Source organism: Daldinia loculata (genome assembly GCF_022478755.1).
Source record: "Daldinia loculata strain CBS 113971 unplaced genomic scaffold F4817scaffold_74, whole genome shotgun sequence".
In the NCBI taxonomy this organism is placed as follows: Eukaryota; Fungi; Ascomycota; class Sordariomycetes; order Xylariales; family Hypoxylaceae; genus Daldinia; species Daldinia loculata.
The window spans coordinates 15881-149093 of record NW_026054928.1 but is presented as its reverse complement, the minus strand read 5'-3'; the positions used below and the strand labels follow the sequence as shown (position 1 = coordinate 149093).

Here is a 133213-nt window from a genome sequence, read left to right as displayed (position 1 = left end):
GCGCCTTTAGGTTTCTCTTGGTTTCAACAACTCTCTATATCGTAGTATATACTCCTTTATACTCCTTTGACTGGGTTGTATATTCCGTTTGTTCCATCCGTTAATTAATTAGACTCGATAGTTGAATACATATACGTCTTAATATTTCTCTCTGAGGTGGCACCAGCCAGCATCCCTGAGCAGGTGAGGTAGGGCTGGCAGGGTATTCTCAATCTTGGTTAGTTCGGAAACTTCGGAAGTCCTACCCCAGTTTTATAAGGATTTATTCGCTGGTTTATCTCCGCTACTTCGATCGACATCGCCAAGAATGTTGCCTTATCGTAGCCTACCTGCCTGCCTGCTAGCCTGCCTACGTCCCCTCACAGGTGCATACTATACTATGTACGGCACAGACAAAAGCTAGTTCGGAATACTCCGCCATACTGTCGGCTGCCTCATGCTTATATGTAGGACTACCTGTTATCGTCTAAGAGATGCATTTTCTTACTTTCGACGGATCCTAATGGAGTTTCTTGATTGGATCGAACCTCGCATTGATCGTCTCCGCCAGGTTGTTTTTCGAAGTGACTCAGCCCTCCGGCGGCTGAGCCAGGGACCCATTAGGCTATCTCTGCCTTAATGTCCACTATTTATCGTCTACCTGAAGCGATTGGGTAGTTAATGCATATGCATCATCCAATGGTGACGGGAAGTTGTAAGAAGGATGAGCTACTGTTGGCGATGGCCTAGAATGAGGAAACGATACACAAGATATGCAGCTGCTCAAGCTTAATCGACCAGGCAGCTACTGCTTCTAGGAGTGTATCCCGGTTCCCCTTTTCTGTCTACCTAGGTAGGTAGGTATAACTATATATATTGCCATTTACCTTTGTCTTCTCAATCTTGTCTCCTGTAGCTATACTTTCTCTTTTAACTATTACAGGACAATTTCCACATAAGCACTTAGATATTACCGTCGAAACTTGACTAGAGACACTCACAATGGCTCCTAGAAAGAATCTCGATTCCAAGTCTAAGCGCTCCACGCAGCGTTCGCGGCACTACCGTGAAAATGATCCATCATTTCTAGCTGCGCAGAGGGAGGCAGAGCGGCGTGAACAGATTCTGGCCGATAGTCGCCGCGTTGAAGCCAAATGGCGACCTAAGATTCCCGAAGTACGCAGGCTCAACTTTGAAAACTTCAAGAATCGATTCCACGATATTGATGAGCCCGACTATGCCATCGAAGTCCTTATGGCTGGGTCTTATTTGCAGGCCCAGGTCCGCCGTGAGCAGGCTCTCCGACGAAAGGAGGACCATGCTCGTACTCGTCAGCACATGTTACTTGCTTACGGTCTTCCTCGCGAGCAAGTGTATACTTCACGACCGAAGACTGGCGCCTCAGAGAAGGTGAAGAGAGACAGGAAAGCAGAGAGTGCTCAGATGAACGAGGGCGAGATGCAACGCATTCGCATTCAATCACAGCCTGTCCTAGGACATCTCACATCTCTTCTAAAGGATACCGAGCTGAGATCTACACCCCGCACTTTCGTCAGGCCTTTCAAGGCTTTAGTGTATTTTCAGCCCAAAATGAAAGAGATCCTCGCCACTCTGGAAGAGAAGTGGGCTGATTATGAGGAGATTGACGACATCGAATCCGATGAACTCCCAGATATTCCTGACGTGGAGAGCATTAAGTCCAAGACGAAGGACTCGGGCTCCGAGGCTGGCGATGATGATGATGACGACAAAGAGTCTCTCCTTTCAGTTGACTCGAACGCTGAGGACTTAGACACCATTATGGACAGCCCCGAGGCTCTCAGGGATATGCGATGCTACGTCAACTTTATCGACAAGGAGGTAATGCCTCAGCACAGCCGCTTTTCCGAAAGTGCAACCGACAAGGTCAAGTTTGAGGATCTGTGGTCTCTCTTCCGTCCCGGGGACCTTATTTACATGCCAGCAGCCGGGGAGACAGCAGGCCGCTATCATGAGGTCTGGCGCATTTACCGGACAGAGACGCCTGAAGTGGAAGCGTCCTATCCCTCAAAATTAGAATGGGAATTCTTCCCGGACGAGTTGCAGCAGGACAAGAAGGATAAGTTCAACATCTACGCCTACTACATCGACCACGACGGTGATTCCTTCGGCGCTGTGCGTCACACATTCGAAATCGAGTCTTTCGTTGGCGAGAGGCTTGTCGAGTCTCTCGAGGTCTTTCCCATTCGCTACCGGCAGGATCACCAACAACTCTTAGATTCTCTCAAGAAGCAGGGAAAAGATTTCCAGAGATACCTTGGTGACAGGCATCAATCATACCATGCTTGGACTTTGACAAGGAACCCGCCCTTTGACACTACTGAGGCGAATGACGAGGTCTTGGAGAACGAAACCTATGATAAGATGCGTCATCCCGAATTTGTCGAGAGCGACGTTATCGTTGATCTCCAAGAGGCGTACCAGAAGCATGGTGGATGGCGACCTTCCTTCCATCGATTGACTGTAAACAAGTCTATCGCATGTGAAGTTGAGGACGACGGAATGGGCATTCAACAGTGGTTTGACGCCTCACGAACGAACCTTGCATATTCACAGAGCGAAATTGTCCAGAAGCGGGAGGGTGTTGAACTATGGCAGCGTCGCGAGAATCTCAATATCGATACATTCTTACGCCAACGGACGAAGGGCAGCCGCACGCACGAGATGAACCCGGAGGCTCTAGAGCTACGCGAGGAAGACCTTGTTCTCCTCCCCAAGCGTATGTTCGCATACGCCTTACGCGAGCGCAGATTCGTGCCCGTCAACATTCAGTTCCTGAAACCTATCCGTAGGGAGCAGGGCGTATTCGAGAACCTCAAGATCTTAAAGGATTACAAGGATATTGTGCGAGGTCTTGTCGCTTCCCACTTCCAGAAAAAGAGCCTCGAGCGACGGTACGTCGATATGTCCACCGAAGGACCGGGCCAGGATCTGATCCAGAATAAGGGTCGTGGTCTGGTTGTTTTACTTCACGGTGTTCCCGGTGTAGGTAAAACCGCGACGGCTGAGGCAGTGGCTATGGAGTACCGCAAGCCTCTGTTCGTCATTACCTGTGGTGATCTTGGTCTTACTCCATCCGAAGTCGAGTATTCACTGAATAACGTCTTCCGTCTGGCGAACCTGTGGGATTGCGTCCTCTTGCTTGACGAAGCCGACGTGTTCCTTTCGCAGCGTTCAAAGGTCGACATGAAGCGCAACGCATTAGTTTCGGTCTTCCTACGTGTCCTTGAGTACTACAATGGATTACTCTTCCTCACAACCAACCGAGTGAACACCATCGACGAAGCATTCAAGTCACGTATCCACATGTCGCTGTACTACCCGCCACTTGACAAGACCCAGACTCAGGACATCTTCCGACTCAACCTCGCCAAGCTACGCGAGATCGAAGCGCAGCGACACGCCATGACAGGCGAGCCCGCACTCGTCATCAAGGACCGCGAGATTATCGACTTTGCCGGAAAGCACTACGAAGACAACGCCCGGTCTACTGGCTGCTGGAACGGTCGCCAGATCCGCAATGCTTTCCAGATTGCTTCGAGTCTGGCGCATCACAACTATACTATCGCGACCGAGGCGGCACGAGCAAATGGCCAACAACCCCCTATGGCGCCGATGTTAGACCGTAGCTTGTTCGACAAGGTGCAAATGTCAACTCTGAGCTTCGATCACCACATGAAGGAGTCCAAGGGATTCGATTCTGAGCTACCCCTGAGGAATACCTTTTACGAGGAGGGACGATTCGAGTAATGTTAGATGTTCTTGTTGTAGGTTACGGCCGGGGTCGTTAGGGGAGGGTGCAGATTAGACCAAGTTCATGCATTAGGTAGCCAATACACCACTTTTATAGAAGTTATTTTATTCAATTCCACGTCTCTATTATAAGAGGAGAGATGTAACTGATGTAGCTTGTCGCTATTGCTAAAATAATCGAAGTAGTATATCGTAGATCATCATATTCCTAGTACAAGGGCAACGAGTTGTAAGTACCTTAGCACCTAACCCTCTCGCCTACCCAGTTTCGTTATTGGTTACATTCAACTGTGATATCAGTCTTGATCGTAGTCTGAACAGTCAACCTACGGCTCGTGTAAGAACTGGTTGAACCAGTTAACAGCGTCATTCTTTGCCCTAACCATTGCTAGTAGCTCGCCTGGTTCCTTATCGCTACCCCGAACAAGAGCACCGTGCGCCACGCCCGGATAGTGGCGATAGTCGAACTCGACTCCTAACTTAGAAACTTTGTCGAATGTGTAACTCTTCAGCTCCTCGGAGTACATAAAGTCGTGCTCAGGGGCCAGAAGTTGCACGGGCACCGCGACCTCGTCGATATCCTTCTTAGTTAACAGGGACGGATGTCCAGTTGAGATGCAGTCGACTAGAGGGGGGCTGTGCTCTTTGGCTCCCAGCCGGAATACAGCCCACCCTCCGAAACAATAGCCGATGGCGCCAATTTTCTTGTACTTCTGACGCAGCGCCTTCGCGACGGCAAAGATCTCGGGCTCTCGGGCCTCGCGGGAGTTTCGCACCATAAAGCCTGCGAAGTCGTAACCACTAAAGTCTCCGGATAAGATGGCGGGAGTCGGCTCGATGACCTCACCGCCGAAGAAGTCGGGAAGATAGACAGTCGCGTTGATCTCGCGAGCGAAGTGGTCCGCTAGCAGGCGTAAGTTGGGAAAGGTCCAGCCGAAGACATCGTGGATGAGCAGTATGGCAGCGTCGGCGTTGTCACCCGCGATGTAGGTGTTGATATCAGCGATCTTCCCGGTCTTCCCGCTCGGAGTTCCGCTCCATTCGAAGCCTTTGAGACAGCACTTAGAATACGACATTTCGAAGATCTTGTATGTTGAAGTGTGTGATATTGTAAAAAGGGAGTGGCAGTACGAAGCAACGATTTAGATGTGAAGCTGTTAGACTTAATTATACATCTCTATATACTTCACTCGGACGTAACGGGCTTAAGACCCGGGGAATCTTTTGGTTTGAGTTACATAGTAGAACGTTCCGTACACCACCATCAATTACGACAACCCATCATATATGCTGCATCAGTAACTTTAATCGGTCTTTCGGGTCGCGATGTCCCATACGGTACGTGTGTTTACCTAGGATACTGTGTAGAAGCTCTAGTTTTAGGCCTTGACGGCATAATTTGAAGGATCTGTAAATTCAGCTAGACTGTGGACATGCATCTTCGGTAGGGCGACTAAACGCGAAAATGGTATAGGGGATATATCTCTCTCTAACACGGCGTAGTTGCAAGGCGCGATGACAAATTTTTGAATATATTTTAACTAAATCGGGCGAACAGTCCATCCGTGCGGAGTCACATTTACAGGGGATCGATATGCGGCGACCTCGATAATGATGGGATGCCCCAGTCGATTTTTTTTCTTTTCTTTTCAAGGGATTTGCTTAGACTCAGTTTCCTGCTTTTTATGTTTTCCTTTAATTATGAACGAAACTCATGTATGTGTCCCACTTAGTTATATTAACAAATCAAGGCTTTGAAAAGACTTAAAACAAACCATCTTAGGAAAAGTGCGAGGAGCTCGGCCAATCAGATTTCCAATCAACAATGTCCCTCTTTATGCTATTAAAGGCACATTGGATGCTGGAGATTCTATTAACTAGCTGTTTATGGACTTCGCGTAACTCCGGGGCTAGTGTTAAGACCTTATTTACAACTAATTGATACATCATACAATAGATTCTAAACCAACTAGATTCTTACAGATATTTAATATTTTTCTTGAACCTTTAAATGTCTCTTTGACAACGTAAGATAAGTGTATGTAGTTGAGCTTTTGCACAAGATACTAGTTCGGATAACGTGGTTGCTTGAAAACGTCTTGCAATGAGTTTCGAAGATTGGAGTATTGTAGAACAAGCAAACCTACCTCTTTTTAACACCAACGATAAAACTACTATACAGTGGCCATTAAGAAAAATATATAAAGACCTTGAAAACTTCCATGAGATATAGAGGTTATGTGTCCTCTTCTTAAGAGAAGTATTGATATGTATAATGCATTAGTGCTGGCTTTTGCATCTTCGCGCCGAGGGATATCAGGCAAGTTCAAAATCATACATAAGTACAGGCCTATAAGCATATTCCCCTGCTCTAACCTCACTTTCGGGAGGAACCTCTCTAATTCTAAACCATCGTAGGCAGTTTTTCCTTCTGGTAGGTTCTAACTGAAATTATTCGAATAGCCTTAGTTTCCTTCTGCAATGTTAAGGCTGACGACAGCGATAAGCAAAATACATATCTGAACGACACATTCCGACGCAATTTTATATAAAAGTACCCCAGAGTGTAGAGCCTAACTTCTTTGCTATATTCTTGAAGGCTAAAAAGGGGGCTTTGAAGTTTCCGTGGAACCGCTTGTATTAGGTTGTACTTGGAAGCAAAACTATTCGCATCTAAAGTATTGTGGCAGTTTAACGTAGTTGCATTACAGCCTCATAGTTAAACCCGACATCAGAGCTAGATTTTTGTCGTTATAGTAGGTTACTTGGGGAGTAAATTATGACAGTCGCCCATACATCTAGATGTCTTCGTACCTTATCTTTCATAACAGCCCATGAATAAATCATGCACTCCATAATTCATGCATATATCACGATGCATCTTATGTTGCCTGCAAGCGGCAAGATAATATCTAGAAAGTGCCAAGCTAGTATGGGTCTAGTCTGCCTAGGCTCACCGCCTTGGCAGGTGCACAGGCCACGTTTGGGGCAGTGCAACATCTTATTATTTCAATCCATTAATATTCATTACTACATCATTATTCGTGATGTCGCCCGCATCTTTTTCCCCGATGCTGCGTTATGCATTCACCTGGATCATGAATTCCCAAGCAACGCCTGAAGAATGGCGTTGACGAAATCTGATAATGTCGCTACGATCTATATTGAAGAAGCAGAATGTCAGAATAAGCTCTCTTTGAAAATGCGACGATGGTAAGTGTAAACGGGAATAAAGGAAAACTTACGGGTGTGGCGTCGCCTATTAACTCCGTCGTCTGTGAGACGAATGCAGCTGACAGTAAACTCTCCGCATTTCCGAGTAGGGTTATTATTCCCTTGACGGAAGTTGGTGTAATCAAAGGCGTGACCTGTTCAACAATTCCTTGGATATCAATCTGGCTCAGAGTTCCGAGGAGAGGCTTGACAGCCTTAATGAGACCAGCCAGATCGATTTGACCTAATGAGCTGAGAAGTGGCTTGACTTGGTCCAAGAGACCTCCGATATCGATTTTTCCTAGAGCTCCAACCAACGGCGCTGCGCCGTCGATGATGGTATGAGTTTCGTTGACGAATTCCTTCGTCAAGAGTGACTCGGCGTTATCGACAAGTCCTACAAGACCGTCGACAGAGGACGGCGTGAGTAGAGGGGAGACAGCGTCGAAGATGCCCTTTATATCAACTTCGCCCAATGTGGTTAGAATAGGGGCTATTTGTTTGATTAACCCTGCGAAATCAATTTGACCTAAAGAATCCAAGATGGGTTGTATCTTTTCGATAAGACCAGCTAGATCAATCTGGCCTAAGGAGTTCAGGATCGGGGTGATCTGTTTAATCAGACCCGCGAAGTCGATTTGACCCACAGCATCAAGTATCGGCTGTATCTTGTCTATGAGACCGGATAGATCAATCTGCCCAAGGGAGTTCAGAATTGGCGTGATTTGTTTGACTAATCCCGCGATATCAATCTGGCCTATAGCGTCAAGAATAGGTTGAATCTTCTCGACCAGACCACCCAAGTCAATCTGACTTAGAGAATCTAGTAGTGGTTTCACTTGCTCGATAAGACCCTCTAAGTCAAGCTTGCCGACGGCAGATATCAATGGCACGGCACCAGATATCAACGTCTTCGTCTGATCAACGAATTGTGTCGTCAACAGGTCCTCAGCATTGCCTAAAAGCCCAACGATACCTTTCACTGAGTCGGGCGTCAATAAGGGCTCGACGGCCGAAAGTAGACCTTGGAGATCAATCTTGCTCAGGCTATCGAGTAAGGGCGAAATTTGGCTGAGCAGACCTTTCAGGTCGATATCGCCCAAACTCGAAAGTAAAGGTCCTGCTCCTGCGATGAGAGATTTGGTCTGGTCGACGAATTCGCCAGTCAGCAAGTTCTCGGCGTTGCCCAGTAACCCTATGATACCCTTGACGGAATCTGATGTCAAAAGTGGGCTGATAGCTTCAAACAAGCCCTTCAAGTCAAGTTGACCGAGTTCATTAAGGATTGGCGAGATCTGATCTATCAAGCTTTGCAGGTCGATTTGCTTCAGGCTGTCAAGGAGTGGCCCAGCTCCAGAAATCAGAGACTTGGTCTGGTCGACGAATTCTCCAGTCAGCAAATTCTCAGCATTGCCAAGCAACCCTATGATACCCTTGATAGAGTCTGATGTCAAAAGTGGGCTGATAGCTTCAAACAAGCCCTTCAAGTCAAGTTGACCGAGTTCATTAAGGATTGGCGAGATCTGATCTATCAAGCTTTGTAGATCGATTTGCTTTAGGCTTTCAAGGAGTGGCCCAGCTCCAGAAATCAGAGACTTAGTCTGGTCAACAAAATCTTTGGTAAGAAGAGATTCAGCATTGCCAAGTAGACCGACGATACCCTTGACTGAGTCTGCTGTTAGGAGTGGGGCTATCGCATCGAGTAATCCTTGAAGATCAATATCCTTGAGGCTATCAAGGAGGGGTTGGGCACTGGAAAGCAGCGACTTGAGCGCATCAACAGTATCCGACGTCAAAAGATCTCCAGCATTGTGTAACAAGCTCACTATACCCTTGACTGAATCTGACGTGAGAAGGGGAGATAAGGCATCGAGTATACCCTCAAGGTCAATCTTCGAGAGATGGTCAATCAGTGGCTGTACACTTGATAATATTGACTGTAGAGCCTCGACAGTCTCCGAAGTCAGAAGCTTTTCTGTATTACTCAACAGACTAACGAGGCCCTTGATCGATTCAGGGGCTAGAAGGGGTTGTAGGGCATTGAGTATACCCTTCAAGTCGATGCCCTTAATCTCGTCTACGATACCCTCTAAATCTAAGGAACCGAGCAGGTCGATTAGCGGTTCAGCCTTGGTGAGGACATTCCTAGCGATATTTGGAATGGGCGGACGGAGTGTCTGTGCAAGGTACACCATAGCATCGTGTAGGGCTTGCAAGAACTCATCGCTCAATAGTTGCTGGATAGCCGAAAGATAACCCCCGAGATCGCCCAACTGTGTAATGAGCTTCGTCAGACTTTCAAGAATCTGGCCCAAATCACCGAGCCCTCCAAGGTCTCCGAGGTCAAGACCGCCGCTAGATCCGGAACCAGACCCAGAGTTCGAACCAGAACCAGAACCGGTGCTGTTGCTGTTGCTCTTCTGTCGCGGATATAGTGCGACTTTCTGTTGCTGAACCTGGTTTCTTCTGAGAAGGCCATTAAGCTCTGTCAGGGCGTCTGTCAGATCCGACCGGGGTACTAAAGCTAGGTTGTGCTTTGCGAGAAGTGCATCAAGGTCCAAGTCTGGTGTTGATGCTGCTGGCGGTGCGCTTTCGGCGACAAGGCTGATAGGCGCCAGAGCCGCCAGGAAGAGCTTGAAGAACAACATGACGATAATTGGCTAGTTGTTGGGAGGTTTCTAAGGTGTCGTCCTCTTCTCTTTGACTCGAAGCTGAGGCTCCGATTCAGCTCAACCACGGAATAGGAATCATAACAGACGAGATGGGAAGTTCGAGAATATGAGCAGTATTACATGCTGCCCCCGTTGCCCATCCACTTCATATCACATGGAATCATGTCTTAGCGAGCGATGGAGACTACCCTTCGGACTTTATGCCGTCTTGGGATGTTTACCAAGCTAGTCGTCGCCAGTTTACCCCAGCTACCCCAACTTCTCCACGATCCTAATCCCTACCCGGCGTGGGTTGCATAGGACTAGGGACCCCTTGATTTGTGGACCCAACTCGTCAAGCTTTTCTGGATCACGATTCGACAACTTGGCATTAAGGTAGGGTTATGGTTACAACTTTACGCAATTATGTATGCTCATAGTAACCTCACTTACATGCAAGACACCATGAATCTGACAGTTGCCTAGGCACTTGTTAGATCGCATGTGTAAACACGTCGACTTCACCGTCACTTCTTGTTCTTCCACATCTTCTCTTCAAGACCACCTTGGCTTAAATCAAGGTTTATACATTCAATATATTGAAGAGGAGGGTATAAAGAAATTACCGCCCGTCTTTCTTCTCTGCGCGCGGACACTGGAGCGTATCTGTTTAGAATGGTCTAGTTGAAAAGACAATAAATAATGCAAGTCTTGAGATCGAACAGAATGATGCCAAACCTATTCGCGATTTGGATGCCCAATTGGCAACACGGCAAAGCCGTATATTATTGGATACACTCGGACAGCACGGTCAAGGTGGGAATAGTGGCCATCGAGTCTATTTCCTTATTAGGCAGGCGGAATATAGGATGACATCATTTTAGTGCGGCGGTTTGTGCTGTTTGCGGAGTAAATGAAGATCTACTTAAGAGTAATTAATTGCTGGGACGGCGGGATAGACTAAGCCGAATACCCCGCTGGTCTATCATGTTATAGTCTTCAAATTATATGTGCGTGACCCGCGCAAAACCTGTAATCATCCTGGGAATAGACGAAAGCTGACCATCCCCCTGTAACATTGGATTACAGAAACCAGGGTGTGAACATGAACGGTACAGATGGTATGCGGAGAGATCAACAAGTCGCGAGGGGTAACACGCTGCAAGGCGGTGTTCGATGAGTCTAGCTCTGGTCCGATAGGCATGGTAGAACGGAGCGGGAGCTCATCTGTTTGTAATGCCGCAATGTAACCCGGGGCGGGCTTGGCATACATGTGATGGTTGAATCGTCCTCAAGTTCAGTACATCGCCCTCGTTTCCGCCCGGAAGTTGTTGGGCGCCCGTCTTCTCTCTGCTTGCCATCCATCCAGCATCCTCTGCTGCCGACGACAAGAAGATCATGGCGTCGGCCTTTCGAGAAGACACCTCACATTATGAGCCCAGCAGCCCTACCACCTCTATACATGGCGGTAGGGGTGAGGGCGGTGAAGGGACTACGAATGCTCCGGAGAGGCAGAGTGACGAGACCTCTTCGGCCGATCATGTTACGGAAAAGACACCAGTCGCCGCGCCTCTTACGAAGAAGCAGAAATTCAAACGCCATTGTGGGCGATTCTGGTGGTGGTATCTTATAGGACTGACCATTTTACTCGCTATACTCCTACCAATACTGTACGTATTCTAGCTGGGGAATGAGTATGCATGCGTGCTAACAGTGACCTCAGGTTTCTAGTGATCATTCCAGCTATAGTACAGCGCATATTGGATAACCAGACGATGCCCGTAACTGGGGGTGCATTCGTAGCTATAACACCAGAGAAACTCAATATATCTATCACGACGTCGCTCGACACGCCTCTGCCAGCAGATATAGATCCAGTAACTCTATTCATGTATAATCATGAGACACCCGCGTTTTCACCTTTCGCCAACATCACTCTACCACCACTTCACATAGACGGGGAAACAGAAATAGTTCTTACCGACCAGACAGTCACAATAACCAACGAGACTGAGCTTATTACGTGGTTCGGGAACGTCTTTGACCAGCCGAAGGTCGCTTTATCCACTCGTGGTGATTCTAAGATCCACTTAGGGGCGCTTCATTCAAATGGGCATATAGATAAGACCGTTGAGGTAGACTCCTTGAACAAGCTTAGCGGATTCGCGATCGAACATATGCAGCTTCTCTATCCAGCTCTAGATAATGGGACTAATATCCAGGGTACTCTCAACCTACCAAACTGGGGCGCGCTCACTCTCGGCATCGGTAACCTGTCACTTAATTTAATGGCGGGTGACCTCCGAATTGGTCTAATCACCATTTACGAGGTACTGCTCCCTCCGGGGAATAACTCGAGGTACTTCAACGGCGAGCTATACCTAGACGTTCTCATACAGAACATCGGGACGATACTTTCCACCCAGTCAGACGCGCTGAACGATGGGAACATACAAATTGACGCGGTAGGGAACGCGACTGTTGTCAATGGTCAGCACATCAGGTTCATCGAGGCAGTCCTCAATCATAGGCGCGTGACGTCCACCATACCGGTTACGAAGTTAATGGGCGACCTCGTTAGCAGCTTCACCAATGGTAGTCAAGTCAACATACCCGGCCTACTAGACGATGTATTTGGTAACTCAACACTTATTCAAGAAGTCTTGAGCCACTGGAACACGACGGATAACGATAAAGGGGCGAAGCTGAAGAGATCCTTGCCTTCTGTCAAACGAGGGGTGTTTGGGTCAAGCGCATTAACGTTACTCAAGCTGGGTATGAAGATGAGGATGGGCAAGTACTGAGATGGAATTCTAATAGGTCTAGCTCTGCGTGCTAGGTACTCTTGAACAGTTAGCAATAACTCGGTATGATGATTTAGGTAGTAGTTAATGTCTCATGAATATAATGTCATTCTCAAGGTCCACTGAAGTTACATCATCTGAAGTTGCTGGATACGTCGTTACTCTATAGCGATATCTGATTAGGGAGTAATAATAGTGGTAGAACACTCCAAGCCTATACTACTATTTCTCATCTTACCTAGCATTTCTTTCAAATCTTTGGTTCTAGACAAGGACAGTATATAAGTCAATACACACCTACTCGAGGTACTTAATAATGGTCGCCCGGTGAGTGAAAAGGCCTTCGTTATCTACTGGGGCTTGCCGTTACACCTGGTATGAATTATCAACTTTACTAAGCTCATAGAAGTAGTTAACTTGCTCGAAGCCGACAAGTCCGGCACGGGTCCCTTTCTTAATGCTCTCCCTAGCTCAAACGATCTTCAATTCCGAGTCCATGCGTAAATGTTTAATTGATACAGGTGTTAAGCCACGATCCTCTACAGTCGCGAGACGAATGATACTGTTCGGAACGCTTCGTGTGCTAAATTTGAATATATGGCGACAGAAGAGAAGCGCGTCTAGGAATCCGGCAAGACCGCTGTAATAACCACTGTCGCTCCGAGATCGAAGAGGCCGAATAGTTCTTCTCGATAGAATCAACTCCTTTGGGGGTCTTTAGCTAAACCCATACCCAGGCGTCTCGTGGTACCCGTCGAGAAGTGTAGGACGTACGTATCCGAGCTAATAGATGTTAGCAACTCGACCTTGTGGTACATATTCGATCTTATACTCGCTCCGAGGTAGAGAGACTGCGTGTTACTATGATCTATTGAGTGAAATTGATACCGTCGATGAGTCTAAATAGTCAACTCTTATAGCAGGTCTTAACACCCACCCCTTGAGTTCGCTGTAGATTTGGGAGGGATTAAAGTGTCTTCCTCGAGTTAAAGATGGAAATTCGAAACTCCCCCTAGCTTCTATTCTGAGACATGCAGAGGCTAAAAGGTAGGTAGAATAGAGCCCATAACTACCTAGGTTATTCCTAGTCTCCTCGAATAGCTTCGGTGGCTACAATGGTGATAATGGAAAGCACATGTCTCCCTGTGACAAGACGCGAATATACCTAAAGACCAGATAAACCACACGAAGTAATACTTGATATATAGCACGACCGCGCTGTGTCTGCCCATTAACCATGTGGCAAAGCGCCTCAGCTCTCAGATTTAACCCGAGGTTTCGGCCGGACACCCGTTCTCAAGAAAATAGACCCGCTATAAAACACAAGACGCCGACGCTATACCGGCTCGGACGACGTCGTGCCTCGTCCCTTTTTATTCCTTTCTTATTCCTTTCTTGAGCGGTTAACGGATTGGTCTAATATACGTCCGATAACGAGTACTACTGTTGCATATAAAGAAACAAGAATTTATTAGCACACTAAGTTTCACACAAAATACTTACCATATTAGGGGAAATTGCTATATAGTAGACACTTCTATTGGTTTGCGGACCGAGCCCAGTTTTACGCGCTTCCCGAATAGAAGCGTAGTGCCTTGTGGCACATGGCGAAGCACATCCAGTCAGTGCTGTTAGTCTTGGAGGTTGAAGCAATTTTCCTATTCGTAGGTAGGTAGCCAATGCAAGCTCCAAGCGTAGCGTTGTGAGGTCTTACCTGTCTCCTTTCTACTGCACAATTCCAAGTTTTCCATGTGGTTGTGTGTCCACGAGTGACTTCAAGACAGCATTTATATACCACGTTACCTTCAATCTTCGAGTTTCGCCCTTGTCAGGCGAGAATCGCTTCACAAAGTGGCTGCTCGCCAGTCCGATGGCCCTTGCGCGCAACCACTCATCGACTCTTAACTCTTTTCTGATAATTCAATTCAATCAATCTACCTAACCTAGGAAGTATTGTTACCATTATTAAAACTAACCTGTATGAAGGCGTTATCGAATGTCATTTAGAAACGTCTTCAAGGAAGTTATAGAATTAAAAGGCGAGTTTGGTATAAAACCTCGGAACACTACGACGAGCATTGCTGTTACCTACTACCGGAATAATCTAGAAAGCAACATAGCAATCTTACGGAAGCAAGCAGTGACAACCTTAATGCTTATTTCGGCGTCCTGGACTCAAACAAGTTGACAGGATACCAAGATCAGGAGGGATAGATATATTATAAGATGGAGTTACGATGCGGGGATACTCGCCCGGATGAGGAAGGTTGATAATAATAGATGCGAGTGGTAGCCGTGCGTGCCACCAAGCAGCTGTGTCTTAGACATACGTTTGGTCAGTTTCTTGCTTTCAAACCACTTGAGAGCTACATTGCACGCTTGTGATAGATACTCCTGAAAAAGGTAGATAAAGCCGTGTTCTTGGCGTTTAGATGTTACCTGTCTAACAATAATTTTACTGTTTTTAATTTTTGAACATAATTCCTTTTCGTATACTGGTTCCAGTCGGTCTATTCATCATGTGCGGCACGGTTACCTTGTGGCCAAGCTTGGCAGTTTGACCTAAATCCCATTACAATGCTGCTTCTTTTTCCCGACAGTAGGTTGACAAGGGTAGTTGGTTGAATCAGTCATGTCGTGGGGTTTTCTTGAGTCCTTGACACGTCCCGTGAAGTCTTGAATGGCAGTGAGCTGCAACTCTATAAATATAAGGATGGCGTCTTCCTCGATTTGTATGGGACGATTAGATCATCAAGCCTCTTCTACATCGACATAACTAAACTCACTCCGCAACGATGGTATTTCGTTCTTCTATACCCTTGGCTGCGGCCCTTCTGCTTCTGTCCCATGGGACTACTGCAACGCCTGTTCCAGAGCTCAAGACAAAAGCATTTACCCAACCTATCGGTATCCCAGAATTCCAGGCTACGAGCGTCTTTGATGGTCCGATTCCGGAAATCATCACCCTTACACAAGCCGATCTTAACCATAACGTTACTGAGGTACCGGCACACGTGCCTGATCATGTACAAGTAGTAGATGATTCTGAGATTGACAAACGCTTCGTCTTTGGGGCCGACAACCGTGTTCTATGGACAGATAAGTCTTACCCATATTCGGCCATGGGAAAGATCCAGTGGTCGAATGGCGTTTACTGCTCGGGCGCCCTGATCGGACCGCGTCACGTAGCTACTGCTAAGCACTGCGCGCCTCTCGACAACCCAGGCGTAAGCGTGCGCTTCATGCCGGCATATTACGACGGCGAGTCATTCCCCGGCGCGTATGTCACAACGATCATCTATCTCCCCGGATACTCGGTGCACAACCCGGACGCGAATGCTTGCGACATCAAGGAGGACTGGGCTATCTTCATTCTCGACGCTCGTCTCGGAGACCAGCGCGGAGGCCTTGGAGCCAAGGTCATTGAGTCATCGCTCATTAACAACCCCCAACTCTTTCACCTCGGGTACCCGGGTGACTTGGCAAACGGCGAGAGACCGTATCGACAGGAGAAGATCACGGTCCGAAACAGGTTTGACTGTGATGCAACCGGTGGCCTCTCTACTGATGCTGATGTCGCTGGCGGTATGAGCGGCGGTCCTATCGTAAGTCCTCATTAGCCCCTATTTTACCCATTAACCCCTTTAAACCTCCTATTATCCGATTGTATCATGCCGCCCCTAAGCGCATCTAAGTATCACACCATATATGATATAATAAATGCTAACTCAAGGCGATATAGTGGCAAAACGACAACGGGTCTCGCTACCAACTCGGTGTTCTAAGCGCTACCAGCTCCACAGAGACTGTCTTCGCTGGCGGCAGCAACTGGATCAGCGCCGTTGCCCGTTCCCGCCAAGATTTCCCTTGATTCATTCGAGTTTTATCGAAGCTATTGTATTGTATCGCGCAGCTCTATATGGGGGATGATTTGAGGGGGGTTCTTGTATATATTCCAAGTCTGTCCATAAGTTAGTTCAGTATATATAACAGGTCACTAAGTTAGGTACCCAACCTTACCACTTATACTCAAGTACCCAAAAAGGGGTAAAACCGCGACGCTCTTATCTATTTGTAGTTATTCGATGAGATACGATCTTTCCTAATTCTACTTACCCAGTATAAACCTAAACGTTACTTTACCCTATGTTTCGTTCTAATATGTGAGTTGACAGGGTGATCAAGCAGTCGTTGTGAATATATATTATTATTAAGCCGGATTACCCGGCTTCTGCCCATATATATACGTCCTAGTACCGGTAAGCAACAACACTCGGACGACCTTTACTCATACACGAATAAAAAACTTACACAGTTATATACGCATGAACACTAGTGCCCATAAGATCCTTCTTAACTTCCTCGACGAATTCCCGAACTTGGTCAGGCGACAAGCCCAACACTCCTAGCACCTTAAAGCTTATGCCCTCGAGACCAGTGAGTAAGTCCTCCTGAAAGTATGTAGCGACGGTCTTATAGTACCGTCCCTTTGCCCAGGGGCTAGTAGGCCAGTAGAACCGTTTCTCGACGATGTTCTCGAAGCCGGCTTCCTCGAAGTAGCGATGATAGTTCCGAGCATTAGACCAGGAACGGCCAAGGCGTGATACACCCTCGAGCATCATCTGGTTCCACCGGTACAGTGCAGACTCCGTTGGCGGGTCGCCCACGTAGTTCATCGGGAATAAGGCGTCTTGGAATTCCATAATGCCGCCCGGTGCTAGGTGCTCGAACCCCTGCTTCACTACGGCCGCCGGGTCGTTGAAACAACTCATCAGCGCCCGTCCGTGGATATAGTTAAACGGTTCGCTAAATGTCCATTCGTCCTCTGCGTCATCAATCTCGAATTTGCAGTTCTGGGGTAGGCTAAGTAGAGGATACGATCAGCAAGCCTCCTAGCTCGTCTAACTTAATACTTGATAATAGGACGCCAGGTGCACGCACAATTGAGGTTGGATCGGACTCAAATCTGTCCCGATAACGTAGGATTCGGGATGCTGGAAGGCTGCGCGGTGAGTTAATATCTTAGAGTCATAGTAATTACCTAACGGTGAATCAAACCAAATTCTATCGCCCATATGCCCGTCCCTAATATCACATTAGAAAATGAATAAAAGGGGTAGGGGGGTAGATGAACCTGTCGCAATATCCAAGACCCGCGGGGGGTTGTCTGGTATCGGGGCTAGATTGAGCTTGTTTTCAATAGTTATTATAAACAATTGGTGTTGAAGGTCTATACCAATTGTAAGTCGTTGAACATGAAAAGGATATACTTAGGTATCCAGTAAGTGACTATGATATTTACTTAATCGCTCTTGTTCTGCCTATAAAAATCATTAATCAACTATAGCGCTGAATTCTTGAATGCGACTCAAGACATACGGCGTCATTCGGTAAGAAATATCCTATAGGATGGTGTCAACAGGTAATTCAAAGTCCATAGAGGTAGAGTAATCCATACTGCCTTCTTTATATCGATGGTAAGTCCGACCATTTTCATGGACGTAATGATAAAGACTTGAATCCAGCGACATGGTCGAAGACCTTTAAAACAGTTAGTAATTCTTTAGTCTATATCAATTATGAGTCCTCTGCTATGTTATACCGTATACTTTCCGTTGAAACTGACATTTCTTCCTATCCATAGGCTGTTAATGGGTTGGACTCTAAGTCTCCTGTCTCAATGGATACTGACTATCTGAGTGTCATCGTCAATTGATGGTAAAGATGGCCCGCTGCTGCTATCCCACGATAGCACCGATACATCTTGATCAACTGCGATGGTTCGACTAGATTCCCACGAGAACGATGCCGCTGAGCCATCATCACGGCCTACATCTGACGAAGGGCCTGCCATGACGTTTTCTTTGAGTCGAAAGGCTGTTGAGGTCGCGTTAGGACTACACGAGCGAACGTAGTTCTAGAAAATTGTTTAGGTAAGGGTAAAAGTGAAGTACAAGATTGGTTGGCTATTTGAATACCGAGCGACTTAGACATAATTGCCAGGAGGCAAGTTGGCCATAAATGTGCGAGACAGGCGCTAGGAAGCATGGTCAGCAATGGCTTGCGACGGAGAATTTCCATTGACCAGTCATCTTGTCAGGACACGCTTTTCGCGGCGGCATATCTTAGTACGAGCGGCTGGGCTTGTACTTCGTATGTACGTACCATCATATATTCGGTCGCGCAGCACAAGGTAACATTGCACTATCTGTTTACCACTACAAGGTCGCAATAAGTTGTTCCTACGGTTAAAAGCAAACCCATATACCGATGATCGATCTTACGACAGGTTCTTCGGAGATGATTCTCTCTGAATGGATAATGTACCACGTGTGACAGCTTATGAGTTTAATACTTCTTATGTTGGACTATTGCATGGCCGAACTGGACCGTAATCAGTACATGTATACTTCTGAAGCAAAAGTTCCCGAGAGAAATAGTTAAATATTAGCTCTAACCCATCTAAGGATGCTTTTTCTTCTCCTGTATAGGCAAGTCGGGGTCTTGTTGTGAGGGGAAACAAGGTCGTTTTAGCTCGATCTATAGTAATAATGAGATCGATCCTACCGGGATAGATCTTGGCCATCTCCAGTTCAGGGTTGGCATGAATAAAGCTTAAGATGGCTACGAATGTAAACGGAGATCCGAATCGAAGAGCGCCACAGTCGGGCATTACAATAGGCCCGCCTCGGTTGTCGTCATGGAACTGTCATATACTGAGCAATATCAATAAGTGCAACATTCAATCATGGAAAATTCGAGTATCACCGCATCAAAGGTTCTCTAGAAACGACATTGAATCACAAAAGTCAATACTCACATTGGCTCTCTCGGGAATGTCTCATATTAAAGTATATTGGCCGCGGCAGGGTGACCCAAACCGTCGAATCGACTACGTTTTCCGCAACCCATGTAGGACGGCAGAGTGCGTCGGGGGTTACCTACACCTATGGAGCGCAATGATGCAAGATGCGACAGTAACCCAAGGACGTAAGTGACGCAGTTGTACAGAGCACGAGACTTGCGGTTGAACTGCCGGAATAGGCAGCGTCAGTTACATCCCATCTACTTCATAAATCAGTATCCTTTCTACACCTACTGGAAGTAGGTAGGTATGCATCCCATCCGGCCGTATTTCCGTATCCGAAAATGCTATGGCAAAAACGCCCTTCGTGTCCTTATGATATCGTAATTTCATGAGCTCCTATTGCCGTCTAAGTATACTCTTAACTGAATGTGGGCTAACTATGTGTTGGTTTCGTCCCAGTCCGACCAGCGCTTGATAACCTCATCCACCATTGAGATTCCATGCTTGTTGGCATCGATCTCGAACCACTCCTTGTGGGCTTTCCCGCAAGCGTCACAGTTCGCCTTGTCGCTTACTCGAAGACCGGCACCTGCGAGTTCGAGATGGACTAAACGCTCGACTTTGTGACTATGGGGCATCTTCCGAGGCTCCGCTGGCTGGGACGAAGAGACGTAAGGATAGTAACGGATGAGCGATATGTTATAACCGCACTGGCGTGTCCATTCGTTGAGACGTCGTTGAACATTAGACGCCCGACCGATTTTCAGAAGTATTTTCTTGGACGATCCAGTAGTCTTGCTATCCTTAACAGCGAAAGACTCCATCACGTCGCTTGTTCGTCGTTGACGACCGCCGTCTGGGCGGGGCGGAGATAAGAGGGATTTAGCTGCCTCTGCCGGAGGGGTTGACGGTTGAGATTCCGGTGTTAGCCAGAAAATATAGATATAACCGGCTTCATCTTGCTGCGAGATGGGTTTGGCTAGTTCTGCCATGAGCTGCGAGGCCGTTTGCGGTGATGCCGTCGCCGGGATCAAGGATAAGTATTGTGCCGTTTGTGATGTATCGGACTGGTTCGAGTGCGGTCTTAAAGAATCGCCACTTGGTCGTGACTGCGCAGGAGGAGGTACGAGATGCTGGTTGGGCGGTGGCCTAGAATACATGGGTTTCGCAGGTGCACTTTGTAGCGGCCTGGGTTGTGGTCGTGCTGGAAGCTCCTCCTCTACTTCTTCGGTGATTGTGAAACAGCAGCAGAGGCTCGATTGCTTCGTCTTCGGTCTTCTTGGTGGATGTGTACCTATCTTCTCGCCGTAGTGGTTATTTGTTGGTCTTTTCCCTTGCTTATGTGCCTCGACTATTCCAAGACGATCAATAAGACTCTCCAAGCTTTGACGGGATTCGAGGATGGGTGTAATATTCGACCTCGGTCCCGGACTGGATTTTGAAGATGAGATTGCTTGATCTTTATGTTGCCAGCAGTAAAGGTCGGCATTTCGAGGGTCGTCAACACGCAGTCTATCGATTTTAGGCGGAGGAGGTAGCGGCGACGAGCCCGGAGAAGAGTTCAATGGCCGTCGACAAGGACGACCACCTGAAGTGATGCCTCGGCATGTCGTGTCTGGATTCTTGGAATCGGAGCGGCCCAACCGGGACTCGGGGGTATTTGGAATGAATGGCATTGTTCTTAAACTACTTAACTAGCGCACCTAGTATGAATTGTATCCCGTATTTAACTTAAAGGAGGGTAGGGTCTGCTGAGATAAAGAGCGTAGGGTTGAAAATGAAACAAGAGAACTAGACAAACATGTTCTTAGCAGACGCTGGATACTGGATCAATGCTTTATGAACCAGTTTTTCAACATAACCAAGCCTCCATATTCATAGACAACGAGCGAGTCTGGGCCAAAAATGGGTCGCGAGTTCAGTGACACGACATTATACATTAGGCCATGAGACACGTCGAAATAATTGGAGGAGGTTGGGATGATTGGTTAACAGTTGTTAGGGCTCGAACACTTGCTGACTTGTAAAGGTCAAGACCCAACGGGACTGCGGGAGGACTCAGTAGCGTGGCTGAATTAGGGCTGAGTCGTGGCTAAAGTCAGGGGGGGACCAGGGGGGACCAGGGGGGGACCAGGGGGGGACCAGGGGGGGCAGGGGGGTTCTAAGTGCTCAGACATCCACGACTGCAAACTGTACCGTGTAACATTATTATTCACTACGAGGTAGTTATTCACTATCGAAACTCTTACATATTATACGACGCAAGAACCAATCCATAGTTTTCATGACTAACATGTTGCTGTCATTATTTTTCAATAGTTTCATTGTGCATATTTCTACTAGATAGGACGAAACTGGGGTGTACTAAAGTAGAAGGCCCATATACCGAGGCATGCGAGGGCCGAGGTCTCTTTATTGACATTAGAGCTAGATATACACGAACTTATATATATTTACAACCAAAGCTTACCTGTACCGAATCAATTCCAAGTGCATATATCTCAATGTCGATTACTGATGAGTTGAGAACATGCTGATTAACTCTCCATACCTCCTCGGCTACCCGGTTCATCCGATCTACGAGTAACTATCAAACCCTCGGATACGACAGAGTCCGCTAACTATTTTGTTGCTTGGGCTATACTTTACGGAAATTGATTTACTTTCATATTCAACTCTTGTTCTGTCACATATGCACCTCGTACCTATATGTCTATGTAATGTCCTGACAAATCGTTATTCTCTTCGAACCTTCTCCCAGATGGTAAAGAGCGATATGTAAGTGATATGTAAGTCAGGAGGTTTTGACGGCTATTATTATATCTACAATTTTACCATGCCTGAGTTGAAAAGGGCTATCCTTCTATTTCATCCCCACATGAATCCCTTATATCTAAATGCTTCAGCGAATGTTATAAAACGGATTTAATGCCTATATATAAATTAATAAGGTATCAATACCACTAATCGACCAGTCCAGGGCATCTCTTACGCCTCTCCTTTCTCGGGTTGCTTCTTCTTCCTCACGTCAATCCAGCCCATACCCCACGATGCCACGAAGCTCAAAGACGCGCAAGCGATCAGCAAGTAAGCAGTCGTGTCGAAGGCCTTAGAAAAGGCCATGAGCACTCCGCGGAGCTCCGGACTGTCCGGTGGGGCTAAGGCTCGTACCGCTTCCGCACTACCACCCGCAGCCAAGGCCATGGCCGGGTCGATGGAGGGCGCAAGTATGGTGATCTGTTTCTGCAACGTCTGTTGGAAGATGGTGTTCGCAACTACGGAAAAGACCGCCGCAGAAAAGTTTTGGCAGAATATAAGGAATGCAACGCCCAACGCACTCTGCGCGGGTGGAAGGTTGTTCTGAAGGGCTACCAACCCGATCTGTATGCCGCAGCCACGAGCTCCGTACAAGATTTGAGTGCCAATCCAGAACGCCGTCGTAGTGTCAGGGCCCCACATTGATATCATGCCAGCAGCAACCGCAGTAGCTGCTCCAGCAAATGCTCCCCATGGGAGGTAATATCCGAGTCTCCCCACTGTCTGATGTTAGCAATAATCTCAAAGGGGGTTTATGGTTTATGGTTTATCCTCAAACGGGCAGCAAGATAAAAGAAAGAAGAACATACACAATGCCCCAGAAACAAGGATGAATACCACACTCGACAAGATACTCGGCAGCATATTGACACCGCTCATTGTCGGCCCTACGCCCTTAACGGACTGGAAATAGATCGGGAAGAACTGAGCCCCGACGAAGATACTCGTCATCAAAGCAGCGCCATATAAGGCGCTAACCCAAACGATTCGCCTGCCTACCATTGAAAAGGGAAGCATAGCCTCGTCGCCCTGGCGGCGTTCCCACCATAGGAAAATGGGGAAAGTTACGCCCGCACCAACAAAGAGGCCGATCACAGTTGACGAGTTCCAGGGGTACTGGGATGAACCGAATTGCAAAGCCAGTAATAACATGACGGCGGACGGGGCAAAGATGGCGAAGCCGATAAGGTCGAGTTGCGGGATGACTTCGCGGAGCAGCTTGAATGAGATTTGCGGCTTAACTGTTTGGTCGGGTACATGCATGAAAGCCAGGAAGATCCCAGCGAGGCCACCGAGCGGCAAGTTGATATAGAAGCACCATCGCCAGGTCACATACTGCGTAAAGACACCTCCGATTAACGGTCCAGCAATAAGACCGATCTGACCAACTATCAAGACGTTAGTTGGTTAACAATTTCAACACGTGAGGTGACACTTACAAGCCATCATATAAGCCACATACATCGGCTGCTTATCCAAAGGCGCGGCACCAGCAATAACAGTCAATGAGCCGTTCTGGAGTCCCGAACTACCCACACCGGCAACAGCTCGGCCAATGATGAACATGACCGACGATTGGGAGACGGCGCATATCAGGGAACCAACTTCGAAGATGAAAAAGAAGAATAGGAACACCCATTTTGCGCTGACACGGGTATACAGCTTTCCTGTCAGGGGCTGGAGCGTGGCACTAGATGAACACTAGGTAAGCTACCATACTCATCGTATGAATTTTATCCGCTACGTGAACAGACAGTCGCCATACCAAAGGAAAAAGAGGTCGGGACAGCATACCCAGCTAACTGGTAAGCACCGCTATACCATCCAATATCCGGTAAGCTATGGAAATCCGACGTGATCTGCGGTACAGCCTATCATCGAATGAAATATTAGTTTCGAAGTCTCAACAACACCCTCCTCATACCGGAACCAGCCACAACTCACCGTACTAATAATCGACATGTCCAACATGAGCAAGAAGAAAAAGGTCGTGACGCTAAACAACAGGAGTGCGAGCTTGTACCCCGTGACGTACTCCTCGTTCTCGGCTCCGTCTATCAGCGTGTGCTCCGACGTCAGGGAGTCCGTCGTTACCGCCGCATCTGGGTTCTTCTCATCTAGCGCTGCTAGTACTGACGCATCGGCATTCGGTGCATTGCCCTTTTCTCTCTCCTGGAACGACAGCGACGAAGATGTCGTGTATCCTTCCTCGCCAGGTGCCGGCGCTTTAGGGGCTGGCCAGTTATTGGTGTCCCCCATGATACTTCTCCGAGCGTTCTTTCGTCCAGGCGACTTCAGGGGTTCCAACAGCTAGGGTTATCGTCGATCCGTCCGGTATTCTTTATCTATCCCAATTCTCAAACGCTCTTCCTAGCAAACCGTCTATACGAAAGTAAGTATACGTCGTGACTGGATTCAAGTGCCAATGGAAGTCGTCTCGCTAGTATACGATGCAAAACGACACAACAGCCGCATTCGCTTGCGCTTCGCTCTACATATCGTAAAAGCTTAACCCTAGACCCAGTCGAAGGCCAAGATGCGTGCAACAAGAAGCCAACAGCAAAAGAGAAAGTCAGCCCAAGAGCTAGATAGAAGTAAGATTATCTAGGTCCAACTACTCTGATATATATAAATAGAAGTCCTATGCTATACTATACATGTGCGTGCGTGCGCCACCCCCCCTTTGTGCAATTGCTTAATTCCTACCCCTACCCTATCCAATCCAAGGCCTACGGGCCCTAACGAACCTACGAATACCGGCGCAATTAATCGACCCGGAAAGCCAACCGAAGGAAACGTACAAGCGTGCTGGACTTTTGCCGTGCGAGGCGTCGCTTACAGGCACAGCTCATCTAACCCGGGGTGGAATGGAAGCGGGTTCTGAACCCGCGCCGAATCCCGTTCCATTCTGACTCGTCACTCAACACGCGGGAAATGGGATGGGATTGGCCTGAACTACGGGCGATGACAGGGTTTCGTTTCACGCACTCCTGCGCAAGTCATCTATACCTATACAAAAACACAGCACATCGCCCGCGCGGGTCTCAGTTCAAAAGTTAGTTAAGTTTACGTGTGTGGGATTCGAGAAGCCGTGAAGAACGGACGGCTGCCAATAATTAAACCTGTTAACCCGGCAGGTTGTTATTTGCCTGCAAGTTACCTAAGGCAGGACGAATCTAGATAGGCTTTAGACCCTCATACAGGAATGCAAGCTAGACCACAGGCTTGGCTTACTACTATATAGGAGGTACATATAGCACATTTATAGCAAACGGGTTAGCGTCACGAGATGAATGGTACAATTGGTAGGCAGTGTTCTTTCTAAGCATAACATAACCATTAACCTCCCTAGGTTAGACCTATAAACGTTCCGTGAATAAGTAGGATCAACCTCGCCCTTTCAAATATCTCACAAGTGAAGTGTTAAAATTCTATGTTCCCCGCCTTTCCAAAAATCCAACCCGGGCGCCAAACTTGGTTATGCTATGCTATGCTATGCTATGCTATGCCAATGACATGACGGCTACGCGGTAGCAGTGCAGACTAATCCAGATATGAAGGCAGAAGATACGGCATAGTTAACTCCCTTCCCAAGACCGCAACATGTCCGATAACCACGGGTCGTCTAACCACTCTAACGACGTCAATTCTGGAAGGACTTGCGCCTGGACTTGATACGGCGTTGCAGCACCAGCTCCCGTCCCAGTCCCTTCTGAAACCGCCGTGCCAACGCTCACTCCGAGGCTGATCTGTTCAAGCGTGGAGCTCCAAGCCGGAATAGTACTTCGGAGCGCAATGCCGGCCCGACAATAGTAATCCATGTTATCTGGGTCGTCACTATTCTCCAGACCACATACGCTAGATACCTGCGTAAAGTTATTTGCGGCCTGTTCCAGAGCTGCCATCATGTCGATAGTATTCTTGACGATGCTGCGGTCCCATTCTGGGTCGTCTACTACCATAAGCCGGTAGAGGGTTTGCGCCGCCCTACCAAAATGGAGTGTGACCGAGAAAGATATGGCAGGGTATTCAATTAATTCAAAGCTTAGGAAATTTTCGAGGGAAGCCTTGCTCGCTTGGAGACTACCATAGTATGCGTCTATCTTGCCTAGATCAATACCTCCGCTCCCGCTTCCACTCACACCCGTTGGCCTATGTGGGTGCGTTGAAAGCCACGCGTTCACGTTCCAGAGAGACATATCCGCTATAGATAGCTCTGCCGCATACAAATGTGAATTGACCACTTCTATTGCGCTGTCAGTCTAGGAAATACTCAAGGTGGCAACGTAGTCGAGATTGCAAGCTCATTTAAGAGTACAAACGCTCAAAACAGCCAATGCGGTAGAGGGTGCCGTTAGAGGTATCTAGGGAATAGCTTACTATTGTCTAAGAGCGTAGGCGGAAGATCCTTCTTAATCGCATCCAGATTTGCGCGCAAGGCTTTGACGTAAATAGCAGGAGGAGCCCTTATTGCTGTCGAATTTCCAGCAGGTTCCGCAGTACGCCAGGTTATTTGCGCAACATCCTCTTGTATTTTATACGTTCTTACCATCGCTACAAGAGCTTCGTCGCCTACACATTCCGGATTTGCAGAGAGCTTCTGAAGAGAATCCTCCATGTGAGCGGTCCACCGCATTGTTTGGGTTCTCAAAAAATTTGAAATACTAAATTAGGTACGTTAATGGTTTAGTCCACACTATGACTTACACCACGACCGTTGCGTATTGGTTACATACGGTGTCAAGTGGGTGAACATACCTGGAGCAAAGAGTAAAGCATGCTAAGGTAGCCCTTCTCTCTTCATTTGTGCGGGTAGACGAGATAGGTATCTTTGGATAAGGATAAGAAGGCTTGAAGCAATGAAGATCTTTATAAAAGTTATCTTGGGCTGGCTTATCAAGACGAAGATCTGTAACAATAGTGACAGCAAGGTTGGTATATGCAACAATATATGGTTTTCCACTGAAATGATGCATGCCCCTAGAGGAGACGTTAGACAAGCACAGATAGCTAGAAACATCGTGGCAAGGTATGTAGAAGGATATCCTATGTTCAAAGTGGTATGGAGGAAGAGAAGCTGGATTACATACCAACCTAGATAAGCAAGAAGCCCGAGTAACAAATCCATATTTCGATCTAGGTCTATCAACATCTTCTGTGCTAGATATTCTCTAATCTTTTGGCCCAGCGCTGACTTTCTTGGCCGTGATTTACAGCAAATAGTCATTATGTTTAGCCATAGGAAAGGTTTCGCCTGCTGCAATTGCGCAGCCCTAAAACGTTGGGATTAGTTGTATTCAATGGGTACCGTGAATAAATAATCATGGACGTGTAATAGTCTGTGATTACCTAAAGGATCTAGACAATCACGGGGTCGGAAAATGGGGGTGGCGATACTAACGTCGTGTCTGGTGGTATATACACAAACGGGAAGAAGGGGAGAAACTGGTCTTTAAACATCCGTAAGGTGTCTTCAGCCTCAGCAGGCGAGAGACCTCCATCATGAGAAGAGGTGACAGAAGGCGGAGTGGGATACGCAGTTGCAGAAGGATATCTGTCGCAATACGAAGAAGCATCAACGGGTGACGGCAGTGGTAGCGCATGGCTAGTAGCAGCCAAATCGTTACCACCCTGCACAACCCCTATAGACGGGTCCAAGTCCATGGGACCGGCATTGGTATTGGCATCGACGCTAGGGCTTGCGCTAGGCAGTTCGCCGTTGGTGACAGGCCTATAAGAGGTACCCACCGCCACCGCCGGGGGGTTAACAGCAGCCTGGGCCCGGAGTATCGAAACTAAATCGTCGAGCTTCTCTTCAAGATGAGCAGCCCTTTCGGAGGCGGGACGCCTTGCCGCACGTTTCCGAACGCTGACAGACGGAACACATTCTTTACCTAGGCGCTGGCACCGCTCGCAAGTTGAACCGGGGCTGCCGCGGCTGATACACTTGCACTTGGCCTTAGAACAATTGGTACATGCTTGGCCATAGGGAACCGATTTGCGAGGGCTGGATAATAAAGCCACAGCTTCTCTCGAGCCAGTTGAGGCAAGATCCATCTGGGCATGTATGCCAAGTGTAACGTTAGCGGTTATCGAGTATTCCGTATACAAGAAGCCGATCGGAAGCGGTGGAGATGCAGGCGTTCCGGAATAGACGAAAAACGATTTCCGTCGACGGGTTTCAGGAATAGCGTATTAAAAGTAGTTTGTCTAGGCAATATACGGAGTATAAAGCAAGAGGTCGCAACAACCGCGAAGTTCAAAATGAAATGGGGGAGAAAGAAGAACGGCGTTAGGATTTCGAAAATTCCTAATTCCGTTTAATGATGAGGCTTAGCTAAGGCTGGAAGCTGTACGTAATTTCAACTTACTGGGTGCCACATATTAGGTAATCCATAAATGTAGCATGAAAGACCTACCGTTAACATGACTTATTAATCCCGTCCGTACCGAGATACCTTAGTAACTAACCCCTTTTCTTTCCATCTTCAACATCCTTTATTCCGTCGAGGTAGCTAAAGTAAGCATAAAGTAAAGATATTACGGTGTTAAGCACGCATTATCAAAGTCAAGATAGCTAAGCAAAGTAGAGTAGAACTCTCAAATCATTTGCGCTTTATGTACGCTCGTAAAACGTCAATAAGACTCCTTACCTGTAGATTCATAAAACAGATATATCATAGATTAGGTAGTCACGTCACATAGCCAAATATGCAGTCCAAAATAATATGCAAAGTGGAAGAAAAATGCCTATCATTGCCTAATCCAATCTACTCGGCCTGGGTGGATGCAGTAGAAAACCCATCGCTGCATAATCTCGACATCGCTTGATTGCAGTGGGAGCTGTACTAAAGCACTCATGACCATCCTGTCAAGGCCCAGGGCTCATCGGATCCCCGACACTACCAGTTCCGATACTACCGCTGCTGAGGCTACCCGTACCATCGCTCGTTGCCTCGCCATTAACATTGCTTCGAGGTCCAGTGGGCGTAGGGTATTCAAGGCCCGGAGACGCACCGGAATTCCCGATACTTCCTCGGACTGTGCTTTGTCCTTCGTTCTCGGCTGTACTGCTTTGTGTGAAACCAGATACATCGCTGAGCATTGACGAGGAACGACCTCGCGCCTTTGTCATGGGCAGTTGGGCATTCGGCGCAGCAGTCCCCTGCGGCATGAAGCCCGACGCAAGGGGCGATGGACCCCAAAGGGATGAATTATACAGGCTGTTGTTCCAGGCAGCCGTAGCATCGTACGGAGCCGTGCTGGTCACATTTCCTTGGACTTGAGGTGCCGAACCCGGAGACGAAAAGGGGGCAGAAGTATCGGGGAAATCATAGGCGTTCGCATAAGCATAAGCTGCTTGCTGCGTATGAAACGAGTCTAATTGCGTTTTCAGCGCCTCGTTATCTCGTTCCTTATTATAGATAGCAGCTTCAATTTCGTTAATCTTAGCATTGAGATCCTGTTCTACTTTAGCGATGTCGTTTTCGTACGTTTCCCGGGCCTGCCGCTGCCGCTCTGCTTCATCAAGGCCACGAGCATTAGCATCGGTGATACGTGCATGCTCGCCATCAACCTTGGCAATACGGTTGCTGATCTTGTTACGCTTGGCTTGTAGACCCGTCTTCTCCTCTTGAAGGGTCTTAATACCACGGTCAACGGACGCTTTGAAGCTCTTGAATTTTGCTACCGCGCCATCGTATTTGGCCTTCTCATTAGTCCATGCGGACTGCTTGGCCTTCCAAGCTAATTTCAAAGATTCGGGAATGGACGCAAACTCTTTTAATTCCGCCTCAAGGTTAATAATTGCCTGTTCGGCCTGCTTGTGCTGGGTAGTATTCTGCTGGATCTTTTGGCGCAGCTTGTCGTCACCCGTGCCGGCCGACTGGACTGCTGCAGAGAGTTTTTCATTGTCTTTCTTCATAGCATTCGCTTTCCGATGGAACTCCTTTCGCAGAGCCTTTTGTCGGGCCTTTTCCTCCGCTAACTTGCTTTCAGCTGCAGCGATTGAGGTCTTGAGGGTTGTAATGGGCGAGTCGGGCCGAAGAGACCGCTGACCGGTAGGCTTCGAAGCGCTAGAGTCCACGTCCGCTGACTGAGCTTGGGTAGTCCTAACACTTGTCGAGAATAAAATCTCGTGCGTCGTTGTACTGACGAATTCGCACTCGTAATTCGACATAGGAGTGAGCCCGTAGATATCCCCGCTCCAATGAGTTCCCTGGCTAGCATCCGCCTCAGAATCGTGCACTGGTATCATCCGCGTGGGCTGCCAAACAGCATTATTAACTCTCACATAGAAGGGTTTAGATATATCCATCCTTGACCCGTCTTGCGTAACCTCAGGGACGGGCGTTCTAAAAAAGTGACTAGTGCTAAAACACACTTCATCGCAACCAACGTATGTAATCCAGATCTGCTCAGGCTCTGTGTTGAACGGGGCGTTCCCCAGGTTATGAATGTCAGTAGCATTAGAACCTGCGGACTCCGCCGCAGCATGAGTAAGTTCGTATTCTTTCACAACAACTATCTTAGTGCTCGCTAGAGCTGCCCAGAGCGGTTGTCGATTCCGGATCTGGGCACTTTGTTTTCTTTTCTTTTTTGTAGTTAACGCTGTTGAATTTTGTAAAGAAGCAGTATCGCTATCCGGGGTTGAAAATCCGCCGTCGTTTTCCGCGGTGTAAGATTTCCCAGCCTCGGGATCGGCGGCGTTCTGAGCCAGGATATCGCGCCTCTCTCGCCTCAGATACCAATCGCGTATGTACTTAACTAAGCCCTGCGTCAAAATATGAATTGCCAATATGCTCTTAACCCAACCGAACCATCCCGTCTGGACCTTATCATAACCGCGTATAGAATCTAGAGATTCAAGCGGATCATCTAGATCAGGCGTCATGAAGCGGCTCGAACCCAAGAGATACCCTACAGGAGAGTATTTCATCTTGGTATGGCGCAGCACGTGAGACAGCAGGATCATACTTAGGCAGATAAGAGTATTCTTCATTGAGCCGCCATCTCTTGAACTGGAACCGCCGCCTAACCCCAGGGCAATAACCATCTGCGCCAAGTCGAGGATGACGTGCTGAATCGGACCCCATAAAAATAACCAAATCAAGAGCACAATGCCGTCGACGCATATGACAGTTGCCAGGGAAGGAGCGCCCAAGTTCCATTCGAACACATCGCTAAATGTCAGGCCGTTACTCGTGACGAAAGTAAGCAGGGTGAAAAGCACGTAAATGCAAGACAAAGCCAGTGGAGGAATCTGCATTAAGATGATGAGAATAGCGATAGTGTCTTGTAAAGGGCATGATCGAAGAACGGTTAAAGCGAAGTCGACACCAAACGGGCCGGGATCACGGTGAACGTTGGAATTCTTAGTGGCATTAACATCGATTCGGCGATGGTTCTCCTCGATATGGGCATTTCCGACGTGGGAATTATACGACTCAGAAGACGAGGACTCGGAATAGCCGCCAAGCGAGCCCCTTCTAAGAGACTCGGTGGTCCTATTTTCTACAGGCATTTCGAGTAGCTGCTTGGAGTAGCCGTTCGCACAGGGGGGTGGTGTTGGCGGAACAGGGGGTATAGCCGCATCGTCGTCAGGCTGCTTCGCGATCCCATCCAAATGACCCAGGCTCTTTTGCTTGGAAACGCGCTTCCCTGGGCCTACCAGCCCATTCTCGTGCTGTCTAGTATCGCGATGGATCGAAGCACCGTGCTGTCGCTTTGCCGATGCTGAAGCGCGAGGCATACACTCGCGTAATGCTGACCCGACCCAGAAGCTTGTTCCGAGCCAGCCAGTCAACCGAAGGCGACGATGACAACACCCGTTTCTCTTTCCTCTGCGGTTTGAAGCGAACGAACTCGACCGGGGGATAGGAAGGAGGTGAGGGTAAACGTTACAGATCGTCCCGGCGTAGTAGTCATAGGAAGTTATTCCGGGGGCGAAAAAAAGAAAGAAAAAAAAGAGATGTTAAAAGACTAGCGCTGTCATGCGCTACTATTATTTCAACGGCCAAAGCTAAAATAATTCTAAATAGGTTGAATCGAGCTGAAATCTTAAAATATATCGATTTACAGCTTGACACGGGAAGACTACCGAAAATGTAGACTTGGATGTGAGATGTGGGAAATCGTGGGATTGGATTTAGTCAAGACAGGAAATGCTTGGTGGGAGAAAAGGAACAAAAACGCAATACGACGGTGCAGTGTGAACGAAAGCATCTATGGATCTAATGTACCTATTGTACTACGAGAACCTGCGATCGACTAAGTGGGTTCCTTGTACTATGTAAAGTACCCTTAGTACAAGCACAGGGGTTCCATATACTCTGTCTGCGAATAGAAATTACACTATAATCCAAGTACAGTACAATAGCCGAAAAGGCGCAGTACAGTATACATAAATTGAAGGTACAGTTTTAGGTACCAACCATTGCCGGTACGTTAATACTTAGGTAATTGTACCTGCCTTGCCCGCTTGCTTGCCCAGGTGCCTGGCCTGCTAAAGAGCAGGCGGGCAGGGCAGGCCGGGTAGGTACAGTACGCTAAAATGTTGGAACATTGAAGTCTTCTCTATGGGAAGGTACAACACAATTGTAACCCCGATATTCTATTTCGGGCCATCCGGCGCTTCAGGGTCACCTCCTTTACCAACTTACCTTATAAGATCCATAAAATCTTCTTTCCAGTGGCTATAAGCCTATTCGAATTGCTAACAAAACATCAAATTATGTAAGTTAACTCAGGACAGATCAGGATTATACCGAACGCTTTGACGAATTTTATATACCGTACTACCTGGTATATATCGTACCCGCTAACTAGCTTCATACCTTACACAGCAGTTCAAAGCTACGCCGGTGGAATCTTGCTAATTCGGTTCATGTCGTCCTTCGGGTTTCCCTCGTCAAACCTCAAACGAACTTATGTAAAAGTCAACCAGTTATCAGCTACAACTAGTGTCTAGTGTAACTAGGTGTCGTGCATACACCTACATAATACGCTATGGATCAATCAGTTGCTGCAATGCTGACATCCGCTGCTAGCCCTCCTCCCTCCTGGCGCAGGCGGCTTTACGCGTCAATGTTGCTTGCTTGCTTTAGCTGCTTAGGGTTGTCGATAAAGATAGTATCATAAGACTTAAGTCAACCACTGATCCTTAGGAATTGGGAATCCCTCAGTTTGAAGATCTCTTAAGGGCTTGGCGAACTGCCCCCAAATTGCTTGGCATAGACATCAGGCGCGCGGCCTGGCAACGAAAGAGACCCAGACTTCTATGGATTATATACCTCATCACATCTCTTATAAACGAAATGTTTCGCGTTATTTCCAGGCATCAACTTGGTATGTCCTTGACTTTCAAGAGCCGTGGGGGAGGAGGCGTAGAGACGCGTCATTGTCATTATATAATACCTCATGACAACCAGTCTGCCGTTAGGAATTTTTCACAGTTTGGTTATCAATCACAACCAATACAAAAGCTCGGTACGGCCAGCTATCCGTCGTCAATAAGGATGGGGGTTGTAAGAATCGGCATTAAACATTAGTCTTCGCTGACTCGATAATCGATCCTAGGAAGAAGCTTTGATATGCTTAGCCGTCCTAGTCACTGGCAAGTCTAATCAACCGGTCGATATGTCAGTGTGTAGATTCACTTTTTTTTTTTTTTTTTTTCATTTGCCCCTCTCTCACGAGATCCCAAAATCTTGAACCAACCCCACAATATGAAAACATTTGCGCGAAAATATTTACGGGTGCCGCCATTATCGACGTCTAGAACTCCAACAGCCTAGTGGACAAACCTATCCGTACAGTATAGCACACTTTTAATGCGATCCACCAACACACAGAAGTGTGACCCGTACGGCACGCTTCATCGCATGCACGTTTGATGAGCAGGGTTCCATCATTGCAACGCTCATGACCGCACACCATGAAGTCTTTAGCGATTTTAAAGACTAGATATAAGCTTGTCCGGACATGCAACTTGCCTTTCAAACTACACGTCCCTTTGGTCTGTCTACGGTTACCACAAGATTGGGCAGGCCACGCTATTCACGGTTGTCTATTGGCCGTACTGCTCACTACGGCATGTAATCTTCATCGCTAAGAGAGCTATCCGCCGTCGCTCGTTCTAGCAGGACATGGCATCCGATATGTCAGTATGTACGATACTTGATATGATAGCATCGCAACAAGACTTCAACGCGGGGCTGTCCCTTAATGCCTTGACGATCATCGATGCGACTTGACAAGGTTGATCTTGACTAGGTACAGTACACTCATCCTTCCTACTCCAGGTAACTGCAGGTAACGTGAAATACCGACCTGTTACTGGCTAAGGCTAGAATCTAGGAACCAATTCCAGGGCGAGCAACGGCACTGTGTGTGGAGTAGGGCGGAGTCAGCAAAAAGTCATGCAGCGTTTCTACTTCGTACAGCCAGTGAATGGGTAGCAAATTCGAGCTTGCGCTGTCGATCATTCACTATGAAGAGCACCACTAACCTACTTTTGTTCTCACTTGAGCCGTAATATTCATTTTATATTCCACTAGTATGAAAACTGTGGTACATCGGCTCATTCACATAAACGCCGAAATATAAAGTATATAGCACTAATTTTGCTAACTTGAACGGTTTTACTTTAGACCTTTGAATTCTTGCTTAGAAGGCGAAATTTTCTACCAACTTTACACTAGTTAATAACAAACACACCTATGGAATACTAGCCGCGAGGATATTCTTCAGACCTAAATCTACTCCGCGTTGCTTCTGTCAGTTATCGTCGCTGTGTTATTGCAAACAGCACGCGATTTCTTTTTCTTACCTGAAAAGCTTCGTAACTAGTCGATCAAATACGGAAAGGTGATAACGGGAATGCAGCCAACCAATCTAGTCACAGCTTTTCTACCAAATGTTTCATTTCACCAGCAAACAGTCCATCAGTAAAACATCGCGCCCCCCACACCACCAATTCACAAGAAGCTAGCCGGGAGATGCCAATATTGCCCTGTCGGCATTTGAGCGGTGCGCTGCCGAGAATGATGTCTTCCCGCTTCTCCTACATACATAGTAGAATGCATGGTGCCTCAGTCACAAAGTGCGATGTACCGTAGTCATTTTCCCGGGAGTTAAACTCAACTGAGGCATATACCCTCCTGGGTTTATCGTGCTACCTAGTCTACTTACTTACCGATTCAGGGTATTTAAACTATACGGTAGAGAAGCTATGCCAAAGTCCATTTTCCCGGTCATCGCATTTGCCTATGCTAGGTAGTGTTGTATATAGATGTGCTCCTCACCGCCTATCTAATAAACCCCTCTTTCGTCCAAGTATATTGAGTCTCGTAAGACACCAACTATCGATGCTTGCAAGCCAAGAGTTGTTGACAACTCTGTCTCTTCTTACATATAACATGGTATGATCTGAGGTTCCATGACACATAATTTCATGGAATTAATATATATTGCCGGAGGAGTCATTACCATCACGTAGCAGCGAGCAGCGTTTCCAACCCACGTGGATGTAAATGGTCGTTTCATCACGTAGAGTTTCTGAGAACTGATAGTTTTTCAAGAGGCAAACGATACCTACTCCCACCCAGTTCCTTCAAGTTTTCACATGCTTCTTCGAGACATGGTTACTATACATCTGCAATATAGATGCTCTTCTTAGAATCGCGAGAGCCTCAAACGAGCGGCCCAGCAACCATATCCTTACTCGGATAGGCAGGTGATTCTCCATAGCGTTCCTACGGATCCATCCAGTAAATAGCCTAGGTACGACGAACACGGAGTTGCGAGCGGGTGGCTTGCATCTGAATACTCCCCAACTCCGCGGTGTTGCTCCGCTCAAGTAGGCAGGTAACGCAAGGCCGGTGCAGCGAGCTTCATTCAACGTCCTTGTCGATGCGGGGATTAAGCCGCAACTTAAGATGACGTATATACGTCGACTATTGAACCAACTTGTTATAGCGCGAAAAAATCTAAATCTAAATCTATAGAGTTGACTCTTAAGATAGCCAACATATAATGCTTCTTTATTCAAATACCTTGATACAGTCTCAGAGTGACTCCCCAAACGATGATGCTGCAAACAGCCGTGTAGCATACCAGGTACTAGATGAAAGGAGTCTACCATTGATGCCACGTTGAATGGATATAGAGTTCTCAACTTGCACGCTGTAAGACTTGTCTATAGATCGTATCATGCAGATAAGACAATCAATAATATAACTCAAGATGTTCAAATCCACATTGCGCTTATATGTATCCTCTATCATATGCATTTCCCCTAGTAAGGAGCTAGTAAATTTTCCAAGTTGACCTCGGTATCCAACTGTATTACGGCAAATCAGAAAAGAATGGGTCTTCAAATACCTAATGTTTACTCTTATGCCCCTTAACAAGCCGACAGGTAGGGTAGGTATCCACAGCATTCCCTAAGTCATGACTAGGGAAAACAACAATAAATGGAAAAGACTATTAGATAAGGCATGTCGATGCCTCGAACAACTTTAACCTTACCTTTGGGTGTGAGGATGGGATAGCCAACACTAGTGAAGGGGTTGAGTTACCAATTCTAATAAGTATGAGTAGTATGATAGGTCATTATAGTAGCTGTCAACTTAAACGATTATTGTCCAAGTCAACGTAAGTGTCTGATATAGTCAGATAATAATTAAGACTTTAACGTCTACATCTCCAGATAACTTACAGAAGCCTAGATAAAATATGAAGAGTTAATGACAATTAATCCTCGAATTTATCATGCCTCTTTGTACGTTCTAAACTTCGGGTGCTTTCTCTCTCGTATTACCTTTGAGTTGCTATAAGTATTTTTCATTTGCCATCGTACAGCTGGAATAAAGCCAAGTATCGATCAAGAGATCGTCAAGTGCCAAAAGTTATAGATACCTAAGCATTAACTTATTATAGTAACCATACGAGTTTAGGTAAAAGGCCTTACGCGATGGCATTCTCCGAGACCCTTCTCAAAGGCCTAACCTACCTAGTGTAGGTACACTGGTAAGGTATTCGTGAAATATAAAGTCTAAAGTACGCTCTGACTTGGGAGGCCTATAAACTCAAAGAAAGATAACAAGACTTGACTGCTTGGATTTACCTCTGTTCTACTTTTAGAACTGGGTTTGATAAGCAACTCGATACTTGACATATTCTACTTTAATCCTAACGTATAGCGGAAGTTCACATTGAAATAATCAAAATAGATTATAGATGCTTACTATATAGCACATAACCCGCAACTATGAAAACAGATTAAAGATATTAGGATAGCTTCTATACGTCGAGCTTAATTACCCAGACATATCCGCATACCCAAACCTCCCAACGCCAGACTAGACAATGCCGTGCACTTATTCAAACAATTGATGGTGTAGTATGGTTTACACGTTACTTGTGGCGCTTAGGTAGATACCTCACCTGGGATGCGCAGTTGCCCTCGCTGCCCTTGAAGCTGTCCTTCGCCGGTACGAAGTCGCCGCTCTGCAAGCTGCCCTTCACGAAGTACACATACCACGCCTCGTGGAGGACGTTGTGGTGTCTACCTGTGCACTTGAGGATGACTCGACCGCCGCTGAAGGTCTCGAGCGTGGACTGTATCTTGGCTAGGGAGTAAGTCTTCTTGTAATTGGGCTCTATGCCAATGTCCGCCAAGGCCCGGTAAGTGTCTAGCATCTTGAATAAGCTAAAGGCGCGCACGAAGTAATCGACGACCTCGAGGCCCGGCGTGTAGCCTTCGCCGTAGCAGTTCGGAGCGAGGGTATTGATGCATGTAGCGTGCTTGTTGTATTCGTGAGCCCATAAGTGGTCATTCGTGCCGCTACATCGTCTGGTTAGCACATCAAGCCGTGTCATGGAGACCCTTAATTTTCTCCTCAGCAGAGCTCTGGAAGACATACTAGTTTGCAATCCAGTAGCGATTCATATCTGCAAGCAAGTCCGCTTGGTCATAGTGTTTTAGCACCGTGCTGATATTGTTAAACTGGGGTGCCATTCCACAGAACTGGTCGTATGATCCATCGCAGAGATCCGGCCTGAGGCAAGACAGCAGGCGTTAGCTAACTGCTACAAAAGCCGATTATTTAAAGGGGAATGTATATCAACCAACCATAGTCCATGTAAGGTCCAGTCTTCCTCGCTTCCACCGACGTGGGCCTTCTCGTCCCAGAACTGCGTGAGTAGCAGACGCCCGCCAGGATGGATGAAGCAGCAAGAATCGGTGGTAGACGTGTTATGACAGCTTACGGGTCCATTGATGGGACAAGTTGGCGTGCCGGTAAGAGGATCGTAGGGTGTGACGGAGTTGTCGATATCGATAAGAGCTTGCGAGCCAAGAATCCCGAGCGGATTTAGAAGGTTAGGGAGGTTAAGCGGAAATTGGGAGACGAAGTTATTTGCGTGAGCGAATATAGAGCGCAGAGATGTAGTAGATGGCGCCATGATTAGGGGAGCTCCTGATAGAGCTTTTGATGATGGGGATATAGGGTGAGAGAATAAAGAGATATCATTGGATTTATGTAGGTATGGATAAGATTGAAGCTTAAGGAAGCTCGAGAGGGTTTACGTAGGTAAAGTACCTAGGTACTTATCATCCTTATCACGATTAAGAGGTGTGGAGCTGTCTGACGTTGGTGGAGGGGTGAGACCACTTTAAAAGCGAACCAGAGCGTTTTTATTGGTCTATCTAAGCGTGTAAGCCACAGCCCTACAAGAAGACCCCTGATGCTAAGCGTCGTACCCTTGGATTTAATTCGAAGCTTCATGTCACGTTCTAAATGCTAAGTTCCTCATTCGGCAAGGTAAAACACTATTGGAACTTGTCATCGTCACGAGGGATAAGCAAGAGATCAAGAGATTTTGACTAACTCTATCTTTAGGTTCAGTGTTCAAGTAACAGTTGAACTTAAGGTAACGCAAACCAGATGCTATGAGGTAGTGTACAAACGAATTCTGCTGAGCCAAAGGATACCTTATCCTATAGGTCCGGGTATCATGCCGTAATCATATCGTCAACCTAAACGCCAATGACAGTCTACTAAAAACTGACGCAGTCAAACTACCTAAGACTATACTTAAAAGAAACAAGAGAGGAACCCAAATAATGGATTGTCACGTCAATGCATCAATATGCCTAGAATGCCTAGAAGTAAGGTAAATCAAACGGCTTCCCAATCCATTGCATCCACCATAAACTCCCAGTCTTTCTCCCCGATGGTATCGCTAGGAGTGTCCATGGGTTTGCCTTCGCGCTTAACAACATATTCGACGGTGAACTTGTGTGCACGATCGATCGCCGAAAGAATAGTCTGCACAATAAGCTCGAGGTTATAGGTTGAGAGCGGCGCGGGTGGAAGCGATGTTGAGTCTGCTTCGTCAATGTTCTTCCAGCGGTTGCGGAGATCTTTAGCATGCAAGAACTGCTTCCTGACTTCAGCAGCTCCAAATATGACACTGAGGGGGTTTTTCGAGTCCTCAAGCGCCCTAAGAACGTTTGCATGGTATTGATGCTGGCCGCCCCCTGAGCTGCCGTATAGCGTGAAAACACCGTTGATTATAGCGCCTTGATTCTTCACGACGATTCCAAATATGCCCATCAGGCGGACCAGGGCTCTCTCGATGAGCATGTAGAATTCATGGAAGTCTAACTTAAATTGAATCTCGTAACCTTCGACTTCAGACGGGGATTTGTCGGTATGATCTATAGCTATGCGATATCCCTCCTTAAGGAACGGCATTTTCCAATTGAGACGAGCGACAATCTTGAGGAATCGAGATAGCTCGTATTCAGGCGGGGGTGGGCCGTTGCATAAGTCATCTTGGGTAAGGAAGTTATCGGATTGCGAGGCCGATTTCGTCGAGAGGGTTGATAGTGATAGAGTCGAGGAAGTTCGCGCGGAGCGACGACGGCCACCGTGTGATTTGTTGATGCGATGATTGCTCGGGGTCGACGCCCAACGTGATGCTTCTAGTCCGCCAGGCATTGTGGATATCGTTTCGTTCGGTCGGCTATGAAGATGCGGCTATAGAATGGAAATGTTGAACTATCGAAACGGTGCATACTCAAAAAGCGTCACTTGGACTGGAAAAAAACGAATGTTGTATAAGGAGATCCGTTTCCTCCACTAAGAGGTAGATGAGGCTTTGGAGTCAACGTTCTACAAATGTTGGTGATTTAGAGGTCTGCGAAAAAGGGTCTATGGTAACTGAGGTTAAATTCTGTTAGTTAATCAATCCGACACTGGCCAGTTAACTTTCTTCGTGACGCGCCAGGGGATGAATTGGCAGGAGGAAAGCGCTAGGGTCGGGAAATTACTGGCGGTAGCACGCTGACATCATTAGTACCTGAATTACCTAGGTTACACTACCGGGTCTGCATGTGAATACACTTAGGTACCTACCTATGTACATTAGGTAATTAGGTATATTGATTGTTGCTACCTATCCTTTTTAATCATTGCAGCACTATCAAAAAGCTTAAAGGTACCTTTTGATCGGTATATATCGTCAGAGTAGAACAAAGTAAGGGATACCTATATATATGTTAGTTTTTCAACTTACCGAGCTTTCGGATAAGATACTCTTTGTGAGACTCCTTGCTTGCACCCACACATCCACAAGTCTACTGGGTCCGACTTACTGTTGACTATCTCTAGATCTTCTATCCGTCGAATTCTATATAGCACCCGAGTATCCATCCCAATCGGTCTAAATCAACTCTTCTATATTTTATTAATACTGCCACAATTTTTCCAGCCAATCAGATCCTTAAAATCGCCCCGCAATTGGCGACTTTTTCCTTTACCATCCTGTCGCATAAAGTCTAAAACACATGCAAATAGGATAGAAAGGTCATGCAAAACGCGCTCTATCCAACAATACCAATTATTAAAATTTTTATACAATATTATAGTAAGTCAATTAATTTTACAAAAAATTCATCGGACGTGCGCTAAGGTGTGGCTAGCCAATCAAAAAGGCCAGACTTATATGTGGCGTAAAAAGCACTCTTGAAGCTAGGTAGACACTCCCCGTAAGCGCCTGCGCGAACGGGTAACGCAGCTAGTATTTACTATGGATTCTCTCCAAGAAAACTGAGTCAAGCTCTGATAGATCTATCGGAGAGGCCCAATCTTTCTCTACATCATCACGTCATAGTGTACTCGCGAGTATGTAATCTCTCTTATTAACGGGACGGAAACTTCACTGTCGCTATGTTTAAATTATGGGGGTTTCACTCCCGGATATCGGCAACCCTCATGGATAGTATACTATGTACCCTGATAGAGGTACTCATGTATGACGGAATCGTGAGTCTTAAACTAGAGCAAGGTTAATATCATACTATCGTGTCTAGATTGGCCTCTTTTTAGGGTCTATATATTCACAGGCCGTCCTCATTCCCAGCTTTTCTCGATGGCGAAGTTCCTGAAGTATTTAACTTTGAGCCGTTGGCGGGGATTAAAGCACTCGACCATTCTGGAGGACTTAATGATATAGGTATTTATTCTATGAAAACACCAATTTCCACGTGTTAAGTTTTCGATTGTCTCCTGTGACAAGTACGATTCAATATTTCTTGCAATGTACTTCACTTCTGTCCTCGCTGGCCTTGGCGCCCTCGTTGCTACCACTACAGGAGGACCCCTTCCACGATCTGATCCTTATGTCGGTGATTTTAGGACATTTACTCAGACGGGTTGCTCGGCAGACAACCAAGGGGTAGGCACAGTAACTCAGTCGATGACTGGTACCTGTAATCGTTATGGCGACGCTTTTAGTTCTATGTACCTTTATATGGTTGCCGGATGGGTTTGTAAGTTGATCAGTTGATCAGTTGATCCTTCCTTTACTTAATCTGTATATCGCTGTTGCTAACAGATGTTACCTTATGTAGTCCGCGCACACAGCGATCCACTATGCAAAGATGAAGGAAATGTCATTTCAACGAGTCTTGCTGGAAGTCCCTTCGTTTGCAATAACCACACCAGCGCATGGGTCTCTTACCAAGTCGATCGTCTCTACCCTGCACCACCTGCCTAACAATTCTGCTAAAAAACCGAGGAACTTACGTGTACCAAGCAACTTATGAAACCTACCTATCTTAGGTAGGCACCTAAGGTACACATCAATCGATGAGGCTTAAGGTACCTACCGTTTATGGGAAATATAGTTTAACATGGAATATAGTTAAACATGGAATATAATATGAGGAATGTAATGGATTTCGTGGATTGAATGCAGGACATTCTTTATAACTAAGAGATTGGATATATTCCGCGCTTGCATTTACTATACAGGCCGCACAAGCCTATCTCTACCTTTAGGTAGGTAACTTTGCTACTGGAGTTTCCTCAAAGCATCATGTAGCTTTATTGGCTCTGCTGCGTCGTCGATGCGTTTAATCAAAACGCTCTATCCATTTCCTAATTTGTTCCTTATGGGACTTTCCTCAAAAGTGTTCAAGTGACCTTGCTGGTAAAGTGTAAATGGAATGTTAGACCTAGATAAGCTTTAGCCCTGGCCAATACTGGAACGATACCACAACATTTCTAGGAAAGCATAACACATAACACGGTTGACGAAGGAAGTAACTACACTATGGGAAAGCAAGAGAGGTGGGCCAAGTTTGGGAATTGACAGGTGCGCTAAGAGAAGACTCAACACATAAAATTCAAACGCTTCCTACACACTTCATCATCTTTACCCATATTATTCAGAGCCATGCGAACATCTCAGTTGCTATCATCTCTTAGGTTTTGCATCTATTCATAACAAACATGTCACATCTTCATATTCAAGTTCGCATTCGCTACCAGCATCATAACTACACAATATCTTAGACGTATCATCCTAATGCATCGTTAAGCGCCTATCTATCTACTTGCCCTTTCATCTATTCATTCACCACGACAAGCATCTTACACGACAATTTCTCGAGTACCCAAACATTTACACTATCAACATCGAATCCCAGTTTCGCTCAATGCGAATATAGCCTCGCAAAGCAGTAAGTACCTACTAGGTAGCCTAGGTAATTATACACGACCTTGCTCCCATCATACTGAGCTAATGAAGACCTCTTGATAGCCAACCAACTATAGCCACATGATCGAGGGTACCTAAGGTAGCACGCTCAGATACATGACAAATGGCCACGCATGTAATACAGCAGCGGTGCTCGGGTAGACGCCTTTGCCAGCGCTCTATGCGAAGCTACCTACCCGGACTGTGAGACCAGTTGAAACGGCGGCATCTTCTTTTCGCGGTTGTCGCCACTGCCAGTTGGTAGATTGAAGGGATTCAGACGAGCGCAGGGTGGCCATGTCCCGGGTGGACAGACCTTTTTTTTTTTTTTTTCCCGATGCGGTGGCTGTGGTCGCCTTCCCTTATTTGGTTTTGGTCCTGGTGGTTGTTGCTGCCTTGACCTTGTGTACGTGGTCAATCTGCCTTTAAGAATCGACTCATTTTTCTCATAGGATGGGTCGGGGACGTCTATGGGTTTTTAGACAGGGCTGGGGCCCCGTAGGCCTTGGCTTACAACCTCGTCAGATTCATAGGGGGGTTCAGGGAGGACTGTAAGGGAGCAAGGCTACGGGCCGCCACCACCATCACCACTGCCGCCGCCACCGCCACTACTTCCACCGTCACCACCACCATCACCGCTACAGCCACCACCGCTACAGCCGCTACAGCCACCACCGCCGTTATAGCCCCCGATACCACAACGACCGGCTTCCCTGGCTGCCTTAGTCTCTCTTCCCCGCCATTCCGGGGTATATCACGACGGCACTACTAGCCTTTGACAAAATTCCGGGAAGACCGGTTATAGTATTTTTAGGGAAGGTGATCCTAAGCGGTCTTGGCGGCTTGTTGTGCTGTATGTACGATTTTGGTCGCTGACTTTCCTTTACAGGTAATATTGGTGTACATTCTTATCGTTTTTATTTATATTGCTGGATACATCTTATCTTCGTGGTGGGTCTTGTTCGGCTACAGGCAATTGGTTGTGGCCTTGATCTGGGCCTGGGGTATTATTCAGCGCGAAGCGGCAACATTCGTGGCCTAAAAGGTGTTATATAATGTATGTTAGAATTTCATCCAAGTTTCTTGTTGTACACCAGCTAAGTTATCAAGGCTGAAGTGTCAAGCGATCTCTTTAAGAGAAGATACCTAGTGTAGCTTAGTAGATAGGTACATAAGAAGAAGCTTAGGTAGAGTGCAAGTGCTAAAAATGAACGCCACAACGAAGTTGAACGTTCTCACACTAAGAGCTGCTCAGTCGTAAAGTGCCAGAAATTATCCAAGTGCATGGCGGTGTATTTATTTGAGTTGAAGCTTAGGCTACAACAGTATATCCATTGAGGTCATTACCACTTAAACCAAGCATATCTTTTTGCCCTAGCCTTATTCTATTCTTTGATCCGTTTACTTTCTCCTGATAGATGTCCTAGTCGAACCAGACCGTCCAATCGCCTTATTATACAATTAGCGTCTTTATAACTTTGGTCGTTCTAGATTGCAGGGCTAGGTTACATACATCAGAGTGTACTCCCGAAGGGAGGATCCGGGGATATCAAGGGGTTCCTGCCGTGGGGAACTTGTCGTCAGGTGGATTTATGTGTATAGGAGTATTGCCGTATACAGGAACATAATAATATATGGGAATGTAATAGTGGATAGGAGGGCTACCGTTTGCAGGGTTATGATTTGTAGGAAGACCACCGTCCGCAGGAGTGCCGTCGTACGTAGGAGGGTTGTTGTTCACAGGAAGGTCATCATCGACAAGGAGGTCGTCTTCCACGGAAACATTGTCGTATGCGGGAGGATCAACAGGCACAGAAGAGTAACTGTCCCTCATAGCACGCTCAGCAAGCATAACGCGGACAGATGCCGGATAACGTCCGCATAGTATGTCCCGTCCGTCCTCGGTCAAAAGCATGAGGATAAAGCCGAGGACTACCAAAATAGACGTACCGATAAGGAAAATATATCCTATGGTTTTCCAAGGGATAAATGGTGGTGCTTGACTCATGATGCTGTTGGTGTCCTGCTATTGAAGGTAATGCTTGCGATGTGGCAATCTGGGTTAAGCTTTTAGTGGGAAAGATGGAGATATTTCGTCCTGTAATAATACCTAGGGAACAAGGCTTTATATAGGTATCTACACGTAAGGTATTAGGTGCGCTGAGACGAGAGACTTAACTTTATTCATTAGACTTTTGCCGCTATGATAACTCACTTATCTGGTTTCGACTTGCACTGGCCTGTCTTGGACTCGCGAAAAAAAGAATTTAGAGGAACTAAATAAGTCCTTCTACTTTTTTTTCTTTTTATTCTTCTTTTGTTGAAATATTAGTCATGTAGAAGGTATTTGTGCTAAAGTAATATGCATTGAATTTGTTAGAAATAGTGGTTGGGCGCAACGCTATACCAAGTCAGCAGACACGCTCGCTCCGCATACCCGATGCTGCATGTAAACAGTGGTAATGAATCGTGGCTGCCTATGCAGCATGGAAGTCTATAAAGTCTCCAAACAATATTCAGGAATGAATATCAAGGCTTGGAGGTACTTTAAGATATCTGTCAATCTGGACCGCGATACTTGAACTTACCTAATGCTCTCAATTTTCCAGGAACAAAATGTCCGTCTTAAATAAATACCACTATGAGCCCCTGTGTGCGGAAAATGCAATACGACTCATCATGCTGGACCCAGCTTCATACGAAGAAGCCCCCCTGAGTTGCTCAATTATCCAGCGTCGGCGTTTGGCACAGACAGAAGATTACTTCGCTGTTTTGTGCACCTTGGGAAAACCTGATTTCTCGCGGATTTTAGAGATAAAATGTGACGACGGTATCTCATATTTTGAAGATCACACCTAATGTTGACGCTTTACTACGACGTTTAAGGGCTATAAAGGTGCTACGTTGTTTATGGATCGATGCCATATGTCTCAATCAGGCCGACGATATCGAAAAAGCTCAACAGATCCAGGAGATGGGGCGTATTGCCGCTCTGCTCGGCCTCGTACAGGATGATCGCCGGTTCTACCTAGATTACACCGTTCATTGGACTGAACAATATAATCAAGTCTCTTCAACCATTCTTAGCCATGGTGACAACGACGCCAAACTCCAAGTAATGCTTCACTTATTTAAATTTGGATCCATCCCCCAACCAGAAGACACTACTTATCCATCATGGGTTCCTAACTGGTCGAAATCCAGAATACGGCGTCTTCCTTATCATTCACGAATAAGGAACCTTGGTACGTACGAGCCATATCCCATTTCCCCTGGACACTCTGGAAAAGCCGCTTTGACCTTCCACAACGATATCCTTCAAGTTCACTGGCATTCACTATTTGGCGGCCCACGGGGCAGACAAGTCATTTATACGGTAATGCCCAACAGGCCTCAATTAAATAAGACCCAAAAGACGGAACGAGTTAGGAGAGCTCTGCACAAGCTTTTCCCACCTTCTTCTAATCAGCTTCTGCGCGTCCTAGCAGTATCTTCGTTGCTTAAGATGGTAATAAACTTCCGCCATACAAATGAAGACCATGCTTGCAGTGAGACGGACCGAAGAGAAACCTTCACAGAATGCTGCCGGTGTTTCAACCGGGGAAATGTCGATTGATACGGGTAGAGTTGTCGGTTGGGCGGTGTGTATCTATTTGCAAGATAAATCGAGCTATGAATATGGCCTGTCCGTGAATGCAAAATGGGATGCAGGTTTGAATAGAGAGGAGCGGTGCACAATGCGACTAGTCTGAGGTTATTGATTGCTTTCTACTCTGAGCTGTCGCGTCGTTAGATATGAAACGAGAACATCTTCCGCCGTCCCGGACGGTTCCGTTTATGGAAATTACGGATATCCGATCCGATCCGACCCCGACCGAAAAGCGGAACCTCGGGACTTGGGGCACAAAGACATCCGGGCCAGTCGGGCTCGGAGACTACTGGAGACGAAAGAGTTTACGTTGCACGTAATATATTAAGAAACCCTTAGTATAGTAAGTTCGGCATGCCTCGCATGTTATTCATTGTACATCCGACAGATATATTCGACAATGAAACAAATATCTTTCATCTCGTCCAACCAGATCTTGGCTTTGTACATGGTAATAGACAAGGTCTAGCTCTAAGAACAATGCGAAATTGTTCTAAAAGGGGTATTTACTAAACCTCAACGTCCACACCCCTGTGATACGATAGCACCCTAATATCCGCTATTTGATCTATAATGAGACGAAATCGTTGATGAACTCCACGATATGTGCCGCCACAGCTTTAGGTTGACTATGAAACGGATAATGGCCGGTCTCATAATCTACCACCTTCCATTCCACGTTCGTCTTCTTAAGCCACTGGTTCTGGTCCGATAGATGTTTGCACCGGTCGTTCAGCGTCCGTAGGTACACTCTTCTTCCATCGAAGCCACTATCTGCCCACGCCGGTGCTGTGGGCTTCGTAGCAAGGGCTGGAGCCGCGTGGCCAGCTAGGTGCTTGTCTAGCTCGAATACCATGGCGGGATCACAGTCGTGGTATAGGTAGTGCATTGCTTCTTTTACAAACGCTGTATCCTGGATATAAGAGTCAGTACAGACCTATTATATCAGGCAGTTACTAGGACAGGTCATACCCCTTCCATTCGCACGTATGGTGGTAGGCCGCCCATCGCCTCAACCGAAGTTTCGCCATCCAGAGTGATTACACCCGCTATGAATATTAGTCCAACCACGCTGCCTTTTTTACCCTGCGCTTCTCGGGTCTGCTTGTCGAGGTCCTTGGCTGCAGCGCTAGAAGGGACACAGCCATATGAATGCGCAATGATGACGACGTCCTTTTGCTGTTCTTCTACTAGAGGTAGGATGACATTGTTGCGGAGAGAGGTAATATCATCTATGCAAGTCGCTTCAGCTGGGTTGGCATGGTTATAGCTAGGGTATGGCCCCGGATGGGTTGAGAATCCGGCTTCTTTCAGGAACGGCAGTAGCTTGTCGTAGCAGGCAGCTGTTCCAAATGCCCCCGGAACAAGGACTATCTCTGGTAGACTCTTAGCAGACATCTCGGTACTTGTTGTAGAAATTCTCAATGACAGAGCAATACGACCAAGGGTTGGAAGCTACGGAGACTCGACAGTATTTATTCTTATAACAGCGACCCCTCATCTCCTTAGAAGCACGGTAACGTTTATATTACCCGTGGTCAGAAACACAAGTGCGTAAAACGAGGTCAAAGAAGCCATTGATCTTTAACGAAGGCTTTGTGCGCATAGGTACCTAGGTAGTCACCGGGCTCCCATGATAGGCTATAGATCAGCGATAAAGCTACTCGGATGACACCCGCTCCTTTGTCTATCACCGAGGAATGGAATCGGGTTCGATATTAGGCGGGTATCAGCATTGGATAAGCGAGGTCTTTATGGGTAACATAGCTGTATCTCGCGTATCACACTCGCCATGCACAATGTCATAATTACCTAGGTAGGTATAAGCCGGGTGGCTTGACCGCTCAACGTGTTGACCGCTTTGCAGCAGCTTTTACTACCTAAATCACTTACTTAATCTGACAATACATATAATACATATTCCTAGATGCCTTAGGTACACACAGTTACCTAGGTACCCAGTACAGGCCATACAACCTCCTGAGCGTAGCTGTTTATAAATATAGAATGTTAATCTAAAAAGCCCTTGAGCTGACTTAGACGCAGTATTACAGGAGACTAAGCTATCAGAGGTGCTAAGAGCAGCAGTAGAAATCATACGTAAATCCAAATCCCATTAACTTGTATACATCCATCTATGAGAACTCGCTACCATCCTATGTGTGGTAAATGGTTTAGTTTGTATAGTACAGAACTGGTTTCCTCTAAGGGTGATAGATCAAGTACAAATGTACCATGGAAGACTCATGTAATCGTCAAATGAGCAGCGAGTAAGAGTCAATGTGATATATCACTTTATAGAATCCTTCAAGTGTATGCACGATACAGCTTCGATTCAGAAATGACTGGAGACAGGACGACGAGATACCAAAATATGAGAATTTATCCCGCTTATGCTAGACTTCAGTCGTATTTTAATGTTGTACGACCCTAATCTAAGCATTCATATCCAATGGAATTAAACGATACCGCCTTGTTTTTGCTCTAGTCAGATCAGACCTAATTCAAGGTCGGTGGCCCTCTTATACAACTGTATAGATTTTTATATATTTGTTCAATTTATTCCCGGGATTGGCCCTGAGGCATCTAGATAAGACACGCTGCATTGATGTATACCCCATAGTCCCAGCATTTAGGTTCGTGGGTCCCAATGTAACGGCATGGTGTTTTCTGACTACCAGCTCGCATCATGACAACTATAACGACACACCTACACACACACACACATATCCCACGGAATAGTTTCAGCTGTCTAGCCAAGACTTATTAATTCCTACCGAGGAATCCGTTACACCGCTCCGGTGAACACAGGAGTCGGATTCAATAACATGGTCTCCATGCTCTATGCTCTGCAATACCTAACACTGACCTGCGGTAACGTCAAAATAGGAGAGGAGGAATGCTGAAACCCCTTGATTGTAGATATCTATCTGCAGCCACATTACACGGAGCTTTTAACCCGGAGCTTTTAACCCGGAACACTAGTAAGCGCCCGCGGCACCGGCAATATGTAGCTAAACAATTAGGTGCGGCGGTGGCTTTTGACCGGGCGATGTCTCGTGCCTTGCCCTTATTAAGTCCCGCGTGAACCTTAGTCACCCCCAATACCAAAGAGGTAATTACTCAAGTATTTAGGGTAGTTTCGAGAATAGGGTTGAACTGTTGGGCATGTCGCGCAAGCATCTCAACATCAAGTTGGAGGAGAGAGATAGCTCGGATCTGCGGTAAGATCCGAAGAACAGGATTCTGATGTAATACTCGGTGGCGTCAACAATGCAACGGCTGGTTTGGGGGCGTACGGCATTTATATGTTTCATCGGAACGGAACCCCTATTGGGTCTCGAAAATTATGCCGAAATAGGGAATGTTCTAGAGATGCTCGTCGACGTGGGAGGACTCGGTTCTAATGTACCTTAGGTACCTACATCACATATCAAAGTCCCAAGGGTTTTTAGCGAGTGTAAGCGCTAGTAGTGATGATGAAATGTCCGCGAGGTCGTACAACTAACGCTATCCCCTCCGCCTCTAATACAGCAGCGGCATGTGGGATTCTGCGGCGTCAACAAGCTTTTCTGCTTCTCTGCGGCGTTGGCCAGACTCGGGTAAGCCCATGACACCGCAGTGCCGACTAGTAAGAGCGTTCGTCGAGGTCAGATAATCCTAATCCGGCTACGCTGAGGGCCTAAATAGGATCGCTCGAGTTGGCTTATACGTCGATGCTATTTCTCGAAGGAGAATAAAGATGAGGGTGTTGGTTGCACCCGCGCCGTCATGAATGACTCCGTGACTCCATCTGCCGAGCTCGGAGGGACTCCTAGGTATTATCGCGGACCAACGTGTCAGACAGGCTCATGTTTTTGTATAAGCGCGTACGAGAGCTGAGACCTACCCGAGGGTTACTGCCGACGATGACGAGATCATTTTCGATAACATTCCCGTAGGACGTACAGCTTTTAAGGTTGTGTTAGGCGCTTGGGCTACCGAGATACGTGGGACAGAAGATTTCTCGACATATCAATGGTCTTGCCTTGGCTCTGGTTAAGTTCATAGTTCTTTATGCTTTAATAAACCTGTACCCTCTCACGTATTACTTGAATCTTCATAGATTGCTTTCGTATAAGATTGTAGGAAGAAGATAGACTCTAATGGCATACAAACAGCTCGATACTGGTACTCACATTTTAACATCATTATAAATATATCGTACTCGTATATTCTTAGAAAGGCTTTGCATCAATATCCATAATTTATATACTTACCTTAGGTACCCAAGTACTCGAACACACCCTACGGAGTTAGAATCATGTTCAGCCCCTTTTACCAGAAGTCCGTGCACAACAATCCCCCTATTCAGCTCGAACCCTCAACTACACCTTCAAGTTCCCAAGACTACCCAATCTAAGGGCTTTAACCTACGTTAATCTACCTCTTAACTAGTACAAGCAGTTACTGTTCACGCGTTCCCGATTTCGAATCCTGCCATTAAAAATGGAATTGCTATAGCTAGTTCTGCAATACGTCGCAAAGTTCTATTGTGTGCTAACTGCTCGCGTAATCTGTCTTTGTTGCTTGTTTATCAGTGGTCTATACCTACGCGTCAATCATCATCATAAACGTATTCGTCCAATGTAAAAAAGGCAACGGAAATACAAGAAAAACCGCATAAACCAAATCGCGATGGTATCATCTTAAGGATAGGTAGTTAGTAGACCTAAACTCGACGAGCCCGTGATCGAACAGTCACGCGGGACTACATCACTTAATCTCTTATCATAGAAGACTCATGAACACGGTATGTAACGAGTTAAGAGGAACAGAGACTGCAAACGACGCAGCTCGTATCTTCATTTGTAAAGGTAACGTGTTGGACCGCCAAAATAATAAAATTGGGAACATAAAGGGCAGAGATCAAATCGCGAAAAAACAACCATCCTCACTCCACGTTGCAAACCGCACTCCGAGATTTCCAACCTAACTCTACCTTGCCAAAACCCGTCCTCAATGTATGAGAAAAGATTTCGCTGCATCACACCTCATCCCTTCATATACACGCAGCTATCGCGTTCTGTCTCCTCCAGGTCTTTTGAGCCGAAATCATCATAAGGCATTTCCATCGTTACGGGTGCGTATTTGTGAAATTTAGCATGCAACGATGCCTCCGGACCAAGGTTCGAGAGACGTGCGCTCTCCTGTATTCATTTACCTGGTGCCGCGACGTACCTAGGCCCGGACTCAATTCCTGGACGGACCGCCGGACCTATCTTGGTCGGCAATCACCTTCTTGTCTTTCCTTGACTTAAAGACGAAATCCGCCATGATTTGTATGTGGTCAGCCGGGAAATGGTAGTTCGGGAATCCGGGAACGCGTTTGAGATACTCATAATCCGGAGGCCCAAGTAACTCGACGACGTCTAGCGTATTGGTAGTATACCATATGTAATCGATCACGCCCGAGAACGTCGGTGTGTAGTTCGTGAAACTTAGCTCCGCTGGAGTTCCGAATAGGTGGGCGTAGGCATTACGCAGGCTAAAAGGATGCTCAATGCCGTCACGCGTAAAATTCCCGTACGAGTGGCCAATTAAGTCGGGATGATCAGGAGGTATCCGTCCCTTCTCTAAGAGTTCGTATACAGAGCTATCGGCCATCGAGTTGTAGTCACCACAAAGAAATAGGGGAATGTCTGTATTGTTGCGGTACTCCTGACTAGGCGCGGGCTCGGGATATTCTTCAGCAGCATCCGCATCTTCCTCCGCGACTACAGGCTTGCTTAACCTCTTCTCCTCGATCGATAGGGCCGGCCGACGTGTGTACCTCTCCGATTGCTTCGTAACAAGCTCCATCAAAATTCCTGTTTGTACGGCTTTGACGTCGGCTAAGAATGATTCCCAGCATAGATGTGCGTTGACGACGATGAATCGATTGCCAGTAAATCTTGACTCGAAGAAGCAGTAGACAGCAATAGTGTCTTTCGGCATCACTCGATTGAAGACGTCGTCAGCTGATTTCATATCAGGTCGATTGATGGCCGTCTGCCTAAAGTCTACTAGCTGCTTATCCAACAGGATATACTTGTCGCTCTTATAGAAGATAGAGCAGCCGTCCACGGACTGTTGATCCTTGCCTGTTAAGTGCTTGACACGAGTCTTCGGGTAGAATACGCCCTTGTAGCCAAGTTTCCCAAGCTCGGGGGTAAAAAACGTCTCGAACGCATCCATAGCGGTCTCCTGTAGGCAGAGAATATCGGCGCTTCGTTCACGAAATTCCCGCATGATACTATCCTTCCGATATTCCCACGATAGGGCACTAGCTGGGGTATAACCATATTGTGTACTGGTTGCATACTTGTCGCAAAGGGTATTCCACGACATGACGCGGACGTGTTCCTTGTCCGAGCCCACATCTTCCTGAATAGTGATGGGTAAACGCGGGTTCGGTGGTATAGGTACTAAGGACAAAGTCAGTTAATAGTGTTTACATGGATAATACGGGCTGTAAACCAAATATACGCGGAGAATTTGAGAAAGTTGGGGAATTTCCTCATACCTGGTGCTTGCTCCTTGAGATGGGCAATCAAGGCCTTGGTACCTTCCTCGACGAGCTTCTGCTTTTGGTCTTGTTCCAGTGGATTGCCATGGACACCGAGTAATTCCAGGAAATGCAGGGCGCCAAGTTCCGGGGGGATAGTTTGAATGTTGTTGTTGTAGAGCAGCAACTGGCGGAGAGGAGTACACATGCCCAACTCGGGGGGCAACATGCTGAGTTGGTTATGAGACACGTCGAGGTACCGCAATGATCTGAGTTGCCCTATCTCCCGCGGTAAACGGGTTAGATTGTTAGAGGCAAGATAAAGTTCGGTGAGGAAGGAATAGTGATTAAAGAGCATAGTAGATAGGTTCTTTAAGCCTTGTCCACTAAAGTCGAGATTCAGCCAATCCTGTCGATCGAGGGCCTTATCCACGTTAACGGGCCGGCCTCTATCCTCCAACTCTCCATCAACTGCTGATTCGGGCTGGTTGGCACTTGGGAGAGCTGGGCCGATACCTTTGTTCTCGTTCGCCCGTAGCCTAGCAAAGTAGTGAGGTTGGTGCTGCTCTGTCATGGTCTGATGGGCACGTTCAGATTCCTTATAAGATTTTAGTTGCTCGTTCCAGTGCTCGCTGTACTGCTGGGTTTGACCACCTCGAGAACCTGGAGTATTTCCGTTCTGGTGGCTGCTTGGTGTGAACGGAGTTACACTGGACATAAGACCGGAAGAAAAGGTAGAGTGGGTGAGGGTGCCCGAGGTACCTGCGTGACCTGCATGATCCTGGGGGAGGCTTTGGTGGTGTTGCTGCGGGTGAGTGTGGTGTGAATGCGAACCCTGCTGCTGCTGAACAAAATTGTACATCATCTGTGGCGCGATGCCACGACCTCCAGGGACACCATTGAGGCGCGAATTGTGTCCCTGCTGATGGTTTGGCCCATACATGCCGCGCGAGAGATCGATGGGCATCGGGGGAGCAGGGATATTAAAGAGGAATCGTGGCGGCAGTAGATACGCCTGCTACCGGAGGTGAATACTTTAGTATGCGATTCAGATTTTTTTTTTTTTTTTTAGTTGTACTTTTAGAAGATTTTGGAGAGGAAGGACTGTTGGTCGGTGGACAAAGAGTGATAATGGCTCGGTACGGAAGTCAGGTGTAAAAGATGTCGAGGGTGCGCTGTATGTATCGAATACTATCTGCCATGGAGATACTGAGGAACAGGTCGACCGCGCCAAGTGAGGGAGACCACGTCGAGCTGTCCGGAACTGTTTTTAACAGCTTGTGTCGAGAGATGAACGAGGGGACAATGGTTCAACGAATATCCATGCATAGAGACTGAGAATTTCGTCTTGAGGCATGGAACTTGCAAGGACCAGTGTCCGACCCTGTGTCCGACCCTGTGTATTAAGATATGGAGGGTGTGATTCACAGAAACTTGAATCTACACGGTCTAAATCGAAGCAGCAGTTGCGAACAAGAAGACAAGTTCATCAAGGGATGTCGGATCCTGGCCGTTGCCTCTCAAGTGGCGCTGCTACGGGTGGCAACAGTAGAAAGGGCGCCTAGTTGCGAACGGATACGAAAGTCTATTATGGAAGTGAGATAGATGTTTACAGAAGGATCGTTTCTATATCTCTTAGTAGCTCGAGAAGGCGGCGACGGTAGGGTTCTTGCTCTAATATTGCGCGTATCTGTAAAATACGTAGGCAAAGTTAGCCAGCCAGTCACGACTTAGTCGGGTGGGTAAAGTTGGGTTAGGTAGCTTTGATAATGATAGTATGCCATGGAAAGATTAGTAGGATAGTAGGATAGTTAACCAGCTATCCTATGGATGCAATGCAAATAAATGTGACTAGGTGGTGAATGACAATGGATGCGTAGTGTCGCAAAGAATATTGTGAATGGAAAACAAGTGTTCGCACCTGAAATGGTCCGAGATATTGTATGACACGGAGCTAAACGGAAGACGATGTCGAGGGAGCAAAGCTGTTGGCAATTGACTTTTTAGAGTCAATACCGATGGGGAGATTGATGTGGCTTGTATGAGGGAGCCGGGGGTACTGGCGTAGTTGAGGCCGATAGTAGGTATTGCATGTGCGTTGACGAAGATGCAACCGAGTTTGGGTGATGCTTAGTGGAATTATGGTGGTGGTCTGGTCGAATGTAGCTCTAAAGTTACTTCAAAGAAGTCCAAGCTTTTGATCCGCCCCAATGCATGTGGAGGAGTCAGCAAAAGTTAAAAAGACTTAGCCTTGTCACGTGATTTACCATCTGTAAAACTCAATTCTGTTACAACCCCAATTGTCCTACCAATAAGATATTCCCCTTTGATTTTATTGGTTTTATTAGTCAGCGGCACTAAATGTTAGGTAAGACTTTTATTCAGCCTTGCAGTCGCATCAGTGTATCGTGACGTGGCTTTGTACCTCAATATCTCATAAAGCCTTACCCAACTGACGCAATTCCCAAAGAGTTGTTTGCTCTTTAGAACAAACTTACCAAAAATGACATTCCCAAGTAGGTACCTAAGTATCCAAACGATGAATGACTTTTCTTATCTAATACAGTATCAAAATAGTACCTACACATAAGTTAACGCAGTCTGATTCAGACCAACCAACAAAGCATCTTTACGTGTTTCTCGTAAGGTTGTCTTTATCCTCTTCTTATACGGACTATTAAATATTTATTATATCTTCACAAGTTTTTCAAGTAAGCTTTAACTACTATTAAATGCCAAGTATAGAATGCATTTATATCAACCTCAACTCCTACAATCAAAATGGCCTAGTTCTGATGCTCTCTTCCAAATTAATATCAATTTCCCCGGAACACCAACTAGTTTTTTTTTATACATGGGAGAACTATGAATATCACCGAAGCAATGTCGTCTTGATGTATAGCGTGGTTGTGTCCTTTTGCCCAACATCGGACCGTCTTGCCGATAAACTATGTATTGAGGTTAATAGTATGAGGAAATATAGCAACAGCTCATAAGATGCTGACTAACAGAAGGACTTGTCTACCACCACTATATAATGTCAGAGTACTCATTATTGATGCACTTATTAAACCAACTGTTATTCTTGGCATTTTGCATCCTTACCAAACTTATCGTCTATAGCAGTTCAACGTTATAGCTTCAAGAACGTTACAAATCAAAAATGTATAACATATCTTTTTTATATGGACGCGTTGTCACTTAGTGGCGGATAAAGCCTAATCCATGGGTGTACACGTACTCATTGAAAAAGCTTGATGCTCGGCCACTTCAGCCTCAATACTCGTCCTATGCCAAGAGTCTGGAAGCTGGGGAAGCCGGGGAATCACCTTACTGGCTTCCCGCACTTCAGCCTGATCGATACAGGCCTGCACGGCAATAAGCGAGACGGAATCACAAAGCCTCCTATTGGTATAAAGAAAATAAGTCGTTCCACATTACGGAAGTGTATCTGGCTTAAACGGATTGACATCTTAGAATTGGAAGTAGAAGTGAGGCTTAACCCTTGCCTAATTACTTCTCACTATTGAAGCACGTTACTCCTAATACACTAGCTTTTTTACCTTCCTTTGACAGCTCAATGCATTTGCCAGTAGGGATTAGGCAGACCGCCGGATTCAATTCGCGTCTAAACGCAGGGTATGTTTGTAGGATGCCAACGCCTATCTCACCGCGTGTAGGGCCGCATCTTCGGAGCTAGAGTCTAGGTCTTTTCCACCGGCTTTCCACCGGACCAATTACCTGGAACTCGCTCTCCGACCCTCGAGCATTCCCTTCCCTTCCCTTACCCCGACCTGCTTATGTCCTACAAGTAGAACCGAAACCCCCTACTAGTATACTGTGTAGACCTAGCATAGACATGACTAGCGAGTCGAAGGTTCGCGACTCTACGAGTTTAGATCGCTCACAAGCTACAGCATAGTGCATTGCGCCGCTCTAGTTGCTATATCCGCCAACCTCGCCTAGAGAGTGGCAAGGACTAGCTGGGCGCCGTCATGCAGGCGTAAATGCGGGGAAGCCATACACAAACCATACCCGCAGGGATCGACGGTCCACCTGTTAGGTTTCGGTTGACAGATAGAAATAAGTATTCGCCTTAAAACAGCCATAAAAGGATGATTCAAAGCATCGTGATCACAATGCAGAAATAACGCTAGACAGAAAAGAGTCAGGCTGTTCTTAAAGGGAACAGGCCACATCCCAAGCTGTAAGTAGCTTGATGGGGTTATACACATCTCGTTTGACATAAATCGTAGTCTTGTCCTGCAACCAACGGCTTTTTACATGTCAACCGATTCTACTAACCAGACAGACGATTGCATTGAGAGTGCCGTATGTTACCTGCTCCATCACCCACAATGAGCGGATCGGTCGAGCTCTACTAGACAACATAAGCAAAGGGGCAGCTTTACAACCGAGGCCCTGGAGTCATTTCATCCCAGAGTTTCCAAAGAGCGCCATTAGCACAAACATATTCCTAATAAGAAAATGAGGAAATGATTTATGCAGCCACAAGTAGGAGATCACTTGGGAGGGTATCTTATGACCGAGGATAAGACTGAAGGGGGGTCACGTGCGAAAACAGATTACGCGTGGCGGCATGTGAGATCATAGAAGGAATAAGTCGACCTTAAATCTCGAAAGAAGAAAAAGAAAACCCATCGGAGTGTGGTTTAAGTGATCCGTCGAAGTGGCCGACAGTTGGATCAAATAGGACAAATCGAGCAACTCCCGATACTCCGAGGTCATTCATGCCAAGAGATTCCTTTTGGTTGACACACACACACACACACACCATCCTACTTCCTTACAAACTCACCGAGAAAGGGACCGGCCCGGAAATTTAAAATTACCAATTGGATGTCTCCCAAAACCGCGGGATACAGAGTGTTACGGATATTTCCAGTGTTTCGGGCCTAACTATCAATTCCCCACGAGGAATTGATTTGAGCTCGGCCCGCTCGTCGTATCCAGCTATATCGCCCACTCATTATTATAATAAGTGAAGGCGGGGGAGGGGGTCCTTGGGCCAAAAATTAACCAGGGACAACGTAAAGGAACTGGGCCAACTTTGTTGTTTACGGTCTTCTGCAACCGCGGGCCATTCCGCTGCAGCAGTAGTAAAGCTGTCATATGTTTGTCAATTGTTACAACAGGTTGGGCACCGTTTATTGCAGATCCCGCACAGGCTGCACATCTTCGGATCGGGAAGCAACACCGATTCATGAAACGAGAAAAGCATTCCTTCGGGTTAAAGTACTCAAACGGAGACGAGACGAAACCCATTCCACCGGAAAGCCTGCCGGAAGTCTAATAAGTCCAATCATCATCCAATCGTTGATCGTTGAATGGTTACTGCAGTCCAAGACCATGGCTTAGAAGAGAGCAGGGGGGGGTAAAAGGACCAGCAAAAGACGTAAGACCCAGCTCGCACTTCATTCCAATGGTGCTCGTCTAAGATCGAACCGAAAAAAATACGAATGTGGTAGAAGGCGTCCTAGGAAGCATTCTATCGTAGGGATTTACTGGTTATCAAAAGTTGAACGGGCCACGATAGTCTACGGTGATCCACGGGTTGTTTTTTGGAGAATCAACCAATTCTCGCAAAGTCTCTAGAAAGGGGCAGGGGAGAAAAGAAAGGAATAGTGAGAGACAGAGAGAGAAAAAAAAAGTTGAGGAACGCATAAGCACATGTCGCTGATCCCCTGGAGGGGAAAAGTTGAAGTCATTGAAGAATTTTGATTGATCAAAAAGGTATAACCCAAGTACCCAAAACTGGGTCTAAGTGGAGATCCGACTGAGCGGCCGGCCCCGGAAAGTACCTTCCAGCTACAATTATCCAGTTACAGGACAGGCTAGGCAAGCTAGGTCGGATTTTACGTGGGCCGCAGGGCAGCAACAACTAAACACGCATTCCCCTAAAACGAATTGCAAAAATGGAATTCGCTTACAGCTTGTCCATGTACTCGGCCCCTGTCAGGGTCAGACCGGCAAACGGAAGAAAATCATCTTCGAGCACCAACACTAACACTAACGCTAACACCAACAATTACACTTTTGTGCATGGGGCCAATAAACATAATACTACTAATAACTCTGACAATCACCCAAGTCATACTCACGACGAAGGAGACAACGAGAATTATCACGGCCAAGACCAAGACCAAGACCAAGACCAAGACCACGAGCATAACTCCGATCAGAACCATGGAGAACTAGAAGTCGGTACTGGAGATCAGACTAACAATAGTAACGGGGAGGAAGATCAGCATCAGCAAGACCACAAAAAGACAAAGAAACGGAAGAGCAATTCGCTTAGGTCAAGGATACCTGGTAGGCGTCGGCCACCACCTGCCGGAACTCTCCCGCAAGCTCTGGCACATAGGCCGGCGTCGCATTACTCCCATTCTAGGACCTCCTCCTCATTTAGTGCCAGCTCCCGTGCGTCGCACGAAACACAAACACTTACACAGCAAACAACACGAACTCAACCATTACCACCATTACCACCATTACCACCATTACCAACAATACCAACATTACCAACCCCATTATCATTGGCACAACAATATATTCACATACAGACACAAGCACAACATTCTAACTTGACAGGCTTGGCCCTTACCCATGCCCTATCCGGCGGCAACTCGACTAATGACACCGTCTCCTCGTCACCGCCTGCTGCTTCAAGCCTAGATAGCCTAGATACAGGGGCGAATACAGGCATACGAATAGGCTCAAAGCCGAATGATGGAAAAGGGGCAAGTGCCGTAACAACCAATACTACCACTACTACAGCCACCCACCATATTTCCTCTTCTTCTTCGTCGCCTACAGTACCTATAGTCAACAACAACGTCAGTAACACCAAGAATTCGACTGTTGCATCCACATCCGCACCCGCGCCGCCGTTAGCCGCCGCTTCAGCCTCAACCTTGACTTCGATCGCATCCGTCTCCCATCCGTCTACCTCTGCAATTTTACCGCCCGCCTCCGATTCCGAGCGACCGTCTACTTCGCCAAAATCCTTAAGATTCATTAGATCCATACATATACCTATCTTTAGCTCCGACAGCGGTTATCAACTGCCTTATTCTGCCGGTTTCCCTTCGACGACTAACAGGTTGCAAAAGCGCGATTCTATCCATTACCATACGTCAGCAGCTCATAGTTCACGACGTCCGTCGACGCCGGCTCCGCCTACCCAAACTCCTTTGGGCCTATTATCGCCTGCTCGCCGAAGATCGTCCAAGAGTAAACATCATGACTCAATGACAATGGAGCCTGGTTACGTCCCTGCTCAAAAGTACGCCTCGGCGTCGTCCCGTACTGGCGGCGTCTACGCTGGATCCGGCTCTTCTCACCCCGACCACCCTTCCATTATGGCATCAAATGAGAACTTATCCTCGAAGGAGGGGAGCATAGCTCCGTCTACGGCCTCGACTTCCACCAAGCATTCGCTCACCGTGGCAAAGACATTCATCATGCGAAATAACCGACTTTACATCAACCAACCTTCGCTATTGTATCCTTTACCAGTCGACTTAACAGAACTTCATCGTCAATCTTTGCGCACACTGATGCTATTACAGCTTTTCGGCGGTCCGACAACAGCACCCGAGTTTTCCAATAAGCCCCCACAGCGTGTCCTCGAAGTAGGGTGTGGCTCTGCATTCTGGAGTATGATGTGCCATCGGTACTTTGCGCAGCATGGCCACTCATCCATATCCTTTACCGGCCTCGATATTGCGCCTCTAGTGGGGATGGGCCTCGATGGAGGTTGGAGACCAGACAAGGACATGCGCTGGCGGTTCGTCCAACACGATGTACGGCGGCGACCATGGCCGTTTGTCGACAGCGAATTCGACTTAATTATGGTCAAAGACATGTCGCTCTCGCTTTCGACTTCCATGCGCGACTCACAACAGCTCTTCGAAGAGTACTTGCGCATACTGAAGCCAGGTGGCGTGATTGAATTTTGGGAGAGTGATCATGCCGTGCGTATGCTAAGACCACATGTTCTTAGGGCTCCGGTTGCGTCGAAGGCCGCCGACTCTGATTCAGACTCGGACGATAGTAGCGAGGAAGAAGATGACGTAGAGAAATTAGGAGCCTATATCATGACGAACAACACCCCGCTCAGCGCGCCGCTAAACCCATTCCTCGTCGAGTATAATGGCTGGGCAATCAAAGGCTTAGATGCGTTGGGTCTGTCAGCGGTTCCTTGTGCGCTGATCGGCGCCTATCTCTTACAGGAAGTGGATACCCTTATGGAATTGCGATCAAAGAGGATAGCGGTACCGCTGAGCGAGATTAGATGGGAGCGCGAAGGTGTCGGTGGTGTAGTGACAAAGGACGGCAAGAGCTATATCGACTCGATGAAAAGAAAGGGCAGGTTAATCGATTCTCGAGTTGATAAGCGGAAGGGGCTGACAACTAGCCAAGCTGCTCTCAGACGAACCGCGCTAGAGACGATGGTAGGGTTGATACTCTGCCTCGAGCCGATCATCCGAGAAGTTAGCGGGAAGAGCCAAGACGAATGGGACGGATGGTGCGGAAAGATGATGAACGATCTACTGCGCGAAGGCGGCACGAGTTGGGGAGAATGTCTGGAAGTCGGAGCATGGTGCGCCAGAAAGAAGCTAAATCCGACATCATAATTCGAATGTCTAGTCTACCTATTTGGCTGTTTACCCATGCTATATTTGGTCGACATCCTTGGCATCGATTCGCCTTGATCCACCGATCTAAATCTTCACGATGTCGACACCCGGAGGGCGATCTACTAACGGATCCAGCTCAATCCGGAAATATAGCTCTCTAACACACTTCCTTGCAGCCAATTATAGTCCATCATACCTCTTCCTAAGAGTACGATACCGTTTCAAGAAGTACCTATAACGCCATATGTCAATACCACGGCCAGCGCTTCAACGCCACATTACATTAAACCAGATGATAAATCCACGACGTTTACTTTGTGAGGAAAATCGAAGGGGAAACTGGGGACAGGTTTTGGTGATGCATATTCGGGACTGGGATCCTGGCTACATTCTTGTCTTATCTCTTTTATTTTTACATATATATCGGGTGCATTGAACGGGAGACATGATTGGAAAGATACAACGAGTATATATGTGTGGGCGGAGCTAACTAGGCACAGAACGATGTTCGTCCTAGGAAGTTATATAAAGGAATTGACCACTAAGCCCGAGGAGAGCTTGATGTTTATAGACGATACGAATGGAATAACTTTGGATGAAATCATTGCGAAATTGTAGTATGCGTGAAAGTAACCTGCTAGGTATCGACTCGTAACGAATGGATTCGACAATTAGACTTACAGCGCCTCGAGTTCTTATAGATGAATACCAAGTTAGCCCCTAATTCTTCGAAAATAACCCGAAATACTCGCATTATAGATTTCATAGGGCCAGAATAGCAGACAGCCAGATACCCAACCTACCTTTCTTTACATACTCGGCTTTTTTAATAGCTCCCTGGATTTCCTTCTTGTCGCGCAGTGACGCTTTCTCCTGGAAGGCCTTATGGAGCCGTTTTCGGAAGTAATCGTAGCCCTTGGGATAGTCGCGGCCGCGGTTCAGAAGCTCCTTGTAGATGGATATGACCTGCCGCCGCAACACGGGATTAGGCGGGGGCAGCATGGAGGTGGTTAAGGCATCGTTGGTGCGGGTGGGTTTTAGTTTGAAGCGTTTTTGGAGGTGTTGCGAGACGGAGGAGAAGAGTCGGATTGGGCGGGTGAAGGTGGACATGGTGTATGTCGGTTGGTAGGAGGTGGGCAGATATGTACCTACCTGTTAACCTAGGTCATTAATATACATGTACGAGGAAAAGAAAGACGGTTGGACATGACGCAACGCTATAGCGCTGGCACCGGTTTATCTTATCACGGCTAGCTGAAGCTAAGCTGTAAGGTACCTAGCAGTACATAGCACTTCCCCTACCGAGGTTGCCCCTCTAATGTGCCCCTCCGAGCTACATATGTACGACTTAAGCTTAACTTCTACCTTGCATGTACCCTTTATATGTACCTCCTAACCTAACTTCTCTTACTTCTTGTTTGCGACAGCTACTCGTATTATACAAATCAACTTCCTCTCTGTACATACATGCGCCTATATATCTCGGTACATAATCCAATTGGCCGCCTGTAAATACATACCTTAAGGTGCCTGCACAATGCCTCCTAGACCACGCTTAAAACCAACATATACCCTCCGCTTGCTATCTCCAGTTGTCTGCCGACAACCCGCGCCCCGAGTAGAATCCTTTGCCTCCTTCAGTAGCAAATACTCGAGTCGCAATTCCTCCACCACGACGAAGCCAGTCGTACTGCCGCTCCCGCCTAGTAAATGGTACTCGGACCTCAAAGCGCGAATCGGAAAATGTATCATGTTCGGCTGCACCAACGACCAGGCGCTGCAAGCCGCCGCCATCCTGCGCGTCCTCGGCACGGAGTGGCGCGAGCTAACCGCCGGTGCCGAGGGGTTTCTGACGGGCGGGCATAGGGGACTTGAGAACCAGCAGGTTGTGTGGGGGGAGATGGACAGTTTTGTAGGTAGTCCGTCCCAGCCCGGAGTAGACAGTACCTAGTAGCAGAAAGGGGAGTAGGAATAGTAGAAAGCGCTAACAGATAAGTAACAACGGACAGGGCCATGTGAATAATACCAATTACATCCGGTACGCCGAGTCTGCGCGCGTCAACTGGATCATACACTTTGCGAGCGTAGACCCGGGGAACGGGACGCGGTGGAGGGAGCTTATGACGCCGAAGGGGACGGGGCTGATTATGAAGTCAATTAAAGCCGAGTATAAATTCGTACGTCTACTATCCTCTTGTCCTCTCCTAATGTCGCCAGTCGATACGCAGATTTAATATGTCTGTCTGTGTAACAAATAGGACGATCGATACTAACGACCCGCAGCCCATGACCTACCCAGACACCATTGCCGCGTACCACAAGCTGCGCTCGCAGCCCTCGGCTACCGACACCTCGCTCGTGCTCGACTGCATCATTCTGTCGCACCTGCACCGGCGCGTCGCCGCGCGGACGGAGGAAGACATCGTTATATACGACTACGGGGCCGCGCAGAAAACATCGGTCCCGCCCTTCGCGCTCGGCGCGTTCCAGGACGTCTGGCGTCGGCAGGAAGAGGAGACGCGGGAAGCTAGGCAGCGCATATGGGAACTTGTGAAAAGGGTAGAGGGGCTCGAGAAGGGGACTTGGGATAGGCCGGGTGCGGTGGAAGATCTAGGGGGGAAGGGGGGTGTTAAGAAGGATGATTCTGGGATAGAGGAGGTTCTAGAAGATGATGTTGAAAAGGAGGAGGAGGTTAGAAAGGAGGTCAAGGAAGATGTTGTCAAGAAGAGCGGCGCACCTACTAACACGATTGTTAATAAGGTACGCTCGTTGTTTTAATTTTCTCCTGGGGAGAAGTGTTGAAGATAGAAGGGGTTAGGTATCAGAGGGAACATATGTGTTCCCTTGAGGTGTTACGAAACTAGTGAAGCGGGTGGCGGGTGGCGGCGTCGTTTCCAGTTTGTACGACTTCATGGCTATATGTAGGAGTCATCGTACTCCCAGCGGCATCAGATATCCTAGAGATTCCAGGCGTGTTTCTCGCTTAAGTTTTCTGATACGAAGATAGTAGACACTTAGAAGCTTGTGCCTTGTTATACTACCAGATAGGGATTATATAGTGCTATAGGTATTAAAAATTTCTTCAAAATTTTAGTGTTTTTTATTACAAGTTAGAAATAGAAATGGCTCTTAATACGTCGAAGCTAGATTTAGGTATGATATTGAGAATAACCATTATCCTTGTTTATCTATGTTAAGTTTATACACCAAACTATAGAAATATATGTTACGAGTTATTGCTAATTCACTTTAAGATCTTAAAGTCTTATACCTATGATACGAATCTATTTAGGAACTTGAAATGAGCAACATCATCCTCAGACATTTAACGCTCTATTGATTTCGTGATAGGTGCCTAGGTAGGTATTAGATTTATACTCGTGATGAATGTCAGGATATCTGTATTGAACTATTTACACCTGCCCTTCTACCCTCTTACGAGGGCGTTGCGCGCCTCGCATATACCCAATCCTAGTAGATCTAACTACCCTGAATCTACCCCTGGCCCACTTTTAGGTTCTTAGGACGTATGCTTTTTATATTAGTTAAAGTCAGGCATAATGTTACTGAATTATCTTCCAGCAAAGTATGTCAACTCGTATTTAAACCCGCATTGCGCGCCGTTCGCTTCTTAAACCTAAGTCTATCTTAGAAAGCAATATCTAACATACGGCACGAACATGGCTAATACCTATGGTTAACGGAGTCGGCGACCTCGGGCGAGTAAAAGCGCCCGACTTGTTACCATGGCATACGGAGGCCAGTTGAAATGTTTTACGTAACGCCTATAACTCAGAACATACTGGTATTCTCAAGCCATGTCGAGTCTACTCCACCAGCGGTTTCTTTTGGCCCAACGGGCTATATCACCAAACAGAGGTAAGGAAGACCTATGTTCTCGAAAGCTTCTCAGTTATAGAATCATCAAATAATAGCCAAACTAGGACGATGAAACAGAGACACCGCATTTATCTTCCGTACTATACGAGGAAGGAGACGAAATCCCATCTAGCATCAGTGGCGTTTTGAAACACGACATCATAAATGGAAAAGCGAATAAGCCTCTACATATATTACTTGTTCACTCGCTTCATAGAATTAACTGCAAGAAATTTCCGGGTACGGGGGTTGGCGGTTACCTATAAATCCGTCACACATTGCCTGTCGAGTCCAAGTCGAATTACCATCGCAGGATGCTATCCACTGGAATCGGCTTCACTGAGGTTCAGCAATGGCTAGCTGATTGTGACAACAAACACAAATGCTGTAGTCACCCCGGCGATATGGAGCCTTTGCTTCAGGGTCTTAAGTTCATCGACTGCAAAACAGAACGCGTTGTTGATGCTCAGAGCGGTTAGGAATATGTAGCATTGAGCTACGTCTGGGGACAGAAACATCAGGATAAGACATCGAAACATCAAACATTCCCATCAACTATCGAGGACAGTATACAGGACCTCCCGAAGTATGCTGAGGATGAATCACGTAAAACTGTGATTCTAGGCGATTTGGATCACGCGATCTACTGGCCGGGATGGACGACTGAAGTGAGATTCTCCGTTGAAGGGGATGGAACCCATATCCTCAAGAACGAACGATCTCTCGATGAGGAAATATCTAAAGAACATAGAAACCGCCCCTTTTTCACACCCCATGATAAAACCGACACGAACTAGGTACTGGCCTGTGTACGGTTATTGTGATGCGTTGGGGCGGACCTGTTCAGTATTGCGGTCCTACCGACTGTCTTGTCCTGGCAAACGAAGACCGAGATTGCTTCTCACGCATTGGGATAGAATCAACCCAGACGAGATAAGTCCCGATACGACACAAGTTATCAAAAACGGTAGGACATTCACTCAAAAAACTGTAAAAAATAATCTAAGATCAACATACTGATTCATGGCCCGTGATGGGAGGGGGCTCTGTCTTGACCTAGAGCCTGCAATGGTACGGTGAAGGAACGAGTAGGATATAAATCTGAGGATTCTTCTATATGTCTACCTACCTAGTAGTCATTCCTTCAGCTATCAATCTAAGACTACATTTACGCAATATGTGCCTAGTTTAATGCCGGAGACTTACACTACGAACATGAAATTCCAAACTAGAGTTGTACAAGACAAGTCTTATGGGCTATCTGAATGGATAGAGCTGGCAATCTAGTTTTTGTAGTGTCTACAATAAGGCATTGATGTTTAATATAGGTTTACTATCTAGGAAAAGTGAATGAAGAGATTCATAATGGGTTAAGGAGTTACGGTATCAATACAATAGCTTGATTTACTAAGTTATAATTTGTAAACTAAGTTCCTGTACGGATTCGTACAGCTAGTCGCAATAATATTATAGAGGTATTCTTCAATAAGACCGTATTTAGTTTGATAAATAAGGTAGAAACGCTGTAGACTAAATTTGGTACCGCTAGAGTTCTAATTGTGATATCTTTTTAGGTTGAAGCCGCATGAAATATTTTGCTAAATTCTATATTCATGCTTCAGACGACTTTCTACAGGATGATGAAACCTAACTTAGCCATTAGATCAACATAGCCCGCCATCTATCTTCACCTAATGATCCCCGGAGGTACGCTTTGAGCTTGGCTGATCTAGCGGTAGCGTTGCCCCTGATCGTATCCTAGACTTAAGCTCGATTTGATCGTTCCTTAATTTTTGATCGTTCCTTAATTCCCCATGGGGTACTGCTTCTTGTCATCTGTGTCCGGACACGTCGACCTATCCAGTAGCGCCTCCGACGGCCTCACTTCGGCCAGCAACTCCGACCATTACTCGGCCATCTTCATCACGATCGTGGAGCAGGTAGAGTCGAGGGTTTGCCTCACAAGGCAGTCGAGTAATGCTTTGGGGCTAGCCGAAGTTATGATGGACTGAGTGAAGTGTCATGAAGGCGAAACTAGTAAGAGTCATGCACCCTCGCCAATATTTAGCAGATCTCATGCGCTTTCTGGGCCAACTAGCTCGTTTCCTGCGTCCATCACAAACGACTCCAAATTTTCATACCTGACTTCTGGGAAGTGTGCTTGAGTCTAGGCCAGACTGGGCACATAATTCGTAGGGTGAAGTCAAGACTCGCATTCTTATGCCTCCGTGGCTACTGCACACCCCTTTCCGGGCCGAAAGGAGTCCCGTAGCCTCACGCAGACCAAGGAGGTATAATCACTTCCTAGATAGTAAAGAGGCACAATGTGAGGGTTGAATTGCTAGCAAGGACAATCGAAGCGAGTTTTGGTGGCTACCAATCGGCCGAGGCACCCGAGTCTAAGGTGCAGGAGATTGGACTACGATGTTGAAGTAGCAGACCGATCGAGATCCTGGCCCGAACTGAATATGTCATCCCAGTGCTAGCTTTCTATCAGCCGGTATCAGAGGTTTTTAGTATAGCTTAGTCTAATTAGACCCAGCGAGAACGCGGGGAATATCCCGTTTGAGAATAGGTATTTGGAGGCCAAATGTTTATGGGAAGTTGTTGAAGGAGTTATTACATGGTTACAGCACCGCAAGCACAGCCGTTGTCATAGGCATCGATCAATGTCTCAAAGGTATGTTTAAGATCTACGTGTTGTTGTTCACCATAACGGTCTAGTCAGGGACCATGCAGCTACGTCAAATCAACCATGCATTAACGCACATAGTATTGTCATCTCAGTAAGGGGGTTGGGTAAGGCTTTTTGATTTCAGAATCGTCGTGTGATTGGTGTGTTTTTATGTATGCTTATTTCTCTTCAATTTACTCGCAACAATACTTTAATAATTCGGACATACATACCTCATTAACATACGTAAGCTACCCTAACGTGAATGAACGAGCTTATCTGGCGAGTTTACTCTGATATGGTTCGATGCTGGACCGTAAGACTAGTGTGCGTATTTCGATCAGGAGATTTGCATGGCGTTAGATCGTTATAAGCTTTCAGAGGCGTCCTAAATGCTTTGATGCGGCGCAGTCGGTCACTAGAACCAGAATGGATTAGCAGCACTTTTCCAACTGTCGCCGCAATGGAGTCACATATACATATAGAATCATGTGTAATTTGTGTGTACCTAGGTTGGGTATGAGGTCTGTATGCCTCGGTCTTTCGTCTTGTCGATTTGGACGCCCCTTATTTCAAATACATGCATTGGATGATTAGACGAAGAAGCAGAAGCGAACCCCAGATTTCCAGCCATCGCAAGTCCCGGCATGGGGAACTGATCACGGTTATATGATGAGATTGGTGGATAAACCCCATGCCTAATCGAACGAATCCTAGGATGGCGGCCCCGTTTCGAGATGCGCAAACCCGGGGAAAAGGCACGGAAAAGGCATCGCATCCCATCTTCATTCGGCCCGACGCGTTTATGGGCTTATTGTTCATGGTGCGAAATGCTAGGACTATCATGGAGTTTGAATATGCTTACTATACAAGCCTCTGGCAGTTGTCCATTATTTTGCGGGGGAGTAGGATGGGTTACATAGCATGAGGAAGAATTCGGGGGAGAAAAGCTGGGGTTCGCTTGACGTCTTCTCCGCATGGGCTAGGGTTAGAAGATGGTAGAGTTGGTGGATTATTTTTACATATGTACATAGGTATACTATAGTAGATGTTTTGATATGAGATGAGGTTTCTCGTGAGGCGTGATACGAGTGAGCTGAAAATAGTAATAATAGAAAATAAATAACAGCTCAGCGGGATGACAACTCTTGCTTTAGGTACCTCGCCCTATGAAGATCTCGGGCGAGTCAAGCCACCTTTCGGAGTTAATGTTATATGGAGAAACAAAAGTGCTTCATGCTTTATTACGTATCTCTACCGACGACTGAAAACGGGTGCCTCAGCCGAGAAACTTTCCTCTTTTCGCTTGTGATTTGCGAGCTGGCAACGGCATTGGAAATTGGGGCAACACAAAGGCACAGGCTGTGTGGTCTAAGCGGCACTGTATTTATTCGCACTATGAGCATAATGCTGTTGGCAGGATCGTCATCCATGTTTTCCATGTCACGTATCATGCATATTACATAGCAAGACTTTCTTCAACTACTACTCGCTCTGTGGTTCTAGTAAGCTGCTGCTGTGCGACCTCCGTTCAGCGCAATCAAGTCACGATGACGACCCGTCGTCGAACAAGATGACCGAATGCGAACGGGATGCGACGCGCAATGAGCTGAAATATTGCTATTACATAGATGGTAGTGGCGGTATCAGCCCACGGTAAAGAGGGGTGGTCCCGAAGGTCTGGTAACGCATCTCGCGAGATACCACGACATACAACCTATTGCGACCAAGCAAACCATTCCCGGGGGCTGTCAACGGCATGTTATCGTGTTAGACGAGCACTCCAAGATGCAACAAAAAAAAACCTCCGCCCCTTTTCTCTTTTTGCAGATGTAGAGATGTAGATCCATTGACTAGGCGCGGAGAAGACTTGCTAGAAACAGCCGTTCTTTGTTTCGCGATAACTAGTAGTTATCTTTGGTGATCGTTCACCGAGGGTAAGGCTTAAAATATCAATGCTGGTCAGACGGGCAAAGCCGAATGCTGAAGGTTACGAGTCCATGTCGCGCATTAGGGCTCTTTGTCATTCGGCTGTCATCCTTCGAAGCACACTCCTCTCCATTTTGGGGCTCGAGTCTTGATATAGTTTCTTATTCTGGGATGGTCCGTACTCTTTTCGTCTTTCAACGTTTGACTTACCCCCCGTTTCAAAGCCAACCCTGGCTGCGGATGTCACGATCCTCGATGGATGGATAATCTTATGGTGAACTTTGATAATGTTAACGGGGAGAGGCGGCTTACATACCGACCTACCAGGTATGTTTATATTAGGGGATGGTGGGGGAGGACATGGATGACAAGTCCACTAACAGATCTATCCAAGCTCCAGCCCTACGCGAGAAGCTACACAGTCAGTACCTAGTCGAGACGGTTTAATTCATGAAGACTCACATAGATGTCTTGATAGTTATGACTGTAGTATGTATTACTAGGTGCCTATGTAATATTTGACTAACATAGTCGCTATGTATCTCTTTCTGAATAATATCCGGATACACGGGAAGACATCCAAAGAATATTCCATCTTGTTTTCCTTGGAAATTTAGATATCGAGTAATGCTAGGCGATCACTTGGCCACCCACCAATGACAGCGAGGCAACCAACTGCCTACAATACAACGTAGCATCTGGACACCCGCAGCACTCAAAGCCTGTTCTAAGGCTATTTTTGGTGCGTTTGGCTCGTTAGGAATCCCGGGAGATCACCACTATCAACGTCCGTAAAGACATATGGCGATATCTATTCGCTAACAACTCTCTCGCTTCGACTGCCTATCGGGATATCTAGGAAGTGATATTAATCTAAACTGCTTGATAATGCCTCTGTGTTTTTTTTTTTTCTTAATTCGAAAGAATGTTTAGCGATTCGTTCCATGCAAACGGACATTCCAACAGCTCGGCCGATGCGTTGCGTTGCGTTGCGTTGCGTTGCGTTGATTGCGGAGTGGCACAAAAGTTCGCGTTTTGCGACGCTGGCACTTGGACAATCCTCCCGTAAATTTGTAAATTTGCGGACATTTCTCAATTGATCGATTGATCGATGATGGTCCCCTCCCCCCATTTTTCCTCTGCCTCCCCATCTGCCGTCTGTGGGTTATGCGGTCAGCCTCATATATCTATTCCGTACCTCTAGGTAAAATACTTCCTATGTACAGAGGTACGAAGAATAAGAAACAAACCGGTTGTTTTATCTGGTTGACCATTGGCACAGCCCTGTAGACGAAGATGGCAGCGGAGTAGGCGAGTTTTGTTCAACGTCAATAGGAAGGAGAATGGTTACAGGAACAACATCGAATCCTCTTTACGGAATAGAAGCCTTCGAATGTCAAGTAACATTCCCGCTTTTTTTTCTTCATTTTCATTTTCATCCTGGCGATCAGACAGCCTCAACTTTCTTGTTAGTGGCTATTCACGTTTAATAATATGATAGACTAATGCTATCCCATTGGGGGTTATTCTTTACAGCGCTCGGTATGTACAGATTATGCGCAAGGCACTACTCAGCTCAATTATTTGATTCCGAGAGTAGACAATCATCATCACCATCATATATCGTATTACAGTATTATGTAAAAGTAGAACACGAGCCTTTTGCTGAGGTTATCGCTGGTGACCCGGATTCGTCGTCAGCATCCTGGACATTCCCTAGGTCTCACCCCTAGCAAAGTTCGAGCTTTCGTGCGTGCCCTTTGTTTTTCTTTCTCGTCTATCCGCTACGATACGTTGTTGACATGCCTGCGATTGATACTCCTGAGGCACTTGGCGAAGTCAACGAGTGGCCAATTAAATGATGCATATTCTAGCCACTGTTAAATTATATTTTATATATATTTCAATGCTAAGGTTCGCATGCATATTGCCATAAACTGCATGTTTCGTCACTATTCGGAAAGGTTTCCTCTCTGAGGTTAGGTACAGTTTTACTACTGCGTACTCACGGTACTGGTCAAACTGGGGGAGGCTTGGGGGTGGATTATGGGTGGATGATGGAAACGGACTGACGGATAGGAGGATGTCGGTGGCTGCGAGACATATTTAATAAGTCGACACAAGTCATTGTCATTGTCTCTCATACATACGGAATATACGGAATACACACATTTGGAAATATACACACACTAGCTGCGTTACCCGTTCGCGCAGGCGCTTACGGGGAGTGCCTAGCTTCAAGAGTGCCTTTTTACGCCACATATAAGTCTGGCCTTTCTGATTGGCTAGCCACACCTCAACGCACGTCCGATGAATTTTTTGTAGAATCAATTAACCTATTCTACTATTGTATAAAAAATTTAATAATTGGTATCGTTGGATAGAGCTCGTTTTGCATGACCTTTCTATCCTATTTGCATATGTTTCAGACCTTATGCGATAGAATGGCAAAGGAAAAAGTCGCCAACTGCGGGGCGATTCTAAGGATCTGATTGGCTGGAAAAATTGTGGCAGTACTAATAAAATATAGAAGAGTTGATACACACATACACACATCAAGTAACATTCATAGTACAGCCACACAGTGCCGTCCTTGTTATTTCGCCAAGGCTCGCCAGGAACAAAACGGTGTTAGCGTCACTCTTCGTTTGGAGTTCGGTATTCTACTTAATATTACTATTACTCATTTCTTATACCAGAGCACAACGCCATTCGCCGGAGACGTTTACCTCTTTCGGTGCTGCTAGCCCGAGTCAGGATAGTAACATCGGCCACTCACAGTGTTCTGTTTTCCTTTCCCAGTCCTTGCCAGGTTCCTGTCTCGTTTCTTGCCTCTGTGCCCTGCCAACCCTTGCCTTTAGGCCTTCTTAGCCTTCTTAGGGCCCTTAAGCCGCTCTCATTTCCCCTTTCCCCTTCCTACTCTATTCCTACTAGCCGGGGAAACCCTCCTCTGTCTTTTAGTCTTAGCTCGACCCGTTCGCTAATCCACCATCCCATCCATCCGCCCATCCTAATCCCCATCTTTTTTCTTTTACCTGGCTGTTTTTGCTCCCTCTTCTTCCGTTTTTCTTTTATCGTTCTAGTGTCGTGATCTATTTCGACGACCATCTTCTTTCTGTTTTCCAAACCCTCTCATTCTAAACTACTATCGTGACAAAAGTCATCTGTTGCATTCTTTAAGTATATCCGTGTTAGTGACCAACAAGTCGGCCTACCCACTTGGACGAACCCCGGACGCTCGAATCCCCGCGTTTTCCCAATGAACGTGATTCCTCCCGCCTTTCTTTGAGCGACGGGCCGATTAAGCACGCTTGTGCAGTTACTTCACTCCAGATTCTCTCCGCAAATACTGCCGTGTCCAGCATTCGCTCTCCACACGAGCCTTGGTAAACATTGGATAGGCTGGATTTGGAAGTAGTTGAAGAAGACGGCGTGTAACATATCAATTATCAGAGTGGCGCATTCGACAGTGTCGACTCTATCGGAATTCGAATTAATTAGTCTCGGTAAACTACTAAGAGATAGGAACGAAAAAGATGTCGCAGGCTGTAAAACGGGCTTGCGATGCTTGCCATCGACGAAAAGTAAAGTGCGACGGCATCAACCCATGCCGCAACTGTGCTTCGGCGCAGTTAACCTGCACATACAATGCGATACCCCAGAAGAAAGGTCCTAAGGGTTCGAGAGCGAAGGTTATTAGCGAACTCCGCGAGACGCAACGGCAAACCAGTCTATCAGCAAAAGTCCAGAGCCGACTAAATGGAATCAACAGCCCTCCATGCAGCCCTACGTTATCCCCGACTCCTGGCCTCCTGGCTAGCGAGATGGCGAAAGAATGCATCGAGTTTTTCTTCGCCAATATGTATCCGATTATGCCCATTCTTCACCGACAGCGACTCGAGCAGCAATCTATGTATCTCGACTCAGGCCTCGACACATATTGTTTGGTTACGTCTTTGTGCGCCTGGATGATGTTTCAACCTGGAATGAATGTGCCCGGCGCCGATCCTCTTCTAGAGCATTTACCTGGGGCTAACATCGCTTCTGGAATGGTTCTGATCGAAGAGACGATTCGAGTTCGAAAAGGATACGAATATCAAGAATCGCCAACTCTAAATAGCCTTTGCACCAGCTATTTCCTCTTCTGCTCTCACTATGCCCTCGACATGCACGACAAGGCCTGGTATTATCTCCGAGAGGCTACGACTTTGGCTCATATCATAGGAATGAACAAGGAGGAGACCTATTTGCAATATGACAATATCGAGGCCTCACGACGACGACGTCTCTACTGGCTTCTGTTTGTAACAGAAAGGTAATCCCCCCAAATTATTCATAAAGTTGCGCTTAGCATTGTTAAAACTAACATCTTAAAAGGGCATATGCTCTGCAGCGTGGTCGACCTCTGACGCTCCAGGCTTCTATTAATCTTCCTACCATGACTGATGACCCGACGGATCCCCTTGCGCCTCAGTTAAATGGATACATACTGCTGGTAAATCTCTTCAGGCCGTTCGATGATATGTTCATTACCTTCTGGAATAAGACTCGCAGCGAGTCTTCACCATCATACCTTAGTGCTTTACAGAAGCAATTCTCGGATATGATCCCGCCGTACATGAACGTTCAGGATTCCGACTTACGGGCGAACCAGCAATGGCTTAAAACGATTACGTGGCATTTGAGCATGCAGAATGGCTGCTCTCCTCAGGGCAGTCAAGATCAGATGCAATTGCAATACCCTATCGACATGACACGAGATTTAATGTCGATGACGTCTCAGTTCCAAACTCAGAGCACTGAATTACTAGGAATGCCCCTGGTTGCAAAGTTGCTGGAGATCTCATCCGCATTGATCGACGTCCTATCAATTTTACCCTCATCTGGCGATCCTTTCAGTATGGGTCCTCGAGAGCAACTTAACTCACTACTGCAGCTCCTATCAGTCCTTCGTAATGGAGATCATCATTTCCTCCCGCTTTTGTTGAACAAGGTCCACGACGTCTTACCTCGCCTAGCCAATCCTATTCTCCAGCGCGCTCCGGAGAATGCTTGCCTGCAAAACATCGATATTTTCGATGGATTCGGCAACGCTGGTATGGCTCAACCTCCGATGATGGACTTCAAGACCGAGCCGTATACTCCGGGTAGCATGCAGCACATCCAAGATATCGGGACGGACTCGGCTCACTCTAACAACGGCGATGATATGAAATCACCTTTCCCCATAGTTAGTTCGCCGCCAGTCATGTCTCCAGGCGTAGACTACCACAACGAGTTCAACTCAATTCCTGATATAATGAGTCCGATGGGACAACCATCACAACACTCATTTAATCAGCAAGCGTCTCTGAATCCGCAACAACCACACCTCCAACATCAACATCAACACCAACATCAACATCACGGCCTATCACATGTAATGAACCAGAACCACACCACGGGCAACACAATGCAGACAGACATGCACACAAACCTAAGCCACGGCCTAAGTCAACCAACCAATATGGCGGGAATGAGTCAACAACAGAACTTACCACAAAATCCACAGTTCAGTATGATAAATAATATGCTACATCGTCAACCTCAACAAAGAACGAATAGCTTCATCATGCATCCACAACATCAACACCAACCATCGCAAATACCGAGAACCGTTGGTGACTTCCACGCACTACAGCGAGCGAATTCAGAAAGTGTCTCGATGAATACCTTAGGCCTCGGCCACATAAATCCTGAGGTAGACTTTAGTGGGTTAAGGTAGCAACATTAGAACGCCTCCGCATGAATGTCTACCTCCCTCAGACTTATCTTGAGTCATAACATTATATCTTATATCATCATCACCTACTTTTGTCCACACGCGGACCCGGGTTTCTTCTGTATATTGTTGGAAGGATACCCAACACATTAGCCCGCGAGCTGCGAGCCATACCGTTACTTATATACGAGCGAGAAAACATCTCACTTAGCCCACTTGAACACCAAATAACTGGGATTTCAGATCGGGAGCATAAAAGCCATCTACGTTAGTGCCTTGGGATATCAACCGGGCTACTCGATTCTTTTTGATTTTTCTTCTTTTTTATGTTTCAGGGGAGTTTAACAAGGTGTACGGAACCAGCCGGTGTCTGCGGAGAAAGAAACACCGCGCGTGTATTATATACATGCCAAGAACACCCGCCAGCCTGTCTACGAATGGAGGAGGCGGGCGCTACGAGAGGAGGACGAACGCAAGTGATCACGACTAGATGGGGGGTGGTGCTATTAAGTATGGGATGGGCCGTGTCCCGATTACGACAGTGTTAGCTGGAAAAGCTCCGAGAGCGAACGACGGGTTGTTGAAGGGTATGCAATGAATGGTGTACAGGTATCACCGTGTTAGGTTAGGTAGACTTATAGTCAAAATACAGTAAAATAATTAATATGGGAGTGTTTGTTGTTGTGACTTTCTATGATGTGATAAGACATTGGGCCGTAGAGTATATTTCTTGATATGACTGTATGATGGACTTCTACCATGTAAACTCAAGCTCTTCTACTGCTTAACTTTGTCTCTATTAAGCTTAGATATGAAGAGATAGTGCACCTTTATTAATAGAAATAGTTTGATGGATACCCCGTTAACCTTAAAGCTTATACTTTAGAAGTTGTGAATATGATACTTAAAAGTCATGGCAAAAGTGGAAGTAACTAACGCATATGAAACAAGATTGAGCAATCGCGGGTAGAACCACACTGTCTCCTTCAATGGACTACCCGCAAGGTTAGGTACCACAGACCCCCACATTATTTAATTCGCGACGCGCTGCAGGGAGGCGCGTCAAGCTTCAATTACCTGACAATTTACCTATCAGGGCAACTACCCCAGAATATGTTCTGGCACCTGACCTACTTTACTTGATCCATCGCCTGCAGGTAGGAAAGAAGCCGTCGCCTACATGCATTGTAACCTTCCCGCCAATTCGACAAACACAAATTTTGCCTTAGGCACCTACCTAGGTAACCTACCTCATAAGGTAAAACATGTCTAACAACTTGGGTAAGACTGAACTACCTGATCTAATCTAGTAACTACATAAACGTGTAACGTGCATTGCTAACCATTGGTATTTCCATCATTCAGAGTCGAATCCAGGCGCTACAGCAGCCCAACCCAATGCTGACCAACTGCCTCAATTATTAACACCCCTATCACAATCACAACCTCAATCGTGGTCCCACCTTCAGCTACCACCTATAGCGCAACCAGAGCCATGTTCCAGTAATCAAGCCCCCTTATCGCAGCCTCAATTATGGCCCAATCCTCCGTTGTCCCTATCGCAACCTCAGTCGTTGTCTTTATCCCTACTGAATCCTTATGAAAGAGCATATGAGGTAGATAACCAAATTCCCCAGTCGGTCTGTTCAACTCCGCCACAATATCCCTATCCTTACCAGGCCTGCCTGCAAGCAGCCGTGCTCCCGTCTCAGCAATACACTTCGGTTTATCCTTCGCCACAACCGAGTTCAAGTCTTGCGGAATCTCAAGACGAAGGAGTCGCTCAACCTACCCCGAAGCGACGCAAAGTACAAACTCCTCACACAGATGTGATCAGTTTGCTTAGTGATGACGACGAAACACCTACCTCAACAGCTAAAACTCCACAGAAGACTGCGACATCTCCGGTCCTCCTTTCGTCTTCACCATCATCAAGTCTGAAACCTGGTCATATATCTATAGTCGATGATTCGAGTATGTCGAGTCAGATACCAACATTTGCGTCCCCTTCTCCAGTGCCGCCGAGTAACCAGAAGACAGCAAATCCCGACCACGTCGAGGAACCTACGCTATGTCCAGAACAGGCTCGCCTAGTTGAGTTGATAGCAAGTGGGCAGAATGTATTCTATACTGGCTCGGCTGGCTGCGGTAAATCGACAGTACTAAAAGCTTTCACGAGGCGCCTCCGAGAGATGGGTAAGAATGTTCGCATTGTTGCACCAACTGGCCGAGCAGCATTGCAAGTGGGTGGATCCACGACTTGGACCTATGCAGGCTGGACCCCAGATCATCACAAGCGCACGCTGGACGAGTTGAAAGCAGCCGCACATGGGAAGTTTGTGTCGAAACGGTTCAGGGAAACGGACGTCCTTGTCATTGACGAGATTAGCATGGTGGAAAACCTACATTTTGAGAGGCTAAACGAGGTTATGAAAACAGCACGACATAAATCATATTTACCTACTCAACCCGCATTCGGAGGAGTCCAGATAGTTGTGACAGGAGACTTTTGCCAACTACCCCCTGTGAAACCTTTTCAACACTGCATCCAATGTGGATTTGAGCTGGTCGAGAAAATGACCGTTAATGGCAGGGTCCACATCTGCAAGCGACGCCATGAATATCGCGATGAAGACAAGTGGGCCTTCCGGAGCAAGGCTTGGGCGGAGTGCAATTTCGTTCATGTCCACCTTAACACCATTCACCGGCAGAGTGATGAGACCTTTATCCGAATATTACAGAAGTGTAGGATTGGACGACAACTCAGCTCAGCCGATACGGATCTCTTAATGGACCATAAATGTATGGTGCACCATGCTACTAGACTATTCGCTACCCGGGAGGAGGTTTCTAACGTCAACAAGCGGGAATTCGAGAGATTGAAAACCATAAACCACATTTACTGGTGCTATGATAACTTCATATGGCGGCAAGCCACTCATCCGCATCTAGGTTGGAAAGGCATGAGGAAGCCTAACGGAGTTCAACCAGAAGGCCCCTTACGCGCTCTTGATGACCACCGTTTCGACGAATGCGTGCAGCTCAAGAAGGGTATGCTTGTGGTTTTGCTCGTTAACTTGGACCTAGAGTTGGGCTTGTGCAACGGTAGCCAGGGTATCATCTGCGGTTTTGAGAAGAATGATCCCAATAAACTACCAAAGGCCAAGGATGGAAATAAAGATCCGGTGAACAAGATATTCGGTGATCATGCGGTGATGAAGGAGGGGCAAATTAAAAATTTCATAGATAGCCCTGGCGCTAAGTACAAGACATGGCCGATAGTCCGGTTTCACAATGGTCAGGTTCGCACCATTTATGCGAATTGCTCTATTGCAGAGCTCGGAGACGAGAGGCCGTACAGCTTGCTTATCCGGACGCAGATTCCTCTGGCACCCGCCTGGGCGATGACGATCCACAAGAGTCAGTCATTAACGCTTGATCGCGTTATTGTCAATTTGTCAAAGGCGTTTGAAGAGGGCCAAGTGTACGTGGCTCTATCGCGTGCTACCGGACTCCATGGTCTTAAGATCGAGGGTAGTTCGAAGGGGTTGTTGACCGGGCTAGGTGGGAATCAGGAGGTGCAGGAATTTCTCCGCGAGAAATTCGGTGATTTACAGGGTGTGTTGAGCTCTTGAACTCTTGAATTGTGAAAGAAGGTTACACATTAGCTAGGATAGGACTGGAACCCGGCTGGAATAAGGGATAAAGGATTGCCTCACCGGCCATGTTGGAATCGATGTAGATAATAGGTTAGGTACCTAGGTAGGTATAATCAAGAGGCGTTTGTGTTTATCAATGTTGTGATATGGGACTGGTGCGATGTCTTGTGGCTTGTTCTACTCATTTAGGTATTTCGTTGAGTTTCTAGGGGCATTCAGGGGTAAAGGATGGAAATGTATATTTACTATGGGGCCTTTTAGTATTCCGTAGTGTATTTGCAGATTCAATTTTAGCATCTTCGGTACGACTGGCACTCTATACCTTTACTAAGGCTACTTATGAATGCTATATGTATAAGTGGTAGAGTTCATTTGATGAGTTGCCTCTCCCCGGTCCTACCACCACGTTACATCCTCCGGCTGTATATATGTATGGGTTCTTAGGTACACTAGTAGTTACTCCATATGTAATAACGGTAACCTTTTGCTATCTTTCAATTCCTTTATAGCTACGAAGACTTGTCCAAGTTGATGTCCACCACAATTGTGATACATACCATATTTGGAACAGCCTTGTTCGCTGATTGGTCTGCTGGACGATTGCTAAGGGACAGCCACCCCGCCCCCTTGAGGGCATACCAATGGTTCTAGGAGTATCGAATAAGCACGTGCTAAGAAACGTGTATATTTGTAAACGCATAGCAAATACGAAGATTGGGGGAAGATCCGAGTATGTCTTGCCGTCTGCTGATCCGTCCGGCTTTAAGCAATTCTCGAATCGAATGATATAGCTTTAGCGTAGTTATCGTATAGTTCCCGTCCGCCCCGACTTTTGCCTTTTTTACCATTAGTCGAGAGTCCCATGGATATCTAAGGGAGGTAAGAGGAAGTAGATCTCTAGCAGTCCATCCGGCAGTGCGCTGAGACTAGTCCGGCGCCGCAGAACCGGACCTTGGCCCATCCGGGGGACTGGATAGGTGTTGTATGACGGGTTATATAAATAATAACGTTACATCTATGCGCGTGTTGCGCACATGCGTGGGTAGAACGTGATGGGCAAGTAAATAATTTCTACGGATAAATTAATCTGACGGTCCTAGGTCATTTATGACATCGTAAATATAATCACCGGTATAAATACGCATATACACGAGGCCGAACGAAAGCTTAGAGTACCTATATAATGCTTTAGGGCTATCTTAACCATGATAATGTCGTTCATTTGAGTGTCACAAGGTGGTATTTCTACTGAATGCCAAGAGTTTAAGATATTATAACTTTAGTTGCTCATATCTACCTTAAGCCCTTGGGAGGGCTGGACGCTTTCGCGCCCTTTTGGTTACTCTGTGATATATCTGGTAAAGAGGGCATCAAAATGTGTAGTATTCTGCTCTAGGGGTTAACGGCATTGGGCCGGCAGACCTGGAAGATTTTAAAGGACCATGCACACACAGTGATGTCAGAGCGCATACTATTAAATTCAAACAGTAAAGTTGAGGCCGCAAACAAGATTTCGTAAAGTGTTCATATCGAATTGTCCGAGCTGATAGGCTTGCTCGAATTAAAACGCGGGAGGGGGAGTAAGCAGTCTCAGCTTATATAGATATTACATACCTGCATACCTGAGATCTGCAACGCACTCTTATGATCACGAGACTTATTGATAGTGAGAATGTACGCAGGAGAAGGGCCACTATCACGTGCCTGAGGGTTTTGCTGATGTTGGAGATATAGGTATATATATATCAACACCAGAATCTGCGATAATTAATATCCGAAGCGGCCCACCCGAAGATAAGTGTACATATGGTTACTCCCGGGACTGCGGAGGACTGCCGGAGCGTGGGTGTAACTGTTTTAAAACGCAGAAGCGTGCGTGGCAGAATATCAGATATGTCCGGGATGTTCGATCTGGGATCCAATGGCAGCTGGAGATGTTGGCTGGGTCGACCCGATTGCGGCCAAAGGGGATCCGTGTTAAGCTGCGGGCGGCTCTCCTCCGAGATTTAATCTATCTCGAATATCAGGAACGCAGATGCACCATGACCATCATCCATCCTGGCTCTTGCGCCATCACCTATTATCATCACGCCCTAGGTACCTTGCGAAGTTAAGCTTTGCTAATCGCCCTTAAGCCGCTGGCGATCCCTTTGGACCCTTTCTTGGATCCCTGGGCAAATCATCCGGAAGGGTCTCCCCCCTTTAGTCATTTCCCGCCCTGGGAACTACCCACGAGCGAGACATGTCTCGGACTGCTCGTCGCATATTATCCGATCACATCCCGTCCTATATTCATAAATCCCACCCGTAGGCCGCAGACAAATACCGATAAAACCACCAGGTCGGAATGTCCAGGTTGATATCTGGTCTTTGCTGAGACCTCGACGTGGCCAAGTCTGCCCAGAGACAGGACAAGACATTGTAGCTAGATTTTGGCCGAGGATATACATCGTGGCTATCGACAGTACTGCGCCCCCGTTGGCGCATCCGAGTATCGAGGATGATAACGTCAATCCTGCAGTTGGTCCTATCTATAGGCATCGCAGCAGTATCAGCGCTACCGGCATCATCTCTGCAATCTCGCCAATCATGGACTTTGGGCTACTGGGCGCACGATTTGACGGAGTTCGGATGTAAGCCCATCATATTCATCTGGGCGAAAGCTACTATAGAACCTGGGAATATGGTATGTTTACCCCAAGCGCCGCAATGCGCAGGCGCAATGGCGTACAAGCGCGCACTGCTAACAGACTTGAAGGGCAACACAGTTGGCCCGCGGCTGTCTGATGGACTGAAGGCGCTGTTCGGACCCGCCAATGTAGCTACTCAGGGGGTAGACTATTGGGGGTTCATAGAAACAAACTTCTATCCCGGCGGGGCGCCGCCTTGGGGGATCTTCGATATGCAACTGCTCTTGAACGCTGCGGCGACTTGTCCCGACTCCAAGATTGTAGCAGCAGGTTATAGGTAGGCAACGTTCCCTTATGCCACCATTTCACTTCTCGTGATAGTTACTTCTTTCAGATATCTACCTCCTTTAAGTCCGACGTCAAGTAAACAAGGCTAACAAACCCCCATAGCCAAGGAGCAGCCCTCACGCACCGGGCCATCGAAGGATTAACCCAGGAGGTAAAGGACAGGATCGTAGGCGTAGTAACTTTCGGGGACACGCAGGCGTGGCAGGACGGGGGCCGAATCAAGGATTTCGATACGAACCGGACACTCATCATCTGCAACGCTGGCGATCTTGTGTGTATCGGCACGCTATATGTCTTCCCGGTGCATTTCGACTACGTCAAGTGGGTGCCTACCGCAACGTACTATCTCGCCGGCAAGCTGCTCGAAGACGCCGCCATAAGGCCCTGGCCAAACGGGAGTTTTGTGTTCCCTAATGTGACGGTCCCGGCTCCGCTTCCACCTATTCCGCCGCCGCCTCAGCCGTCTACAGCGATTCCGCAGTCGCTGCCCCCGCTACCGGTTCCAAAGGGCGTTGGTAGTGCGGATACGGATGATTGATTTGTTTAGTATGACGAGGATGGATTATAAAGGCCGTGTAGTACTTAATCGAGGATGTTATGTATAGCGTTGAGCTTGGAGATGTCCCGGGAACTCTACTCGACGCATAGACTACTAGAGGTGCATAGTTATGGGTAGATGTCATTACATAGCATGAAGACTAGAATCAAGCCATAGTCAAGAGCATATTTCTTAGTACGCAGCGCTCGTGCCTCTTCCTATAAAACATGATCAACCAAGCCGCGCAAAAGTAATTCCGTAGAGCAATAAGGAAACCTACACCCTAAGCCTACCGTACTATGAGAATAATACTATCCTCTGAGAAAGGGTCAAATAGCCACCACCATTCAATACCTCTCCTATCACCACTTACCCTACCGACACCTTCTACTCAAGCCCCAAGCGCCTCCCAACAGCCGCACCAAGAATCCCGTCCCTAAACCAGAAGCCATATCCCCGGGTATCCCTCTCCCTCTTCCTCTCCGTCAAAAACCAGCCACTGGCAGCGCATTCGATATAGCACGACGCCCTCTTAATATGTAACAAGACACCGACGATCAACGGAGCAAGGGAAAACAAATACGCACAAGAATAGCCTTTTTTTTTTTCCTCGGCACTTCTCGAGCTCTTTATAGCACCGGATACGAGTAACTACCTACCTAAGGTACCTACCTACCTATATATGTAGGTAACGGGGGCCGGCTGCCGAAAACGTTGCAACTTGGCGTTGATGCCATATCTGCCCGCGGTGAGGTGATTCCCCTATCCCTATCTTATCCCCTGTTAAGCCGGATTGGGCACGCGCAAGGACGGTGAGTCTATGGAATTCCTGGGGTGGGATATTGGGAATATCGATATTGAAGAACGTGAACTGGTTGATGGTATAATACTATGAGGCGAGAGCGCTTCATCGAGTTACGCATGGTTCTCGCGATACCGGCATTGCGTGTCAACCAATGCGTGCTTTTCAAGGTGCTATAAAGTTCCGAATAGCGCATTGAAGTTTCCAAGGATATGATATACAAAAGTCATATTGAGACTAGACATTTCTCATCATGGAATCTCAAAATAACTTCACTTTGCTAGATTTAGGGGTGGCCTCAGGATGTCTTGCGCTATTTCGACGGCGAGATAGTAACTCTAGGCTATCGCGGACAACATTATTGCTAGGTACTTACTATCTACTATAGGGTGCGCCAAAGACATAGAAAGCAGACAAAAGACTTGGGCAGCTTTTCTTCAGACCCCTGACCTCGTCAAATACATATATGCCTCAACAGTTCCGAATCGCCTCAGGAGCTATACACGATACTTCACTATTACTCAGTATCAAGCCTGTCACAAACCTCCATCACCAAAAAAGCGTTGATAATTACAGCCATAATATTCAATATACCACTAATCGAACTCAGCCCGTCAATATCAACAGCGCGCTTTCAAAAACGCATCGACGTATCGACGCATCGATCCTCTATACGGAACAACTCAAGTCAGGTACTTTAAAAACCACAACATCATTCATCATTGAATATACCTTGCCCCTATAACGCCCTGATTAGCTGAACGCCGCATCGCTCCCCTCCTCCCTTCGCCCTGGAAACAACGAACCACCAACAACAGGTATGTGTGTATGCAAGCTCCTCACACGACCCCCGCCCGAATCTTCTTTAGAACTCGAGAGGAGAGAAAAATTATGCTACAAGAAACGGTCGTTTTATATCCTGGATTGTAAACCTTATTTCTTGCTCTTAGCGGCTCCTCCGTTGCCACCCATCTTGACTTTTTGAGCCTGCTCAAACCGTTAGCCAAGTTGTTCTTAAACTTTATGTATTTTTGTGGGGTATCACTTACATCTTTGGCGAACTCTAGACTCCTTATAGTCTCATTCTCATTCTCCTTGAGCGGGCTCACCATGACGAACATCAGTGTCCGGCAACCCTTCCCTAGCGACGGCCGTAGTAACTGGGTTAGAGTGTAAGACCGGAAGTCTACGCCCTCCGTCTTGCCCTGGCCTAGGCGTGATAACACTGTTCGCAGGTAGCTTAGCGACGAGTTGATCTCGACACCTTCCCGGTAGATCTGTTCACCACGCGCCTTGTCGGGGGACTCAGAACCCGCCAAGTCGATCAGGTTTAGGGTGCCCTTTCGAGTCCTAATGATTTCGCCATCTTCGTTCTTCTTGACCCCGCGGATCTTCAAGACTAAGATAGAATGTGAACGCGACGACCGGTCATTCATCGCGGTTGCGGCTGTGTGGCGGTTGTTGTCTGCCGTCCTAACCATTTCATCAAGGTCCCTTTCTTCCTTAAGGAGCGTGAACGAGTGGCCCTTGATGTTTAACTCTTCGCTGATTGGATCTACTGTGAGTGGCTCGGGCTTCGTGCTGCGAGACGCGAGCAGGTCATACAACTTGTCTTGGTAGACCTCTAAATAGCTACCCTCGACCGTGTATTCCCAGCCTAGTACCTTTAGTCTGTCGACCTCACTAAAGATCATATCTTGTGTTCTGGGGATGATACCGTCCCCCTTTCGGCTCATCGTGTACGTCTTGCCTGACCCGGTTTGGCCGTAGCAGAAGATGCAGACCTTCTTGCCATCCATGACGGATTGAACGAGTTGACTAATCTCGTCAAACACGTCTTTGTTCGTGCAGTTGTCATCGAAAACTCGCTCGAAGTTGAAGTCTTTTGGTTCACCAGCAATCATCTTGCCTGGCATTCTGAAGTCTTCTCGCTCTGTCGGTATGGTTAAACCGTCGATCTTGTCCTCGTCGAGCTCGCTCGCTCGTGGATTGAATTTGATCAGAACATCGCTCGATTTGTCTGCTGGCGGCTTGATTCGGCACATGACACGAATATTTCCCTTGAGTTCTTGTACTTGTTCGAAGAGCTTGTGCCGCCTCTCTTCTTCCTTGATGAGCCTGTCTCGCAATGCTTTGGTCTCCCCGTCGATCTTCTTCTGTGCTGCTTGCTCGATTTCTTGAAGCCTTCGTTCGCATTCCAACTGGATGACTTTATTCTGTTCTTCTAGGCTCTGGATACGCTCCGAGCTGATGTCTAGTTTTTGACTTAGAAGACTGATCTGTCCACCTAGATGGCCCTTATCTTTGGAAAGGCTTTCCTCGGCATCCTCGGCTCTTTTTCTGAGCCGATCAATTGTCTTGAGGTTTTCGTCAATGTGAGCCTGGAGTAATCGCTGCTCCTCTTCTGACTTTCTTAAGGTGTCTTCGAAATCTCGCATCCGGATAGACTGCCTGTCCAGATCTACGTTGAGTAAGCGAATTTCGTGTTCGTGGTCCCGCTTCTGTCTCTCGAGGACACTCCGTAATTCCTTATTCTCATGAGATAGGTTGTCTAATCTGGCTTCTGCCTCAACGCCGCATTTTTCTTCGAATTCTTGTTGAAGCTTAGCGACCTTGTCCATTTCGCGTTCATAGTCGTCAACCTTGGTTCTCAACTTTCTTTCATGATCTGCGATTATTTCTTCGCAGTACTTGTCATGGCGTCTCTGTTGATCCTGGATATCAATGTTGAGGTTGCGAACTTGGCGCTCTGCGTCTGATAACTTGTCCATGAGCCTTGCCCTCTCCATTTGCAATTCGTTTCGCTGGTCCTCTAGATTTGCCACTGTTACATCTTAGCGGATAATAGAACCGTGGTATATCGTAACACGGTGACCTACCTCTCTTCTTCGCAACTTCGAGCTCTTCCTTGACACTGAAACTGCTCTTCTCGGTGGCATTCATGAACTCTTTTAGTTGCTGAAATTCGCTGTCCATTTTGCCGAGCTTCTCTTCGATCTCGGATACTACAAACCCGGTGGTGTTAGAATATTTAGACAAATACGGTCCCTTTTTGGGTGATGGTGACATGGTGGTGATTGGGGTCTTTTTAATAATGTTCCAGTGTATTTCAAGTTGATCCATAAATTTTCTAGCTGGGGTTGTAGGGACCACTAGGTCCGTCTGGGCTTCTTCACCTTGTGCTTGATATGGTTCCATGGTACTTAGCCTTTTACGCCTGGGAGTTGTCTGCGGGATGAAGGTCGTAAGCGGAGGGGGCATGGCTGGGTTAGAAGTCGCTTGATTCCTTTGTATGGGGGTCTTCTGTTTGTTGAGTGATAGTGATTGGAATCTGTTAGATAGAGAGACTTCTCTATCTTGAGAGAGTGACTCTTCATAGGAGGTGTCTGCAATATCTTGAATAGATTGGGGCTTCCGAATCTTCTTGCCAGGTAATTTGTTGTAGCTGGGCTTTGCGCGGACATGCGCTACGGGGGGCACTGTACCATTGTTGTTTTTGGGTTGTCCTTCCTCGCGCGTACCCATCGAAGTTGCGGGCCGTCCAGGTTTTACGGCCGATCGTGTTCGCGAATGCGAGTACTGTGAACGAGAAGAGGGGCGACAGCCGGAGCTGATACTCGTAGCATAACTGCTTGTACTGGAGGAATAGCTGCTATTCGAAGTGTGGCGGGACGCTGAGGCGCCGTTGAAGCTCGTGTGGTTGGATCTAGGCTGTTCACCGGGCGAATTAGCATACCAGTCAGAGTATACCATGCTATGGAACGAGGTAGAGTGTTGACTCTAGTTGAAGTTTGGAGTGGCATCGAGCTCTCGAAATTCGTAGGCGAAAGGATATGTTGCTCACCGCGTCTTTCAGAGCCATACCTCTCAAGCTCTGCGAAGGCTGGTATGTAGTGCTAGAGGTGCCGGTATGTTCTCCCGCTCTTTTGGACAGAGGCACTCGCTTGGCATCGGACTGTACGGCTGTATTTTGTCACTGTGAGTATACGCGATCAGGATATTAGACAAATGGGTCGCTCAAACCTGGCGCCGGCACGCTACGCTTCAGCCCATGTGCCGCCGGAATCGACGATGACGGTTGCGACCGAACATTACTCTGAGAACTAGTCATCTCGTGCAGGCCGCTGCCGTTGGAAATAGACCCAGGTCTAGGTATTCCCGTCGTTACTTTCGATGGCTTTTGAATACCGCTGGCCCTAAGTTGCTGCGACGACAGTTAACTCCTATTTCTAGTCTTGCACGCGAGTAATACTGGAACTGATCGGCTCAAAGACCAGGGTTAAAATGACTTACCACACTCTCTGTCTCCATGTTGGCGTCCCGCGGAAGATTAAAGCAAAAATCAAAACGCAAGCCAAATTAAATAACAAAGCAATTAAGCTCCGGATGAGCGCGCGCCAGTTCGAGGTCAAGAAAAAGGAGTCGACGTTAAGATAGTATTGAAGTTAATGTGAATTAGGTTTGAAATGGTAGACTGTTTTTCCATTGAGCGAAGTGGGTAGCGTTTGATGGCGTGTGGCGTGTAGATTGTAGATTGTAGGCGGATAAAGCTTTGAGTTGTGCAAATGTTGGTTATGCAGACCCGTCTTGTTGATTACATGACGACGTTGTCCGGGCAATGGAAATATTAAAACTTTGTACTTTCGTAGCTACGATGATTTGGGGAAAGAGCTTCCAGTTTTATGGGGCTGAAACGGGTGAAGCGGGCTGAACGGGAAGAATCAGCTTACATGGAACTTGGTCTGAGCTTTCCGTCGTTGGCACATTGGCACATGAGATAAGCTGATAGACGTGGAATAGCGCATGGGGGAAAGTTTATTAGGTTAGGTTAACTAAGCATTAAGCATTAAGCGTTTAGGTTAGGTCTCTTCACATGCCAAACACCAAAAATACGAACCCTTGACGCCATCGAGCCGTCTTAATTCTATACCCTCTTTCATTTGACAGGTCTAAATTCCCGTTACACTATTTTCTTACATTCTACTGTACATATCTACCTTTTACATTGGCGCCCCTTACCGTTTTATACCCAACGTTCGGCACACATTATTCCTGGATGTCTCGGTAGCCTCGAAAGAAAGAAAAAAAAAAACCCCCCAAGGCCGGGCAGATTTATCTACTGTAGCTAGCTTCTTAGTTATTCATCATCACACGCGACATCTCCATAGTTCTAGCTTTAGAAGACAAGACAAGATGGAGAAATATAGCCAGTTCCGCGATCGCGGTAAGCTTTAACTTACTATATTGTCTCTGAAGTGATCATATCATGTATGTACCTGACTAATACCGCTCATTAAGGATCTGGCATCTCGCCCTTTATTCCCTCTTCGACGCCGAGTTCGACTCTCTCGTCGCTCTTACACGCGGCTCTCTTCCTCTTCCGACTGCCGCTTTTCCTGTCGTACAGTGCCTTATTCTTCATCTTCCTCGACAACCTACCTTCTTTCCTCGTTCCGCAGGTCATCCGTAAGCTGTTATTATGGACGTTTCTTGGTATACCAGGGATTTGGTGGGTAGATCTGCAGCTCGACGGCGTCAAGCGCGGCTCGCTTTCGCAGCAGCCGAGCTCCCGCTTTCCGGGAAATTCTAGCCGTTCTGTCATTGCAGCGCAGTTTACGAGCCCTATCGACGCTCTCTACCTCGCCGCCATCTTCGACCCTATATTCACCATCTCGTTCCCGGGTACACGCAAGGTCCAGCGTGTTTCCCTCTTGCGCGGTATCCTGCTTGCCCTCTCGCCACCAGCACTATCTCCGCCGTCTCCTAAAAACTTAACTACCCTGCGTGCACTCTTAGAGAAAAACCCACACCGCGTTATCGCCGTCTTCCCCGAGATGAGCACCACGAACGGCAAGGGTATCCTTCCGTTCTCCCCGTCTTTACTGTCCACGCCTGCCGATGCACGGATCTTCCCCGTCAGCATACGGTACACGCCGCCCGATATTACAACTCCCGTCCCGGGTGCTTATATTTCCTTCCTGTGGAAACTACTCAGCCGTCCTACGCATCTTATTCGGGTGCGCATCGCTGAAGGTGTGACCAACAACTTCGCCGCGGCGACGAACGGGGATGGTCCAGCGAACGGAATCCCGGATAAAACCGGTGATGAGCTGGACGGTGAATCTCTCACGTCTGAAGAACGGGCGTTGCTCGATAAGGTCGCCGATGATCTGGCGCGGCTCGCGCGCAACAAGAGAGTCGGCTTGACGCTACGGGATAAGGCGGCATTTGTCTCAGCCTGGAACAAGGGGAAAAAATGAAGTTATGCGTACTCATTTGACTTTTTATGTATTCTTAGCTGGACAAGCTGTTTGCTTACTGGTAGTCATCTAACGTCATCGTTACGTATTTTGGGTGGAGCATGCATCCATTGATTGATATTATTATCTTCCCCCCACGCGGTTCCATTGGAGCGGGAGAATAGGGGTAAAACGAATCGGATTGCTTGCGAGAGGCTATGGTCAATGACAAGAGAAGATATGGATGTAGGTCGATATACGACGTCTGTAAACTTATAGTCGGATTACGAGGGGTTAAACTGATTGAGGAGGTGTATCTATCACTCATCTCCAACCTTGCCGGCTTTAACCTTAACTTTATGACGGGGACTTCATGAGCATTTCAGCTATAGTTTAGATTTACGCCTCTGAATGCTTAAACAAGCTTCCGCAAGTTTGAACTTTGTTCGATTTTTTTCTTCTTAATTACCGCTCATAAGACGACGGCCGGAGTCCGATGCGCCCATTTTCCGGACCAGAAACTAGATCACCGCATAACATAGCCCAAGACCAATAGATACAAGACATCCATCCCACTTGCTTTTTAAGGTTCAACCCCGAATATTATTTTATATACGTTTAATAAGACCTTAGTGTCCCGTAGTGACACATCCGTGGCTGGCATCGCTGACAAGTGCAGCATACTTGGTTAATGTACCCTGGGAGTATCGTGGCGGCGGGGGGCTCCATGCCTTCTTCCTCTCTGCCATCTCCGCGTCGCTGACGTCGGTGTCGATGACGCGCTTCTCCGCATCTATCGTGATGGTATCACCGTCCTTCACCAGTCCAATCGGCCCACCTTCGCGCGCCTCGGGCGTAATGTGACCAATCAAGAAACCGTGACTACCGCCCGAGAATCGTCCGTCCGTCAATAGCGCGACGTCGTTGCCCAGGCCGTAGCCCATGATAGCGGATGACGGCTTCAACATCTCAGGCATACCAGGTCCACCCTTGGGTCCCTCGTACCGGATGATGACTACCGTCTTCTCGCCCTTCTTTAGCTCTCCACGCTCAAGGGCCTGAATGAAATCGTCCTCTTGGTCGTAGCACTTTGCTTTGCCGGTGAAAACAAGACCCTCCTTACCCGTGATCTTACCGACGGAACCGCCGGGTGCGAGCTGACCGCGCAGGATTTGGATGTGACCTGTGGGTTTGATGGGGTTGGAGAATGGTCGGATGACCTGCTGGTCCTTGGGAAACGAAGGCCAGGACTCGACGTTCTGCTTCAATGTCTTGCCCGTTACAGTGACATTATTGCCCTTAAGGACGCCCTCGCCGATGAGGAACTTGAGTAGGGCAGGGGTGCCGCCGATCTTGTGTAAGTCTTCCATTACGAACTTGCCAGACGGTTTTAGGTCGGCAAGGAAGGGTGTCCTGTCCGAGACAGCTTGGAAGTCGTCTACTGTGAGCTTTATGCCCACGGAGTCCGCAATGGCGATTAGATGCATGACGGCGTTTGTGCTGCCTCCGAGGATGTTTACCACGATCATAGCCTCTTCGAACGCTTCTCTCGTCATGACATCCCGCGGGCGTATGTCCTCCCTCATGGCGTGCTTGATTGCTTCGCCAACTTGTTCACATTCCTTGATTTTGCTAGGGTCATCGGCAGGACTGCTACTGCTACCTGTTAAAGTCATTCCTAATGTCTCAATAGCGGTAGCCATTGTGTTTGCCGTGTACATGCCACCGCATGCACCTTTTCCGGGGCATGCATGTCGGATAATATCGAATCGCTGCTCTTCCGTGATGTCGCCCGAAATGTACTGTCCGTACGCCTGAAAAGCGCTAACAATATCAATTGGCGCACCAGACTTACTGCAACCAGGCTTGATAGTACCACCGTAGACCATAATACTAGGACGGTTCACTCGGCCCATAGCTATCAGGACACCAGGCATATTCTTGTCGCATCCGGGTAACGAAATGTTTGCATCATACCATTGACCTTGCATAACGGTCTCGATACTGTCTGCGATGATTTCTCTACTTTGTAGAGAGTAGCGCATGCCGGTTGTACCCATAGATATACCATCAGAGACACCGATCGTGTTAAACCGGTAAGGAATAAGCCCGGCGCGTGCAACGGACTTTTTGACCACAGCCGACAGATCCATTAAGTGCATATTACACGGGTTACCCTCGTACCATACCGACGAGATACCGACCTGAGGTTTTGATAGGTCCTCTTCGGTAAGACCCGTCGCATACAGCATAGCTTGTGACGCACCCTGAGCCTTGGGTTGTGTGATGGAGCGGGAGACTTTGTTGAGATCGGAATCATTGGAACGGCGGCAAGACGTCGTGCTTAAAAGGCGACTAATGATATAAAACTCAGTTATAGGTACGTATTAGGGATGCATTGTGTCGGTTTAACATACGCATATTGTCTTGACGGTGCGAGCGCGCCCCGAACCAGAGCTGCCGGAGCTCTGGCTCGAAGGAGAGCATGTAAAGCCATGGTGAGCTTAGACGAGGGGCCGGAGCTGTTGGTGGACCAGCAGACTCTCTCCCACAATTGAAATAAAGTCAATTGATAAGGAGGGTCTTCCAACAATTAAGCCCGATGTCAAAAGAATTCGAGGTAAATTAGGTACCTAAGGCAACTTGCGATTGGCCTTTTAATAAGTATCACAACTTTGTTGTAAATTTTTGATGAGTCGAGATCAAAAAATTCTTGGGCGACATCGGCCGGTGACAAAAATCTATAAATTGATTGGCGAAGCAGCGGAAGCAAGAGACGATGCGGGTATGCCAAGTCCCACTAAACCCCGCATTAATTAGGGATCACCTATGACCATTTACAGAACTGCTATTGGCTCGCTGTTTGGATACTTGATGCCCGTGGGGCCGACTAGGGCCGACATGTCCGGGCTTGTTCCCGATCGCCGGATCGGACTCGGTCCGTAACTGATTGCTCAACTAAAACAAGTGCTAGCTTATACTGCGAGTGAGAAGGGAAATAGTAACCGATTCTACGATTTCTCTATTCTCATTATAGACTTAATAAGGGAATAGTATATGTTAGTCAGTTGAAGCTATTTACGGTTTACCGGGACGAGGTCGAGCAGTGTTATTTGTCGGTACAAGATCATAAATACACGCGTGAATCAACAGTTCAATATAACTTCTCTGAAGTTTCGATTTGAGAGAATAAGGTCTGCCTGTTTGACCTGTTTTTTTCTTAGTGGATAGTTGATACCAAGTAAAGCAATTGATATAACTACTAACTATTACTTAACATCAGTTAGTGTCCAATTACCCTGCCCTGCCAGATAGTAAAACTCGAATTACTAAAGAGGTACCTAATATTGTAAGTGAGCAGGTGCTAAATAGACTGAGAATAAAAGGTACTTTCTACCTTCGTCGTGTAGCTCATCGATCTGCCCGTGAGTGCTTGAGTCTCGGTAACCTCAACCCCTCTAACTTGTCCCTTAGTAACAATCGAACGATAAGTTTCATAGTCTAAGAGCTAGAGCTCTTAGTATTCGTTACTCAAATATACGGCTATAGACATGGTCCAATCCAGAGCTTGGATTAGATGTATTACCTTCCGAAAAGGGATATCCGTCACGGCTCCGCTTTGAAGTCTAGAGCGTACTCCATCTCTTATCGCACTCATGCAATGTCGGTACAGGGGCCGAGATCTGCCCCACTGCTCCGAGCTCTTGGGAGGCCAAGGTGATAGAAGCTTATCTCTTATATGCCGTGTGATAGAAGTCGCATGTATTACTAATAACGTCATATTGTCCAAGGAAGCGATGCGGAGTCGCACATGCATCAGTAAGATGTAATCTGGAAATCGAAGAGAATAATTGGAGATTACGGCTTCTGGTATGACACTGTGTTATTGGCATAGGCGTAACATAGCTTAAGTCGTTTCTCGATAATATGGCTATTGCTGGCAGTGCCCTCTCGCAGAAGAAAGTCAACGGTGCCGAGTACGATGATCCGGTTCGTGTAGACAGTGAAGTGGGATTTACTAGTCCCGGACTTCCCAACGATGTTTTCGGACAAGAAGACAACCATGATATCAAATACAAGACGTTGAGTTGGCCGCTCACTGCCGTTCTCTAATGATCACTGAAATCATCTCGAACGGTATGTTGAGCTTGCCGAGCTCTTTGGATGCAGTTGGTATCGTCCCCGGCGTTATCGTCATTGCATTTTTAGGTGTCTTCGCGACGTTTACGGCCTGGTTACTCATAGAGTTCAAGTTGCGACATCCTGAAGGTACGTAGACCTAGCAGCTCGCCGGCGTTTAAGATTAACTAATAAGGCATGTATAGTTCACAACATGGGTGATGCCGGGAACATCTTATTCGGGCCTGTTGGTAGAGAGATATTAAGTGCGGGGACCGTCATCTTCGCCGTCTGTTCCGCGGGGTCTCAGATACTCGCCGGCCAGCTTGCCCTAACTGTTTTATCTGACTCGAGACTGTGCGCAACAGCATTCTCTGGCATATTCACCATCGCGGTAGCCATTTGCAGCTTTCCCCGAACTCTCCATAATCTAAGTTTGGTCTGGGTGGTCGGCGGGATATCCATAATATCTGCAGGAATTGTAGCGATGGTAGGTGCCGGAGCTGTTCCCGTTGACAAAGGGAATATAGTGATCACAAGATCCAGCGACTTTACGTCGGCTTTTATTAGTTTGACGAATCCTGTGTTCGCCTACGCCGGTCATTTTGTGTTCTTCATTTTCATCTCAGAAATGAAGCATCCACAAGATGCAATGAAGGCGGCATGGACACTACAGATTGTAGCAACTTCTTTCTACATCGCGTTCGCTGTTGTGACTTATTGGTATATAGGTCAAGGAGTCTCTAGTCCGAGCCTCCTTAGCTTAAGCCCGCTGTGGTCTAAGATCTCCTTCGGGCTTGCGATTCCCAATTTCTTCATCGCAGGTAGTCTAAATCTTCATACAGCTGCCAAATTGGTCTTTGTTCGTCTCTTTAGACGGAGTCGTCATATACATTCGCATACTTTTACTGGCTGGAGTGTTTGGACATTACTCATCCTTCTGGTCAATACCGTTGCATTCCTCTTTGCAGTTGGAATCCCTATTTTCAACTACTTGGTTGGCATTGCGGCATCTATGTTCGCTGCTTGGTGTACGTACCGAATTCAATGGTCTCATACCGTCTGTAATTATTTACTTTTTATACCGACTGAGACTTGTTGCTTTTAATACGTATCTGAGCCCCTGAGTTTCGTTCCTTGCTTTTTGAAGTACTTGCTGACCCTCACTGTTGCAGACACCTACGGGCTCGCTGGAGCGTTCTGGTTACACGACACATATCACTATCACGGAGGATATGATGGATGGTTCAAGAGGCCTATAATGTTTATCCTCAATGTACTTACGGTTCTTGCGGGTGGGTTCATTTGCGTCGGTGGACTGTATGGAACCATTTACTCACTGCGGGAGGCTGCTGGCGAGTTGCCACCACCGTTCCAGTGTTGATATTGATTTTCATTCGCTTTTGATATCATATGCGCAGAAAGAAGTATTAGAATGCGCTATGATACAGTAGATCGGACTAAAAGCTCCGACTTATACCATTCATCAACAAAGATGTACATGATTTGCGTTGTTGACAAACAAAAGACTACTCGAAGTGAGGCTCTCCACAATTATATCATTATTGGTTGTGTTTGTAGTTTTACCAATTTGATATCAGGTATGTAGGAATAAGTAAGGTGAGGTCATGATCCTGGAGCTGTGACGTTTTGCCAGCCTATGACGTCAACATTATAAGCTTCTCCTAATAGCACAAACAAACCTTCGAAATCTACTTATTAAAGAAGCGCATAATTCATAATTGTATGTTGTCTTCTTCAATCATATTAAATGATACCAATTTAAACCAAACCAACTTATATACCCTACTCTGCGAAGCAAAACGCAAAACCACCCATCATTTTCCACCAACTCCTATCAGACAAAACACACAAAGACACCAAATCAACCAAGATGTCGTCGAAAGCACCTAGCGAGGGAACTAAGGTCACCGCTGGCCGAAACGCCCCCGTCTCCAATGAGGCACCCGGGGTTGTAAGCGAGGGTTCACTCGCCGCAGAGTCACAAGCATTCCGCCAAGCCAACCAGGCAGCGCCTCAACAAGTCAGCCGTGAGGACTTAACATCCGCCGCAAAGCCTCACGAGGGCGGCATTCACCAAGCATCCACTACCAACACATCAGGCCCTGGCCGCAGCAACGTGGACACCGCACCTTCATATGTGCAGAGCCAGTTCATAAAGGGCCCAGGAGGTCCGCACGGCAAGAATTTGACAGAGGACGACAGCATCGGCACAGAGGACAGGAAAAAGAACGCGAGCTTCTCTGAGTTCGGAACAAAGAATGACCCCGGACTGGCCGCTGAGAAGAAATTCGTCTCTGGGTCAACAAATACCGGCTCTAACGCTGGACGTGAGAAGCGTGTGGATAATCAACAGCCGTATGCTGCATTGGGCGGGGACACGCAGGCATGAGGGAGTTGAAGTGATAAATAGGTATTTCGGGAATTAATGATATTGAGATAAAGGGAAAGGCTACCTGATGAACAGGATACAGGCCACAGGAATGAGTTAATGAAATAAACTCCATGACAAGTATTGGACTTATCGTCTATTCTCCCATGTGAAATCCCACTTGTGTCTTATTGAATCACACCAAATACATGTAGACATATTGTACTTGCCCTTGTTAAAAGAACGATATAGGAGCAGTGTACCTAAAGCATCTTGATTGACTAAGTGAACTTCTCCGTGAGTGAAAGGGGAAGCCTGACTTTATACACGTTCTCGCTGAGATACCTCGAGTAGTCCCTTTGGCTACTCATTTCGAAAGCTCTTAAGTTGAATTGGAAGCATCAAGTTTGACAGGGCACTTGATGTAAGATGTTACTATTTCTCCTTTCTCATTAGACTTATGGTGATGCTCCTCGTTGATGATCTTACTTACATACAGTCCTAAGTAAGACTCGTTATTATTGATAATAGAATATCTAGACATATCTGGTAACTCTAAATGCTTTGTTATGGATAAACTTGTAACTAAGTGTATATACTACTATACAACTTCAATGAATGATTCCAAGTTTATACAGGAGCCTTTTATTTCGCAATGAAAAGATTCAAGCTTCAAAAGTATAATCTCTAGATTAAAGATATCTTGTGTTTATACTTTTAATACTATAAACACGAGTGCACTATAGCTGTAGTCTATTTTAAGTATTTGTTAAAGTGAACCCCTGATCCTTAACCTTGAGGATCTCGCCTTATTACTCTTAGCTTTGACGTGTATCTCCAATACATGAAATGAAGTCAGATGAAACGCCATCCTAATATACACTGTTAAAGAGTATATTGGATTGCTTGCCCATTGTTCACGCGGCAAAGTTACGCCTCCACCGGATACAATTGAGTGGCTTAGTCTGTAATCTGCTAGGATATACTTCTTGCTTAGAATGTTTCCACTTTGATCTACCATATCCCTATGCGAGTTACGATTCAGACTCGCGTACACCGCCATATATCCATATTGTTACCCCTTAGCTCCGCGTTGAGTTACGTTAGTGAAGCGTATACGTGACGCGGCTTCGATTGTAGAGTGGTAACCAAGGGTGGGACGTAAATCGGAAGCGGCGACCAGGTATCGACTTTTCTATGAACCATCACTAAACAAGTACATATTGTTTATTCGATCCTGTATCCTGTGCCGAGGTTCTATCTACATCCCCTGGTCTTGGCAATTCCCAGACAATTATCTCTACTGACTTGATGCTTGGGAACATAGCGCCGAAGGTAACGTACCTAAAGCCATTTGAGCATGGCATCTTAGACGCCATGGTATTCCGCCATCTTGGGAACGGCTGAGATAAGACCTTAAGCGCCCGCCGGACGTGGGAATCGCAGCAGAGATATCCTGGGCTAGATAGGAATATTGGGGTTACGACGAGGTGGATTGAGTCGACGACGATAGGTCCTATAATAAGAGACTTAAGAACCACTTTATACCATATATGGAATGTGCTACTTTTATTTCAGAGTTGGAGTCTGTACTGAGACCATTTAGGAACTGCGGAAGTAGTGAGTATTGGTAGTTGGTGACGCGTCATCACAAGCCTTGACGCGCTTCTTTAGATACTGCAGTCCAACACTGCGAAACTACCGCTCTTTTACTCTAAGGCGCTTATTGGATGCGAGTCGACTGTGTCTAGATCTCAATAGAATGCTATTCCGAGACTTTCTCGGCGCTATGTAACATATTGATAGAGCTGTATACCACCTTGTCGTCCGAGGCCGAACCCCTGGGTTCCATAATGCGAGCGTATTATAGGAACCATACAACTAACTTGATATCACTTCACATTGCCACATGTCATAACTTCTCAACTAGAAGCTCTATTTACCACATTCCCTTCTTAGTAGTGATTCACACGTGCAGATTTCCAGTAGTTTAGTGTTATAAGCGTATCCGCCAACCAGTTTACTTACCGCTCTGCCCACGCGACCCCCACCCACGCAGTGTATCGTATCAATATGCCAAGCATTGCATTTCCTTTCTCATCATAAGCTTTTTCTTGTTAAACTGAAGATATTCCTAGATTATGTAAATGACAATTGGCTCCAGCCTTGAATTCTGCACTTAATTCCCCTTCGAGTAGATATTGGTCTATGCTTTGACGATCTCTGGGGAAGCACTACATAACAAAAGAAAGAAAAGGGCTGCAGCAAACTGCAAAGCCCTGAGTAATCGTGTAATAACACCGGATTAAGCCGCGGCGCTCTCGAACCCTCCTTTCTGGTAATCTAGCGGCATGGCGACAAATGTAGTAGTAGCACGCCACGCACGATAGCAGGGTTGTGACGAACCCACCTACCGGTGCCAATATCTAAAGGTGAAGAGGCAATTAGTATCTAGGATAAGGTTAGGTATGTATGCAGGTATCAACCCTTACCCATCGTCGGTGCGAGGGGTGTAAGCGTAACGACGAATAGAGTTGGCGGCCGTGTTAAAACAAAACGGTCATGGGCCAAGTAGGCTGAGAAGGTAGCTTTACTGTCGTGAAACTTGAAGGATCCGTAAATGTCATGACGGTTCCACGCCGGTCCCGAATATTTGAAGATTACGCAAGCCGGTGATAACACGGCCCTGTGTGCCCTGGGTCCTTTATGTGATTCGATCTAGGTATCCGCATATACTGGATAGGTTAGGTGATACACAGCGTATTCATTCGGTCGTGTCGCGGGTCTTTGCATATCAGGCCGTCCAACCCATATGTGAGGATACATAGGTTAGGTAGGTAGGTAGGTAGGTATGTGAGAGCACCCACACCCGGTAGCCCCCGGAGTACGATACTGGTGTAGATGTCATGTACACCCACGGGGGAGCGGAAGATAAGATTGCATTATCGACTACGAACTATATAGCGACCGGGAAGGATCAGGAACGGAAGAAGTTCCCTGCACATGCAGCATTTATGCTAATTCAGGGGGGTGAATGCAACGGACCCTGCAAATCAAAGGGTAAATAAGGATTCGACCTGCCCAACAAGCTTTTAGAGTGCCGAGCACCTATGCTGATCTTGGTTGATAAATTGCAACGCTGCATGGCACCCCGGCATCATCCCATGTGCGTTGCATCGTAGGGTTCAGTCTATGCTGACTATGGTATGATGCATTCTTCTTAGTTGCATTCTTCTTAGTTGGGGACATTATGACTTGTAAACATGTATCCCACTTTCTCTACTCTGCGGCCTTCAAGATTATGTGCATTTGCTGGTTGTCTCCGCATCGCCGGTCATTGTATTGTCAATATTATGTAGTTATTATGTAGTTATTATGTAGTCTATTATAGTCATCTCTCTAAGCTTGATACATTGTAGATAACATGAAAGCCCCTTATCTACCTACCTATCCAAAGCTTGTGCTTGACACTATTAAAATTAATTAGCTTCTCATATTGGGGTAATTCTAGAAAGGCCTGGGCAGACGTACCATGCTGAAGTACACACCTCGCTTCTGGAGGAGGGCAATATGAGTACCGGATTCTAGAACCTGGCCATCTCCAAGCACGAAGATAACGTCGGCGTTCTGAATCGTAGCAAGCCGGTGGGCAACTACTATCATAGTCCGACTCTTCTTCGTTCGCTCGAAGACGTCTTGTACTAGCTTCTCCGTCTCCGAGTCGAGGTTAGAGGTGGCTTCATCTAGAAGCAAGAGCCGTGGGTCTCTGATAAGTGCTCGAGCAATCGATATGCGTTGCTTTTGCCCGCCAGATAGCAGGATTCCTTTGATACCTACCTTTGTGTTGTACCCTTCCGGGAGAGAACTGACAAAGTCGTGGATCTCGGCATCGCGACATACTTGCTCCAAGTCTTCGTCGGAGACCGTGTCAGGGTCAACACCGAGGAGTATGTTCTCCTTGATACTGCCGTTGAACAGGGATGGCTCTTGGGCCACTAGCGAGATTGTTCTGCGGTAGTCTCTTAGGTCGATACTGTCAATGTCGATATCATTGTATGTTATGCTTCCAGATTTGATACTGTAAAACCTGCATAGAATTATGAGTTTTAGATATCCCATGAGGGGATGTCGAATAAACTAACCTCTCTAGCAAGGAGACAATACTCGTTTTTCCACAGCCTAAATGGTATTAGAATTTCAAAATCATGAGCTGATCCTGACAAGACTTACCGGAGGGCCCAACGATGGCCGCGAATTGACCTTTCTCAATCTAGTTAAATTAGCGTAAGGCACAGGAACCCGGTGGGCGGCGCGCTTACAGTCATGCTTAACCCATTCAACACGGGAACATCCCTTGTCGGATACTTGAACCACACATCTCGCAGCTCAATCTTGACTCCTCGAGTATCCGCGTCAACTGCCTCGTCACTTATGGTAACACCCCGACCATCGCCGTTATCATTATGCCTCATGGCCTGGATTCTATTTGCCGCTGCAGTAGCCTGCGCAATATCTAATAGAGTTTTAGCATTTTCGTGGCGTGATTTCTCCTCGATCTAGACCTACTAGGTACGAAGCTGAGCCATTGTCCTGCTCCTGTGGCACCCTAGATTGGTTCGGTTAGATACCTAATTAATTTGTATCTATACTCATGCTTTGAGATTGCTTACTTGTACCACAGCAATGTAAACAACCACTTAATATGCGTATTAGCTTCTGTGTCGTGGAGATGGTCATTCATAACTTACGATATTGGAATGTCCAGTACTCTCCTGATACTAGCAGCGTACCTCCATACCTAGGTAAATAGTCGTCAGTTAGCCATGAAAGTGCACGTGTAATCCGTTGGGGAACAACGTACCATAGTACAAAGGCCATACATAGGAATGGCAAACTATCACTTGCCGAGAACACTATAGTCGCGAAGCGGGATCTTTTGAAAGCATTTTGTACATGCGCTTGTAGTAGCTCTTCGTATCTACGGCAGATGTTATCCTCTAACGTGAGTGCCGTTACCGTACGGATAGCTCCGATAGATTCGGTGGCGAATTTGGCGCTCTCGCCAAAGACTTTTAGGTTCATGGTTTCGAACCCCTTTTCGACACGGATGCGGAAGAACCCAGCAGCCAGAGCCAAAGGCATGGCAGACGACAGAGAAACAATGGTGAGCTTCCATCCAAAGTAGAATGATATGATTAAGCACCCAAGGACACTGAGAATCGATATGGCCGCAAAAGCCATATTCGTTCCTAGTAGTTGCTGAAGCTGTGTAGGATCGCTGGCCACGATTCCAGTGAGAGCACCGATTGATCGCCCATCACCGTCAAACCAGGACACAGTCTTGGAAATTATGCTTTGGAAATACTCTCGTCGATATGTTGAAGTTATATACTAGTTATGCTTGTTAGTTAGAAAACTTTATAAAATGAGTAAACTAGACTTACGAAAGAGACAACTGTAGAAGAATATCCCAACGCAAAGTAGCCCACTCCGGCTGCAGACGCAAGCGCCACGAACATGAGACACCAAAAATTAGTGACAGCGACCAACGTATCGCCCCAGTATGCAAAAGACGAGATAAGGGCTGCGAAAATGAAGGCTTGGACAGGTTGACTCCCTGGAATATTGATTAGTAGGATCCTAGCTGCGGAGTATTATAGCGGACTTACCACCAGCGACCACAGCACCAAAAGCCATCACCATATACCATGGCCAGAACGGTTTCTGCTCTACGAGCATAGCACCAAAACTTCCCATTACACCCTTCGGTTTGTGTGCTGGCTTTTCGACCACAGTGCTTTCGCTATCCCGAACTTCGGCTTTGGTCTCATCAAGAGTCATGAGATCCATAGTCCGCTTCTCTACTTCTGTAACCTCGGATGATGCATCAGGAGTGTCGGCCTCATCACCCATTGATAGTCTTTGCGAGTTGGTAAGAAGCCAGTAAGGTCCGCCGATCTGAGCCATGAGGCTCTCGTGATTTCCCCATTGGACGACTTTGCCTTTGGCGAGTACCACAATGTTGTCTGCCTTTTTCACTGTTGATAATCGGTGGGCTATCATAATCGTGGTGCGGTTCTGAGACACTTTATCTAATGCAGCTTTGACAACCTTCTCGCCACGAACGTCGATAGAACTTGTCGCCTCATCTAGGATGAGGATCTTCGGCTGCTTCACTATAGCTCGAGCGATCGCAAGTCTTTGACGCTGACCGCCGCTCAGCTTTATACCAGCGTCGCCCACGTGCGTATCATATCCTTCGGGAAGTCGAGCTATGAATTCATCGGCAAAAGCTTCCTTGCAGGCATATTCTACTAATTCCTTCTTTCTGTTAAGGTCGCAATCCTCCCATTCTGTTCCGATTAGACCATTTGCGACGTTTTGGAAGATAGTTGCGTTGAAGAGAAAGGGTTCCTGTTGTACGAGTCCGATTTGGGACCTCCACCATTTTAAATCGATGTCTGTTAGTTTTGTACCGCCAATTGTTACTGAGCCATTACGAAAGAATTGGATCTATCGTATGGCCAAGTTAGCAACTGAGACTTGTTCAATAGTATTAGAATCCTCACCAATTTTTTCTGTTCTGAGTCTCCATCCAAATCATACCATCGCTCAATAAGAGCCACAATTGTACTCTTTCCAGAACCTGAAGGACCAACAATAGCTGTAGTTTTACCTGCTGGCAAAATCAAGTTTAGACCGTCGAGAACCTTGAGCTTGGGCCTCGTGGGATACGTAAAGTTGACCCCCCAAAGCACAATGTCTCCTGTTGCTGAGACTTCGGGATACTTGAGCCCGGTGACAGCTTGTTTCGGCGCATCAATTCCGTTAAACAGGATACTAGCTGCGCCGGCTGCTCGAGCAGCAGCAGAAATGGGTGCTGCGATGCCACCGATACCCATGACTATCATCATTATACACATTAAGACGCTGTGAAACTGTAAGCGACGGACAATAAAAGTCTTAATGATAAACTAACGTGATTAATGTTCCCACATCAGGAATCTCAAAGTTTATCAACATCTTGACAGCATACCAAAAAGTCAAGGCAAAGGTTCTATTAACTATTAGCATCCGATTTGAATTACCCAAGACGCGAGATACTAACGCATATACACTGAAATAGACTAATGAAAATGAATTAGTATGATATATATCGCCTGAATTGATGTATTACTCACTTGTGCCCTGCTGAAAAGCAACTATCTTTGATAGCCGAAGGCCCCTACGTTGCGCCTCATCAACCCACTCTTGATACTTTTGCACCATCTTCACTTCAGCGCCGTATGCAGCAATCATTCTGATGGAGCCGAAGCTTTCACTTGCCACTGCGGACCCCTTAATGTTTGCTTCTTCAACTTGCTTCATGTTCTTCACGACGAAGGGGATGGTGACGCAGTAACATATTGTGATCAGAAACATGCCGCTGCTGGTAACCAAACTCAATTTCCAACTGCGGGTAAAGGCAATGACAATTGAAGAAATAAACATGGACAAGTTTTGAATAATTGCCGCCAGTCTCTCGGATATCCCATTTTGAAGTGTGTTTGCCGTAGTTGTTATGATAGCAGCCACTTGCCCAGGGGGCTGAGTGTCCAACAGCGATACTGGCAGGCTGAGTAGAGCTTTGAAATAGGCTAGCCGCATCGCCGAAGAGATACGGAAACCCATCATGCGGAATCCTAGCTTGGGGTCTATTAATATGTGACATTTTGAATTTAAAGGGGAGTCCACTTACAGTACCGATATACCCTAATACAAACCTCCCAATGAAGAGGTATACCATAAAAAGACTAAACGGGTCCATGTTTAGCTAGGCTCTAATAGAAGCTATTATGGCACTTACACATATTCGTTTATGAGCTGAGAATAGTGATCCTTGGAACCCTCAGCGCTTAGATTAGCTCTGGTACTTGCGATACTTCCAACGAGTTGACCTAGAAAATTAGTAAGTCTTGACTCAATGGTATTAGGGTTCTAAGTTATCGTACCAAATACGAGGGTCATTAGGGGGAAAGCAACACCAGCCCCCATTGAGGCCACCACCGAAGCTGATAGCATCACCCTGTCGCGCCATGTCGTATAGCCAAAGATCCTCTATTTCCTTGTTAGTTTGAATATGAATTACCGTCGAAGAAACTTACGAAGAAAGTTGAACTTGTTTTCTTAAGTTTTTCCTTTTCGGATGGGGTGGTAGCCTTGGGGTTAGGGGGTAATGGTGGAGCGGCGACGGGCTGAGGCACGTTGACTGGTGAATCTGGCGCAACACTGTTTCCAGGGGACGCCGATGGGATTGGTGAGAGAGTTACTCCTCCGGCTTGCGACTCTGGAGGTTTGGCGAGTGATGATAGTGACGGCTTCAAGTTTATTGTAGGGCGTTGGCTGGTAGACAGTGCAGGACTCCCAGGGTCCGACAGCGAGGCTATCGAAGACGCTGAGGTTATCGAGGCTGTCCTACCCGGTGGAGCAGATGCTGATAGAAGGTCCATAGTTGAGGTCTCTCTCATAATAGAGGGTGAAGGGGTGTTTGCTTCTATCGGGATTGACACCGAAGTATCTCCCCTGGGGAAATCCGGTGTGGTGTTACTTCCCTGTACCACATCGAGTATAGGGATTTCTTGATTAACCGGGCTTGGTCCATTGGCAGAAGCACTATCGTGTGGCTTCTTAGATCCTTCTTCCAGGTCGGTATTTCTTTTCTCCATATTACGTGTGCGCAAGGCGCAATTCGGAATCGTATGCAGCAACTATCCAACAGGGGCTCCAACAAGAAAAGGACGAAAAGCTGATGATTGGGGCTAGGGTAAATCGGAGAGTTCAAGAAACCCAAACTGTCAGAGAAAAGATATTGGAGTCGCTAGGAACAAGAACCACACTACTAGTATTACCATGTGAAAGGGACCCTTACCATATGGCCAACCATCAAGGGCCGTGGATAAACGCGTTGTGTGGCGGAGGCATGCTCCGCTAAGTAGAATCTGAGAAGATTAAGCATCAATTAAAATAAATGAGCCGATATACCTACCCCATTGGCAGGGCCCCCTTGTCATGCCTTATCCGTCTGCAGGTCTCGGGAGTATTGGACGGTCTCCCTTGTTATGGTGGACGGTTAGGACATTTGTGCCAAAATCGAAAAAGTCGGTGGCACTATGTCTAATACGGTAATAGTAACGCTAGGGGTACAGTATAGACTCGATTATATGCCCTGTATACACAATTTACAAAGTAACACATACCCCTTTTGAATTTAATAGTACAATAACTTTACGAATATTCATCCAAATTCATTCTAAAAGACATTAATATTTTAATTAATAAATAGCAAAAATTATGGTTCAGGTTGTATGTGATTTGACCTAATATTGGTAAAGATATTAAAAAGGCTATAAACGTAACTATACAGGCTATTTTTTTCCAAAGGTTTAAAAACGAGCATTGATATCCGGGCTACCCTCCCCACTAATCTCCAAAATCAACCAATCAAATTAAAAGATTCCATTATTAATTTAATCTTCAATTGCCTTATACACACAACACATTCAAATAACTTTACAACAGCAACAATCCAGACGTTACAATTGGTATCATTTTATAGCCTTAATTGATGCGAAAACAATGATATAAGTTGCATTTAAATCGGCCTTTTGGCTGTTGTGTTGTAGTAGATTTAAATAGCGCTTATCTGGAGAGGCAAGCACGTGATACCCTTTAAAAGCACCTCGATAAAGTCATTCCAAACAAACTCTAGTTACATACTTTAATAGCAATATAATACTTAATATATATCGCATAAACATGCGATTTAGTCCATTGTTTTCGCATCAACTAAGGCCATAAAATGATACCAATTATAACTTTTGGATTGTTGTTTTTGTAAAGTTATTTAAATGTGTTGTGTGTATAAGGTAATTGAAGATTGAATTGATTGAATTGACAATAGTTAGAATCCTTTATATTTTACTTTGTATATACCCCGCATAGTATACTGTGCACCTGCTATATTACCCTTTTTGGAAAGCCCCGACCCATTTTCCTGATTTTGGCACAAATGTCCTAACCGTCCACCATACTTGTCGCTGTGTCCCTAGCTGCCGATCACCTTCAATATACGCAACCATTTTCTAATAGCGACGTAGGGGATATTACCTTAAAAGCTTGGATGGAATAAGCAACTCCCGCGTATGGTGGGCGGCTAATTAGCTGCATTGTCTTTTGTCACAGGCACTGCCGCCGCCAAATCGAGTGAGGTTACATCATGCATGGAAAATTCCAATTCTAAATGGACCCTATCACGGAGTTTCTGTACACAGGAATCGCAGTTTGGTATGGGTAAATTACCTAATATTGCTTCTACAATCATTCCTGCATGGAAAATATCTATACCTACATCGAGAAATAAACTAAACAGCTGCTGTAATCTAAAATGTGTTTCTATCATGTAATTCTATTCTGACGCATCTGCGATCATGTTACGGATGACGTCTCCAAGCTCCTTGATGACACCTTTTTCTCTCGGTAGTGTGTGACCTTTTCCGTGGTCGAAGATGTATGCTGTGTCGGGTTCGCACGTGTTATACAGAGCCATTGAGCCCGCAACGTAGGGATCGAGGGAACCGACTGGAATTATAATTAGCATATTTGTGTTGCCGAGGCCGTGTAGTTGAAGCCTTACTGATGTGACAGGTGTGGATGTTAATCATTAGATCAGACTCATCCGCGAGCACCATGGCGAATGTAGCAGGGTCAAGAGGTGGCCACCCGGCGAAGAACACACCGCATTTGATCTGGGGTTTCCTTCCGGTTTCTTCGAATCGTCTCTGTTCAGCGAGGCAAAATGTTGAAGCGACAGTAGCTCCCTCAGAGTATCCAATAATCCCTTCAAAGGGACCTTCCTTTTCCATGATTTCAAATAGGTACTCGATTGCCCTATTCGTACTCCGAACACTGCTTGCAACACCCTCTTTCATGAGTTCTCGCATTGTGTCTTCAGCCGTATCGCATTCGGGGAAATCTCGAATTCGAGACAAGACATCAGTATCATTTGTCCCCTTCTCATCTGGTTCGATGAAGCGGTAGTAAGGAGGTTTTCCGAAGAAATCTTCGAACCCCTCTGGAGGCACTGCCTCACATGGCGCATCGACAAAACGAAACTGAGCAGTGTCATCAGACAACAGTTCGTTGACGAGAGGTGCTAAATTTTGTCAGTAAGTGCGTAAGTGTATACGATACACAGCGGATGCAGTACCTAGTTGGACTTGGAATTTCTATACTGTATGTTAGTGGAGTATCTTATCTTCCAAGAATACCAAGACTTACATCAGCGCTTCCATATGCGCCGGGCAGACACAAGAACTTCATGTTGCAAGATTGAGGTAGTCTCTAAAAAACCGTGCACCTAGTTACACCGAATTGGATAAGAGAAAAGGAGACTCGCAGCCATAAGAAACAAGCATAAGAGGCAAGGAATGCAGTAAAATGAGTGATTGCGCGTATTGAAGAGTTAAAAAACACGGGAGAAAGCTTACGTGTTAGTTTACGTATAAGTTACTTGATATCTCTGTTTGGAACTGAGACTCTACCGTCCCGGTTCCCCTCGGGGGGTGTCCGTAGGAAGAGTCCGGAGACTAGTGAGCTCGTTTGAGATACATTGATCATCAGCAAGGTAGATCTTGGCAAAAGCTGCTGCAGGACCTCATGCAGTGGCAACATCCGCCAACTCCTATCAGACGGAGTAACATAGCATGGGTAACAGCCACCCCTGCCGCCAGTCTTGTAACATGTGAGCTGAGGCTCTATACCTCGAGACAAGCCGGGATATTTTCACGGGATTATCAAAGTCTATAAACTCCATTTGGGTTCATAGGGCTTTAGTCTAAGGTCTATGTTATAAGATCTTTGTTGTTTTGGGCAAGGTTTCGGCGCCACCCGGATAAAGACGTCAATAGCGTGTATAAACTGTAGGAAATAGTATAAGTTGGCCTGGGCCTCCGTCATTGGATATGATAACAGCCTACTACGTAGTAGACTGTTGTGCTCTCGTTGTCGGTAAGTGCCCCCACTCGCGCCACGACCTCGAATGGAGCCATAGGAGCTCAAAGTGCCGGGTGCCAAGCCGCGCGGGGTGGGACTATACAATCTATCCATATTGGGTGCCGTCAAGGATTCTATCTCGGTGGTGGTGGTGGTGGTAATGTGATTAGTAGTGGTAGTAGTAGTAGTAGTATCTGCTACGTACGCCTACAACGTATGTGTAGTATATGCCAGGGACGCGAGCCTTGAGAGCATCCTTATCGGGTTGCCGCCACATTCAATCCCTGTCACATCGCAATATCTATGTCTCAATCTCTATCTGCCTTAACCCCTTTGGTCGTGTAAAACCTCCGGAATCAACTTCCCAAGGTCGGAAATCAGACAAAACAAACTTAACTTACACTGACAATCTTAACCCTTATGATCCAGCATTCGGGTTAGCCTGGATGCAGGTATTTTCAATAAATGGTAAATGGATCGGCAATACCTTCCCGCGCCGCCTCGACCGTACGTGGGTTCAGGACAGCTTCCTCATCGAGTATCTCGACTCGTTACGAGGACCCTGCCGGTGATATCGGTAAAGGAGCACGTCAGTACCTGTTATCCTGATGTCGTCGTGTAAGCGAGTCGTAAGCTACGAGGACCCTGATCATCCTCCTACCGTAGAAGAATGTTACCCCTGCAGGGGTAACTTAGACAGATGAAGTCTCTCTATAGGTGTCCTGATCCAGTATCTTGACCCCTGCATAAGCTTCTTGGTTCTGGGCTCCTGCGAGAGGGCAGGAAATTGGTGTGTAATGTCTAAGACAGATTGTCAATATGATCGGCATCGTGGTAGCCCGTGATAGTCAGGGATGACAAATGGTACAACTAGGCCAACTTGACTATTGGATCCTACCATTCCCGTGCAAACGTTTCCGATATACGTCCTCAGATCTATAGAAGAGTTACTTGCCTAAAGTTACATCCATGGGGTTCCGTGCTAAGGGTGGAAAGATTATCCTATCCCCCGAATATCAGGCTTTATTATTGTGACTTACGACAGCCCACTTGAGACCCCGGACGGGACACAACTTATTACGCGTCCAGACTATTCTCCTTGAGACAGAAATATAAACTGCAATCTCGACTCAAATGCTATCTTTGCCAGTCTTTTCTTAGAGTACTCTTGGGCTCTATAGTACCGTCGCAACGAAATCCGTAGTTATGGCCCCGTCAGCCACAAGCGGAAGTGCATATGGCACATCCAACGGAGTCCACGAGGATTCGAGAGCTCCTACTAACGGATACACCAACGGGCATACGAATGGACATACCAACGGGTTCACCAATGGCTCTTCACACAGCAATGGCAACTCTGAGCCAAATGGGCATCATACTCAGCAGCCCTTCGGACAGACCAACGGTCACCGAGTTGGTCAAACCAATGGCCTCAGCAACGGTCTCAGCAATGGACACTCAAACGGCGTGAATGGCGGTCCTACGTCGCTACCTAAAGAGAAGGCGACACCTATTGCCATTGTTGGCATGTCTTGTAGGCTACCGGGCAGCGTAGCGAGCCCAGCCGAGTTCTGGGAGCTATGTGCTAGAGCTCGAAGTGGCTATTCAGAGATACCAAAGGAACGGTTTAACACCGCCAGCTTTTATCACCCGAACCCGGGGAAAGCTGGCTCCCACAACCCGGTTGGGGGCCACTTTCTGAACACAGACCTACAAGCATTCGACGCCCCCTTTTTCAGCTTAACGGAGAAGGAGGCCATCTCTATGGACCCGCAACAACGCCTGCTCTTGGAATGCACGTTCGAAGCGCTCGAAAACGCGGGTATTCCCAAGCACAAGATCATTGGCAAGGACGTCGGAGTCTTCGTTGGCGGATCATTCCCCGAATACGAATCCCACTTGTTTAGAGATTCGGACACTATTCCCATGCATCAAGCTACCGGTAAGTTGACCAAGGAATATTCCAAGGAATCTTGAAATATTGGCTCCCGCTGATGACGTTTACAGGTTGCGCGTACGCCATGCAATCTAACAGATTATCGCATTTCTTTGATCTTCGCGGGCCCAGTTTTACGACAGATACGGCATGTTCCTCTAGTCTCGTCGCACTGCATGTGGCTTGTCAGAGCTTACGTGCTGGCGAGTCGGGTATGGCGATAGTCGGTGGTTGTCATTTGAACATGCTCCCGGAGTTCTGGATATCGTTTTCTAAATCGAGGTAAGGGATCCCGATCTCAGTATCAGATTTAGTACTCATCACACCACCAGACTATTTTCGGATTCAGGTCGATCGTTTTCTTTCGATAGTAGGGGTACAGGGTTTGGTCGTGGTGAGGGGTGTGGTATGGTTATCCTCAAGCCGCTCGACCAGGCCCGTAGAGACAACGATCAAATCAGGGCAATCATTGTCGGAAGCGGGATCAACCAGGATGGAAAGACGCCTGGTATTACTATGCCCTCCGGCGAGGCGCAAGGTGAGGTTGCAAAAAGATTCTTCGAAGCACAGAATAATATAACTAACATGACTCCTTAGAAACATTAATGCGTCAAGTATATACGAATGCTGGACTCGACCCCGCTGATTGTGGCTTCGTGGAGGCACACGGAACAGGAACCCGAGTTGGTGACCCAATCGAGGCCACCGCAATTCATAATGTATTGGGTGCCGGGAGGTCCCCAAGAGATCCCCTTTTCATTGGATCTGTGAAGTCGAATATCGGCCATCTTGAGGGCGCTTCTGGAATTGTCGCAATTATCAAGTCAGCTCTCATGTTAGAGCGAGGGTTCATTTTGCCTAATTATGACTTCAAATACCCCAATGAGAAGATTCCTTGGAAGGAATGGAATTTCAAGGTTTGTTTATCCCCTATGCTCACCACAATAACCCGGAGAACATTTGCTTATTTGATATAGGTCCCCGTTAACCAACGCCCTTGGCCGCGGAATAAAAAATACATCAGTGTGAACAACTTTGGGTTTGGTGGTACCAATGCTCACGTCGTCCTTGAAAAGGTCCCCTTTACGCAAAAGGGTTCCAAGAATGATGCCGATCTTAAGAACGACAACCCTGGGAGGAAACTCTTCCCAGTCACTGCGAATGACAAGAACGCATTAGAGGCAGTTTTGAAGAGTCTAATTATCTACTTGGAGCAAAGGCCTGAGATGTTCCAAAAGGACTTGATGTCGGACGTTGCTTACACTCTGGGTCAACGACGATCTCTGCTACAATATCGGGTGGCAATTCCCGCGCTTAGGTCGTTTGATTTCATAGATGCTATCAACAACCAGAAGATCACACCCGGAAAGGAGGTCGACCCGCTAAGGATCGGATTCATCTTTACTGGACAAGGTGCGCAGTGGTATGGTATGGGCCGCGAGCTCTACGACCAATATCCCGTATTCGCACACGCGATTGACTACGCGGATGCTTGTTTGAACACACTGGGTGCTCCCTGGTCTCTCGTGGAAGAATTAAGTAAAGATGAGAAGACTTCTGCAGTCGGAGCGGCTCATATCAGCCAGCCATCTTGCACCGCCATTCAATTGGCCTTAGTTGATCTCATGCGATCGTGGGGTATTCTACCGACTGCAGTGGCTGGTCATTCCAGTGGAGAAATCGGTGCAGCTTATGCTGCAGGTATCCTGACCTTCGAGGCATGTGTCTCTATTGCTTACCACAGAGGCCGTCTCATCCCTGTCTTGAAAGAGCGATACCCCGATCTGAGGGGTTCCATGATGGCAGTTGGAGGTAGCAAAGAAGAGTTCGAGCCTCTACTTTCAGATCTCAAAGAGGGTGAGGTCAAGATTGCGTGCTATAACAGCCCCAGCAGTCTTACCATCTCTGGTGACGAGGCTGGTATCGACGAGTTAAAGAAGGTTGTTGAAGAGAAGCAACTCTTCAACAGGAAACTTTTCGTCGATACTGCTTATCACTCACACCACATGAACCTGCTCGCAAAGGATTACCAAGCATCAATCGAGGAGCTTGAAGGACCAATTTCAACAGAAGTCAGATTCCACTCCTCACTCCTAGGCCGCCGTATTGACGGCACTGAACTCGAAGCATCCTACTGGGTACAGAACCTTACTTGCCCAGTCAGGTTCGATGAGGCCGTACAGGGCATGCTTGAGCCTATTGATGGCCATAAAACCGGCGTCAACATGCTTGTTGAACTTGGACCTCACTCTGCGCTCCAGGGACCCGTTAAGCAGATCCTTAAGACGGTAGGTGGCGATGCGGCTAAGATCCCTTATGCTTCTGCCCTCGCAAGAAAGAAGGATGCTGTGGAGACAGCACTGGATGTTGCTGCCACTCTCTTTGCTAAGGGGGCTCCAATTGACTTTGAAGCCGTTAACTTCCCTAAGCAGGGCAAGCCGCCAATGTTATTGAGCGACTTACCTCGTTACCCCTGGAACTACTCATCCAAGTACTGGCACGAATCCCGGATGACAGATCTACACAAGAACAGAACCGCTCCCCGTAACGATATCCTCGGAACTCTCGCCAACTACTCTAACGACCTAGAGCCCACATGGAGGAACATCGTTCGCCTTGATGACTTGCCTTGGCTTCAGCATCACAGGATCCAATCTCTCACAATCTTCCCATTTTCAGGCTATATCTCAATGGCTGTTGAAGCAGCAGCTCAGCGAGCAAAAGGTGTTAATGCGCACTTTGACAAGTTTGAGCTCCGTGATGTATCTGTTCTTGCACCATTGGTGATCCCTGACGAGGATGTCGAGATGACGACTACTCTCAGGGCACATCAAGAGGGCACTTTAGTCTCATCGGAGGTGTGGGATGAGTTCCGCATCTGCTCATGGACAAAGAGCAAGGGGTGGAAGGAACACTGCAAGGGATTAATCGCCGTTCAAGCCCACGAGTCAAACGGTGTGGATGATGCTAGACAGAATTTGGCATCGCGAATTCGCCTTCAGTCAACCATTTCTGACATAAACGCTGCCGCGTCTTCGTCTATTGAAATGGAAAAGCTGTATGACAACCTCTCTGAGATTGGTGTTGCCTATGGCCCTACCTTCCAAGGAGTAACCAATTGCAAGGCCTCTAACTCTTGCTCGCAAGCCGACCTGCTTGTTCCCGATGTGGCAAAGGAGATGCCCAATCACTACCTAACCGACACCGTCATTCAACCATCATTCCTCGAGTCCCTCATCTCCATGTACTGGCCAATTGCTAGCTCAGAGAACTCATCCCCAGATACCATATACTTACCCTCATCAGTATCAAGTGTATCGATCTCCAAGGATGTTATTGACATTAGCAAGACACCTGGCAAGGCCGTCAATGCCTACTGTCTTGGATCCCTGCCGACAGATGGTCCCAGGCCAACGAAAATGAACATGTTCGTTGCTGGTCCCAACTCGTCGGAGCCTCTCATCAAGCTAGATGGTCTTACCATCGCTCCTATACTAGAGCGTGACGGAGAGACTGACCAGGAGGCTCACCGTGAGCTGTGTTACAAGCTCGACTGGGAACCAATCCTTGACCCGGTATCAGGAGACTCAGATAGCTCATCGTCGGAATGGGTACCTGTTGAAGACTGTCAACTTCCCGACTCAGACATTGAAATTGTATACGGAGAGGGTAAGCTTCAAACACAAATCGCCTTCAGCTTAGCTGAGGCCTTACAACGAATCACTGGCAAGTTACCTAGCACGAGTACTCTTCTAGAGGCACAGGCTGAAAACAAACTTCTCATATTCCTCTCTGAGATTGACAAGCCACTCCTATCGCAGCTAAAAGCCGATGAATTCACTGCTCTCCAAAAGATGCTCACCTCAGTGCAAGGCGCGTTGTGGGTTGTTCGTGGCGCTTACGATAACTCGACTTCTCCAGACCTGAACATGATTCTTGGTCTTAGCCGAACAATCCGCTCAGAGACTTTACTCCCATTCTCCACATTAGACCTCGATGGGCGGAACCAACTCTCTACCGAACAGGTGGCCGAGGCCGTTCTCAAGCTCTTCACCGCAGTCTTCGGCAAGAGCAGTGCCTTGAATGGCGAGCTTGAGTTCCAGGAGAGGAACGGATCATTCTTCACCCCGCGAATCATCAACGACCAGGTGATGAACGAGATCGTCCACAGAGAAACCAAACCCTCCGCTCTTCAGCAAACACCATTCGGTGAGACAGATAGACAATTAAAAATGGCCATCACAGATGCTGGCGCACTTGAGACACTCCACTTCATCGACGATCTAGTCGCCGAGGCACCCCTCAATGGCGAAGACATCGAGTTCAAGGTCCACGCCGTCAGTGTTAACCACAGGGATCTCACAGCTGCCCACGGCAAACTCGCGACGCACGACTTTGGCGTGGAAGCCAGTGGTGTAGTTACCGCCATAGGTAAGGATGTCAGGAACATCCAGGTTGGCGACCGAGTTGCAGCCATTACCAAGGGCGCCTTTGCTACGTCAACCCGTACCAAGGCTACATTCGCATTCAAACTTCCATCGGACATGCAGTTCGAAGAGGGCGCAACCCTCCCTCTCGCTTACAGCACTGCCTACTACTCTCTTATCGAACTCGGACGACTGGCCGAGGACGAGACTGTTCTAATCCACGCCGCCGCTGGTGCCGTTGGCCAAGCTGCCATCGCGCTTGCTCAGATGGTCGGCGCCAAGGTATTTGCTACTGTAGGCAGCACCGAGAAGAAGGAGTTCCTCATCAAGGAGTACAACTTGCCCGAAGACCGCATCTTCTACAGCAGGAACCTGTCATTCGGCAACGCTGTCCGCCAAGCCACAGGTAACGTCGGCGTTGATGTGGTACTGAACTGCCTCACTGGTGATGGTCTACGCGAGAGCTGGAGCAGCCTCAATAAGTTCGGTCGTTTGATTGACATCGGCGCTCGAGACACCAGCACCAGCACAAGACTGGAGATGACCCAGTTCGACAACAACGCCAGCTTCATGACTGTCGACATCATGGCAATCGCTGCTGAGCGACCGAAGCTGCTACAAAGACTCCTCTCCGATGTATCCAAGTTGATGCGATACAACAAGATCCGCCCCATCTCCCCCGTCACCGTATTCCCCATCTCCGAGGTAGAGTCCGCATTCAAGACACTCCACGGCGCCAAGGCTCACGGCAAGCTCGTCGTGGTACCACATGCACACGATGTTGTCAAGGCCACGCCACCCCGCAAACCCGCTCAGCTGCTCAAGGCTGATGCTTCTTACATCCTCATCGGCGGTACCGGTGGGCTTGGTCGAAGCATGGCCCGATGGATGGTCAGCCGAGGCGCTCGACACCTGGTACTAGTCTCGCGAAGTGGCAGCGCAACTGGCAAGGTCAAGGAATTAATTGAAAAAGTTGCTTCGGTTGGTGCCGAGATCGTGGTGCGCCGCGCTGATGTGGCCAACTCTGCATCTGTTGAAGAATTAATTCAGCACGGTCTAGAGGGCTTGCCTCCTGTTAGGGGTGTAATCCACGGTGCTATGGTCCTTAACGTAAGTCTTATAAACTCCCACATTACTCTAGATGAATCAACTAACAAAAAGTAGGACGTCCTATTCGAAAAGATGACCCACGACCAATACACCACCGTGATCGAGTCCAAGGTCCAAGGAGCCTGGAACTTCCACAACGCCCTCTCCAGCACGCCCCTAGACTTCTTCGTCGCCATCTCATCCGTCGCCGGCGCCGTCGGTAACAGAGGTCAAGCCGCCTACGCCGCCGCCAACTGCTTCCTAAACGCCTTCGTCCAATACCGACTAGCCCAAGGCCTACCCGCTTCGTCCCTAGACTTGACAGCTATCTCCGACTCCGGCTACCTCGCCGAGGATCTCGAGAAGGCCGCCGAAGTCGCCAAGAACCTCGGTAGCGACACCATCTGCGAAGCCGAAGTCCTCGCTCTTCTCGGCGCCGCTATCAACGGTAACCTAACCACCGCCTGCAACAACCACACTATTACTGGCATGCGCATGACCCCCAGCATGCAACCCTTCTGGACCCCCGACGCGAAATGCAAGCACCTCCGAGAAGCCATGGAAGCCGCCGCAGCCGCCGACGCCGCCGCCTCGGGCAGCACCAAGGCAATCTCCTATAACGCGGCTGTGAAGGCAGCCAAGACGCTCGAGGAAGCCGAGGCGGTCGTCTGCGACGGCCTAGTGCACAAGTTGGCTGCGGTCATGATGATGGAGCTCGAAGACCTCGACGTGACGCGCTCGCTATCGCACTACCCGCTAGACTCGCTCGTCGCGATCGAGATCCGCAACTTCATCACGCGCGAGTTCGAGGCCACGCTGCAGGTCCTCGAGTTACTGTCCAGCGGCTCCATTCAGACGCTGTCTAAGGCTGTCTGCGTCAAGAGCAAGTTGGTTAACTTCTAGATATGGAAGACATACATATATACCTTAAGTACCTACCTCTTAGGAGGTACTTCCGCATTTGATTGCAACGATTAGAATGAATAACTTTGGAGGATGGGGGAGCTTAGCGTTTTTGTTTTTTTTCTTTTCATTTTACCTATTATCATCATCCTCATTAACATTGGCCATTAGTTGTTTACTTTTGTCCAGGGTTGTCTGGTAACATGACGTCTAGACTTATTACTGTATACAAGTTCTCCCCCCGAGTTATCTGGGTTGTTTTTTAGTTGGCTGTAACAGGATGGTAATATTTTCTTACATAGTATAGGTATATCATTGGTAATTCATAGATTGTTATTACATTAGTTATACTTTTGCTTGCTTCCCCGTGATTTGTCTCTATGATCCTAGTCAATGAAGCTTTTCTCAACGGCTAAGCCCTAGGATCCCAGTTGGCATCGACCTCCTTCATCAACTCCTCCCCAAGTACATCTCCGAGACTAACGAGTTTGTAGCTCGCTTCATTACTTGTGCCTCCTTCTGGTAGTTGGTTAGCATCGTCATGGGTAACTATTAGCCCGCTGGGGAATGCGTCTCCGAGGGCCGCGCCCACAGCGGCAAGTCCATCGGTGTTAGTTACACCGTCTATGCCTTTCTCCGAGTTCTCGTATATCGTGAAAGTTTCGACGAAGTCGTGAGGAGCAGCCCGACGGTACACATTGTACGCACTGACACCCTGCTGGCTGACGAGTATGAAACCCTTGTCCGCCGATGGACCTTCAACCAGTGTCACACCCTCAACGTCTGCGTACATATTGCCATCGCCAACTTCTCCGATAAGGAATCCTTCGCTAGAGTCATCATCCGGTTCTGCACCATAGCGCCAGAGAGCACGAGGTTCCTCGCCGATGATGATCCATCCATTTGCGTCGTCTGAGACACATCCCTCTACTTGACTACCAGTTCCGCCAGTGAAATTCCGCACCAAGGTAGTTTGCAATGCATCATCAGCCCATGAGAGTTCATATTGAAGATACTCGGCCGACTTGGCGTTGACGAATAGATACTGCTTGTCACTTTTACGCGAATGATATACGCAGCTACCGTAGACCTTATAGCCGTCTTTAGTTGGCTGCGAACCACCGGCTATGGTCTGTAGAGTGCCATTGGTAGTGATCTCAAAGAGGCTAAAGTGGTTAGTTAGAGACTGGAATGAGTTACAAGGAGACTTACCATAGGGTATTGTCGGTTCGACAAGCAGCATACGCCAAATCAATAGTCCTATTTCCAGCCTGGAAATTGTATATCACGTCAACGTTATCCGGCTCTCCGGCGTCTATGCTTTGCAATAGCCTCCCACTGAGATCGAAAACGCTCAGTCCAGAGCCTTCTTCTGATTTCGTAGTAGTGATAATCCTCGATTGGGCCTTATCAGTGGGCGATATCCATATCGCAGGATCATCTCCATCGCCGCCGTGAGCATCTGTCTCAGCAACGGGCTGCACTACCTTGAACGCGCAGTACAGGCCACCCCATCCATCTTCGCATTGGCATATATTCGCTCCAACACATTCGCCATGCGTCGAACAGTCATTACGGCACGTGATCTTTGCGCAATCCTCGCCGTCAAATCCTGCAAAGCATGCGCACGAAAGTTCACCCGCGTCGCTGGTGCCGTTTTGACAAAAGCCGTTGAGGCCGCATTCGGAGCAAACAGAGCTAGAACTACTTGCATTCTCGCGAGGGTCGTAAGATGTGTTCAGATCTAGACTTAGCCCACTGAATGCTGCTTCCAAGGAACTAACAGCAAATCCCTTTCCAGAATCACCTTTCGTGGCATAGGTCACTGCGCCAGCTGGGTATTTCTTTGTCGGCGCTTGATAGACGTTTAGGCCCTTAATTTCGATGTCCTCATCCGTGGTCATCTTCATAGAGCCCAACTGCGTGAAGGAACTATTATAGACCGCTATGACATCGTTCTCAGCAACCAAGATGTAGTCCGAGTCAGGTCCAATGTAAGCGGCAAGCGCCGTAACATCATCTTCAGCCTTTCCTAGAACACTGATTTGCGGCGCCGAAGTTGTCTCCGCAACTGGAAAAGTGTAAATCTCAGGACCATCATCCGCCGCGAAATATACAGCCTCCGCAGACAAAGAGACGGCGCACGACGTCGCCTCGATTGGGTTTTCGAAGGTTTGGATCTCGACAATTTCGTAAGTTCCATTATTTTCCCTCAAGAGATGCTGCACAGTTTGCTTCTTGCCAAACAAGTAGAGATATTGCTCTCCGCTGCTTTGGCTCTTCCAAGAGCAGAGAGCTGACCAGTCTCCTAAGGTACGTGCCAGAGGCTCACCAACTTGCTCGGCGGTGCTTGCGTCGTAGAGTCGAAAGAAGGAATCAGGTTGAGCGATGGTAACGACAAGGTTCTTCTCGCCAACCCCGTGAACGGCTGTTACAAGCTTCGTTCGACCAGGAGTCTCGTGGGCCGTTTCTGTCAACGGGGTTTCGCCGTCCAAAGCGAAGAGGCGAATACCACCAGTGCTGGCACCACCATCATTGCCAACGATGAGGGGCTGTGAATCATCGTAGAACACGGCTATTGAGTCTGACTCGACGTCGCCCGATTTTGCTGAAATCGGCAAATCAACTTCCAATGCAGCTGTAGTCGCGCTCGCAGCTAACGAAGTAGCGAGAAGGTAACAGGATCTCATTCTGGAGGAGTTGGACTTGTCGTTCTCGCTGAGAGGGATACCAGCCAAGAACTCCAAGACAGGCCATCATCGTCTCGTCCTCTTTAATATAGTCGAAGAATTATTTGAAGTCGTTACCTCTCAGAGATAGGGGCTCATCGGAGCCCATCCCTGTGTAAATCATAATCGAAACAGACCCGTGCAATCATGCGCCAATGCCGTTGGCTCGAAATCCCCACGCCAAGCAGTTAAGAAATCCTCGCCTTCCAAATTAGCCATAATCATGAAATATTTACTCGTCTATTTGCTCGTCTATTTGCTCGTCTATTTGCTCGTCTATTTGCTCGTCGGCATATAAGAGCTTACGAGTGAGAAATTGTCATTAAATCGCCAAAACATCTCGTTGTGACTTTATTTCTCAATTCCTTAAAGCTCCCTTTGAGAATAGATGGGACTACGGAGCGAGCAAAAAGGGGCAAGCCCTATGAGCGAAACCGCTTAAAATGTTAGCGAATCATAGTAGCGATGAGAGTGGGGGTACGAGGATCGTCGGCAAAATACGAACATAAGCATTGAGAAGATTCTCAGATTGGTAGCTTATTTCCGCAGGTCTGTAACTTGAACTATTTATGTACGTAATAAAACGTTAACCTAGTAGATATATATGTCCGCATTTATGAGAATTCAAAAAAGGCGATGGATGAGTCTTTTAAAAACTACTCTAACAAGTCCATCCAAAGTCGATAAGGATCACTACCAATTACTAGCAGGATTTGGTACAGATCTAATCAATGCCATCCGGTAGCATCCGTTTGCAACGTGCGAATATGGATGAAGAGTCTCATTGGCTACCTGGTCCCTGGTATCGGATCCGAAGAGTGAGTACGAATTTGATGGAATTTTACCTCACCATCATATGTAGGTATGTACTTCGTACGAGTCTTTTCTCGTGGTGAGGTCCTCTCGCGTTTCTCACCTTATAACTTCCGAAGAATCATATGAATCTGACGGTATTTTGCGAGCCACCGCGGCGCTGGTGTATCGGGAACCAGATATACGTTCTTATCTCGTGAATGGGACAATCATGATTGGTGGTGCCAGGGCGTGGCTTTCTCAAATTGGAAACGACGTGTCACCTCGAGATAAGACTACACACCCAGATAATGCATATACACCTGATATATGTGGTCTGGAAATGAGTGAAACAGGTCTTTACCGCAGCTACGGGATACCCGATGTGCGTCTGTAGGGCATCTAGAGCTGCGTGGAACTTCGAGAAAACGCCTAAGTGACAACATAGCTCTAATAAGTCGGGCGATCAAGGTAAAGCAAGCCTTATGTGCAACGCTCCGTCAAATCAGGCACTTGGTAAACGGAAAGCGAGGTTATTGATTCGCTACGATAAGGGCGTAGGATGCTGCGTTCAGCCACGACGCCTAGCGATCTTGGAATTAAAATGAATGGCTTTCCAGCTATTTGACTGGCTCTTGGTGCTGCTTATGGCTGAAGGCTGATGGGTTATACCGCATCGAAGGAGTGTCGTGTGCACAGTGGTTGATGTTGTACATCATGGGGTTTTGATGCTTGTGCCCAGGTATGTATTACAGCTGACTCCGGTACGACGTGTAGGTATGTATCCTGAGGATTTTCGATTTGCAGATATAGACTCATATATCGTGCATCTACCCTTATTGTATATTGCATAGGTTAGGTACCTGAAGTAAACAATACATAAGACAGGTAGGTTTGATTGTTGGTATTTCTGGTGTTTAAATCGAAGGACGCGTGTTGTACAACTTGCCGATCAGCTCGGAAGCTTGACTTTTGAGCTGTAAATCCTGTCGTCGATCTCGTAACCATGTGCATCAGATACCGCACTGTCTCTCGTTTGCCATCCAGTCTAAGTAGCCAGTCTAAGACATTTCGGAGTCATGCCCTTATCAGTTCCAATACCAACTCACAATTCAGCCGTCCTCGAATAAACAAGGCAATGCTGCGCCTGAGGTATGCCTTGTCAACCTCGTCTTCGGACCTTTTATGATTGTAATTTGTTAATGTTTTACTCAGATAAATAATTCAGATAAATAATTCAGCTAAATAATTCAGCTAAAGACTTAGGGGGAAGTGATGACTCGTCTTTCCATCAAATCAGGGGACGTGACTTCCTCGTTTCTCTCTTATCGAATCCTCCTTCCAGAGTCAACTACAACCGGTTGTTACACGTGGCACTGGCAAGGGGCGTCGCAACTTAGAGTTAATAAGTAGCAACGTGCGCGCCTTCTACCTTCTATTACTATTTAAACTCCTTCCAGAAGACCTTCTCCATTTTCTACTCTAAGGTTCTTATCAACCCCGATTCCAGTCATCCGTCTTGTGCTACGGTGTATCGCAATAATTAATGGCGGGCGACGATTCTCCCAGTCCTTCTGCTGTCTACAAGGGCAGCGGAGATCTTCCCGATAAGAATCCTTCGTTCGTTGGTGACCCTTACAGCGAGGATAATGGCGATAGTGGCGATCATGGCGCCGACACCGAGTTGAAACGCTCTTTGAGCACGCGTCACTTGACGATGATAGCACTTGGTTCTAGTATTGGTATGGGTTTATGGCTTGGTAGTGGTACTTCGTTGGCCAATGGTGGTCCCGCTGGTATCTTCCTTGGCTACTGTCTCGCCGGCTCTATGATTTGGTGTGTCAGTCATTCCATCGGCGAGATGGCGTGCGTGTATCCTCTGCCATCCGCCTTCGTGCAGTGGACTGGTAGGTGCAAAACTCATAAACTAAATTCCTTATGGACGGCTTCAACTAATAAATATTGCAATAAAGGAAAATTTGTCGATCCAGCCGCTGCTTTTGCCCTCGGCTGGTCTTATTGGTTCAGTTACTGGTAAGTAACACTCAATATCTTAGGATGCCAATTACTAACAACTGCTAATATCGTAGTATCACGATCGCGAACGAGTTGGCATCAGCGAATACTGTCATCACGTATTGGACAACCCGTGTGCCGATTGCAGGATGGATCAGCATATGGCTAGTTATCATCATCCTGATCAATATCGGCGCCGTTACCCTCTTCGGTGAAATCGAAGTCGTCGCTAGTACGATTAAATTTGGCTGGATCTTCGTTGTTATTATCTCCATGATCGTCATGTCAGCTGGAGGAGCAGGTTACGACGCGGTGGGTTTTCGGTACTGGAACGAGATCCCATTTACGAACGGTTTCAAAGGCTTCCTCGCCGTAATGCCTACTTGTATCTTTGCCATGTCTGGATCTGAGAACTCGGGCTTGGTTGCTGCCGAGACCGCCAATCCGAAAAAGTCCATACCTCGCGCTGTCGGATCTATATGGCTCCGCCTCGCACTTTTCTACTTAGTTGGATCGTTGATGGTTACTATCAATGTTGATCCTAGAAACAGCCGCCTTTTCGGTGTTGATTCCAACGGTACTGGTTCTTCGCCGTTCGTCATTGCCTATAGCGACGCAGGCATTCCTGTTCTGGCTCACATGATGAACGCGGTTATCCTCATATCGGTCGTCTCAACTGGATCTATCTCAGGCTACGGTGGTTCTCGTACGGCCATGGGGTTGGCGTACCTAGACATGGCACCCAAAGTATTCACAAAGGCCGACAGGACTGGACGCCCTTGGTGGGGTCTAGTCCCTACGTTCGTTCTTGGTGGTGGGCTTGCCTACCTCAATGTTAGCGAATCCGGCGCCGATGTCTTCAAGTGGTTTTCAAATCTCACCTCTCTCTTCACCTTATTCGGTTGGGGCATGATTTGTCTTTCACACATCCGTTTTCGTCACGCTTGGGCAAGACAGGGACGTACAGCTGAGGAGCTTCCCTGGAAGTCTTGGATCTACCCAGTTGGTCCCTGGTGGGGTTTGACCATGTGCATCCTCCTCATCATAGTCCAGTTCTACCTCGCTGTCTGGCCACTTACAGACCCTCAGGGTGCTCAAACCTTCTTTGCTAACTATATCTCGGTCATTGTCATCGTTGTACTATGGCTTGGCGCCAGAGCCTATTACCGCGGAAGATGGTGGGTCAACCTCGACCACATCGTACTCGACGAAGGGCGAAGGTTTTACAAGAATGATGTTGAGAAGGCGAAGCCCACCGGCGTGAAAGGATATGCGAAAAGAGCTGTTAGTGCTGTTTTTAGCTAGGCGGGAAGCCATCCCCATACCTATTAAAATGAGTGTTGAGTACACACTGTAAGTTCGCGAGAAGTGCGTTGGAAATAGTCTCTATTATAAGACTGGGTACTTTAAAGTCCTAAGTTACTAATACATTGTTATATGTTCGAGACGCCGTAAACTAAGATTAATTGTCTTAACCACAATTGTCGCCATTAATAATTGAGAAATGTGATAATCAGACATGCAGGATTACCACAATCACAATTCTAATTTGGAGAACTTCTATGTTCGAGTTTGTCGCAAGATGTTAATTATACCCATAACGGGAAAGATGAGGAAGATAATAATTGCTGTGATTATACGATGTTGAATCTCACGGTTTCAAAGAGTCTTGGCGGGACGTTCTCATACTTCAGAGTAGTTTGATACCTCCTAATGTATAGGCGAGCTAGAGTATCAATTTTGGTAAAGGCCGAGTCATTTCTTGAACTCATACTCTACCTTTAAGTAATCACGAATCAGTATGAGTGAAATAGGAACTGTAATATTTACAGTGAAAGATGCAAATATAATGGATACCTAAAAAGCGGAACTATACCCCTATCCGGTCGGTGCTGAAGTAACTCTCGCGTTTCTAGTAGAAACTTGGCTTACTAAGTCACAATCACTGCCAGAGCCTTATAATAGTTATTTGTTAGATTAGTCAGCACTGTCATGTGACCTGAAATCTTTGATTTCCTTGTAATTACTCGCGTTCCACGCGTTTTCACGATTTTACACTTTTATAATATAGTTATAATAATATATAATAAAATTATAAGTAATTACATTAATATTGTTTTAATTATACGTATTAATTGTTTAACAATTAAAAGTTTTATACGTTTATAAATTTAATTTAAATTAAAACGGTATTATTTAATTATAATATATATAAAATAACGATAAATTTAATATTATTATTAATAAAATTATTAAAAAAATAATATTTTTTATTTATATTATAATATTTAAAAAAATTTATTAATAAATTATAAATTATTAAAATTAAATTAATTTTAAAAAATAATAATAAAAATGATTAAAATTATTTATTTTAAATTTTATTTTAAATTAATTAAAAATGTTAATAAAAGTAAATTTTATATATTTAACCGAATAAAATATAAAGTAATAAAATTATTTATTTATTTTATATTTATTTAAAGTATTAAACGGTATTATTGTTAATAAATTTATTAATTTTTACGATTAAATTTATTTTTAAAAATATTTTATAAGGTTTAATATTATAAAAATATATATTATAACATATTAATAAGTTTTTTAATATTTAATATTATTTACAAATTGTTAAAACGAAATAATTTTCGATAATTTTTTTAATTAATTATTTATTTAAATTAAACTTTTTTATATAAAATAACATATAAAATTAAAGTTTTTAATAAATTATATTTAAATATAAAATAATGTTATTAAGTTTTTAAAAGGTAAAAATTAAAAATAATATACGTTAATTATTTTATTTTTACAATTTAATAAAACATTTTTATACGGTTTAATAAAGTTATTTTTTATTTTATATAATTATATATTTTAATATATATATAATTAATGTATATAATATAACCGTTTTTTTACATTTTATTATAATAAATTATAAAATTATATTTTAAAGTTTAAATAAATTATTTTATAATTTAATTATTAAATTATTTTATAAATTACATTTAAGTTTATATATTAAATTATTTTAAACTTATTTATTAAGTTATAATTAAACTTTTTTATTATTTTATTTTAAGTTTATTTATTAAGCCATATATTAATTTATATTATAAATTATTTAATAAATTATATTTAAATTTATATATTAAGTTATTTTATAATTTAATTATTAAATTATTAATTAAGTTATTTTATTGTTTAATTTATAAGTTATTTAATAAATTATATATTAACGTATATTTATAAGTTTTATTTTATATATATATATTATTTTTAATAAAAATAATTTATTATACGGGAATTTGGTAAAGTTAAAAAAAAAATTACGAAATGTTAAATAATATTAAATTATTAAATTTATTTAAAACTTTTAATCAAATGTTATAAATTTAAATTTATAAAAATGTAAACGTATTAAAGTTAAATTTAAAGTTACGAATAAATAATGTAAAAAAAAAGTAAAATAATAATTATATTGTTAAAAATTAATCATTTTTATACAATTATAATTTACTTTTATTTGGTTAATTTTAAAAATTTATTACCGTTAATAACTTTGTTTATAACAATAATATATATTAAAATATTAAACAATTTTAATATTTTGTTTAATATTAAATCTTATGCAATAAAAGCGTATTTAAAAAAATGTATAAAATAAATAATTGTTAAAATAACGGAAATTTAATTATTTCGTAAGTTATTTTAATAAAATCTAGTTATTTAAAAGTAAAATAATTTAAAATAAAATTTATAATAACATTAAAATTAAATTTAAAAAAGTTACCTTTTATTTTAATAATAAAAGTATATAATAACGTTAATAAATTTAAAGATTAAATTAAAATTAAATAATAAATTATAATAGTTTTTAAATATTAAAATAAAAAATTGTAAAAGTAATTAATTTAATTAAATTAATCCGTTAAAAATTAATAAAATTATTAATTTTTAAAATCTTTATAATATTAACTTAAAATATTATAAAGTAATAATTTTTATTTAAATTTATTAATAAGATTTTATTTAAAGTTATTATTAAAGTTTTATTTAAAGTTATTGGTAAAAAGTTATATATTAAATAATAATATTTTATAATATTATAAAATATTTTATTTAAAGCTTTTAATAAAGTTTTATTTAAAGCTTTTAATAAAATTTTATTTAAAGTTATTAATAAGTTTTTATTTATGTTTATTAAAAAAACTTTATTTAAAACTATTAATTATATTTTATTTAAAGTTATTATAAAGTTTTATTTAAAATTATTAATAAAGTTTTATTTAAAGTTTATAAAAAACTTTATTTTAAACCTATTAACGAAACTTTATTTTAAGTAATTAATTATAATTATTTAAAGTTATTAATAAAGTTTTATTTAAAATTATAAAGTTTTATTTAAAAGTTTAACGAAAAACTTTATTTAAAACTTTAATAAAACTTTATTTAAAATTATTATTAACTTTATTTTAAGCTTTTTAATAAAACTTATTTAAAGTTATTATAAAGTTTAATTTAAAGTTTTTAATAAAGTTTTATTTAAAGTTTTAATAAAATTTTATTTTAAATTATTAATTAAATTTATTTAAAGTTATTAATAAAGTTTTATTTAAAGTTTTAATAAAATTTTATTTAAAGATTTAATAAAACTTTATTTAAAATTTTTATAAAATTTTATTTAAACCGATTAAAAAAACTTTATTTAAATTTGTTAATTATATTTTAATTAATATTATATAAAGTTTTATTAAAAGTTTTATTAAAAGTTATTTAATTTATTAAACAAAACTTTATTTAAACTTATTATTTAAACTTTATTTAAAGTTATTAACAAAGTTATAATTACCGATAATTTTATAATTAAAAGATTTTTTAAACATATATATTAAAGTTATTAAAAGGTATAAAAAGTTAAAAAAGGTTATTTTTATATATATTACATAGTTAATTTAAAATTTTTATCGATTTAAAACTTAAGTTAATTTAAAACTTTAATTAATTTAAAAAATTATTAAAAAGTTAAAAAAAATATATATATAAAAATTATAAATTATAATAATAAGTTAAAAAAACCGTATGTAATTAAATTACGTTAATTTAAAAAATATAATTATAAACGGATAATTAAAAAGTTTTATTATAAAAATTATATAAAAAGATTTAAATTAATTAAAATTAATAAAATTATATATAAATATTATAAAATTTAAATGAAAAAATAATTTTAAAGTAAAAAATGCGTATTAAATAATTATTAAAAGTTTAAAAAAACGTTTAATAAGTTAAAATTAAATTGTTAATAATTTAAAAAATAAGGTTATTTTAAACATATTAAATTAAATATTAAATTAAATTAACTTTACGGTTATATTTAAAAAAAATGTGTTAAATTAATTAATATTATTATATGATTTAAAATCTTTAATTTTTTTATAATTACTTACGTTTTATGCGTTTTTACAATTTTATATTTTTATAATATAATTATAACAACATATAATAAAATTATAAATAATTATATTAATATTGTTTTAATTATACGTATTAATTATTTAACATTATTTTAATAAATTTAAACCATAAATTCGAGATCGTTTATGCGGTTATATTTTTTTTAACCACATAACTTTTTAACCAATTATAACCCCGGCATAACTTTAAAAACAATCTCGAATTTTTGGTTTAAAATAATTTAAACGATTTTTACCATAATTAATTGTTTAATATTAAAAATATAATATTAAAAATAATAATATTAACGCGTTTAAAATAAATTTTAATTAATTTAAAATATTTATTAATTTTATTATTAATAAATATACGCGTTTTAAACGTTTAAATATACGCGTTTTAAACGTTTTAAAGTAATAATTAACCGTAATACCGGTTATAATATTAGTTATAATATTAATTATAACGTTTTTAAAAATATATTATGTTAAAAACTTATAATATTATAACGTAATACCGTATAAACATGTAAAATAATAAAAAAGTTTAAATAATTAAATTATTAATTTTAAATTAAAAAAAAAAAATTTTATACGTGGTTATAAATGTATGTATAAGTTTAAACACGTGGTTATAAATATTAATATAATATTTTTAATATTATTACGTGTTTTTAAACATTAAAGTTTATAATATTATAACGTAATACCGTATAAATATGTAAAAAAAATAAAAAAGTAAAAAAAGTAAAATATTAATTTTAAATTATAAAAATAAAAGTTATTTTATACGTTATTATTAAATATTAAATTATTATAAATATAAAGTTTAATTTTTAAAAAAATTATTTTAATTATAATTAAATACGTTAAATATGTTTTAAATTAAAATTTATTAAAATTTTAATTTTATATTACTTTTTTAAATTTTAAACTTATAAATATAATGATATAAACCAAGCGTTTTATAACGTTTATAACGTAATTAAACGTAAGTTTAATTTAACGAATTTTAATTTAAATTTATTAAAATAATATTAATTAATTATAAACTTTAATTAATGATATTACGGTTTATTTATAATAATAATTTTATTTTTTAATTTTTTTAATTGTGCGTAAATAATATACTTTTTTTTAAATATTATTTTTTTTAAAAGCAACACTAAATCGGCAGTGGGGGGCGTAATAAATCGGCAGTAGCCACAGTCAAAGTGGGGCAAACCATGGGTACGTACCCCACCATACAATTTTTCCAGTATCTCTTTGTACCTCATGTTCATTTTTCTTGTACATGCGCTGCAATGCCTTTTTACCAGATGCGCGCCCTTTTATTGGCTAAATCCAATCCTTATCCTTATCCTTATCCTTTTACCACATCTCTAATGCAGCCTTATATCACACCAATTGAATTTAATCAATTTAACAACGATGCAAGGCCTTTATGTCCTTATTCGATGCAAGATTCTATTGCTTTTATTCAGTCGCATGCATCGGCTAAAGACTATACGGTCGCATGCAGTTATTTCGAGGCAAAATGGTTGAAAATGAGGTCTTTTTAAATGATATAAGGCTAAGTGGGTGGCCAATCTGGGTGGCCAATCTAGGTGGCTAATCAGATAGCCGTGTTGTACGAGGCTATTGGATTAGATAATGAGGCTGGCCAGTGTATTTTAAGAGATTGGGGATTGCGCGGGGTTGGCATGAAAGATACATGCGCTGCTAGGTAAATTTGTATGGGAAGTACATGTAGTTACAATGCGATTGTCGCGTGACTCCCAATTGTGGCTAAATGATGTGGCTACTGCCGATATATTACGCCCCCCACTGCCGATTTAGTGTTGCTCTTTTTTAATAATAATTATTAATGTTTAATGTTAATTTATACGGTTTTTTTTAATATTTATTATAAAAATATTTAAATTTTAAAATTTATTAAGTTTTTAATATAATTTTATAATTTATTTTAAAGTTTAATAATTTTTAAACGTTTTATAAAAATAATTTTATATTTTAATAAATTATTAATAAAAAATTATAAGTTAAAAAAGTATTATTTACGTTTATGTAATTTTTTAAAAAAAATAAAACGTTTAAGTTTTTTTAATTTAATTAAATTTAAAAAAAGTTTTAAAAATTGTATTAATAAATTTTATTAAAATTATTAAAATGTAAGTTTTTATGTATAATTAATTTAATAAATTTATAATTATTAGTTTTTTATTTATTATTTTAATAAAAATGTAATAAAAATAAAACGTATAGTAAAAAGTGTTAAAAAATGTGGTATATTTATTAAATAATGTTGTTATTTTTTACAAAAATAATAATAAAAAGTCTTTTATATAAAAAATTATTAAATATTTTTTAATATATTTAAATATTGTTTTATTTATAAAAGGTATTTTATGGAATTTTTTTAATAGTTTTAATATTAATTTAATTAATGTAAACGTTTTTTTAATTAAAAAAAATGTTAATAATATTAATATTAAATGTTTATATGTTTTAATAATAATTAATAAAAACGGCGTTAACGGTAAAAAAAATAATAAATTAAATATTATTAATAAAACGGTAATTTTTTAATGATAAAAAAATTTACGTTTTTTGGTTAAAGTTATTAATAATAATATAAAATAAGTTAAAAAATAAATAAATTTTATTTTTAAGTTTATTATAATTATTAAGTTAAAAATAATATTAATAAATATTTCGGATGTTTATTATATTGTTATAAATTTTGTTATATGTTTTAAAAACGTAAAAATTAAAAAACGTTTATTGTAAAAAAAAGATAAAATTAATATAATCTTTTAAATAATTATTATAAATTTATTTATAAAGTAATATAATTATATGGTTTTAAAAATTTTTATAATTATATAAATATATATAAGTAAATATATAAATATTATTTATTTTATTAACGATAAAATATTTACGTAAATAAAATGTAAATTTATTAATATTTAATTTTTATATTAAAAGGTTAATTTTTTTATTATTATTAATAATTAAACCGTTTTTTTTAAAAAAAAATTTAATAAATTGTTTAAATTTTTTAAAATTAATTTATGTTTTTATTTAATTAAAAAAAAAATTCCATTTTTAATATGTAAAAAATGTTAAAATTTTTATTTATTTTAAAATTATATTTAAATTTTACGTTAAACGTATTATAAATTTAAAATAAATAAAAATTATTAATAATTATATTAATATTTTAAAAATTATGTAAATTATTATAATTTATATTTATTAATTTATTTAAAATGTTTGGTTAAACCGATTTAATATAATGGTAAATTAATTTTTTAAATATAAAAAAAGTTAAATGTAATTTATATAATTAAATTTAAATTATATTATATAATATATTTTTTTAAAAACGTTAAAAATTTTTGTAATTAACGTTATTAATTTATAATTTAATATAACGTTAAATAAATAATTTGGTAAAAATGTTAATTTTATTTTAAAATTTATTTTAAAATTTATTTAAATAAATAAAAGATAAAAAAAAAGTAAAAAAATAAAACGTAAAAATAATAAAAATAAAAGTTAGAAAATAGTTTAAATAAAATTTATTATATTTGTGTTTTTTAAAATTAAAAGATTTATAATTACAGTTATATTAAACATTTTTATTAAAGATAATTAATAAATATTATTATTATATAAACTTATATAAATTATTAAATAAATTACCATATTTATTTTATTTATATGTTAATTATATTATTAAAATAGTTTATGAAAAAAATCTTTTTTTTTCTTTTTTAATTTATTAAGTTTTACGTTAAATAAAACTTTATAATTAATAGTTTTACTTTAACAAATAACCTTTAAGTTATTAATATAATATTTTATATTTAATAAAAAATATTATATTATTTTTTTATTTCTTTTTTTATTATTTTTTAAATTTACTTGTTATAACGTTTAAAATATAAAAAACTACCACAAATTTACCTTTTTAAAAATCATATTATTAATACCGAGACTTTTATATAACATTTTAATACCATTGGAAATATATTAAAATTAATATAACATTATTAAATAATTAAAAAACAATAAAATATAACATAATCATTTATTAAACGATACTTTTAAATTTTTCGATATTTTTAAATCTTATAATTTACATTTATATAATTATTAGTTATTTTCGATTAAATTTTTGATTAAAGTTAAAATTAATTTATTTTTATATTATTTTTACTTTTTTTATATAATTTTTTTACTTTACTTTTTTAATCGAATTAAAAAAATATATTATATTTTCCCAAGAATTTTAAATACTTTTTATAAAGATTTTACTTTAATTACTTTATATTTTAATTAAAAAATAAGCAAAAATATAAATAACGTTTTTAAAATAACGGCTTTTTTAAAAAAAAACTTATTTTTTTTAACAATATAAAAATTATTATAAAATAATATATAATAAATTTTTTTATACGTAAAAAACTTTTAATATTTTAAATAATAACGTTTTTAATAATTTTTATAAAGTTATTAAATATAAAATTTTATTAAATTTTCGGAAAATTATAATTTTAAATAAATAATTAATTTATATAAATTTTATAAAATATTTAATTTTATATAAAACTATATATTAAATATAATATTAATATTAATAAATAAATTAATTATATTATTAATTAAAATATTATTATTATTACCAAAAATCTTAATACTATTAATAATATTATTATTATTAATAAAAATTTTATAATTAACATTAAAAATTTTATTATTATTACCAAAAATTTTATCGTTAATATTAAAAATTTTAATATAATTAACCAAAATTACATTTTTATTAAAAATAATTTTATTATTTTTTATAAAAGTATTTTAATTTTTATAAAATTTAATTAATTTATAAATATAATTT

General features: G+C 44.9%; 33 protein-coding genes across 33 annotated transcripts in view; 15 read left to right on the top strand and 18 right to left on the bottom strand.

Moving 5' to 3' along the window:
- F4817DRAFT_361793 (HET-domain-containing protein) overlaps positions 1-45 on the top strand; it is a gene marked incomplete at both ends in the record, with an annotated part of 2048 nt that extends 2003 nt beyond the window's left edge. The window contains one exon of the mRNA XM_049306451.1: positions 1-45. This exon is cut by the window's left edge and continues 825 nt beyond it. Coding sequence (XP_049154813.1) covers positions 1-45 — 45 coding nt within the window.
- Positions 46-800: 755 nt separating this feature from the next.
- Positions 801-3933, top strand: F4817DRAFT_272255 (uncharacterized protein). Its single transcript, XM_049299438.1, has one exon. The coding sequence runs from the start codon at positions 982-984 to the stop codon at positions 3766-3768; it is 2787 nt and encodes a 928-aa protein (XP_049154812.1). The 5' UTR covers positions 801-981; the 3' UTR covers positions 3769-3933.
- F4817DRAFT_351168 (dienelactone hydrolase family protein) lies at positions 3905-5351 on the bottom strand. Its single transcript, XM_049305030.1, has one exon. The coding sequence runs from the start codon at positions 4845-4847 to the stop codon at positions 4098-4100; it is 750 nt and encodes a 249-aa protein (XP_049154811.1). The 5' UTR covers positions 4848-5351; the 3' UTR covers positions 3905-4097.
- Positions 5352-6528: 1177 nt separating this feature from the next.
- Positions 6529-9884, bottom strand: F4817DRAFT_272184 (uncharacterized protein). The gene is made up of 2 exons (XM_049299437.1): positions 7017-9884; positions 6529-6930 (listed from the first exon to the last, which is right to left on the bottom strand). Exons 1-2 carry the CDS (start codon positions 9630-9632, stop codon positions 6868-6870), a joined length of 2679 nt encoding a protein of 892 aa, XP_049154810.1. The 5' UTR covers positions 9633-9884; the 3' UTR covers positions 6529-6867.
- Positions 9885-10678: 794 nt separating this feature from the next.
- On the top strand, positions 10679-12481 carry F4817DRAFT_272179 (uncharacterized protein). Its single transcript, XM_049299436.1, has 2 exons — positions 10679-11305; positions 11359-12481. The coding sequence occupies exons 1-2, from the start codon at positions 11034-11036 to the stop codon at positions 12437-12439; spliced, it is 1353 nt and encodes a 450-aa protein (XP_049154809.1). The 5' UTR covers positions 10679-11033; the 3' UTR covers positions 12440-12481.
- A 2342-nt stretch (positions 12482-14823) lies between these two features.
- On the top strand, positions 14824-16528 carry F4817DRAFT_272168 (trypsin-like cysteine/serine peptidase domain-containing protein). Its single transcript, XM_049299435.1, has 2 exons — positions 14824-16044; positions 16182-16528. The coding sequence occupies exons 1-2, from the start codon at positions 15235-15237 to the stop codon at positions 16308-16310; spliced, it is 939 nt and encodes a 312-aa protein (XP_049154808.1). The 5' UTR covers positions 14824-15234; the 3' UTR covers positions 16311-16528.
- Positions 16529-16649: 121 nt separating this feature from the next.
- Positions 16650-18293, bottom strand: F4817DRAFT_320178 (S-adenosyl-L-methionine-dependent methyltransferase; the record flags this gene model as incomplete). The annotated part of the gene is made up of 10 exons (XM_049301154.1): positions 16650-16689; positions 16751-17302; positions 17381-17441; positions 17498-17524; positions 17574-17669; positions 17742-17760; positions 17819-17841; positions 17898-17980; positions 18066-18073; positions 18132-18293. 10 exons carry the CDS (start codon positions 18291-18293, stop codon positions 16650-16652), a joined length of 1071 nt encoding a protein of 356 aa, XP_049154807.1.
- A 1113-nt stretch (positions 18294-19406) lies between these two features.
- Positions 19407-21262, bottom strand: F4817DRAFT_351107 (DUF1766-domain-containing protein). The gene is made up of 2 exons (XM_049305029.1): positions 19707-21262; positions 19407-19551 (listed from the first exon to the last, which is right to left on the bottom strand). The coding sequence occupies exons 1-2, from the start codon at positions 20921-20923 to the stop codon at positions 19494-19496; spliced, it is 1275 nt and encodes a 424-aa protein (XP_049154806.1). The 5' UTR covers positions 20924-21262; the 3' UTR covers positions 19407-19493.
- Positions 21263-22235: 973 nt separating this feature from the next.
- Positions 22236-24323, bottom strand: F4817DRAFT_320176 (putative MFS multidrug transporter; the record flags this gene model as incomplete). Its single annotated transcript, XM_049301153.1, has 5 exons — positions 22236-22783; positions 22874-23452; positions 23504-23754; positions 23859-23935; positions 24009-24323. The coding sequence occupies 5 exons, from the start codon at positions 24321-24323 to the stop codon at positions 22236-22238; spliced, it is 1770 nt and encodes a 589-aa protein (XP_049154805.1).
- A 1010-nt stretch (positions 24324-25333) lies between these two features.
- Positions 25334-28363, bottom strand: F4817DRAFT_271618 (uncharacterized protein). Its single transcript, XM_049299434.1, has 5 exons — positions 27466-28363; positions 27155-27337; positions 26823-27044; positions 26445-26728; positions 25334-26310 (listed from the first exon to the last, which is right to left on the bottom strand). The coding sequence occupies exons 1-5, from the start codon at positions 28119-28121 to the stop codon at positions 25643-25645; spliced, it is 2013 nt and encodes a 670-aa protein (XP_049154804.1). The 5' UTR covers positions 28122-28363; the 3' UTR covers positions 25334-25642.
- Positions 28364-28762: 399 nt separating this feature from the next.
- F4817DRAFT_351092 (uncharacterized protein) lies at positions 28763-32261 on the bottom strand. The gene has a single exon (XM_049305028.1). It carries the CDS (start codon positions 31813-31815, stop codon positions 28936-28938), a length of 2880 nt encoding a protein of 959 aa, XP_049154803.1. The 5' UTR covers positions 31816-32261; the 3' UTR covers positions 28763-28935.
- Positions 32262-37123: 4862 nt separating this feature from the next.
- On the bottom strand, positions 37124-38719 carry F4817DRAFT_271572 (ribonuclease T2). The gene is made up of 3 exons (XM_049299433.1): positions 38200-38719; positions 37991-38125; positions 37124-37911 (listed from the first exon to the last, which is right to left on the bottom strand). The coding sequence occupies exons 1-3, from the start codon at positions 38529-38531 to the stop codon at positions 37482-37484; spliced, it is 897 nt and encodes a 298-aa protein (XP_049154802.1). The 5' UTR covers positions 38532-38719; the 3' UTR covers positions 37124-37481.
- Positions 38720-38896: 177 nt separating this feature from the next.
- F4817DRAFT_351085 (uncharacterized protein) lies at positions 38897-40529 on the bottom strand. The gene has a single exon (XM_049305027.1). The coding sequence runs from the start codon at positions 40070-40072 to the stop codon at positions 39248-39250; it is 825 nt and encodes a 274-aa protein (XP_049154801.1). The 5' UTR covers positions 40073-40529; the 3' UTR covers positions 38897-39247.
- Positions 40530-41073: 544 nt separating this feature from the next.
- On the top strand, positions 41074-42434 carry F4817DRAFT_351083 (uncharacterized protein). Its single transcript, XM_049305026.1, has 2 exons — positions 41074-41904; positions 41986-42434. Exons 1-2 carry the CDS (start codon positions 41673-41675, stop codon positions 42129-42131), a joined length of 378 nt encoding a protein of 125 aa, XP_049154800.1. The 5' UTR covers positions 41074-41672; the 3' UTR covers positions 42132-42434.
- A 1741-nt stretch (positions 42435-44175) lies between these two features.
- Positions 44176-45418, bottom strand: F4817DRAFT_271545 (uncharacterized protein). The gene is made up of 4 exons (XM_049299432.1): positions 45331-45418; positions 45226-45252; positions 44629-45172; positions 44176-44564 (listed from the first exon to the last, which is right to left on the bottom strand). The coding sequence occupies exon 3, from the start codon at positions 45121-45123 to the stop codon at positions 44665-44667; it is 459 nt and encodes a 152-aa protein (XP_049154799.1). The 5' UTR covers positions 45124-45172; positions 45226-45252; positions 45331-45418; the 3' UTR covers positions 44176-44564; positions 44629-44664.
- Positions 45419-46432: 1014 nt separating this feature from the next.
- F4817DRAFT_351080 (uncharacterized protein) lies at positions 46433-46893 on the top strand. Its single transcript, XM_049305025.1, has one exon. It carries the CDS (start codon positions 46495-46497, stop codon positions 46729-46731), a length of 237 nt encoding a protein of 78 aa, XP_049154798.1. The 5' UTR covers positions 46433-46494; the 3' UTR covers positions 46732-46893.
- A 294-nt stretch (positions 46894-47187) lies between these two features.
- Positions 47188-48162, bottom strand: F4817DRAFT_368797 (alpha/beta-hydrolase; the record flags this gene model as incomplete). Its single annotated transcript, XM_049307278.1, has 2 exons — positions 47188-47677; positions 47737-48162. The coding sequence occupies 2 exons, from the start codon at positions 48160-48162 to the stop codon at positions 47333-47335; spliced, it is 771 nt and encodes a 256-aa protein (XP_049154797.1). The 3' UTR covers positions 47188-47332.
- Positions 48163-51867: 3705 nt separating this feature from the next.
- Positions 51868-54451, bottom strand: F4817DRAFT_271524 (glucose-repressible alcohol dehydrogenase transcriptional effector). Its single transcript, XM_049299431.1, has 2 exons — positions 53309-54451; positions 51868-53210 (listed from the first exon to the last, which is right to left on the bottom strand). Exons 1-2 carry the CDS (start codon positions 54255-54257, stop codon positions 51997-51999), a joined length of 2163 nt encoding a protein of 720 aa, XP_049154796.1. The 5' UTR covers positions 54258-54451; the 3' UTR covers positions 51868-51996.
- Positions 54452-60672: 6221 nt separating this feature from the next.
- On the top strand, positions 60673-61950 carry F4817DRAFT_361781 (uncharacterized protein; the record flags this gene model as incomplete). The annotated part of the gene is made up of 1 exon (XM_049306450.1): positions 60673-61950. The coding sequence occupies one exon, from the start codon at positions 60673-60675 to the stop codon at positions 61948-61950; it is 1278 nt and encodes a 425-aa protein (XP_049154795.1).
- F4817DRAFT_351073 (uncharacterized protein) lies at positions 61735-63191 on the bottom strand. Its single transcript, XM_049305024.1, has 3 exons — positions 62757-63191; positions 62635-62647; positions 61735-62185 (listed from the first exon to the last, which is right to left on the bottom strand). Exons 1-3 carry the CDS (start codon positions 63061-63063, stop codon positions 62134-62136), a joined length of 372 nt encoding a protein of 123 aa, XP_049154794.1. The 5' UTR covers positions 63064-63191; the 3' UTR covers positions 61735-62133.
- A 129-nt stretch (positions 63192-63320) lies between these two features.
- F4817DRAFT_351070 (thioesterase-like superfamily-domain-containing protein) lies at positions 63321-65041 on the top strand. Its single transcript, XM_049305023.1, has 3 exons — positions 63321-63865; positions 63963-64130; positions 64237-65041. Exons 1-3 carry the CDS (start codon positions 63491-63493, stop codon positions 64729-64731), a joined length of 1038 nt encoding a protein of 345 aa, XP_049154793.1. The 5' UTR covers positions 63321-63490; the 3' UTR covers positions 64732-65041.
- An 8716-nt stretch (positions 65042-73757) lies between these two features.
- On the top strand, positions 73758-76361 carry F4817DRAFT_271361 (fungal-specific transcription factor domain-containing protein). Its single transcript, XM_049299429.1, has 2 exons — positions 73758-74750; positions 74813-76361. The coding sequence occupies exons 1-2, from the start codon at positions 73972-73974 to the stop codon at positions 76197-76199; spliced, it is 2166 nt and encodes a 721-aa protein (XP_049154792.1). The 5' UTR covers positions 73758-73971; the 3' UTR covers positions 76200-76361.
- A 5749-nt stretch (positions 76362-82110) lies between these two features.
- Positions 82111-83570, top strand: F4817DRAFT_271341 (carbohydrate esterase family 5 protein). The gene is made up of 3 exons (XM_049299428.1): positions 82111-82541; positions 82614-82822; positions 82936-83570. The coding sequence occupies exons 1-3, from the start codon at positions 82356-82358 to the stop codon at positions 83369-83371; spliced, it is 831 nt and encodes a 276-aa protein (XP_049154791.1). The 5' UTR covers positions 82111-82355; the 3' UTR covers positions 83372-83570.
- Positions 83571-84464: 894 nt separating this feature from the next.
- On the bottom strand, positions 84465-88938 carry F4817DRAFT_351047 (kinesin-domain-containing protein). Its single transcript, XM_049305022.1, has 7 exons — positions 88467-88938; positions 88197-88377; positions 88018-88136; positions 87659-87884; positions 87053-87178; positions 85223-86997; positions 84465-85160 (listed from the first exon to the last, which is right to left on the bottom strand). Exons 1-7 carry the CDS (start codon positions 88482-88484, stop codon positions 85107-85109), a joined length of 2499 nt encoding a protein of 832 aa, XP_049154790.1. The 5' UTR covers positions 88485-88938; the 3' UTR covers positions 84465-85106.
- Positions 88939-89015: 77 nt separating this feature from the next.
- F4817DRAFT_271261 (uncharacterized protein) lies at positions 89016-90461 on the top strand. The gene is made up of 2 exons (XM_049299426.1): positions 89016-89397; positions 89472-90461. The coding sequence occupies exons 1-2, from the start codon at positions 89367-89369 to the stop codon at positions 90431-90433; spliced, it is 993 nt and encodes a 330-aa protein (XP_049154789.1). The 5' UTR covers positions 89016-89366; the 3' UTR covers positions 90434-90461.
- A 333-nt stretch (positions 90462-90794) lies between these two features.
- On the bottom strand, positions 90795-92994 carry F4817DRAFT_271267 (dihydroxy-acid dehydratase). The gene is made up of 2 exons (XM_049299427.1): positions 92830-92994; positions 90795-92767 (listed from the first exon to the last, which is right to left on the bottom strand). Exons 1-2 carry the CDS (start codon positions 92907-92909, stop codon positions 91042-91044), a joined length of 1806 nt encoding a protein of 601 aa, XP_049154788.1. The 5' UTR covers positions 92910-92994; the 3' UTR covers positions 90795-91041.
- A 1182-nt stretch (positions 92995-94176) lies between these two features.
- Positions 94177-96082, top strand: F4817DRAFT_351043 (transmembrane amino acid transporter protein-domain-containing protein). The gene is made up of 3 exons (XM_049305021.1): positions 94177-94681; positions 94738-95562; positions 95707-96082. The coding sequence occupies exons 1-3, from the start codon at positions 94525-94527 to the stop codon at positions 95913-95915; spliced, it is 1191 nt and encodes a 396-aa protein (XP_049154787.1). The 5' UTR covers positions 94177-94524; the 3' UTR covers positions 95916-96082.
- Positions 96083-96177: 95 nt separating this feature from the next.
- Positions 96178-97503, top strand: F4817DRAFT_351039 (uncharacterized protein). Its single transcript, XM_049305020.1, has 3 exons — positions 96178-97195; positions 97244-97358; positions 97421-97503. The coding sequence occupies exon 1, from the start codon at positions 96426-96428 to the stop codon at positions 96942-96944; it is 519 nt and encodes a 172-aa protein (XP_049154786.1). The 5' UTR covers positions 96178-96425; the 3' UTR covers positions 96945-97195; positions 97244-97358; positions 97421-97503.
- A 2757-nt stretch (positions 97504-100260) lies between these two features.
- Positions 100261-105885, bottom strand: F4817DRAFT_351031 (P-loop containing nucleoside triphosphate hydrolase protein). Its single transcript, XM_049305019.1, has 19 exons — positions 105068-105885; positions 104915-105020; positions 104770-104860; positions 104662-104716; positions 104105-104609; positions 104032-104050; positions 103903-103980; positions 103493-103853; positions 102593-103436; positions 102368-102540; positions 101785-102314; positions 101672-101721; positions 101594-101619; positions 101490-101529; positions 101243-101436; positions 101154-101193; positions 101066-101102; positions 100455-101010; positions 100261-100393 (listed from the first exon to the last, which is right to left on the bottom strand). The coding sequence occupies exons 1-19, from the start codon at positions 105626-105628 to the stop codon at positions 100367-100369; spliced, it is 4293 nt and encodes a 1430-aa protein (XP_049154785.1). The 5' UTR covers positions 105629-105885; the 3' UTR covers positions 100261-100366.
- A 1351-nt stretch (positions 105886-107236) lies between these two features.
- On the bottom strand, positions 107237-108749 carry F4817DRAFT_351027 (serine hydrolase FSH). The gene is made up of 4 exons (XM_049305018.1): positions 108240-108749; positions 108169-108187; positions 107596-108114; positions 107237-107540 (listed from the first exon to the last, which is right to left on the bottom strand). Exons 1-4 carry the CDS (start codon positions 108279-108281, stop codon positions 107368-107370), a joined length of 753 nt encoding a protein of 250 aa, XP_049154784.1. The 5' UTR covers positions 108282-108749; the 3' UTR covers positions 107237-107367.
- A 978-nt stretch (positions 108750-109727) lies between these two features.
- Positions 109728-117546, top strand: F4817DRAFT_270936 (ketoacyl-synt-domain-containing protein). Its single transcript, XM_049299424.1, has 7 exons — positions 109728-110895; positions 110961-111171; positions 111222-111427; positions 111487-111806; positions 111867-116426; positions 116481-117416; positions 117480-117546. The coding sequence occupies exons 1-6, from the start codon at positions 110160-110162 to the stop codon at positions 117306-117308; spliced, it is 6861 nt and encodes a 2286-aa protein (XP_049154783.1). The 5' UTR covers positions 109728-110159; the 3' UTR covers positions 117309-117416; positions 117480-117546.
- On the bottom strand, positions 117515-120529 carry F4817DRAFT_270993 (3-phytase). The gene is made up of 2 exons (XM_049299425.1): positions 118521-120529; positions 117515-118474 (listed from the first exon to the last, which is right to left on the bottom strand). The coding sequence occupies exons 1-2, from the start codon at positions 119996-119998 to the stop codon at positions 117721-117723; spliced, it is 2232 nt and encodes a 743-aa protein (XP_049154782.1). The 5' UTR covers positions 119999-120529; the 3' UTR covers positions 117515-117720.
- Positions 120530-122141: 1612 nt separating this feature from the next.
- Positions 122142-124674, top strand: F4817DRAFT_270862 (putative amino acid transporter). Its single transcript, XM_049299423.1, has 3 exons — positions 122142-122736; positions 122803-122863; positions 122920-124674. The coding sequence occupies exons 1-3, from the start codon at positions 122376-122378 to the stop codon at positions 124148-124150; spliced, it is 1653 nt and encodes a 550-aa protein (XP_049154781.1). The 5' UTR covers positions 122142-122375; the 3' UTR covers positions 124151-124674.
- The last annotated feature ends 8539 nt before the right edge of the window (positions 124675-133213 follow it).

Excerpts from the sequence above, each read along its gene's own strand:
- F4817DRAFT_272255 (XM_049299438.1), top strand. The coding sequence starts at position 982 with ATGGCTCCTAGAAAGAATCTCGATTCCAAGTCTAAGCGCTCCACGCAG.
- F4817DRAFT_272179 (XM_049299436.1), top strand. The coding sequence starts at position 11,034 with ATGGCGTCGGCCTTTCGAGAAGACACCTCACATTATGAGCCCAGCAGC. Across the intron at positions 11,306-11,358 it reads GCTATACTCCTACCAATACT|GTTTCTAGTGATCATTCCAG; the intron begins GTACGTATTCTA and ends CAGTGACCTCAG.
- F4817DRAFT_351027 (XM_049305018.1), bottom strand. The coding sequence starts at position 108,281 with ATGAAGTTCTTGTGTCTGCCCGGCGCATATGGAAGCGCTGAT. Across the intron at positions 107,541-107,595 it reads CATCCACACCTGTCACATCA|TCGGTTCCCTCGATCCCTAC; the intron begins GTAAGGCTTCAA and ends TTATAATTCCAG.
- F4817DRAFT_271261 (XM_049299426.1), top strand. The coding sequence starts at position 89,367 with ATGGAGAAATATAGCCAGTTCCGCGATCGCG. Across the intron at positions 89,398-89,471 it reads TAGCCAGTTCCGCGATCGCG|GATCTGGCATCTCGCCCTTT; the intron begins GTAAGCTTTAAC and ends CCGCTCATTAAG.
- F4817DRAFT_271618 (XM_049299434.1), bottom strand. The coding sequence starts at position 28,121 with ATGGATCTTGCCTCAACTGGCTCGAGAGAAGCTGTGGCTTTATTATCC. Across the intron at positions 27,045-27,154 it reads CTTCTTGCTTATCTAGGTTG|GGGCATGCATCATTTCAGTG; the intron begins GTATGTAATCCA and ends CGTCTCCTCTAG. Across the intron at positions 26,311-26,444 it reads GCCTACGCTCTTAGACAATA|AAGTGGTCAATTCACATTTG; the intron begins GTAAGCTATTCC and ends ACAGCGCAATAG.
- F4817DRAFT_351107 (XM_049305029.1), bottom strand. The coding sequence starts at position 20,923 with ATGCCATTCATTCCAAATACCCCCGAGTCCCGGTTGGGCCGCTCCGAT. Across the intron at positions 19,552-19,706 it reads GTTATCAAGCGCTGGTCGGA|CTACCTACTTCCAGTAGGTG; the intron begins CTGGGACGAAAC and ends TGGGATGCATAC.
- F4817DRAFT_270993 (XM_049299425.1), bottom strand. The coding sequence starts at position 119,998 with ATGAGATCCTGTTACCTTCTCGCTACTTCGTTAGCTGCGAGCGCGACT. Across the intron at positions 118,475-118,520 it reads CGAACCGACAATACCCTATG|CCTCTTTGAGATCACTACCA; the intron begins GTAAGTCTCCTT and ends TAACCACTTTAG.
- F4817DRAFT_351080 (XM_049305025.1), top strand. The coding sequence starts at position 46,495 with ATGCCCAACAGGCCTCAATTAAATAAGACCCAAAAGACGGAACGAGTT.
- F4817DRAFT_272184 (XM_049299437.1), bottom strand. The coding sequence starts at position 9,632 with ATGTTGTTCTTCAAGCTCTTCCTGGCGGCTCTGGCGCCTATCAGCCTT. Across the intron at positions 6,931-7,016 it reads TAATAGGCGACGCCACACCC|ATCGTAGCGACATTATCAGA; the intron begins GTAAGTTTTCCT and ends TCTTCAATATAG.
- F4817DRAFT_271361 (XM_049299429.1), top strand. The coding sequence starts at position 73,972 with ATGTCGCAGGCTGTAAAACGGGCTTGCGATGCTTGCCATCGACGAAAA. Across the intron at positions 74,751-74,812 it reads CTTCTGTTTGTAACAGAAAG|GGCATATGCTCTGCAGCGTG; the intron begins GTAATCCCCCCA and ends ACATCTTAAAAG.
- F4817DRAFT_272168 (XM_049299435.1), top strand. The coding sequence starts at position 15,235 with ATGGTATTTCGTTCTTCTATACCCTTGGCTGCGGCCCTTCTGCTTCTG. Across the intron at positions 16,045-16,181 it reads GTATGAGCGGCGGTCCTATC|TGGCAAAACGACAACGGGTC; the intron begins GTAAGTCCTCAT and ends AAGGCGATATAG.
- F4817DRAFT_271267 (XM_049299427.1), bottom strand. The coding sequence starts at position 92,909 with ATGGCTTTACATGCTCTCCTTCGAGCCAGAGCTCCGGCAGCTCTGGTT. Across the intron at positions 92,768-92,829 it reads GCACCGTCAAGACAATATGC|TCGCCTTTTAAGCACGACGT; the intron begins GTATGTTAAACC and ends TTATATCATTAG.
- F4817DRAFT_351039 (XM_049305020.1), top strand. The coding sequence starts at position 96,426 with ATGTCGTCGAAAGCACCTAGCGAGGGAACTAAGGTCACCGCTGGCCGA.
- F4817DRAFT_271524 (XM_049299431.1), bottom strand. The coding sequence starts at position 54,257 with ATGCCCATCGATCTCTCGCGCGGCATGTATGGGCCAAACCATCAGCAG. Across the intron at positions 53,211-53,308 it reads TCTCAAGGAGCAAGCACCAG|TACCTATACCACCGAACCCG; the intron begins GTATGAGGAAAT and ends CTTTGTCCTTAG.
- F4817DRAFT_271572 (XM_049299433.1), bottom strand. The coding sequence starts at position 38,531 with ATGGCGCCATCTACTACATCTCTGCGCTCTATATTCGCTCACGCAAAT. Across the intron at positions 38,126-38,199 it reads TGGACCTTACATGGACTATG|GCCGGATCTCTGCGATGGAT; the intron begins GTTGGTTGATAT and ends GTCTTGCCTCAG. Across the intron at positions 37,912-37,990 it reads CGCTACTGGATTGCAAACTA|CGGCACGAATGACCACTTAT; the intron begins GTATGTCTTCCA and ends CAGACGATGTAG.
- F4817DRAFT_351043 (XM_049305021.1), top strand. The coding sequence starts at position 94,525 with ATGATCACTGAAATCATCTCGAACGGTATGTTGAGCTTGCCGAGCTCT. Across the intron at positions 94,682-94,737 it reads CAAGTTGCGACATCCTGAAG|TTCACAACATGGGTGATGCC; the intron begins GTACGTAGACCT and ends AGGCATGTATAG. Across the intron at positions 95,563-95,706 it reads ATCTATGTTCGCTGCTTGGT|ACACCTACGGGCTCGCTGGA; the intron begins GTACGTACCGAA and ends TCACTGTTGCAG.
- F4817DRAFT_271341 (XM_049299428.1), top strand. The coding sequence starts at position 82,356 with ATGATAACGTCAATCCTGCAGTTGGTCCTATCTATAGGCATCGCAGCA. Across the intron at positions 82,542-82,613 it reads CTATAGAACCTGGGAATATG|GGCAACACAGTTGGCCCGCG; the intron begins GTATGTTTACCC and ends ACAGACTTGAAG. Across the intron at positions 82,823-82,935 it reads ATTGTAGCAGCAGGTTATAG|CCAAGGAGCAGCCCTCACGC; the intron begins GTAGGCAACGTT and ends AAACCCCCATAG.
- F4817DRAFT_351047 (XM_049305022.1), bottom strand. Across the intron at positions 88,137-88,196 it reads GCGTAGCGTGCCGGCGCCAG|CCGTACAGTCCGATGCCAAG; the intron begins GTTTGAGCGACC and ends GACAAAATACAG. Across the intron at positions 87,179-87,658 it reads ACAACCCAAAAACAACAATG|TATCCGAGATCGAAGAGAAG; the intron begins GTACAGTGCCCC and ends CCGGGTTTGTAG.
- F4817DRAFT_351168 (XM_049305030.1), bottom strand. The coding sequence starts at position 4,847 with ATGTCGTATTCTAAGTGCTGTCTCAAAGGCTTCGAATGGAGCGGAACT.
- F4817DRAFT_270936 (XM_049299424.1), top strand. The coding sequence starts at position 110,160 with ATGGCCCCGTCAGCCACAAGCGGAAGTGCATATGGCACATCCAACGGA. Across the intron at positions 111,428-111,486 it reads GCCCTCCGGCGAGGCGCAAG|AAACATTAATGCGTCAAGTA; the intron begins GTGAGGTTGCAA and ends ATGACTCCTTAG. Across the intron at positions 116,427-116,480 it reads ACGGTGCTATGGTCCTTAAC|GACGTCCTATTCGAAAAGAT; the intron begins GTAAGTCTTATA and ends AACAAAAAGTAG.
- F4817DRAFT_351085 (XM_049305027.1), bottom strand. The coding sequence starts at position 40,072 with ATGCCTGGCGGACTAGAAGCATCACGTTGGGCGTCGACCCCGAGCAAT.
- F4817DRAFT_351073 (XM_049305024.1), bottom strand. The coding sequence starts at position 63,063 with ATGTCCACCTTCACCCGCCCAATCCGACTCTTCTCCTCCGTCTCGCAA.
- F4817DRAFT_351092 (XM_049305028.1), bottom strand. The coding sequence starts at position 31,815 with ATGCCTCGCGCTTCAGCATCGGCAAAGCGACAGCACGGTGCTTCGATC.
- F4817DRAFT_271545 (XM_049299432.1), bottom strand. The coding sequence starts at position 45,123 with ATGAGTCAAGCACCACCATTTATCCCTTGGAAAACCATAGGATATATT.
- F4817DRAFT_351070 (XM_049305023.1), top strand. The coding sequence starts at position 63,491 with ATGCCTCCTAGACCACGCTTAAAACCAACATATACCCTCCGCTTGCTA. Across the intron at positions 63,866-63,962 it reads GGGGGGAGATGGACAGTTTT|GGCCATGTGAATAATACCAA; the intron begins GTAGGTAGTCCG and ends AACAACGGACAG. Across the intron at positions 64,131-64,236 it reads TTAAAGCCGAGTATAAATTC|CCCATGACCTACCCAGACAC; the intron begins GTACGTCTACTA and ends AACGACCCGCAG.
- F4817DRAFT_351031 (XM_049305019.1), bottom strand. The coding sequence starts at position 105,628 with ATGGAGAAAAGAAATACCGACCTGGAAGAAGGATCTAAGAAGCCACAC. Across the intron at positions 102,315-102,367 it reads CTTCTACAGTTGTCTCTTTC|TATATAACTTCAACATATCG; the intron begins GTAAGTCTAGTT and ends AAGCATAACTAG. Across the intron at positions 100,394-100,454 it reads GAGGTGTGTACTTCAGCATG|TGTCAAGCACAAGCTTTGGA; the intron begins GTACGTCTGCCC and ends TAATTTTAATAG.
- F4817DRAFT_351083 (XM_049305026.1), top strand. The coding sequence starts at position 41,673 with ATGTACTTCACTTCTGTCCTCGCTGGCCTTGGCGCCCTCGTTGCTACC. Across the intron at positions 41,905-41,985 it reads TATGGTTGCCGGATGGGTTT|TCCGCGCACACAGCGATCCA; the intron begins GTAAGTTGATCA and ends TACCTTATGTAG.
- F4817DRAFT_270862 (XM_049299423.1), top strand. The coding sequence starts at position 122,376 with ATGGCGGGCGACGATTCTCCCAGTCCTTCTGCTGTCTACAAGGGCAGC. Across the intron at positions 122,737-122,802 it reads CGCCTTCGTGCAGTGGACTG|GAAAATTTGTCGATCCAGCC; the intron begins GTAGGTGCAAAA and ends ATTGCAATAAAG. Across the intron at positions 122,864-122,919 it reads TCTTATTGGTTCAGTTACTG|TATCACGATCGCGAACGAGT; the intron begins GTAAGTAACACT and ends CTAATATCGTAG.